The 136,721-nt window shown below is 47.7% G+C and overlaps 26 protein-coding genes and 1 non-coding gene across 27 annotated transcripts; 12 read left to right on the top strand and 15 right to left on the bottom strand.

The window, feature by feature from the left end:
- Window positions 1–1,919: 1,919 nt before the first annotated feature.
- Window positions 1,920–2,417, bottom strand: EI90DRAFT_3130864 (uncharacterized protein; the record flags this gene model as incomplete). The annotated part of the gene is made up of 1 exon (XM_039064346.1): window positions 1,920–2,417. The coding sequence occupies one exon, from the start codon at window positions 2,415–2,417 to the stop codon at window positions 1,920–1,922; it is 498 nt and encodes a 165-aa protein (XP_038910932.1).
- A 3,269-nt stretch (window positions 2,418–5,686) lies between these two features.
- Window positions 5,687–6,711, bottom strand: EI90DRAFT_3249301 (uncharacterized protein; the record flags this gene model as incomplete). The annotated part of the gene is made up of 5 exons (XM_039066572.1): window positions 6,611–6,711; window positions 6,254–6,588; window positions 6,035–6,182; window positions 5,911–6,006; window positions 5,687–5,819 (listed from the first exon to the last, which is right to left on the bottom strand). The coding sequence occupies exons 1-5, from the start codon at window positions 6,646–6,648 to the stop codon at window positions 5,687–5,689; spliced, it is 750 nt and encodes a 249-aa protein (XP_038910931.1). The 5' UTR covers window positions 6,649–6,711.
- Window positions 6,712–43,296: 36,585 nt separating this feature from the next.
- On the top strand, window positions 43,297–44,436 carry EI90DRAFT_3020039 (uncharacterized protein; the record flags this gene model as incomplete). The annotated part of the gene is made up of 1 exon (XM_039057455.1): window positions 43,297–44,436. One exon carries the CDS (start codon window positions 43,297–43,299, stop codon window positions 44,434–44,436), a length of 1,140 nt encoding a protein of 379 aa, XP_038910930.1.
- Window positions 44,437–64,062: 19,626 nt separating this feature from the next.
- On the top strand, window positions 64,063–65,846 carry EI90DRAFT_3130853 (uncharacterized protein; the record flags this gene model as incomplete). The annotated part of the gene is made up of 6 exons (XM_039064345.1): window positions 64,063–64,515; window positions 64,583–64,837; window positions 64,894–65,079; window positions 65,142–65,429; window positions 65,508–65,556; window positions 65,608–65,846. The coding sequence occupies 6 exons, from the start codon at window positions 64,063–64,065 to the stop codon at window positions 65,844–65,846; spliced, it is 1,470 nt and encodes a 489-aa protein (XP_038910929.1).
- An 8,127-nt stretch (window positions 65,847–73,973) lies between these two features.
- On the top strand, window positions 73,974–74,596 carry EI90DRAFT_2845148 (P-loop containing nucleoside triphosphate hydrolase protein; the record flags this gene model as incomplete). The annotated part of the gene is made up of 2 exons (XM_039053712.1): window positions 73,974–74,198; window positions 74,252–74,596. Coding segments are annotated over 2 exons (570 nt in total), but the record flags the coding sequence as incomplete, so codon positions are not given.
- Window positions 74,597–76,760: 2,164 nt separating this feature from the next.
- On the bottom strand, window positions 76,761–79,683 carry EI90DRAFT_3020036 (uncharacterized protein; the record flags this gene model as incomplete). Its single annotated transcript, XM_039057454.1, has 5 exons — window positions 76,761–76,947; window positions 77,002–77,553; window positions 77,620–78,240; window positions 78,268–78,483; window positions 79,250–79,683. The coding sequence occupies 5 exons, from the start codon at window positions 79,681–79,683 to the stop codon at window positions 76,761–76,763; spliced, it is 2,010 nt and encodes a 669-aa protein (XP_038910927.1).
- An 800-nt stretch (window positions 79,684–80,483) lies between these two features.
- EI90DRAFT_t225 lies at window positions 80,484–80,557 on the top strand. Its single transcript has one exon. It is a non-coding gene; the product is annotated as a tRNA-Ala (tRNA).
- A 778-nt stretch (window positions 80,558–81,335) lies between these two features.
- Window positions 81,336–83,821, bottom strand: EI90DRAFT_2474352 (uncharacterized protein). Its single transcript, XM_039053087.1, has 18 exons — window positions 83,774–83,821; window positions 83,506–83,637; window positions 83,355–83,433; window positions 83,279–83,292; window positions 83,199–83,219; window positions 83,058–83,135; window positions 82,922–83,001; window positions 82,838–82,869; window positions 82,757–82,781; window positions 82,687–82,698; window positions 82,613–82,628; window positions 82,484–82,556; window positions 82,357–82,427; window positions 82,217–82,304; window positions 82,114–82,158; window positions 82,019–82,056; window positions 81,801–81,951; window positions 81,336–81,736 (listed from the first exon to the last, which is right to left on the bottom strand). Exons 2-18 carry the CDS (start codon window positions 83,577–83,579, stop codon window positions 81,650–81,652), a joined length of 984 nt encoding a protein of 327 aa, XP_038910926.1. The 5' UTR covers window positions 83,580–83,637; window positions 83,774–83,821; the 3' UTR covers window positions 81,336–81,649.
- A 1,047-nt stretch (window positions 83,822–84,868) lies between these two features.
- On the bottom strand, window positions 84,869–85,338 carry EI90DRAFT_3077737 (uncharacterized protein). The gene has a single exon (XM_039061739.1). The coding sequence runs from the start codon at window positions 85,296–85,298 to the stop codon at window positions 84,891–84,893; it is 408 nt and encodes a 135-aa protein (XP_038910925.1). The 5' UTR covers window positions 85,299–85,338; the 3' UTR covers window positions 84,869–84,890.
- A 450-nt stretch (window positions 85,339–85,788) lies between these two features.
- EI90DRAFT_2936811 (D-isomer specific 2-hydroxyacid dehydrogenase) lies at window positions 85,789–87,109 on the bottom strand (the record flags this gene model as incomplete). The annotated part of the gene is made up of 5 exons (XM_039055169.1): window positions 85,789–85,869; window positions 85,951–86,207; window positions 86,287–86,437; window positions 86,511–86,667; window positions 86,733–87,109. The coding sequence occupies 5 exons, from the start codon at window positions 87,107–87,109 to the stop codon at window positions 85,789–85,791; spliced, it is 1,023 nt and encodes a 340-aa protein (XP_038910924.1).
- Window positions 87,110–88,489: 1,380 nt separating this feature from the next.
- EI90DRAFT_3157723 (glycoside hydrolase family 3 protein) lies at window positions 88,490–92,749 on the bottom strand. Its single transcript, XM_039066132.1, has 23 exons — window positions 92,494–92,749; window positions 92,322–92,438; window positions 92,121–92,269; window positions 92,032–92,066; window positions 91,942–91,980; window positions 91,772–91,883; window positions 91,672–91,720; window positions 91,570–91,614; window positions 91,288–91,511; window positions 91,147–91,225; window positions 91,023–91,083; window positions 90,940–90,962; window positions 90,859–90,876; window positions 90,773–90,802; window positions 90,689–90,722; window positions 90,491–90,627; window positions 90,254–90,434; window positions 89,755–90,202; window positions 89,579–89,698; window positions 89,503–89,530; window positions 89,250–89,456; window positions 89,128–89,194; window positions 88,490–89,071 (listed from the first exon to the last, which is right to left on the bottom strand). Exons 1-23 carry the CDS (start codon window positions 92,634–92,636, stop codon window positions 88,829–88,831), a joined length of 2,589 nt encoding a protein of 862 aa, XP_038910923.1. The 5' UTR covers window positions 92,637–92,749; the 3' UTR covers window positions 88,490–88,828.
- A 2,319-nt stretch (window positions 92,750–95,068) lies between these two features.
- On the top strand, window positions 95,069–95,751 carry EI90DRAFT_2936733 (cyclase/dehydrase; the record flags this gene model as incomplete). The annotated part of the gene is made up of 3 exons (XM_039055163.1): window positions 95,069–95,293; window positions 95,368–95,505; window positions 95,575–95,751. Coding segments are annotated over 3 exons (540 nt in total), but the record flags the coding sequence as incomplete, so codon positions are not given.
- Window positions 95,752–97,255: 1,504 nt separating this feature from the next.
- On the top strand, window positions 97,256–98,454 carry EI90DRAFT_2474241 (PAS domain-containing protein). The gene is made up of 5 exons (XM_039053086.1): window positions 97,256–97,324; window positions 97,387–97,854; window positions 97,928–98,063; window positions 98,133–98,237; window positions 98,305–98,454. The coding sequence occupies exons 2-5, from the start codon at window positions 97,435–97,437 to the stop codon at window positions 98,334–98,336; spliced, it is 693 nt and encodes a 230-aa protein (XP_038910921.1). The 5' UTR covers window positions 97,256–97,324; window positions 97,387–97,434; the 3' UTR covers window positions 98,337–98,454.
- A 37-nt stretch (window positions 98,455–98,491) lies between these two features.
- On the bottom strand, window positions 98,492–99,967 carry EI90DRAFT_3077721 (DHHC palmitoyltransferase-domain-containing protein). The gene is made up of 6 exons (XM_039061738.1): window positions 99,890–99,967; window positions 99,777–99,839; window positions 99,659–99,723; window positions 99,576–99,601; window positions 99,432–99,518; window positions 98,492–99,382 (listed from the first exon to the last, which is right to left on the bottom strand). Exons 2-6 carry the CDS (start codon window positions 99,798–99,800, stop codon window positions 98,622–98,624), a joined length of 963 nt encoding a protein of 320 aa, XP_038910920.1. The 5' UTR covers window positions 99,801–99,839; window positions 99,890–99,967; the 3' UTR covers window positions 98,492–98,621.
- A 1,660-nt stretch (window positions 99,968–101,627) lies between these two features.
- EI90DRAFT_2977629 (uncharacterized protein) lies at window positions 101,628–102,972 on the bottom strand (the record flags this gene model as incomplete). Its single annotated transcript, XM_039055915.1, has 7 exons — window positions 102,741–102,972; window positions 102,626–102,672; window positions 102,562–102,575; window positions 102,424–102,490; window positions 102,267–102,357; window positions 102,190–102,213; window positions 101,628–102,140 (listed from the first exon to the last, which is right to left on the bottom strand). The coding sequence occupies exons 1-7, from the start codon at window positions 102,855–102,857 to the stop codon at window positions 101,628–101,630; spliced, it is 873 nt and encodes a 290-aa protein (XP_038910919.1). The 5' UTR covers window positions 102,858–102,972.
- On the top strand, window positions 102,965–104,481 carry EI90DRAFT_2473813 (U6 snRNA phosphodiesterase Usb1). Its single transcript, XM_039053085.1, has 7 exons — window positions 102,965–103,104; window positions 103,158–103,198; window positions 103,248–103,576; window positions 103,626–103,719; window positions 103,781–103,889; window positions 103,962–104,166; window positions 104,230–104,481. Exons 2-7 carry the CDS (start codon window positions 103,181–103,183, stop codon window positions 104,336–104,338), a joined length of 864 nt encoding a protein of 287 aa, XP_038910918.1. The 5' UTR covers window positions 102,965–103,104; window positions 103,158–103,180; the 3' UTR covers window positions 104,339–104,481.
- A 617-nt stretch (window positions 104,482–105,098) lies between these two features.
- On the bottom strand, window positions 105,099–106,411 carry EI90DRAFT_3130842 (uncharacterized protein; the record flags this gene model as incomplete). The annotated part of the gene is made up of 3 exons (XM_039064344.1): window positions 105,099–105,427; window positions 105,495–105,907; window positions 105,978–106,411. The coding sequence occupies 3 exons, from the start codon at window positions 106,409–106,411 to the stop codon at window positions 105,099–105,101; spliced, it is 1,176 nt and encodes a 391-aa protein (XP_038910917.1).
- Window positions 106,412–106,644: 233 nt separating this feature from the next.
- EI90DRAFT_2473315 (uncharacterized protein) lies at window positions 106,645–107,807 on the top strand. The gene is made up of 5 exons (XM_039053084.1): window positions 106,645–106,955; window positions 107,010–107,053; window positions 107,112–107,178; window positions 107,230–107,426; window positions 107,551–107,807. The coding sequence occupies exons 1-5, from the start codon at window positions 106,742–106,744 to the stop codon at window positions 107,578–107,580; spliced, it is 552 nt and encodes a 183-aa protein (XP_038910916.1). The 5' UTR covers window positions 106,645–106,741; the 3' UTR covers window positions 107,581–107,807.
- Window positions 107,480–109,023, top strand: EI90DRAFT_2473239 (uncharacterized protein). The gene has a single exon (XM_039053082.1). It carries the CDS (start codon window positions 107,625–107,627, stop codon window positions 108,888–108,890), a length of 1,266 nt encoding a protein of 421 aa, XP_038910915.1. The 5' UTR covers window positions 107,480–107,624; the 3' UTR covers window positions 108,891–109,023.
- Window positions 109,024–109,321: 298 nt separating this feature from the next.
- On the bottom strand, window positions 109,322–111,725 carry EI90DRAFT_3130840 (uncharacterized protein; the record flags this gene model as incomplete). Its single annotated transcript, XM_039064343.1, has 12 exons — window positions 109,322–109,417; window positions 109,473–109,491; window positions 109,543–109,672; window positions 109,726–109,876; window positions 109,933–110,112; window positions 110,164–110,312; window positions 110,369–110,499; window positions 110,553–110,689; window positions 110,747–110,795; window positions 110,861–111,331; window positions 111,390–111,548; window positions 111,601–111,725. The coding sequence occupies 12 exons, from the start codon at window positions 111,723–111,725 to the stop codon at window positions 109,322–109,324; spliced, it is 1,797 nt and encodes a 598-aa protein (XP_038910914.1).
- Window positions 111,726–112,365: 640 nt separating this feature from the next.
- EI90DRAFT_3020027 (uncharacterized protein) lies at window positions 112,366–113,464 on the top strand (the record flags this gene model as incomplete). Its single annotated transcript, XM_039057453.1, has 3 exons — window positions 112,366–112,507; window positions 112,570–112,732; window positions 112,789–113,464. 3 exons carry the CDS (start codon window positions 112,366–112,368, stop codon window positions 113,462–113,464), a joined length of 981 nt encoding a protein of 326 aa, XP_038910913.1.
- A 14-nt stretch (window positions 113,465–113,478) lies between these two features.
- On the bottom strand, window positions 113,479–114,745 carry EI90DRAFT_2473253 (uncharacterized protein). The gene is made up of 7 exons (XM_039053083.1): window positions 114,493–114,745; window positions 114,343–114,428; window positions 114,239–114,291; window positions 114,138–114,179; window positions 114,005–114,085; window positions 113,786–113,955; window positions 113,479–113,738 (listed from the first exon to the last, which is right to left on the bottom strand). Exons 1-7 carry the CDS (start codon window positions 114,708–114,710, stop codon window positions 113,576–113,578), a joined length of 813 nt encoding a protein of 270 aa, XP_038910912.1. The 5' UTR covers window positions 114,711–114,745; the 3' UTR covers window positions 113,479–113,575.
- A 1,332-nt stretch (window positions 114,746–116,077) lies between these two features.
- On the top strand, window positions 116,078–116,830 carry EI90DRAFT_3077701 (uncharacterized protein). Its single transcript, XM_039061737.1, has one exon. The coding sequence runs from the start codon at window positions 116,168–116,170 to the stop codon at window positions 116,660–116,662; it is 495 nt and encodes a 164-aa protein (XP_038910911.1). The 5' UTR covers window positions 116,078–116,167; the 3' UTR covers window positions 116,663–116,830.
- Window positions 116,831–117,348: 518 nt separating this feature from the next.
- Window positions 117,349–118,955, top strand: EI90DRAFT_3282160 (ferritin-like domain-containing protein). Its single transcript, XM_039066886.1, has 4 exons — window positions 117,349–117,583; window positions 117,652–117,813; window positions 117,873–118,365; window positions 118,431–118,955. The coding sequence occupies exons 1-4, from the start codon at window positions 117,450–117,452 to the stop codon at window positions 118,518–118,520; spliced, it is 879 nt and encodes a 292-aa protein (XP_038910910.1). The 5' UTR covers window positions 117,349–117,449; the 3' UTR covers window positions 118,521–118,955.
- EI90DRAFT_2473142 (uncharacterized protein) lies at window positions 118,862–119,796 on the bottom strand. The gene is made up of 3 exons (XM_039053081.1): window positions 119,498–119,796; window positions 119,361–119,430; window positions 118,862–119,287 (listed from the first exon to the last, which is right to left on the bottom strand). The coding sequence occupies exons 1-3, from the start codon at window positions 119,576–119,578 to the stop codon at window positions 118,950–118,952; spliced, it is 489 nt and encodes a 162-aa protein (XP_038910909.1). The 5' UTR covers window positions 119,579–119,796; the 3' UTR covers window positions 118,862–118,949.
- Window positions 119,797–122,219: 2,423 nt separating this feature from the next.
- EI90DRAFT_3077693 (uncharacterized protein) lies at window positions 122,220–122,788 on the bottom strand. Its single transcript, XM_039061736.1, has one exon. The coding sequence runs from the start codon at window positions 122,666–122,668 to the stop codon at window positions 122,423–122,425; it is 246 nt and encodes an 81-aa protein (XP_038910908.1). The 5' UTR covers window positions 122,669–122,788; the 3' UTR covers window positions 122,220–122,422.
- A 4,120-nt stretch (window positions 122,789–126,908) lies between these two features.
- On the bottom strand, window positions 126,909–129,742 carry EI90DRAFT_3292478 (uncharacterized protein; the record flags this gene model as incomplete). Its single annotated transcript, XM_039067338.1, has 12 exons — window positions 129,408–129,742; window positions 129,070–129,321; window positions 128,840–129,017; window positions 128,553–128,790; window positions 128,396–128,463; window positions 128,197–128,247; window positions 128,069–128,139; window positions 127,968–128,038; window positions 127,841–127,943; window positions 127,516–127,742; window positions 127,136–127,195; window positions 126,909–127,091 (listed from the first exon to the last, which is right to left on the bottom strand). Exons 1-12 carry the CDS (start codon window positions 129,418–129,420, stop codon window positions 126,909–126,911), a joined length of 1,515 nt encoding a protein of 504 aa, XP_038910907.1. The 5' UTR covers window positions 129,421–129,742.
- Window positions 129,743–136,721: the final 6,979 nt, after the last annotated feature.

Here is a 136,721-nt window from a genome sequence, read left to right as displayed (position 1 = left end):
GCGCTCTGCTTGAGTTGCTGAGGCCAAGGTCCCTCCTTGCTAAGTCTCCGGTTCCCCTCCAGAATCGTCCACCCTTGCCCAGTTCTAACATCTAACACATTTGTTTGATCAATTCTTAACTACTAGCAACTCTTTTTTTGGCTCTAAACTTGAACAATTTCACTTGTTTATCATTTCAAGTCTCATTTCAACTAAATGTCACTGGATAAAAATAGAATAAATCAGCTGAAAGTCATAGTGCAGCTGTACACATAGCAACATGAAGTCTGAATTCAGAATGACTGAGTCATAGCAAACTTAATGGTAAACAAGAGGAATTTGAAATAAAAAACTGCAACAAGTGCAGCCCAGTCAAGTTCTAATTAAATCATTAAAATAGCTTAGGTGAGGAAGGACAATAAGGATTCTAGGTGCAGTCTGACTGCAGCAGAGCTGCAGTTCAGTGCAGTTCAGCACAGCAGAACTATAACATGAAAAATTCATTGTAAATAAATCCTGTAAATATGAGGTAGAGCGTGAAAAATGAAGGCAACCCAAGGAGTATAAAAGGGAGACCCTTTCTGCAACTTTGTGCCCCCCCTCAGAAAAGGAAGAAAATAGAGTATTATTTTTCTCAAGCATTTCTGGTTATCACTCCAGTGCGAAAAAGTGAAATACAGTTAAGATTGCCACTGTAGTAAAAGGCAGCAATTAGGGAGAGAGATATTAAGTAATATTTCAACAGGAGAGCTGGTTAACACTCCAGATTTCAAAGTGTAAACACAAAACAGTTATTTTGCTACTGTTAAAACAAGCAATAAAAATAAGATAAAAATAAGACAAGGCCAAGGACACTTCAGACACGATCTAAACCCATTAACAGAGTAGAATATTTGAAAAATTCACTAGAAAGGAGATTTTTTTCAGGTTAAAATCCAAATTTAACGATCCTACACAGAATTACACCCAGATAAATTGAGAAATTACACTAGAGGAACAGCTCTGCAGGGCTTTGTTTATCTGTAAGTCATTTATCAGAGACTTCAAACTAACCCATAAAATAGAATTAGCCAAAACACTTGGATTGGTACTATAATTACAACAGATCTACTAGTACACCTCCCCATCCAAACTAAAGAACCAGGGAACAGCTTGGTGGTGGTCTCATTAGAACCTCCCAACTGATCTTCCTTTGTTCTCTCCTTCAGCATCTCTGGCAATGGACTACTGCTTCATGATTGGGGTCTTCTCCAGAATCATAGAAGATGTTTACTTCCCTATTTGGGAAGATTTCTTGGTTGTTTGGCTCATGAGGTGTGAGCCAAGATATGTGGAATCTTGGGTGGATTCTAAAGTAATATGAGGTTGCTAGCAAAGTGGGGCAACTCAGTCTCAAGCAAATAATGCAAAAGAGAACTGAGGGAAAAAGTGATTCAATGAGTGGTAATTCCCATGTAGTTTGGGAGTGGGATAGTCTGAAATGAATACAAAAGAATAGATAAATAGATGTGGCTGGCCGGGCGAGTTCCTTGCTTGGCCATGGGAATGTGGCTGTACAAAACTCACATGTGTCAGGGGACATAGCATAAGCGGTTCTCTGTTACCCTATCGATATCGTGTAAGACTATATCACTGCATGTAGCCACATTGGCCCTCATATATCGTAATCCCTCACCTTCTCCTGATCCGACTCTGCCCCCTGATCCAAGTGTTCCTTCATCTCTATTCACTTCGTTTTCTATCGGATCATTGTTTAGTTCCTTTGATCCTATCTCTTCCGATTGATTGATGCCACTCGTGTATATAGCTCTATGTGCCACTGAGGGTTGGAACCTCAGCTTTGTCTACAACTGGGTTTTTGGGCGATATTCGACTCGGATTGGCAAGCAATCCCTGACAGCATGGCTGTGCTAGCACACTGTTTTCCAACAGCACATTGCTCAAGTTGTGGCGGAACTAGTCCTGCAAGCATTAACTGTGGTCATTGGACATCCCCCTGGTGGAATCCCCTGAAATGCAGCAGGAATGGGTGCAGTAGACAAAACTATTGGGGCAGGCAAAGCCAAAGGAGTCCCACTGGAAGTAATAGGCTGGTTTGGAGTGTATGGAGATGAGTGAGTATGTGGCACCAAGAAAATAGGAAGAGGAGGGGGAGCAGCAATTGATGGAAAACTGGGTGGATAAGGATGTGACTGGACTGACAAAGCAGCATGGGGATGGTGCTGTGCTGGCACTGACACTGGCACACTTGCTGATGAAATCCCTTGAGCTGAAGATGAGTTCTGTCCACTTGCTGGGGCTCCTTGGGCCCCAAAGTTAGGAGCTGGAAGAGATGGTAATTCTATCCCAAGTTGGTGTAGTCGCTCAGCACTACAAGTGAATTCCTCCTGAATCACCCTGACTGTATTGGGAGATAAATTGTTGGCTATGTTAGACATAATGAACGAGTGGGAATTTGGGTGATGAGGGGCAAAACTGGTTGCCACCAAGGAAGTGATAAATGGACTCTCACAAAAGTTTTTCTCAGAGCTTGCTGAAAGTGCCACACAAACCCTGTCATCCACTTGCCAGAAATATGAAGGACTGTTATAAAAATGGGGCCTAATTGGCCCATTTCTATAGCGTCCCAGTGCAGGGAGTGACCGTGACATCGAAATAGTGTTACAGTTAATGTAACAGAGGTTTAACAGTTGTCTTTACAATGACATTAACAAAGTGTGGATTTTGGTGATTGTTGTTGGTTAAGTTGTTATTATTTACATGTCACGTGACTTTGTACTGTACAGAGCCCATAAGAGGCTAAAAATGGAAAAATCCCATTTCCATAACAAGGACAATTGAACAAGAGGTGTTTTAGTTTCCTTAATAAGTTTGATGCTAGAACAGGAGGTAGACAGGACAGAGTACACACAGTCAACAAGTCTTATTTTCTCCATCAGGGACGATATGTGTCATTCACACAAGTTGCTCAGGGAGGAATTACTGGAATTCATCACAATTTATTCAGCATAGTTATGGAACATAAATCTATGTACACAGATCACTTTGCCTCCCTGTGACACAATTTTTTGAATTTCCATGATGAGATTTTCACCAAGGCACCACCTGCATGACAGCAAATCCTTATGAGCTGTGCCTTACTCCTCATGGGGGTTGACCAGCAGCTCAGGGTCAGTTAGATACTGCATATACAGGCAGAACATGCCCTGCAGTCCTTGGTGAGACACTGTTAGATACGGCAAGTTCAGATGACTCTGGAGTGGAATTGGAGACTTAGTGTGGAAAGACCTCGGCCTCAGCGACTCATGCAGAGCACTGTGCCATTGCTGGTTGTCCTGGGGGTCCCTAATTTTGGATCTAGCAGAGGGAAAGTCTCTTAGGGGGGAATCAAGTTGATTTTGGACTGAGGTTACAAGTTACTATGTACATTGTATATAAGGAGGGGTGTGGAATCAAAAGGAGCAAGGGTACTCTGAAAGGAGACAAAGGGAGCTGGAATGAGGAACAACACCGAGGGTCAAGGGTTTGACTCAATGGTGTTTCCCAAAGGGAGAGTGAAGATGGAGATGCAAATGGGATTCCAGAGTGGAGGTCCAGAGTCAGGAGCATAGTTGCATACTTGTCTGGAAGGTGTCAAGGTTGAGGTTGGACCTGGAATGTTCTGGAGTTGGACTGAAGGTGGTGTCAGAGCTGGAGGTGGGATAGCCTCTTGGGAGTCAGCAAGGAGAAGGTGACGGAAGGGAAGTAGGGCTCCAGAGTCAGTTTTGGAGTTCCGGGAGCCTGGAGTGGAGGTCAGGATTGTATGGATATGACAGACACAGCTGAACAACCACCTGAAATCAGCTTTTCACCTTTGCTGGGTTTGAACCCACACCCATGCAGCTTCCGATGTATTGCAACACTTAAGCCACTTAGCCATAGCACCATGCATTAATTCTAGCTCAACACACATCCTAGTAGGTTGGTAGCCTCAGTGGATTTTTGTTTATACCCTCATTCAACTCTCGCAACAAGTTAAAGAGCTAAACCTCTAAGTAGCTGATATACTAAAGAGCAAATAATCCATCACAGCCTCAGCAATGTATATGAAGTATGTGGAGTATGCAATGTCTGCAAAGTCAGCAAAGTCTGAATTGAACTATGGGAAATTGCTGACAGGGAGCTTAGGAAAGTGTGGGAACTAAGGGAAGTTGCTGACAACTCACAGTGTGCAAAGTGTGCAAAGTGTGCAAAGTATGCAAAGTATGCAACAAACAATGGACAACATGCAAATGCAGAAATTCTTTTTGGTAACTCATTTCATAGTATGTTTAGACAAGGGTCACATACTTCACACACTTCATTCACACATTTTGTTTGCACACTTCACACACCTTGCACACTTTGCATACTTGCCACTCATCACATACCTACCTAGGTTACATATTTGACTCACTTACCATTAATAAATTGTTGTTTTTATTTGTGGGCCAATTGTCCAAGGTGGGGGCTGAATGATGTATTGATTGTTAGCAATTATGTAAGATTGTAATATATATAGGTGTGATTGATAAGTCCAGATGCTGGGTGCTATGGTCAAGTGGCCATTGTATCTGATATATCATATAACAAGAGGCTGCAGGTTCAAACCCAGCCTAGGCAAACTTTTGTACTGTTCTCAGGTGGTCATCTGGCTGATGTCACAAAAGACCACAGAGCATGTTCTACCTGTACATTGTTTAACTGAGCCTATGCTGCTTGCTAACTAGGTTTGGCTGTCTAGGCAGGTGTTTGCCTTGTATGGGAAGTGCTGGTGTACTATCCTGGAACTTTATTTTGCCCACTTGATTGCTAAATAGTAATTCAATACATTTTGGGTGATTCATTCATGATGCCCAGAAACTTTGCCAACCTGATTTTTCTTCCACAGCCTGTCATTTTATTCTGGCACTAGCTAACAGCTCATTATTGAACTGGATGTACTTATGAATAGAAGATTTCCATGCAGGCTGCTATGGGAGGGGGCAATGCTCAAATGAAGATGATTTTCTGTTTTTTTTTTTTTTTTCTTGTACATTTTTGGCAAATTCCAGCTGTCATCCACTCCCTTGTTTTTTTTTTCAAATCTCTACACTGAATCTCCACACCTCAACAACAGTGTTTAAAATGTCAAACATGAATTTGAACATGAATTCCAATGTGAATGTGTCACCAAACCCAGCCAGGATTATACAACAAGCTGCTGAAATTCTTCATTGCTTTGGGGTTGATGCCCCCCCACTTGCTGCCTCTGATTTCAGTGCAGGTTTATCATCAGGAGCAGCCCAAGGACCTGTTTTGGGACCAGATACCCCAGCAGTGTCATATCCCGGAATCCCGACCCCGTGCACTCCCACCACACCACACCTTCCTAACAACTTCACCATCCCCTACACCATGCCTCCCCACTCCCCAAGTCACCTTCCCTCCTGACTGTCTCAGCTCTGGTCTGGTTGCGGCACACCGAACCTTGGCCACTCCCATCCCGGAAGCTCGGTCCCGAGTCGGAACATTTGGAGACCCCGGATTTGCTCCAATATCCCGACAGACCTCCAACATCCCGTGACATGCCCTTAAACCATTCCTCCACCCATTTCATTTATTTGAGTCACCTAACATCCTTCAGATATGCAACTCCGCTTTCGGAGCTACCTGCATCCTTCGGTGATCTCCCTCACGTTATCACTTATTAGTCACCTTCCATTCTTAGCATGACTACCTTCTTACTACCATTCAGTCGGCTAACCCCCTTTACCCATTTGTCTTCCCCATTCATTTTCCGGCCTCCAACTCCGCCCTCCTTGGCCTGACACCTCAGTTCCCTGTTTTAAATATTGTTTGGGACCTTTCGGTGTTGTCCCATTTGTCATTTCGGACTTTGACTAAGTCCTCCCCATTCTCCTTTATAAATACCTGTAGATTAGAACCTGTAGTTCCTCAGTTCTAATCTCGACTAAAATGCCACCCAAAGTCCCTCTGAGTGATTCCCGTTCCTGTTCTACAAGATACCTCAGACATAAGAAATACAAGGACTAACTGAGACGTAACGGAGGCACAGCACTCCCTCCGAGTCGCTGAGGCCGCGTCCTTCTTAGAGCCTCTTGTACCATCCAGCAGAACCGGGCTCCCTGAGAAGCTTCGGTTCACCACTGGAGCCCTCAGACCCCCCTCTAGTTGAGCCCCACCTGCATTCAGACTCACGCATTTACTCCCTTTCGAACTCGGGTTTTTGACAAGCAGGCTCTTTAAACATGACCACAAGAGGCCAATGTCATCAGTTCCATCTCAACACTCATCTTCGTCTTTGTCTTTGCCTTTGCCAGCACTGCATCCTCAGGCACCTCCCATTCATTTTCTTCCCTTGCTGCCTCTCCTCTTCCTGTTTTCTCAGGAGCCCATGCCCAACTTTCTAGCTCAGCAGTAGGTGTGACTGGTTTCAGTTCACAGACCAACCTTGTTGGTGCCACATCTCCCTTGTACCCCTCACCAGCACCAGTTCCTGCTGCTTTCTGAGGTATTCCTCCTGGAGGATTTTCCACTGCAACTGTGATTCTTGCCAAAACAGTTCTGCTCTTGTCACCCGAAATGCTTCTAATTCATGATGAGTTCGCACCCAGCCATATAAATCTTCAAATGTTGCACCCCCAACATCTTGTTTGGGAATTTCTGGGAGCTTGATTGATTCTCTTGAAATTTCACTACTCGCAAGTGAGGTATGTGAACTCCACACAATATATGTGTGTTGGTGAAACTGATTGAATTGGACTTACTAGGCTGAAGTTCATATTAACATCATCAGCAAAAGTCCGTTATGCTCCGGAGCATCAGGAGTGGCTGGAGCATGTGGGAGACAAAACAGCAGATTGGGCACTCCTGGAGCCAATAGTGTTCTCCTGGGAGGGGGTTCAGGAGTGGCTGGGAGTGGTGAGGAGTATGCAATGTGCCAGGAGCAGTGGGAGGAAAATTTTGGTCTCTAAAAAGTTGAAAAAAAAAATTTAGGGAAAAAAATTCAGGAACTATAGTGCCTTTAAAGTGCTTTCAGGACATATAATTATTTGCAAAATTGAGGAAGAAATGATGGAGAAAAATGGAAAATACTTTTGGAGACCCGAGAAGTAATGAGAACTGAATTGATGGGAAAGTCTGAAAATTGAATAGGAAAGTGAGGGGAAGCCTTGTAGCATTGTTATTTTCTGCTGTTGTGATTTTTCCTGATTGTTCTTGGTCTCACTCCCAGCTGCTCCTGGACCCTCCCAGGAGCTTTCAGGAGCTTCCAGGAGTATTGAGGAGCAGCTGGGAATGAGACCAAGAAGAATCAGGAAAAATCACAACAGCAGAAAATAACAATGCTACAAGGCTTCCCCTCACTTTCCTATTCAATTTTCAGACTTTCCCTTCAATTCAGTTCTCATTATTTCTTGGGTCCCCGAAAGTATTTTCCATTAGCTGCTCCTGGACCCTCCCAGGAGCATCCAGGAGCATCCAGGAGCATCCAGGAGCAGCTGGGAGTGAGACCAAGAACAATCAGGAAAAATTAGAACAGCAGAAAATAACAATGCTACAAGGCTTCCCCTCACTTTCCCATTCAATTTTCAGACTTTCCCATCAATTCAGTTCTCATTATTTCTCGGGTCTCTGAAAGTATTTTCCATTTTTCTCCATCATTTCTTCCTCAATTTCGCAAATAATTATATATCCTGAAAGCACTTCAAAGGCACTACAGTTCCTGAATTTTTTTGATTTTTTCCCTAATTATTTTTTCAACTTTTTAGAAGTCCCTATTTTTCAAAATTTCCTCATTTCCCTCTATATTCCCCCCTCATTCTCCCCCATTTCCCCCTCCTCCATATTCTGCAAGTCCGAAAGTGATTAAGTTGCCAGATTAATCATATATCAGGCCATAAATTTTGACTGTGTATTGGTGAGTCTCAGTGTCCTTGATGTATAGTATAGTGTTTGATCTAAATGTTAAGTAGTGTCTTGTTGTGTTAGTCTTGTGGTAGGAGGTATTCATGGGGAGTCTTCCCTCTTTTTTTTTCCTTTTCATTTTCAAATGCTCCAGGAGCTCCCAGAAGCTTCTCACCCCTATACATTTTGAAGCATTAAATTGTATTTACTGGATATGTTTGTGCACAAAGCAATGCTCCATGCCCTCCTGGGAGTGCCCTGGAGTACCTGACCAACTCCGGAGGAAATGAGCTGTTCCTGGACTGGCCAATCTCCTCCTGATTCTCCCAGTGCTCCCCATACTCCAGAGCACTCAGGAGCATAACAATTTTTTGCTGATGATGGGAGAGGCTGCTCAGGCCCAGGGAGCAGTATCTGTGAGATCAGAGTTTCAGCAAACTCATGTTTGGCATCAAGCACTTGCTGCCAATTTTGACAATTGCCATTGAAGCTTTCAGCAAGTTGTTCATTTTACAAATGTGTCACTGAGGATGCTAGTCCATGACTTGCTATCTCAAGTGCAGGATGAGCTTTCCTGAAGGGGATTTTACTTCCATCACCCCTATGATCCTCATTTTCACTCCTTCATCAGGGAGGGTTATGACCACATTCAATCTTCCCTCTTGTCATTTAACTGAGTATTATCCCACTTTGGATGACACTCTGGAGCATATCCTTTATGAGATAGATGGATTCACTACAGTGTCTCTCTTTTTGAAGATGCTGGATGGAACCCATTTGCTGTAACTCAGTGGGTGACAGTTTTATGTTTAGGGAAATTATTGAAAACTTATTACATTATTGTCATATCCATCTATGGCCATTGTCCTCCACTACCTCCGATCCTTCCGGACTACCTCTGCTCCTTCGTCACTAACCTTGGAGCCCCTGTATTCTGCAATCACCTCCAACTCCCTCAATGGTCACCACCCCTTCAATTCAATATATTACCTATGCCTCCCTAAGTACGGAACCCTGAAGGCTTCCAGACAGCTCCAACGTCCACTAGTGCACTCCCACCCCTGCTGGGCAATTCACTTGCCTGCCCTGCAAGTCTACCTTCGGGCCTATCCCTCCTTTCCATTTCTGGATTATAGCCACCACTCCACTAACCCCATAACCTGACTCATTGGTAATATTCAGTCAGCTAATGTTTAACTCCGTTAGCTCCGGTCCACTTGGTCCTGTCATTCATGGGCCCACCCTCGCTGTAACTATATATACATAACTTGTAGATAGGTTACACCCTAGTAATAAAATCGACTAGAGTTGATCCCCCTTTTTAGTTCTTGCTGCCAGTAAGTAAATTAGGGCATGGACGTGTAACTAGGCACAGTGCTCCTGGTCTGAGTCGCTAAGGCCAGAGCCCTCTGCCATGGAGACATTTCCTTCGTCCTGCTTCTGGTCTCTAACAGTATTTTATCACTCCCTGACAGTACACGTCTTGTTGTCAGGGCACACCCGCCTGACCCAGCTCCACCTGGCCCAACCTGACCTGATACCCCACTGTCCACCCCTCCTCACCTCCTCCCCCTTTTTCCCTCCTCTCTCCTCATCCATGCTTCCTCACCTTCCCCCTATCTTACTTCTTCTTTATTTTCTCTTTATTCTACACAGACGACCTTCTTTGTATCAATGTACCATTGACCCATCTGCAGTACACCTGGCCCAGGCACCTCAGGTGACTTCCCACTGTGCCCAGTATGCGTGCCTGCACCGGATGCCCTCAGGATCTCCCACAGAGACACCTGGGTGGTTATGGCTGTGTGTGAGGGTGACATGGCATCTGTCATGTGATCTAAGCTGCATGTATATAAACGAACCTGAAGTGGGAACCGAAGGAGTAGCCTTCTTCTCAAACTTTCCACTTCAGTCTAAGTGGTCAGGGACTGCTGTCCTGCATTGGGCCTGTCAGTACACACGCCCAATCTACCCCCCACCAGGCTCTTAGCCCTGGACACTACACCCAGGCTCCCTTGACCCCAGACGAGTCCCTGACACTTGTATGGCACCCAAAGCCCCTCGCACTCATTTGCAACTATGCACATTGGTTCCTGACTCAGCCCCACCTTCTCCCAAACCCTTGCAGCCTGGTACTAGTCATCTGGCGAGAAACCCAGTTGAGTTTCACAGCTTCTCTAATTTAGAAACCCCTCTCCTGTTGACTCCAATCATGAGCCCCATTAGAAATCGATCACCAGTTGCAGATTCCGACTTTGGAGACACCACTGAACAGCCCTTAGATCCAGTCCACTTCTTTGGACTCGGCTCCGAGGTCCCCAACTTCGTTGACCCTCCTCCTGCTGATCCTCCTATCCCTACTGTCCCAGCCACCAACAATGCCGAGCCCATCCCCAACATAGCTATCACACAGCTAGCCCAGGCCATGGCCAGTTTGGCTTGTCACACTGGATGCCCACCTCCTCCACCATCTTCCGCTCTCTGGACCAAGGTCCGTGAGCCCAAACAGTTTGACAGAAAAGATCCCCATGAACTCCGAGCATTCCTGGTCCAGTGCGAACTGAACTTCCAGGACTGGCCCCTTGCTTTTGCTAGCAACTGCACCAAGGTCATCTTCATGCAGTCCTACCTCAAGGGGATGGCTCTTGATTGGTTTGAGCTGGACCTGCTGTTTGATCAAAATTCTTTACTTCATCCTCATTGGATGAATAACTACCAGGAGTTCGTCAACAAACTTCAGACCAACTTTGTCCTCACGATCCTGTGGGCAACACCGAAGTCCAACTTATGACCCTGGATATGAAGGACGGGCACCACATCAATAAGTACATTGTCAAGTTCAATTGACATGCATCTCAACTTCATGGTTACGGAGAAGCCGTGCTCTGCCGTTTTTTCTATAACAGATTGCCAGAATGTATCAAGGATGACATTGCCAGGGTAGGGAAACCTTCTACCCTTTCGAAACTTCACACCTTATCACAGACCTTTGATGCATGCTATTGGGAGCGTAAATCTGAAGTAACTTGTCATGCAAAACCCTCCTCCAATGTCTGCAACAAGACCACTACCACTTCCTGCTCCAACCCCATCCCTTCCTCCTCCTTGTTCAACTCCACTTCCAGTAGCAAGCCTCCGAAGGACAACAAGAAGTCTGAGGTCAGCTCTGCTAAACCAGATCTTTTGTCAAAACTCGGAGACAATGGCAAGCTCATGCTGTTGCAGGGATAAACCCTTGCACTACAAAACAGTGCTCTTTCATTCTTTCATGTACATACATTGGCAAGTGTAGTTGGGGTAGTCCCATGACTGCACAGCCACAACTATACAGCCATGACAACTATAAAACACCATACTCTAAGGACCTTCTTTCAGTCAGTGAGGCCATGAGACTGTCCCCCCTGTGAGCCTGTGTGATGTTGGGATGGATTTCCCTGTTACAATGCCACAAGAGCATAAGTATCATCTCAACAAGAAACTTTGCATGTTCTGCAGACAGTCTGGCCATATGGTCAAGGACTGCCCTAAGTCTTCTTCTCACGTGTCTAAGGCCCACATGGCCCACATGGCCCAGACCGAGGAGCAAGGATCCACTTCTGCAGAGGCAAAAAATTAGTCCACACCCCCATGGACTCCACACAGACCGGGGGTTGCGATTTTTCCCTCCATGCGCTCAAAGAAGTGTGCCTAAATGCATCTTCCATTTCCAACTTGTCCTCCCTCCACATTTCCGTTTCTTTTTCTCTTTCTGATGGTCTATTTCCTCCTTTTAATGTTGACCCTTTGGTTGATGTTCTACCCATTGTAGATAGTGTTGCTGATGTATCACTTTCTCCCCCTCTTCCACCCCTGACTACTTCTGTAGATTGCTCCACCTCTCTTCTCTTCTCTTCCCTCTCTTCTCCTGTTCCTAGTTCCCTGTCCAATGATAGGACAAAAATAAACTCTTCTGCACCTATGAGAATGTCCCTGCACTTGTAGACTCTGGGTCTTCAGACTGCTTCATTGATGACACATTTGTGAAGAAGCTGGCCCTGAAAACATATCAGATAAAACCTCTACAACTATGCCTTTTCAACAGTAGCTGTCATATCCATACAATCCTGACCTCCACTCCAGGCTCCCGGAACAGTGAAACTGACTCCGGAGCCCTACTTCCCTTCCATCACCCTCTCCTTGCCAACTTCCAAGAGGTTATCCCACCTCCAGCTCTGACACCACCCTTGGTCCGACTCCGGAACATTCCGGGTCCGACCTCAACCTTGACACCTTCCAGATAAGCATGCAACACCTATGCTCCTGACTCCGGACCTCCGCTCTGGAACCCCGTTTGCATCTCCATTTCCAGAACCTCCGGTCTTAGCTCCAACCTCGGACTTTGACCCCACCTCCGCTTATACCCATTGTATTGGTTAGCTCATTCCATTTAATTACGTTTGCCAATATTCCAGAGTTTAACTTCTGAGTTCAGACTTTCCAGACTTACTTCGGACCTTGCAACTATTGCATTGCTCCATTCAATTCCGCTATTCTCCCTCATTCCTATTTGGGCTGCTGCTTCCTTTCTATTCAGTCAGCTGGCCATTCCCCACTCCCTTCCTCCTTCCTTCCTCCTTGGGCCTTGGCCCTTCACTCCTCCTTTGGGAAACACCATTGAGTCAAACCCTTGACCCTCAGTGTTGTTCCTCCTTCCAGCTCCCTTTGTCTGCTTTCGGAGTACCTTGCTCCTTTTGGTCCTGGACCCCTCCTTATATACAATGTACATAGTAACTTGTAACCTCAGTCCAAAATCGACTTGATTTCCCCCCAAGAGACTTTCCCTCTGCTAGATCCGAAATTAGGAACCCCCAGGACAACCAGCAATGGCACAGCGCTCTGCCTGAGTCACTGAGGCCAAGGTCCTTCCATGCTAAGTCTCCGATTCCACTCCAGAGTCATCTGAATCCACCCGATCTAACAGTAGCACCAACTCAATCATAACCCATGCCGTTGATATTCCCCTCCACTTTGCTTCCAGAAACATCACCCCCATGACTTTCTTTGTCACATCACTGGATGGATCTTGTTCTCTAGTCCTAGGACACAACTGGCTTACCCACTACAATCCATTGATTGACTGGGTCTCAAGCAGTATTACGTTCTGAACTTCTGAACCAACCAAGACAGTTACTCCAAGCTCTCCCCCATCATCTCCAGCACCACTGCCGTTGTCTGACATCCAACCATCTGATGTTCTGCTAGCACCTCAGCCCCAGGCTTCTATCCCTCCATTACCATCTATTGAGTTTGTGTCAGGGCAATAGCCCCGAACCCCGAGTCACATGTAAACTAGATACACATAGTCACGTGGACAAGCGGGAACCTCCGGGTAACCGCTTACACACCACCGTAAAATACATCATCTTGTATCACTTACGGCCTTGTGTGCTGAGCAACCCCAAAGACCTCACACTTTTTTAAGTGCATGAGGTGTGTTTTACAACACAACCCACAACTACATAATCTCAACATCTGATTTGGAAGCGCTTATGGCGCCTAAACACGCCCACAAGGGCAAGGTCGCATCTGCAGCGACGTTAAAAAGAAGCGAGCGGTTTATTAAGAAACCGCAATCTCCCATCATGGGAGATTCAAACCAAAAGCCGTCGTCAGATGACGATGAGGATCAACGCGATCCGGAATCAGCAACCACTTCAGGGCTGGTCCCTGAAGGCTTTAGAAACTTACGTGGAGTAAGTGCGGGGCAAAATACCCCCAGAACTCCACAACAAACCGATCTAACCCAAGCTGGGGAAGATCCCTTACCTCCTCACGAGGTGATCGACTTGTGCGAAAAACGCGTAAGCGCCGAACGATCAGCCCAAAAAGCTGATCGGATAGAGCCGCAGGAAACCCCAGGGCCCCACTATCCCCTGGAGTTCCCCATCACGTCCCCAAGTCAAGCCCTAAAGGCAGACAAAGGGAAACAAAGGGAAGAACCCCCATGTCGGCTATCCGAAAAACTACTGGACTTGTTCCAGGTTCCGTCCGAATGGAGGACGGAAAGTGAAGATCAACTTCTTCTCAGGCTGAAAGCCCGAGAAGGCGTGAAAATACGCCCTGAGAGCAGGATCTCTCAGAGTGCGGAAGCTCCAAAAGAGCCTCCGCTGTTTACACTCCCACACACCATGCCAGACAAGGCAAGGTCACCAACTTCGGAGGAGGTCTCCGAGATAATGAAGAGGAGGCGAACTGAAATGAGGGAGTTTGCTGAGGAAGCCTTACGTAAAAATAAGGAGAAACCAGCGAACAGACCCCTCTATGAAAGGGAAGCACCCTCCGCAATGGCCTCGCCAAAACAAAGCGAGCGTGGAGTGTTCACTCCAAGAACCCATTCTGGAACCCCCAGAAGCGGAAATGTCAACTGGGGAGAGTCACTGCTCGCCCAACCAAACTTCCTCCTGGAAAACCAGGAATCGCGCATAATAAACGCGATAAACTCGATCCAGAAAAAGATCGAGGAAACGAACCATAATAGCACGGCTCGTCTAGAGATAACTCTAGAAAGAATGGCCAACGCAATCGACGTGTTGACAGAAAAAATCAGCGAACAAACAGATTTGCTGAAGGAAATAAACTCCTCACAAAAAAGTGAGGAAACAAATAAACACCCCTGGACCACAGTCCAGGACATAAATAGAACTCGTGAAAAATTCACGAAAAGAACCACCAGTGAAAGCACACTGGAATATCACCAGCAACTCGACAGAGACGCTAAGGAGATCCTTCTCCCAAGGATAGGAGAAGACGATGCCGAAAGAAGACATCGTTCAGAGATTAGAAGGAGAATTGGCACGTACCAAAGGTTCAGCCAAACATCCAATTATGACGGACCTCTCGAACAGAGAGGTAACTCATTCACACCCTCTCAAAACAATGAGAGAATACAAAAACAACTTCAGGCGAATTCGCCTGAAACCAAAGAAACGCTGCGAGGAAGATTCCCCCAGCAAAAACCCCCCCAAAGGAGAGATCTCCATTGGACAGCGACCCTGCGAAGGCAGGGGAGCAAGAAGAGTACCTGGAGAAATGGTACGAAAAGGCCATAAGAATGGCCGAAGTGAGAATACTCACTCCCTACCCAGAAGGAGTGAAGCCAGAAGCCCTAAAGAATGGGCCGGCATTCCCTGACAAGAAATGGTCAGGGGAGAACGACATGGAATCGTTCTGGCAGTGGTTCACAGAACTACTGGGATTCCTCGCCTCGCGAGGATGCAAAGGTCCCCAATTCGACGAAGTCCACCTGGACTGCTTGATTCGTGGATTAGGGGGACCCGCATTTGACCTCGGAATTAGACTCCGAGACGAAACTCTCCTCAGAGGAGATGAGGGCATGTTCCTCGAGGTTCTCAACATATTGATGAGAACCTTCATCAAAGCCTCCGCCGCGTTGAACGCGACAAAGAAATACCGCAACGTCAAATACGAAGCGGAAAAAGGCCTAAAACAGTTCTACTTAGAACTGTCAAAAGCAGCGTCCCAGATGGTGATGCCGCCAGACCAGGCGTCCTTTAACGCCAGGTTCTTAAACTACATTCCCCTCGAATGGAAGAGGGAAATGATTGCTCATGATAGAATCAGAGCAGACTTCTCCTCAAACGAGGAGATGTTAAAAGCAATATCTCGTGTAGACGAGATAATTGACGGGCTGAAGATGTCTTCAGCCTACAAATCAGGTTACTATACCCGAACAACCACCACGGCAACAACGAGCCGCGGCAAAGCCCTCCCATCAGGAAAGAAAGTGGAAGAGCTGAAACCCAGATGGAAAGAGGATACACCCTCAAAAAACTCGAGGAAAACTGACCAAAAGTCAGTTCCAATTTGCGGCAAATGCGGCAAAATAGGGCAAACGAAAGATTGCCCAAGACACAATATAACGAGCGATGAAAAACCAAGGCATATAGCTGCCATGGAAATTGCGAACTCAACAGATGAAGAGTCAAAAAGCTCATCAGATGAGAAACCAGAGAACAACTCTGGTAACTCCGAAGCATCAAGCTTCGAAGTAGAGGACCCATACGAAGGACCTCAATACTCACCTGACTCAGAGGGTGAGGAAGTCAACGTTGGGACCATAAGAATGGGCCCAATGTCAGTCGTCGACCACGATGACATAAATTATAAAATCAAACTGGCTGTAGCACACCAGTTAGAAAACACAGCAGACAAAAAAGTCGCCGAAGCCTTGGGGAAATACACCAAAGTACCCAAGGAAAACAAGAACAAAGGGAAGAAGGACCAAAAGTCCATCGAAACCCAGTCCCCTTTATTTGATGCGAAATTCCGCATCTCAAAAGACGCGGGAAAATACCCCGTAAACAGACCGCTCTCAACAAAGAGAATGCTAACGGCTCACATAAAAATAGCAGGCATAAAAGCCTATGCGCTATTCGATAGTGGAGCCGAAACGGACGCTTTATCACCGGACTTTGTCCGCGCGGTCCACATCCCAATCCTTCAACTGGAGAACCCAGTCGTCCTCCAAATGGGGACGAAAGGAACAAGATCACAGATCCTGTTCGGAACCAACGTGGACGTTGAGATCAACGGCCACATAGAAAAACACTACTTCGATGTAATTAACATCGACAGGTACGACGCCATCTTCGGTGCCCCCTGGTTAAACAAAAACCAGGTAAGCTTAGACTTCCAGTCCCACAAAGTGAGAACGGCGAACAAGGGCAACATAGACACCCTTGGAATAAGCGAAGACCGTGTGACGAGATCACACGGAGGGAAAACTCGAGCAAGAGCCCGAGAACAACCAAAAAAGAAGCCCCCCTGACAGGGAGGCGGGATTGAAACACACCTCAGGGTAATCACAAGAAAATACCCTGAAGGTTGGCCCAATCCTAGTCCGGAAGGACTAGAACTTCCAGACGTACCACACCTGGAAGGTCTCTCCATGAACAACTCCGAGTTCGAAATACTCAGGGAGTGGTGGAGAGAAAAATTTGAAACCATAATGGTGCCAGCGCCATTAGAAATGCCTCCCCTGAGGGAAGTGAACCATCGAATCCCGTTGAAGGATCCGAACAAGAAATTTCGGGAAAACACCCCGAGATGTCCCACAGCACTGCAGGAAGCACTAGCGACCAAAACAGATCGCTATGTAAAAGCAGGATGGTGGTATCCTGCAAACAGTGAGCGAGCATGCCCGCTACTGTGCATCCGCAAAGCAGATGGATCTTTGCGCACGATAATAGACGCGAGGAACCGTAACTCAAACACGATCCTCGACGTCACACCAATGCCAGACATGCGACTGATCCAGGAATCAGTTGCCAGAGCAACATACCGATCTAAGATCGATATGTCGGACGCGTACGAACAAATACGCATGGATCCAGATGACGTCCATAGGACGACATTCTCCACGCCCCACGGGACGTACAACTCGAACACGATGCAGCAAGGAGACTGCAACGCTCCCTGCACCTTCCAGCACGCACTGACCTGGGAACTACGAGGAGAAGTAGGCAGACGCCTACACATCTGGTTCGACGATATACTCACCAGCACAAGCTCGGTGGAAAACCACAATAAAGCACTATTGTGGTTATTCACTCGCCTAAAAGGGGCGAAATTCTACATAAGCCGGAAAAAATTCCAGCCATTTGCCCCAATCCTAGACGTTCTAGGAAGCCGAGTGGACGAACAGGGCATCCACGCTCAAGCGGATAAAATGGAAAAAATCCGCAACTGGCGAGAGCCAGCAGACCACACAGGAGTCCTAAGATTCCTGGGAATGGTAGAATATCTATCGATATTCATGCCAAACGTCAGCGGTTACACAGGACCACTGCAAACAATCTGCTCAAACAAGCAGACATTCAGGTGGACACCACTCCACCAGAAATGCTTCGACGAAATCAAACGTCTAGCATGTAGGGCTCCGATCCTGAAGCCCATCCAGTGGAACCCACCGGAAAGCCTCTCAGAAGAAGAGAGGACCAAACTCCACGTCTGGGTCATAACAGACGCATGCCCAGCGGGCATGGGTGCATTAATTGGACAAGGCGAAAGGTGGCAGACTTGCCGCCTGGCCGCATTCATGTCCAAAAAGTTCACCAACACACAACGTAGGTACTTCGCCTACGAGCTCGAGGCACTGGGTGTCCTCGAAGCGCTCATGAGATGGCAAGACGACCTCATGGGAGGCTGTGAATTCACAGTAATCACGGACCACAAAGCTTTGGAATATTTCAAAGCGAAAAACTACAACTCAGGAAGACACCTGAGATGGCAAGCCTTTTTCGCAAGCTTCAATTGCGAAATAAAATACGTGGAAGGCCACAAAAACAAAGTGGCAGATGCACTCTCACAATACTACGACTCGTCAATGGACGAGGATCTGCATTTCAACGATTATGTGTCGGCGGACATCCACCTGGACAAAAATGCAGAAGATATCATTCCCGACAGAATCGAGGAATACGAAGAACTGCTACTAAGCAGTACCCTGAGTAAAAACTCAGAGAAAAAGAGACTCACAGCGATACGCGCGAAAAACACCCTAGAGGAAGCTCTAGGGGGGAGCACCCAAAATCTGGAAGAAATCATAACTCCAGAAAAGAACCTTCAAAAACAATTCGAAGAAAAAGACCTCATTGAGGCGATAAAATCTGGATACTTGAAAAGCCAGATCCACCGGGAAATCCTAGAGAACCCGGGGAATTTCAAAAACTTCTCCATAAAAGACGGGCTGATAACCCGACTTGGAGAAGGAGGAACGACCCAGATAGTAGTCCCGAAAGGAAACTACGAAAGGAAGTCCATTCGGGGAATAATCCTCGAGAGCATCCACGAAACACTTGGACATCTAGGATCCAAGAAAACAGTGGAAACCCTCCGTCGACACTTCTGGTGGAAGTCGATGAGAAAAGATACCCACAAGTTCTGCAGGTCTTGCGGAACTTGCCAAACAACCAAGAAAAGCACCAGGAGAAATCCCGGAATGCTTCACCCACTCCCGACCCCCGAGACACCATGGTCATCAATAGCCATGGACTTCACAGGTCCATTCCCAACAAGCTTGGGATATGATTACCTCTGGATAATCATCTGTAGGTTGACGTCCAACGTCCACCTAATTCCAATAAAAACAACAATGAATGCACTAGAACTAGCATTCGTATTTCTTCGTGAAGTTGTAAGACTCCACGGTCTACCACACTCGATCATATCAGATCGAGACTCGAAATTCATGTCAAAATTTTGGCGTGAACTACACCGAATACTCGGTGTACAGTTGAAATTCACAACTGCATTCCACCTGCAAGGCGATGGCCAAGCGGAAAGAATGATACAAAAAGTAGTACAAATACTATGCGCGATGGTTAGACCAGACCAATGCGACTGGGCAGCGAAACTGTCGATGGCGGAATTTGCGATCAATGCGAGCTCGAACACATCGACAGGATTTGCCCCGTTCGAATTAATCTACGGCCATATGCCAAAGATGTGCCTAACAGCACCACTCTCGGACTACCCGGGAGTAAATGACTTTGCTCAAAAAGCGAAGGAAAACCTCATGGCAGCACACGACGCGATAATACATAATCGCGCTGCTCAAACAATCCAGGCGAATAAGAAAAGACGCCCGGACCCGCCTTTGAAAAAAGGCGAGCTCACATACTTATCCATGGATAAGCTGAACCTACCCAAAGGCAGGGCAGGAAAACTAAAGCCCCTATACATAGGGCCTTATGAAATCCTGGAAACATTTCCAGAAACATCCAACTACGTCCTCAAGTTGCCACCACAACTTGAACAACGCGGAATCCACCCAAGATTCCAGGTATCCCGGCTAGCACCTCACGAGCCGAATGACCAGGAAACCTTCCCAAATAGGGAAGTAAACATATTCTACGATTTCGGGGAAGACCCTGATTGCGAAGCAGTAGTTCGCGAAATCCTAAACCACGCGTGGGTTCACAACGAACTCTGGTTTAAGGTTAAATGGGAACTAGGGGACACCACATGGGAACCCCTAGGAAATTGGGACGACCTCGTCCACCTGGACGAGTACCTCACCTTACAAAATGTAAGGGAACCAGAAAAACTCCCTATCAAAGAAGACAGGGAACTCTCGGCATCATTATGCCCCCAAAAACGGAGGCGGAAGAAGTAAAGCCGAGGGATGATGGCCCACAGCCAAGAGCGTGGGAAAGTTCTGGGCGAGTAACTCGCCCGGACAGCCACACCATGTACTAGAAATCACATGGGCTAGGCAAGCAACTCGCCTAGACCATGTGAACCACAGGCTCACGTGCAAAAGAACACACAACCGCGGCGAATCCCACGCATGCAAGAACGAAGACCCCTCCCACCGCCACGAGTAACATAACGACGAGATGTCGTTCTCTGGGGGAGGCAACCCTCGGTTTGATCCAAACAAACCGCCGGATATCGAAATACGACAACCCGGGGAGCAAGGCTCCCCGGAACAACAACAACACCAGGCGCAGATAAGCGCCATGGATTACACGACGCACGCAGCACAAATGAGTGCTGCGAACCATCAACCATCCACATTGCCAACAGGCATCGCACACCCCCAGCCTCCCCAAAGAGGCTTCCAACCATACGTGGTGCAAACTGCACCGATGGCGCAACAAGCACCATTCCAGGGGCAGCATTTGCTGCTGCAGCCCCAGGCATACTCCCCAGGGAACTTCCCTGGCCAGATCAACCCCTGGTTTAGCCAATTCGGCCCAGGTCCAACAACGCCCCAGCCAAATGCAGGCTGGGAATCAGCCATCGCGTCAGCGGTAGCTGCTCAGACAGGCCAGCTCCGTGAGGAGCTGAAAGAAATGAAGTCCCTCGTAGGAGGGAGACGAGGGAGCGACAGCGGCTCCTTGTCCAGACCGTCCAAGCGGGCACAGTCTAATAACTCGAGGGCGTCAGAAGATGCCTGCGACCATTGCGCCCACTGGAGGCATGAATACAACAGAGCACGAAGAGATGCTGAGGGCATCTTTGACTCTCTGAAAGACGCAGAGAGAGAAGTCGATCTCCAAAAAAGGGAGATCGAATTACTGAAACGCGAGCTCAGAGAGGCACACGCACTGGCAGACCTCGCTGCCAAACCCATCATGACGGGGGCCTCCCAGGTCAGGGGGAGGGGATACGGTTCCGGGCCTCATGAGGCGCGACCCCAAATGGGGACTAGCGCATCAAGGGGTGGGGCACCGACTATCCTGCCACCCCATGGGCAGGCGACCCTGTCCAGGTTGCATAAGGGCCCGCCCTCAGAGGGGCAAACCCATGTCGAGGGGAAGAGGGAGAGTGGTAGGCAACCAACGGCAGACCCTAAAACGGGGACCACTTCCAGAGGCGGCGGGCCACTGAGTACCTCAGCACCCTATGGGCAAGCTACCCTGCAGGGAAGTGTCCACATGCTATACGAGACCGCCAAACTCAACGAGTTCGGCAAAGTCGAAGCTCCAGTCGACATAACAATCGACCCCAACTTCCCCATGAGGAGAATAGTGGGGTCAGAAGCGGCGCATGACGCCGCATACGCTTGGTGGACAAGCGTGAGTGGGAAAGAATTCATACACTGGTACGAACAGGCTGAAGCCGCCTTCAAAAGCGGCAAGGTACACAGAACCCTTCGCGAAAAAGTGAAGGAAACCGAGAAATACTTCTTGGGACTCCCGAGCATCGCAAGACTCGCAGAGGAATATAATTCCCCGGAGAACAAGGGAAAAATCTCCTGGGAAAGTCTAGGCAAAGCTGCCTACTTAAAGTCCCAGTTCAAACCACTCAGGACTCCTGAGGAACGTGCCGCAAGAACGGCGGAGCGGGAAGCGAAAGCTTCCAAATACCGGGAAAGAGACGCAAGTCTCCGAGCTGGACAACCAGCCCAACGACCATCCTTCCCCACGGGAAGAACGGTAAACCTACCGTACTCTACACCTGAGCCAAGCAGCTCAGGAACACAACAACCCGCTCCCACCCAGGGAGCACCCACTTCGTCGAGCCCACAGCCCGACAATGTAGCCCAGGCTACGTCATCGCATCCAACGCAGCAATTGGATGTCCAGATGAACAACCCGGAGGAAAACCCTCCTCCGGGGAAATGAATCCACCCTTGAGAGAAGGGAGAGTGACACGGTAATACGCCATCGAGGCGCCCGTGAAAACACCCCCCCCCAACTCGAGGCCCCGCACACAATACTGTATGCGAGGAACCGCAAGTAACAATTGCGGAAATCTCCACTCCGCCAAAAGACCCACACCCACCACCGCTCGTGTGTAAACACCACTTACACACGAACCCTCACAGAACAAGTGAGGAACACCAAAGACATACAACCTTTGGGTCGAAATCCATTTTCGACAAACTCCACCACTTCTTTCTTCCCTCCCTGTGATACCAATGTATCGCCGTTCACTTCAAAGTAACGGCCCACACTCATTCACTTCCTAAACCCCCTCTCTTCCTTTCACCAACATGTACAAAATCGCCCACTTTAAAGTGGCGACAACAGAAACACTCATTGATAATTCCAAACTCAATGTAAAACAACTATTAAAATTCTGTTTCTATTCACTATCAACCTTGTATGCATCGCAAATGCAACGCAAGGGGGGAGAATGTCAGGGCAATAGCCCCGAACCCCGAGTCACATGTAAACTAGATACACATAGTCACGTGGACAAGCGGGAACCTCCGGGTAACCGCTTACACACCACTGTAAAATACATCATCTTGTATCACTTACGGCCTTGTGTGCTGAGCAACCCCAAAGACCTCACAGTTTGTCAGCCGTTTCGCATTTGCAAAGGCTTGTCGACTTGAAGGATCGGTATCCTTCAGCCTGACCATCCCTTCTGAGGACAGCCACTTGAGGGCTGCCTCCTCCCACACCAATTCCATTGACCTTTCAGCTGTTCCAAAGGAGTACCACGAGTTGCAGATGTGTTCAGCAAGAGCAAAGCCTCAATGCTAGCACCGCACTGTGAGCATGACCTGAAGATCAACCTTGAGGAAGGCACTTCACCACCCTTGGGAACTATGTATTTCCTCTCTATTTCGGAACTCGAGGCCCTCCAGGCGTTCTTAGATGAACACCTAGCCTCCGGGTTCATTCGTCCCACTACTTCGCTCATGCGGCACCAGTCCTCTTTGTCTGCAAAAAGGATGGATCCCTCCATCTTTGCATTGACTTCTGAGGGCTGAATAAGATCACCAAGAAAGATGGCTACCCACTTCCCTGCATCTCAGACCTCCTTGATGCACCTAGCCATGCCACTGTTTATACCAGACTTGACCTCTGGCATGCTTACCACCTGGGTTGCATTGTGGCAGGTAACGAGTGGAAGACTTCCTTCTGCATGTGCTATGGTTCCTATGAGTGGCTCGTCATGCCATTTGGTCTCACAAAAGCACCTGTGGTGTAGGCAGGATAACCTACTATACCCTACACTGCCAGTATTTTTGCGGTTTTACATTCCTTAAGGATTTCCCATATGCGATGATCACCTACCAATGCCAATGGTGCATAAGAACATTTTATTTCATTTATTACAGGGTACAATTGTGCATAATGCACTGGTACTGAATTGGTTCAGCCCGAAAACTACACTCGGCACTACTGGCTGCCAGAAGACAATCAAGGGCTCAAAGAATAGAGAAAATTCATAACTATGGGTTCCCCAAATTTCATCCAGATCGACCCAGCCATTGTGGAACAATGGTGGTGGCAATTTCTCATCTTACTGCAAGGTTCCACACAATGTCGAAAGGCACATGAGGGTGGCGGTGTCGAAAGTCCTGTGCAGTGGAGCCAAGATCCATACTTCAGGAGATCGCAAAACTGGTTTTCGGCCCAATATGGAAATCACAAGCCATACTGAAGTAAACAAACAACCAAAATGCACTCCGGAGTGCTCAGAAAAATCACAAAGGATGCATATGAAGATCCAATTGACATGGGGACTCTCACAAACACTTTCCAGGACATCTAACCCTGCGCATGGGCCAATTTTACGATTCTCATGCCCACCACTTGGTCAAATTGTCAGGGCATACACCCTGACCTAGCCCATACCCGCATCCACACCCGCACTCACACCTGCACCCATGACCGCACCTGGCTGTTGCACTTCCCACACGCACCCTGTGCCAGACGCTTAGTGTGGCCGGATGGCCCGGACCTCGGGTCTCGGGTCTCATGTGACTTCCGGATATCTCCGGAAGTTTTCGATGATATTGTGGCCACTGTGGGAAGATGAGAAGTTAACTTCCTTCTCATCTCTGACCCACAGTAGGTTGTGCCCTGGACAGGGCTGGTTATACCTGGGACTGTGGACCATAGGGGAGGGTCATGGGGACCCGGGAGTTGTCCCCTGACACAAATCTCAACCATTTGGGACAAATTTAGTATCGGGAGAAAGCTACGAACCTGGGGAATCGAATGGAGAGGTCAGGAAAGGATGCTATTGGTAGGAAGAGATGGATGAGTGTAGTGTGATGGTGGAAATTGGTGGAGAATGGCAATTATTAGCGGATATGGCCCACTTATCACTCCTGTCTTTTTTTATTGAACTTCCATGTCGGCCGTTGGACTTACTGGCTGTACTTAACGGTCCACATGGTGTCCATAATAACAATCCTTCATTTTATATTTTTCCTTTCATTTGTTTTTCCACATTATTGCCGTTCCATGTGTTTAAAAGCTTTGTACATGTAGGAATGGAAAAGTGACCTCCCTTTTTGACTACAAGAGACTGTAGCGCTGAGAGATCCAAGAAAAAGAGAGAAATTTTAAGCTTGACTCCTTGAGTATTATAAGGAAATCCCTGACAATTGTTCAAGATGGACCAGGGTGTCAGGGGACGACTCCCGGGTCCCCATGACCCTCCCCTATGGTCCACAGCCCTGAGGTGTAACCAGCCCTATCCAGGGCACAACCTACTGTGGGTAAGAAGATGGTATAAAAGAAGGGCAAGTATATACACTTGCCTACTGTGGGTAAGAAGATGAGAAGGAAGCTAACTTCTCATCTTCCCACAGTGGCCACAATATCAGCAAAACTTCCAGGGATACCCGGAAGTCACATGAAGGAGTAGAACCGGGCCCGGAGCATGCGGTGCGCGGAGCGTGCATGCATGCAGGAAGCACAGCAGGTGGAAGTGGGTCCGGATGCGGGTCCGGGTCCGGGCTAGTCAGGGTGTGTGCCTTGACACAGGGGTACATAATTCTTAGTGAGTTTTGTGATTATTTTTGTTTTGTTAGCACCCAGACCAAACCTAGGACGAGCTAAGGACATCCCAGACTCCCTCCCCACAAATTTGCTCGCATTTAGGGGGTTAGATCTCTGCTTGCAGCAGCCTTCCTTTGCCAACGTCTTGGACGTTTCTGTGGTAGTCTACCTAGACGACATCCTTACCTACTCGGAAGACATGGCTTCACACCAGGAGCATGTCCACGAAGTTCTTCTCCCTCTGGACTCACCATGTCCATCAAGAAGGTCAAATGGCATTTCATCCACCAATACTCCAACATTGTGGTCCCTTTGACATGCCTCATATATAAAGGAGCCCCCTAGTTATTCTCCAATGACTCTCGTTCTGCTTTCAACACTCTGAAAGGAGCCATCACATCAGCTCCCATCCTGATGCATTGGGTACCTGATGCCCCTCTCATTGTAGAAACTGATGCCTCCAACTACATGATCTCCAGAATCCTGTCCATCTGTTGCAATGATGGAGAGATTTGCCCTGTTGCTTTCTGCTCTAGAACACTTTTGGCGCTGGAGCTCAATTACGACACCCATGATAAGGAACTGCTCACCATCCATGATGCGTTCCGATTGTGGCATCACTACCCCAAAGGTTCAGGAACCCCAACTGATGTTGCCACTGACCACAAGAACCTCGAGTATTTCTCCACCACCAAACTCTTGACCTGGCAGCAAGCCCACTGGTCAGAGTTCCTCTCCCAATTCCACATGACTGTCTGATTCCATCCCAGAAGACTCGGAGTAAAACCAGATGCGTTGACTAGATGCTGGGATGTCTATCCCAAAGAAGGGGATATGGACTACGCTTGCATCAATCTGCAGAACTTCCAACTGGTCTTCACTTCGGAGCAGCTCACTGCATCCTTATGAGCCATGTTTCTAGCCACCACAGTAATCCAGGTAGCCATACTCATTGACCCAGAGGCTCTCCATCAAGACATCCTGTCATCCCTCTCCTCCAACACCACAATCTCTTCTCATCTCGCTTCCCCCAACCTCCCCAATTCCCACTGGTCCATTGATGCCAAAGGCCTGTTAAGGCTGGACAACCACATTTACGTTCCGGACTCCAATGATCTTCATCTCCACGTATTGTGAGACAAACATGACCACCAGCTCTCCAGACACTTTGGTCAAAACCAGACCCTGGAGCTAGTCTGTCATGATTATACCTGGCCAGGCATCCATACCTTTGTCAAGAACTATGTGTCCTCCTGTACTTCTTGTGCCCATGCCAAAGTCCCTCATCACAAGCCTTATGGCTTGCTCAAACAACTCCCTATCCCCAAATGTCCTTGGAACTCCATCTCAATGGACTTCATCGAACAGCTACCCTCCTCTTCTGGATTCACTCCCATCTTGGTCATCATGGACTGCCTGTCCAAACAGTGCATCTTCATTCCTACCCATGATACCATCACCTCTCCAGAACTGGCCAAGCTATTCCTCCTCCATGTGTTCTTCAAGCATGGAGTTCCTTCCCACATCACCTCCAACAGGGGTCCGGAGTTTGTTTCTCATTTTTTCCATTCACTTGGTAAAGCCCTTGACATCCACCTCCACTTCACCTCCGGTTATCATCCAGAGGGAGATGGACAGACTGAACGGATGAACCAGATGCTCAAGCAGTACCTGCGCATCTATAGTAACTACCAGCAGGATAATTGGTCTGAACTCCTACCTCTTGCAGAGTTTGCATACAACAATGCTCCGAATGCCACCACAGGTGTCTCTCCATTCTTTGCCAATAAGGGCTACCATCCAAACATCACCGTTGACCCGGAGTGAGACCTAACATCAGTATGTGCCCAAGAGTACTCGGTAGATTTTGACTCTCTCCACCACTTCCTTTGCAAGGAAATGCACCATGCCCAGATCCATTACCAGGGCCTGGCAGACTCCTGTCGGAGTCTTGCCCCAGCTTTCAAGGTAGGAACTTTGGTCTACATAAAGGCCAAGTATTTCTGCTCCACCTGACCTTCCAAGAAGCTCTCCAAGAAAAACCTCGGCCCTTTCGAGATCATTGCCTGCATTGGAACCCACTCCCTCACTCTCCACCTGCCGGAAAACATGCAAGCCATTCACCCAGTATCCCATGTCTCACAGATCAAACCCTCCATCCCAAATGTCATTCCGAACCGCCACCAACCACCTCCACCTCCAATAGAAATCAAAGCCAAAATGGAGTTCAAGATTGAGGAGATCCTCGACTTGACTGACATAGATGAAACAAGTTGCTCTACCTGGTCAAGTGGCCAGGCTATGAAGGGACCGATGAGGAGACACAGTGGCTCCTTGCCAGCAAACTCGATCATGCCTCCAACCTCGTCGAAGCTTTCCACTCTTGGTATCCAGATAAGCCTGGACCCAAAGCCCCTTAGGAACCTTGACTCCTCTCCCATCTCTCCTTTCTCTCCACTCCTCATTCCCATTTTCATTTTTTTCTGTAAGTACAGCTCCCCTCACCTTACTAATTCTGGGCCTTCAAGGGTTCAGTGTCAGGGCACACCCACCTGACCCCACTCCACCCGGTCTGACACCACCCGATCCCACTATCCTCACCCGCTGCCCCCCCATCCTCCCTCCTCCTTTCTCTCCTTCTCCCTTTCCTTCTTCTTCTTTCCTTTCTTTCTCCTTCTTTCCTTTCTTTCTCCTTTCCTTTTCTACCACATGGACGACTTCCTTGCTCGATGTACCATTAACCAGGCTGCACAACACGCCCGGACTCGGACACACCGGACCTGCCTGAGACCTCTTATGGAGATACCTGGGTGGACATGGCTGTGCACGTAGATGACGTGGTGCCCCCATGTGACCTCCAACCGCATGTACATAAACACAGCCTAAGTGGGAACTGAGAAGCAGCCTTCTTCTCACTTCCCACTTTAGGCAAGTAGCTTACATTCCCCTGCCAATAATAATAACACACTTCCCACTTTAGTCTAAGTGGCCACGGACCCTTGCCTGCTTCGGGCCCATTGTTATGCATGCCCGTGCCGCACCCTACTGGGCCCTCAGCCCCGGGCGATATACCTGGAGGCTCTCGTGGGCCCCTGACATTCAGGCCTAAGAAGGGGATACTGTCATATCCATCTACAGCCATCGTCCTCCACTACCTCCAATCCTTCCAGACTACCTCTGCTCCTTTGTCACTAACCTCAGAGCCCCATATTCTGCAATCACCTCCAACTTCCTCAATGGTCACCACCCCCTCAATTCAATATATTACCTACACCTCCCTAAGTACGGAACCCCAAAGGCTTCTGGACAGCTCTGATGTCCACTAGCACTGCAAGTGGGCTAGAGACCCAACCCCTAAATGCAAGCAAATTTGTGGGGAGGGAGTCTGGGATGTCCTGAGCTCATCCTAGGTTCGGTCCAGGTGCTAACAAAACAAAAACAATCACAAAAACTCATTAAGAATTACATACCCCTGGTCCATCTTGGGCAATCGTCAGGGATTCCTTATAATACTCAAGGAGTCAAGCTTAGAATTTCTCTCTTTTACTTGGATCTCTCAGCACTACAGTCTCTTTGTAGTCAAAAGGTCACTTTTCCATTCCTATGTGTACAAAGCTTTTAAACACATGGAACGGCAATAATGTGGAAAAATAAATGAAAGGAAAAATATAAAATGAAGGATTGTTGTTATGGACACCATGTGGACCATTAAGTATGGCCGATAAGTCCAACAGCTGATGTGGAAGTTCAAGAAAAAAAGACAGGAGTGATAAGCAGTGTTAGATACAGCGAGTTTGGATGACTCCAGAGTGGAATTGGAGACTTAGCATGGAAGGACCTTGGCCTCAGCAACTCATGTGGAGTGCTGTGCCATTGCTGGTTGTCTGGGGGTCCCTAATTTCGGATCTAGCAGAGGGGAAGTATCAAGCTGATTTCAGACCGAGGTTACAAGTTACTAGGCACATCACACATAAGGAGGGGTCTGTAATCAAAAGGAGCAAGGGTACTCCAAAGGAGGAGTGAAGGGCCAAGGCCCAAGGAGGATGGAAGGAGGATGGGAGTGGGGAATGGCTAGCTGACTGAATAGAAAGGAAGCAGCAGCCCATATAGGAATGAGGGAGTATAGCAGAATTGAATGGAGCAATGCAATAGTTGCAAGGTCCAAAGTAAGTCCGGAAAGTCCGAACTCGGAAGTTAAACTCCGGAATATTGGCAAACGTAATTAAATGGAATGAGCTAACCAATACAATGGGTATAAGTGGAGGTGGGGTCAAAGTCCGAGGTCGGAGCTAAGACTGGAGGTTCTGGAGATGGAGACACAAACGGGATTCCAGAGCAGAGGTCTGGAGTTGGGAGCATAGGTGTTGCATGCTCGTCTGGAAGGTGTCAAGGTTGAGGTTGGACCCGGAATGTTCCGGAGTCAGACTGAAGGTGGTGTTGGAGCTGGAGGTGGGATAACCTCTTGGGAGTCAGCAAGGAAAAGGTGACAGAATGAAGTAGGGCTCCAGAGTCAGTCTCAGAGTTCTGGGAGCCCAGAGCAGAGGTTGGGATTGTATGGATATGACCTCTGCAGCAGGTGGGTAAGAACGCCATCATCGACTGTGCCCAGGTGAACCCTAGATCCAACTAGGGCATCTAAACAGATGCTGCATGACCAAGGGACTTTGTCATATCCATCCATGGCCATCGACTTCTGCTACCTCCAATCTCTCCGGACTAACTCCGCTCCTTCTTCACTAACCTTGGAGTTCCCATATTCTGCAATCACCTATCCCTCGATGGTCACCACCCCCTCTTTTCAATTTATTACCTATGCCTCCCTAAGTACAGAGCCCCAAAGGCTTCTGGACAGCTCCAACGTCCACTAGTGCACTCCTGCCTCTGCTGGGCAATACACTCGCTTTCCCTGCAAGCCCTCCTTTGGGTCTATCCCTCCTTTCTGTTTCTGGGTTATCGCCTACCATTCTGCTAGCCCCGTAACCTGACTTGTCGGTAATATTCAATCAGCTAATGTTTAACCCTGTTAGCTCCACTCCACTTGGCCCCATTGTTTACAGGCCCACCCCCACTGTAACTATATATACTTGACTTGTACATAGGTTACACCCCAGTAATAAAATCGACTAGAGTTTACCCCCTTTCAGTTCTGGTTGCCAGTTAGTAAGTTAGGGCATGGACATGTTACTTGGCACAGCGCTCCTGGCATAAGTTGCTGAGGCCAAAGCCCTCCACCACAGAGACGTTCCTTTGTCTCGACCCGGTCTCTGACAGACTTTCCCATGGTTACAATGACTCAGAATCTGCATGACAACAATGGCCTACCTGAGTTTGTCCATGTCCCAGGTTCAGGGGATCCTGGATACGGATGGCCACTATATACCCTGACCTGGAAAGTGAGGAATCCACCTCGTCACCGGTGTGGATACCTTCCCATTTGAAAGAGAAATGGGTGAACAAGGATCATAACGAACCTGATCACTTTCTTGAGCCACAGAATTGACCTCCTGACGATGAGGCCAACAGGAGTGAGGGTCTACAGAAGACCATCACTGAAATGTTGGGGCAGGTGGTCATGACAGTTGTGCAACAACTGTACATGTCTTGTTTAAACCCTCGAGAACCACCTGTGGTTTTCGTTAGTTTGTCAGATTCAGATGATGCAGATGTTGAGGCAGGATTGCCTCATATATCTGGTCATGGAACCGGCTCAGCCATTGTGGTTAGCCGGTGAGGCGAAACCAAGAGGAAGCAAAGACATCTCTTTGCTACTCCTGCACTGAGTGAAGCGTCCAAGGAATATAGGATGCAAGTGGATGACAATGTGGCATATGTCTATATGCCGCATGGTCTTGAATCAGAACGCTGAGGCCATGCTCGAGAACTGCAGACTAGGTTAAATACCTACAGGTGGTTCAGGGTGCAAGTGCCTCCTGGTGGTGGTGACAACGACATGGCCACCTTCTTTGGCCTTAATCGGCCTAGTAAACAACACAAACGAGAGCAGGAGCTGAGACAAGAAGTCTTGACTCCCCAGCCTACCATTTGTTGTATGCCGGGTCCTCAGGTTGAGGCCCCGATAAACCTAATTTCTCCTGTAAAAAGAGAGTTCAGCAACAATCTGAACCCTCTTCGGGTGATGAGCTCAACTGTTCCGAGGATGGTGAGTGCCACCAACCCAAACAATGGGTTCGTCGAAACTACTCTTAGGTCCTATTCTAGGGACCCTAACAGTATGACCCCTGGAGACCCGGAGGGCTTCATGGGCAATCTTGTAAGAAGGGTATCGAACCTTGTAAAGGCTCATATCCTAACACCTCTCCCAGCCAACATAAAACCAGAGTTACTGAAAAAGAACTCTGTGCCATTTCCCACCACTTTGTGGTCTGGGGAAAACAATCTCAAAAAATTTGAGAACTGGCTGGTGGAGCTCACTTCCTGGATATCAGGAAATGGGTGGAAAGGCATGAGCTATAATGAGCTTCATATAGATGCTCTAGCTCGTGCCTTAGACGGCAACCCTGTCAATCCCGGAATCCCAACCCTGCACTCTCCCACCTCACTACACCTTCCTAACAACCTCATCATCCCCTACACCATACCTCCCCACTTCCCAACATCACCTCCCTCCCCAACTATCTCAGCTTCGGCCTGGCTTTTGGCACACTTGCCCTTGGCCACTCCCATCCCGGAAGCTTGGTCCCAAGTTGGAACATTTGGAGCCTCCAGATTTGCTCCGACCTCCTGACATCTTGTGACTTATCTCTAAACCATTCCCCCTCCCATTTCATTTAGTGGAGTCACCCAACATCCTTCAGATAGGTTACTCTGGCTTCAGAGCTAACCACATCCTCTGGTGATCCTGCTCACATCATCATAAATTAGTCACCTCCCATTTATAGTATGACTGTTGTCTTCTTTCCATTCAGTCGGCTAACTTCCCTTTACCCATTTCTCATCCCCATTTATCCTCTGGCCTTCTACTCCGCCCTCCTCAACCTGACACCTTGGTTCCCCATTAAGGATATCGTTCAGGACCTTTGGGTACCTTTGGGTATCATTCAGCACCTTTTGGTGTTTGTCAGTATCACTCAGACATTGACTAAAAGTCCTTCTCCTTGCTCCATATATATATACTTGTAGATTAGAACCCATTGTACCTCAGTTCTAATCTCAACTAAAACTTACCCCAAGTCCCTCTATGAGTGAATCCTGACCCCCTCCTACAAGATACCTCAGACACATGAAATGAAAGGACTAACTGAGATGTAACGGAGGCACAGCGCTCCCTCTGAGTCGCTGAGGCTGCATCCTTCTTAGAGCCTCTTGTACCACCCAGCAGACTCAGGCTTCCTGGAGAAGCTTTGGTTCACTACTGGAGCTCTCAGAACCTCTCTAGTTGAGACCTGCCTGCATTCGGACTCATGCCCTCTTTCGGGGTTCTTGACAGACCCCAAACAAATCGTGCTTCATGATATGAAGCAAGGTTTTGAGGAGAGGTCGACCCCTACCTTCATTCAGCTGTTAAACAAGCTGATGTTAACATATGTGAAAAGATTGGCAGCAGTTCCTGCCACCAAACTCTTCAAAACCCTCATGTATGATTCCTCCAAAGGAATCAAGCACTTCTATACTCAACTTCTCTGAGCATCAGAGAAGATGATAACTCACCCTGACCAGGCAAGTTTCAATGAGCGTTTCTTGAATGCCCTTCCTTTGAAGAGCTAGTAATGTGTGACCGAATTTCGTTTGATTTCTCATCCAAAGATGACCTTTGGACTGCAGTATTATGCATAGACCATGCATATGATTCCATGCATGCCATCAACGTGTATAGGGGAGGACTGACATCCTCCAAATTTACAAATCCCTCGAAAATGAAATCAAGTGGCTCTCACAGCGCCACCCCTTCAACAAGAGGGGTGGCAAGCTCCACTTCAAAGGTAACTATGACATGTAGTTTTAGTTTCCCTCCATCTGTAGCCTATAGTGCTAAGAAAACACAGGTGGCAGCAAAACCCTTAGTGGCTTCATTGTCAAGAACTCAGACTGAGGCGCCTCCAAATAATAACCGGTATGCTTTGAATACCAGATCTTCCAGTTATCAACATTGTCCCTTGAAGGGTGCAAAGGGTAACCCACTTTGCTACAAATGTGGCAAAGTCAGGTATTTGTTCCAATGCCCAAATCACCCACCCAGGGCCAAACTTTTCACTCTGGGGAACTGTCAGAGACCAGATTCGAGACAAGGGAGTGTCTCCATAGCAGAGGGCTTTGGCCTCAGCGACTTCTGCCAAGAGCGCTGTGCCTAGTGACATGTCCATGCCCTAACTTACTGACTGGCAATCAGAACCTAAGGGGGGTAACTCTAGTTGATTTTATTACTGGAGTGTAACCTATGTACAAGCAGGATATATATATGGTTACAGCAAAGACGGGTCCGCAATTGGTGGAGCTGAATGGAGCGGAGCTAACGGGGTTAAAGCATTAGCTGACTGAATATTACCGACGAGTCGGGTCATGGGGTTAGCGGTAAGGCAGGCGATAACCCAGAAACAGAAAGGAGGGATAGGCCCGAAGATGGGCTCTGCAGGGCAGGCGAGTGTATTGCCCAGCGGAGGCGGGAGTGCGCTAGCAGACATTGGAGCTGTCCGGAAGTCTTCGGGGCTCCGTACTTAGGGAGGCGTAGGTAATAAATTGAAATGAGGGGGTGGTGACCATCGAGGGGTACCGAGAGGATTGCGGAATATGGGAGCTCTGAGGTTAGTGAAGAAGGAGTGGAGTTAGACCGGAGGGAACGGAGGGACCGGAAGTCGATGGCCAGGGATGGATATGACAATTGATGAGGATGCAAACGATGACACCCCAGCAACAGAAGCTGGGGTGGAAGGAGATGAGTGTCAGGGGACATGTGTGCTCGTGCAGGTTGCTCCGATAACCTAGTTGTGATCCAAGCTGGGGGAAAGGAATGTCCCCATCTTAGAGTCAGCTATATACATGTAGAGTCCGGCAATAAGGAAACCAGATGGATTGCTGATAGAATCACATGACCATAGAATGTTCCAGAACAATGCTGGAGATGATCCGGGCTACTGGGGCTTAGGTAATCGGAGTAGACAGGAATTGCCAGCATACTTCTGTCAGAGTCTGGATTGCTGTCAGAAGACTGGGATATTGTCAGAGTTGGACAAACTGTCAGAAGGCGGATTGGGTTCTGTCTGAGTTGGGGTCGGAGATTGTGGCAGAGGTCTGTTGGAGCGCGTGTGCAGATATGCAGGCGGAAATATGCGGCACGTCCGGAAGCGCTGTTCAAGGTTAGCAGAGTGGGATCGCGGCCTCAGCGACTCAGGTGGAGCGCTGTGCCCTGAGCTTGACGTTTGGGGGAGATCCCGTATTTACGGATTGACACTCACAGCGGACTTCAAACAAGACTTGTGGGCGGAGTGGACCTGTAGGAGGAGCGCGGACTCCACGAGCACGGACTCAGAGGGGGGAAGCCCCCTTTGCAGAAGGAGAGACTCAGACCAGACAGGGGGGGTACTCTAGTTGATTTCAGACTGAGGTCCCCAAAAGTATTTACAAGGTATATAAATAGGCAAGAGGGAATATAGAAAGGCCGGTCAGTCCGGCACGGAGATAAGCGGGGATTGTCAAACTAAATAAGGACAAGAGCCCGGGAACTGGAAACGAGGAACAGATCAATAAACAATAAGTGGCAAGGGTTATTGATGAATAACTGAATGAGATCAATAACCTAGTGCCAATAAAGAGGGGATCAAATGCTGATATTGGCAGGGAAGCAAACAATAAATGGCACTCGGCAAGGAATGAATGATAAGCTGCCAAGTGACAAATGGCCAGAGGAAAAGCGGAGGTCAGCGCGCGGCGCCGATACAAGTCCACAAATAAGCGGGGTCGGTGCGGTGCCGACACAAGTCCGCGAACAGAGGTTGATCTGCCAGCACTGTCACACAAGGACAGCATGAAGGCCAACAGAGGTACAGAGGGGAGTGGGAGTGTTGACCTGACCAGAGGTGTCAAGGGCAACCAGAAGTGGCCAGAAGGTGCAGAGATGGGCAGAGGGTGCGGAGTGGGCAGAGGGTGCGGAATGCACGGAAGCGGGGCATGGCTGTGACCACATAGCGGGAAGTGATGAGTGTGGTTCGGATGGAGACAAGGCAGGCATGACTGAATGCCGGGAGCGCCAAGGGCTCAGGAACTGGAGGTAAGGTTGGAATACCGGCAGGGTCTAGGTTCTGATTATTGGCCAAGTCTCACGCAGTAAGGCAGGGGGCCAGACATGGGGTTGGGGGCTGGTTAGGATGGGTTTCGGGTCAGCGGATTCGCCTATCGGCATTGGTTCGCCGCTGACGGAGCCCCGGGATTTGTCGGTCGTGACAACTTCCCACATGCATATGCATAACTGGCATAGGGTCCAGGGTCATCACTGATGTCAGGGACTGCATGTCAGTTCATGATGATGAGGGTGTTCCCGAGAATCCTAGTCATTGTTAACACTGAGGTGCCACCCTCAGCAGAGATAGGGGTTATATACATGGGTACCGCTACCCACTAGAGTGCAGCTACAATGAGGTAAGAGATAACCGATAGAATGACAATAAGTATTCATTTGGATAATCGTAAGCGAGGTGTGGGAAAGGGGTGACATGTGGGTGGAAGATAGAAGTGGGATGCTAAGCGAAGCTAAGTGAGATTACCTGCATTCTTCGGATCACTCTGGATCATCTTACAGCAACTCCCTTCCGGGATAGGGAGTCAGGGTAGCCAGTTAGGCCATGCCCTGACAGCTGATCCCTGACATCACCTCCTCCTTTAGGGTTATCACACCAATAACCCACTAGGCTATGAAATCCTTGTTGTTCCTTGACAGGCATGCCCTCAGCGGTGGCAGTAGGGATAGAGTCAGACACTCGGTGATAGCTGGGCTAGGGTCGGAGTGGGTATCGTCACTGAGTGGCATGTGGTGGTGGTGCAGGAGAAATAACAGTCACCCTATGAAAACTCATTATGGAAATATGCCAGATAAATCACAAAAACCCCATATGACAAGTTGATATCAGAAAATAGAAGAACCTGAATGAATTATGATGACTACATATGATAAATTGGAAGAAAGAAAATTAGTAAAAATACTTCAAGCTTAGCACTGACAAGACAGAATGCTTGGGGGAATTTATAGCAAATATTAAACAAGGAACTAGGTCAATCGAGCAAGATTTGACTATAAAATCAACCAGAGAACCTCCACAGAAACTACTTTCCCACACCTACACACATAGCCGAGGATGGAAGTACCACGGAACAAGGATTCCTTAGGAACCAATGCAAAATTCAAAGTCGTGTTTATAATAGGGAATGTAGATGTCTCCCAAACGGACTCAATCAAAGTAATTTCAGGAAAAAATACCCTTAGACAACAGAGATATAACCAAAACTCTAGGAAAACAAGGACAATGTTTAAAAGGAAGCATGAAGAACAACCAGTAACGACCGAGGCGAGCTTGATGGCCCACTAGAAAGGAAGGGATCTATTCTTAATCCACCCAAATTTTCATAATAAAAGGTTCACACAACAATGAGATATTCATTAACGGGATGAGAGACATCAAAGTCATGGCTCAGGGAAAAAACAACATTCACGCAAGATCCATATTTAAAACACATAACAAAATTTACATGGAAAATATCATAAATTGGGACCTATCGTTATGCAAAGTTTCAGCCCAAACGGTCCAGCTGTTGTGAAGTTACACCAACAACAGGAATATAGAAATCCACATCATGCTTAAAGACATGTGAGGGTGGCGATGTGAAGGGAACTGGCCATCAGAACTGAGATCCACACTTCAGCAGATCGCAAGGACCAATTTCTGTCCAAATAAGGAAGACCCCAGTCAAAACAAAGCATGGAAAGTACAAAACCACCTTAGATCATGAGGGAAAAATCTGAAATAAATCATGGAAGCCCATATTGAGGATACAAACACCTGTGCATACAATAATTTCCAAACAATTAAACAGAAATGGCGCCTGCATACAAATGAGTACAAGAACAACACATGTGATTACCAAATGTGTGTGTGAACTTTTGCTAACTCGATGAATACCCGAGAAATAGAGTACAACTTTAGTACCATTGGAAAGGTGGGAATAAATAAAAATTTATGATGCCAAGAACGTGAAAAACCATTTGGAAATGAATGAGATACAAGGACATGAAACTAGTAACCTGAATATGCACAGGAAGACAGCTTCTAGAGGTCCTGAGCCCCAAATAAAATACATAAAAATATGATATCTGGAGGACGACCTATTATAACAACGAACAATACATACAAAGGACTAGGATGCAATAATACAAATGGGAATCAGGGGAGATGGACAAAATCCACAAAATCCACTAAACTATGATGGACCATGGCAGGAATTTTAGGGAACAATATACTAATGAAGCAGAGAGCTATAACACATTCGTTTGACTACTAGCAACTTTTTCTTTCAGTTCTAAATTCACTCATTTATCATTTCAAGTTTCATTTCAACTAAATGTCACCGGATAAAAATAGAATAAATCAGCTGAAGGTCTCAGCACAGCCATATGCACAGTAATGTGAAGTTTGAATTCAGAATGACTGAGTCATAGCAAACTTAATGGTAAATATGTAGAATTTGAAATAGAAAACTGCAACAAATGCAGTGCAATCAAGTCCTAATTGAACCATTAAAATAGCTTAGGTGAGGAAGGACAATAAGGATTCTAGGTACAGTCTGACTGCAGTAGAGCCACAGTTCAGCGCAGCTGAGTGCAGTAGAACTATAGCATGAAAAATTCATTTTTTATTCAGTTTGAGGAAAATACATTGTAAATAAATCCTGTAAATATGAGGTAGAGAGTGAAAAAGGAAGGCAACCCAAGGAGTATAAAAGGGAGACCCTTTCTGCGACTTTTTGCCCCCTTAGAGAAGTAAGAAAATAGAGTATCATTTTTCTCAAGCATTTCTGGTTATCACTCCAGCGTGAAAAAGTGATATACAGTTAAGATTGCCACTGTAGTAAAAGGCAGCAATTAGGGAGAGGAATATTAAGTAAATATTTCAACAGGAGAGCTGGTTAACACTCCAGATTTCAAAGTGTAAACACAAACAGTTATTTTGCTACTGTTAAAACAAGCAATAAAAATAAGACAAAAATAATACAAGGTCAAGGGACACTTCAGACACGATCCAAACCCATTAACTGAGTAGAATCTTTGAAAATTCACCAAGTAAAAGATTTAATTCAAGTTAAATTCCAAATTAAACAATCCTACACAGAATTACATCCAGATAAATTGAGAAATTACAATAGAGGAACAGCTCCACAGGGCTTTGTTTATCTGTAAGTCAATTCTCAGAAACTTTTAGACTAACCCATAAAATAGAATTAGTCAAAACACTTGGATTGGTACTATAATTACAACAAATATTACTAGTACACTTCCCCATCCTAACTAAAGAACCAGGAAACAGCTTGGTGATGGTCTCGTTTGAACCTCCCAACTGACCTTCCTTTGTTCTCTCCTTCAGCACATAGGTGAGACAGTTATCCTAGCAATAGAACATGTACCAAGGCAACAGGCAAAGTAGAAGCAAGAGAGGAATGTAAGGAGGCTGAACTGGAGCATCCGAAATGTCTGGAGGTGATGCACTCATGATCCATTACTCAATGGAGTCTCAGGGTGAGCACATCGTGTCCAAAGACAGTAGAACAGTCCATTCAACAGGGTGATGTAAGGAACATCTTCGTATCGTAGGAGGTAAGGATGATGTGTTGACCAACAGTGTGAGGTCCGGAGGATGATAGAAGCATAGTTGGAAGTGGGGTGAGTCAGACTGGGAGTGTTCGGAGTTCCGGACAAGGTATGCTTCAAGGTCTACTTCTCAATGGAGCATGTAGGTGAGCAAATTATGTCTTGGGAACAACCAAGCACAAACCATCCAACTGGTGTGACATAAAATGCCAGCGGAAGAGATGTGGGCATGGTATCAACCATTGGGGTGAGGGCCAAAGGAAGATAAGGGCAAGATGGGTGAAAGCGGAGCAAGTCTCGCTATCCTGGAGTGGTGTGCTTAGCATTGCTAATGGAATACATGGGCAGTAGGGAATGCAGATGGTGAATCAGGTGGAAGCGTCTACCAATCAGACAAGAAGTCCGAACGAGACTGGGGGTGAGCTCAGAGTATAGACTGGGGTACTCAAAGAACAGACTAAGGTACTACTCCAACCTGGTCGATCAATGGATTGTAGTAGGGGAGCTAGTGGTGTCCTAGATCGTAAGAGTAAGAACCATCTATAGGTTTGACAATGGAGTGTCCTGAGTGATTCGAATCCGGAGCAGGGTAGATGGGTTAGGTCAATGGCCTGGGTACTGGTGGAAACAGTAGTGCCATATCAACCTAGGTGACAAGCGGCAAAGAGCCAGATCATCGGAGGGTGATGGGGTGGAGGAAAAGATCCTCAGAGAGAAGGAAGCGAAGTCCAGAGGGACTGAGTTTCCAAGACAAAGCAGAAAAAACAGATTAGCAGGAAATAGTGTATCGGAATAAAATAAGGAACATAAATATCAGAACAGGAGAGAAACAGTTATTCAACAAAGAAAAGAGAAATCAGACAAATGAGAAAATAGATATCAGAGAGAGAGAGAATGAGCAGACTATTTGTTGTGTCTCCGAAGAAACATCCGGTTTGATTTCCGGAGTCACAAACTGGGTTGCTCAGGCCTAGAATGTGGAGAAAAGAGGGCAGAATTGGACCAGCAGGGAGTATGCAGAGTTGGAATCGGAGGTGTGAGGAATCGCAAGTGCAAGGAGTTGCTGGAGATGGAAGCGAAGGGTGTGGGTATCATGCAACCATCATGGGATGTGGACTGGAGTATAATCTCCAGATACCAACATCAAATGAGTGGATAGGTTGAAGTTTGACAACCTAAAGTGTTGGAAATGCATTGCAGATGCATTTGAAGGTGAAAGGTGTGGAAGCGGTGTAGGAGAAATAACGGTCACACTATGGAAACCCATTATGGAAATATGCCAGATAAATCACAAAACCCCATATGACAAGTAGATATGAGAAAATAGAAGGACCTGAATTTTAACGAATTATTACGAATTATTACGACTACATATGCAATAAATTGAAAGAAAGAAAATTAGCAAAAATACTTCAAGCTTAGCATCAACAAGACGAAATTCTCGGGGGAATTTATAGCAAATATTAAACAAAGAATTAGGACAATCGACCAAGATTTGACTCTAAAAACAATCAGAGAACCTCCACGGAAACTGCTTTCCCATGTCTGCACACGTAGCCAAGGATGTGTCAGGGGACGACTCCCGGGTCCCCATGACCCTCCCCTATGGTCCACAGCCTGACCTATGGACAGCCCTATCCAGGGCAACTACTGTGGGTAAGAAGATGTATAGATAAATAGGAAGTAGGCTACACTTGCCTACTGTGGGTAAGAAAGTGAGAAGAAGGTTAACTTCTCACTTTCCCACAGTGGCCCAACATGGCGAAAACTTCCGGGGATACCCGGAAGTCACATGAGGTGGGATCCAGGGTCAGATCATGCGGTGTGCGGTGTAGGAGAAATAATATTCAAAGAATAAAACAATGATCTATCAGAATAGTCAACGAACAGGTGACAAGTTCAGAGTTTAACAGATCTCATGATCTTTATGAGACTGGACAGACATTAGATCATTATAAATTATCTACACCCATGTAGTATGAGATTTAATCTACTACAATCATGCCTAGAACTTGGCATAAGTGTAATATTCAAAGAATATATCCCTACAACAAGAAAATAGCACATAGACAGCAGAATAAGAAGGAACATTGGGAAAGAAATGTGAATATCTCGGGAACCAGTAAACTTTTGACTGTAATCTTTTTACCATCTGAAAGGACTGTTTCCTAACTTTATCCACGGTTTTGTTTCATTCTAAAAGCTTCAAAACTGACGGAGATATCGCTCAAACGGCGAAACACCTTATAATTCATATATATTTATTTGCTAATTCTTACAAAAAGTAATGTGACTCAAGGGAAATATATTGGCGCCCGGAAGTCTGGCGGACCGAATACCATATGATAGAGTATTCCCCGGCGCGGGCGGACAGTTTTTGATCGCATCAGAAGAGGAGAAAATGCTAAAAAACCGGATCTTGTATATTTTCCCATGATTCATCAAAACTTTTTGATTTTTAAGCTCAAATAAATCGGAACAAGGGAATGATGGATGATATGGATCTCGGATCATAAGCATGAAGTGATTCAGAAGTCCGCGGATCAGTTAATTAATTGGGAAGGCTCTAGAACATTAGTAATGATGCAGCTTCACAAAAAGGGGTCAATTAGAGAACAGTCTAGAAAGTTCCTTTATAGCCGAGTCATTTCTAAAGATAACCGTTCGTAATTAAGGCGGTGTAGAGCATAGCTTCAGCGCTACAAGATCCCGCTGAGATCGGCCCAAAAGACAAAGAAATGAATTACTTATTGCTGAGTCATGACCTAAGTCCATTATTAAGCTTACACAGCCCAAGCCCCTATATCATTCTAGAACTATCTATAATACAAATGTAGCACATGTAACTAGTGCGAGGCGTGGGAGTAGAGAGGCCTCTGAAAAGCATAAAAGGCCACCGCTTCTGCCCCCTCTCAAACCTCAGGTAGAAATAAAAGTTTAATTCTCCTCACCAGTGGTTGGTTCATTTGCTCCAAAAGATAAAAGCAAATATTAGTTGTTAGCTAATATAAAACTAACACGTCACTCTAAGCGTGAGTTAGGGTCAGTTAGACACAGCTGAACAAAAGTGTCATAGTGAGAATTAGTGAGAATTTGGTGGAGGGACTTCTTAATTGAATAATCTCTCAGCAATTTTTGGTTATCACACCACAGGAGAAAAGTGAGCGATCCTGAACCTGCTAGATAACTAGCACGCACTCTAAGCGATAGAAAGAGCAGTTTGGTCACTCCTGTATTGAGTAACATTTATTGCGGAATTATTTTATTAGCAGTTTTCCTTCAGTAAATTATCAGGAAAATCACGTCCTACTGAAAAGTGGTAAATATAGGTGTAATATTGACTAGAAATCATAGTAAAGTCAATATAGAATTTTATCCATAGATGATCTATATGTCAGGTGAGATCGTTGGGGGGTGTTTATTGTTGTTTAGACAGTGAACAATCATATATTTGGCAACCAAAACACGGTCAGTACGCAAATCAGCACAAACTCTAATATCGTTATTGGACGTAGGAAACTGGTTACATAAGGTGATCCAGCTCCGCTCCTTCAGCGGAGCGTGCAGTGCAGGAAGTGCACAGGAAGTGGAGCAGGTCCGGATGCGGGTCCGGGTCCGGGCTAAGTCAGGGTATGTGCCCTGACAGGATGGAAGTACCATGGAACAAGGATTCCTCAGGAACTAATGCAAAATTCAAAGTCGTGTTTATAATAAGAAATGTAGATGTCTCCCAAATGAACCCAATGAAAGTGAAGGGAAAACTACCCATAAACGACCGCAATGTCGCTAAACTAGGGAGTAGACAGGCAAAAGAAAGATGAACGATAAAAACCACCTAATAAGTGTAAGGCTGCGAAACAGGAAGAGGGCAAAACACGGTTGCTGAAAAGAGCACTGGCAAGCAAAAGCTATGCCACCCCCGCCACACTCACGTGGGCCCACAAAGGGTCTCAGGAAACACTGAGAGGAACGAAGCCCAGAAACACCTTCTGGCAGTCAAAACCCCAGATAAAGCCCAACCCCAGGCGCCAGCAACCCACCACCCACCCCACCACACTAATGCCGACACTCCCCCTCTAACACCACAAACCCAACAACCCCAACTGAAACAACGACCATATGGCCGCACAGTCCCCAACGGCTTCCCCCATAAAACTTCAAAAATAAAGTAACGGCTCCCCCCGAACAACTACACTGTCCCAACCCGAAAAACCCCACAAAACACTCCCACCTAACCCTACCACACTGGCAGGCCAAAAGTGCGACAGAGGACTCTCTAGTACCTCTGACCCCACTGCCCCCCCAAAAAAGGAACAAAAAACAACCATGACCAACGGAGAGGACATGCCCACTATGTGGGGCCCACCCAATGGTAAGGGAAATAGTATCCCCCTCTCAATGACCGCTCTCCCAACCATGCCAAAAGTGATTGTGGCCGCGACCCCATCCCCTGCCAACTCGGCCCAATCCTCCCCGAGCCTGGTTAGTAACACCCCAGTCGCGAATACCCACACCACTCCGGATGAGGAGCCGGAAATGGAGCTAACCCAAGAAATACCAGCTGCCCTAGATACAGACATCTATATGGAAGAGGCCCCAACCCCCCTCCCCACGACTGTTATCCACCAGTCTCCAGGCCCATTCAGCACTCCCAATGATAATCAACAAATGTACAACGCATACACCCTGCCGAATGATTTTGACTATAAAACCCTCGGAATCTTTAGCACGCACCTGCGCTTCAATGTATCAGAAAGAGCCCAACAAGCCTGGAAGAATGCCACAGACTACACGGTCATCATAGTCCCCCTCTTCATGGCCTACTCCCTCCCCTGTATGCAGAAGGCTAAGGTGGATGCGACCATCTTCATAAAACGCGCCTTCCCAACCTCAGCAGCCACATTCTCAGTGATCCCAGCAGCAAAAGTTAATGACCAACAGGGAGACAAACCACTCCCCTGGAGTATTATGATTGCCGGCCTTAGATACCGTGATGCTGCAACCTTACTCTATTATCAATTCTGGCTATCAAAGGCATTCAGCTTCGCGGCACACCCAGCATCTGATTTTACCTCAACTTGGCTAGGTAACTGGGTATTCGCTGCCGGTGAGGATGAGGAAGCAGCTGTCACCGAGTGCCTCAAACAAAATATGGCGCTAACCAACACAGCAATCGGCCAACACCTGATTAATGAGACCCTCAACACAACTCATCGCTGTGAAATAATTGACTCAGCTGAAGCCCGCCCAATCACCACAATCAGGCGCGGCACTCCCTCAACCCACTGGGTCTTCACTGCCATCTCCCCTCACCCCTCAGATGCCAACAAACACAGGCAATGGGTGACTGTGGCCAAAAATACAGAATGGTACCACCCAGCCATAGCAACCGCGAACAATGCAACCCCCAGAATACCTGCAAATGCTGCAAGGGGAGGGACCACTCGACTTACCAATGCCCTCTGAGCAAACTCCCCTTCTGGAACGAGGTGTTCCCCTGCAAGGGACTTGATGAATCTCAAATCGCAAACACGAACTCCATTAGCAACGCAGAACACATTGTCACGCATGGACAAGAGTCAGCAGGCCCCTCTACGAGCAGGAATGCCGGAAGGAACCAAGGCACCCAGAGAGGCCCAAACCAGAACAACAGGAAGCCTGCCACGGGAAAAGAGTACAACACCCTCACCCGTAAATAGTTACAACCCTGTGTAGCCACCTAACTACCGCGTAAAATAAACTGTCAGTGCCCACTCCCACACATAACCCACACATGGACACACAGGGAAATCCAGAGCCTGAAAGGCCTGCGCTCAAAGAGCCAGACCTAAATTTTGAACCTAGTTATGTTCCCAAACTAACCATAATAAACATGATTATGCCATCCTACATAAAACAAACCCGGTCCCGCAAAAACCCCAATCACTAAGCACGGGAAGTGTGGTGCCACCAGAACCACCTGGTAGTGCTGGCCGGCATACCAGCTCAAAAAAGCAAGGCCCTTCCCCACTTATGCATGGAGGTGGGGATGTCGCAACTGTGATCCGGCCTCACCCCCGAGCCTTGGCCACAGTGGGAATGGAGGTGGGCAACACACGAACTGTGGCACCCAAGAAGGGGGGGAAACAAAGGAACAAAATGGAAAACCCAATATGAAAACCCAAAACCCAAACAACACACAAACAACAACAAACACAACCCCACACCCCACTAAGACTCAGAGGAGGACATGCAAATCCCCCACGCAGTGGCCACCTAAAAATCGGAGCCTTAAATATAAAGGGTGCCAATAGCCATAACACAAAATACAAATGGGACACTCTCACCAGAACCATGACGAAAGAGAGGATCGGCATACTCTGCCTATCTGAAACCCACACGGACCCAGCCCAAGAGGACTTCCTCACAGAAAGATATAACAACCTATTCTACATCACACACTCATATGACATAGACCACTCACGCTCCGGAGGAGTGGCAATCCTGGTAAACAAGAACTTAATAAAAAACCCCCCCAAAGACATAACTAGACTTACCCCAGGACGTGCCCTAGCAATCACAATAGAGTGGCCCACCGACACGGAAATCACAATCGTCACTGTCTATGCCCCTAACATGACAAAAGCGGGACATGAAAATGGAAACTTCTGGAATGACCTAAACAACAAACTAACAAACAAACGAGTCGACCTTCTATTAGGTGACCTGAATATGGTCGAAGAAGCAATTGACCGCTTTCCCCCACACAATGACGCCCCATATGCCACAGAAGCCTTCTCAAACCTGAGAACTACTAAGAATCTAACTGATGGATGGCGACACACCAACCCTGCCCCAGAAAGTAACTACACATACGGACACCTACAAGGGGCCCCCCTCTCCCGCATCGACAGAATCTACGCAACAGAACAAATCATCGAAAAATCACTCCAATGGAATATCATGAACCCTAACCTACCCACAGGTGACCACCAGCTAATCACCATGGAAATACATGACAAAAAAGCACCCAAACTAGGCCGAGGAAGATGGGCAATTCCAATCCACCTAATCAATAATAAACAATTCCTAGAAGAAACAGAGACCCTAGGGAAAAAAGCCCTAATGAACATGGAAACAGACCAGCCACCAAGTAGAAACCCCCAACTCACCTTCCGCAAATTTACCACGGAAGTCGTAGAACTAGCAAAGAAAATGGCAAGAGTGAGGGCAGGCAAAATGAACTCAACCCTCATAAGACTGACCAGAAGAAGAGACAAAGCGATTCGAAAACTAACCCATGCCGGCGCTGACCAGACCCTAGAAATCCAATACCAAATCCATGCCCTAACAGAAAGGATCAAAGAAATTGAGTCCACCAAACACTCCAGCAACAAGCTAAAAGCGAAAGCCAATAAACGACTCCTAGGAGAGACCATAAATAAATACTGGTGTCAATGGGGAAAAGAAAAGAAACCGCGAGACACCATAACAAAACTAAGAGTACGGAACTCAAACCCACCCCAATACACAATGGACTCAAAGGAAATGGCAGAAACCGCAGCTGGCCACTATAATGCTGTCCAGTATAGAGACCTAGAAATACCAATAGAATACCGAAACAACTGCATAAAAGAGGCCTTAGAAGGTGTCACCAAACTATCGGCAAATGAAGCAGAAGAACTGAACACACCTCTTGAATATGACGAAATACTAACAGCCCTCAAACAATCACCGAGTGGCAAAGCAGCCGGACTCAACGGGATCCCCACAGAGCTATACAAAAAATGGAACGACAGATGGACATCAAAAAAACCAGATGACACAAAGAAACTAAACATAACTAAAATGATCCTTCTCCTTGCCAACAGTATCGAAGATGAAGGCATCACAGAACCAGAACTCCTAAACGGCTGGATCTGCCCCATCTACAAGAAAAAAGACAGACAAGACATAGAAAATTACAGACCTGTAACCGTACTCAATTCTGAATACAAGATCATAACAACTGCGCTAATGAACAGAATGTCACTAATAGCACCCAAATTGATAAACAAATGCCAGGCAGCCTTTATAAAAGGCCGCAGCATAATGGACCATATAGACCTGGTAAACAGGATGATAGACCTCTGCGAAATCGTAAACCAGGATGGGGCAATTATAGCCCTAGACCAGGAAAAGGCATATGACAGGATACGCCACGACTATCTCTGGCTCACCCTAGAAGCTATGAACCTCCCAGCCAACCTAATCAACACAATCAGGTCCCTCTACAGCAATGCCAAAACAGCGGTAATACTCAATGGAGAGATCAGCAACAAATTCAGGGTACACCGAGGTGTACGCCAAGGTGACCCTCTCTCCTGCCTCCTCTTCAATATGGCAATCGAACCTATGTCCAAAATCATAAGAAACTCTGAGGAACTCAAGGGCCTCAAAGTCAAAACCCCCTCAATAACCGAAGAAGTGATCCTCTCTCTGTTTGCGGATGACTCAGCAGTATTCACATCTAAAAACAACAGCATCAAATCCCTCTTTACCACCCTAGAGAGATGGTGCACGGCATCAGGAGCGAAATTCAACAAGGAAAAAACTGTCATCATACCTGTAGGCTCACCAGAATACAGAAAACACCTCACTGAAACCCGCAAACTCAACCCAAACTCAACAGAACAAATCCAGGAAGGCATCCAAATCCTAAAAGACGGTGAGACCATGAGATACCTAGGAGCCCAATGTGGCAATAAACGAAAAAACATCGAACCATGGCCCACCATCACATCAAAAATTGAAAGCCAACTGAAAACCTGGGAGAAAACACACCCCACCCTCGAGGGGCGCAAGCTAATCACACAAATGACAATAGGTGGAATGACCCAGTTCCACACTAGAGCACAGGGAATGCCAGATAGCATCGAAAAACACCTAAGCAAAATCACAAGAGAATTTGTGTGGCAGTCCAAAGCCCCCCTCCCATAGGGATGGACCTGATGAGTATGCCTTACAAGGCCGGGGGCCGCAACACCTTCAATGTCAAAATGCGCAACGAAGCCATAAGAATTACAAAACTATGCCACATACTAGATGACTCACCCGACAAACCCCCGGCCTCACTAGCAGCGGAAGCAATAATAATGGCATCACTCCCCAAAGAAGAGAGAGAATCAGAGAAAACCGACCCGATCATCTCCAACGTCCTAATACAAAGTCCATTCAGAAAAACCAAGTACACCAGCAGACTCCTCACAGCCGAACTGAGGAACACTCTGAACACCGGCATCAAATACAACCTAGCTATTGACCCACCCCAAATGAGTAGAAGAACGAAACTATCCATCCCGGCCTGGCACCACATCGGCAAAGAAGAAGGAACAAAAAACCTGGACAGGACCCGACAGGCAAAATGCCTCAGGACAAGTCATGGCTGCAGTGTAGTCGGAGACCTATTAATCCAAGCATCAATAGCGGAAGACCCAACCCATAACCCAAGAACAAAAAAATGTAAGTGCGACCCATGCACAACATACAGAACCCAAGGGTGTAAAAACCCGGAGAAGTGTTACAACCTGGCGGAAAAAATGATACAGGACCTATCTGAAAAATTCAACCCACATGACATCAACCTCGCAAGCAGGGAACCCACCGCCGAAGACCGCGAAAGCATCAAAAGATGCACACTCGGCAGCACAGTAAAAGTAGTAATCTTCAACCCCCCCAGACCCGAGGACAAGGTCCTTCAACAGAACTACAGAATCTTCAGACAGGAATCAGCCCAGACCGAAGACCACCACAAGACACCCAAGAGACATCATAGCCTACACAGACAGCTCATGCACCAATAACGGAGAGACCACAGCCATAGCGGGCTTCGGAATCTGGTTTGGACATAACGACCCAAGGAACTCCAGTAACAGAGTACCAAGCAACAACGTGCAAACAAATAACGTAGCCAAAATCCTGGCCATCGATCACACCGCTAAACTAGTGCCACGGAATGCCAGACTGCACATTAAAACCGACTCCCTCTGGTGCGTTAAAACACTAGGCCACAACCTACATGAACTGGAAGACAATGACTACATCAACACAAAACAGAGGGAGATAATCAAACTAACCGTAAACTCCCTAAGATCCAGAGACGGGATAACGACTCTAGAATGGATCAAAGGCCATGCGGGCCTGGAAGGCAATGAAGAAGCTGACAAACTAGCGACAGCCGGCACTAACTTACCCCAGCCAGAACACTCATCGGAGAGGAAACCTGTACCAAGATGCCCAAACGGGGCAAGACTCAAAAACCTAACCCAAGCTAAAGCCCTAAGACTAATCATAAGGGAGAAAACAAAATTCAGAACTAACCTTGACCCAAAGACTCAGGACAACCTCAACACAGTCAGGGCCGCCCTAACCGAGATATGCAACGAAAGCCCTACCAACGAAAGGATCTGGTCAACACTACAAAAGAGTAGGAAAGACATACCCTCCAACATCAGAGTCTACCTCTGGAAGACGCTCCACAACGCCCACAAAATCGGGCACTACTGGGATAAAATACCAGGCTACGAGTCAAGAGGAAAGTGCAGAGAATGCCAGCGGATGGAAACAATGAACCACATCCTTTTCGAGTGCCCTCATAACCAAGGAACAGAAATCTGGAACGCCATTAAATCGATATGCACCAGAAGGGGGATAGAATGGTGACAGAACACCAATGTCTCACATGTAATGGCATCCCTGCTAATCAAGCTAAAAAACGAAAACAACAAGGTGGAACCAGGACCCTCCCGTCTCCTAACTATCCTCCTATCAGAAGGTGCCTGGCAAATCTGGAAACTCAGGTGTCTAAGAGTGATTAACACTAGCCCAGACGAAGACACCAACCTTAACGCGAAAATGGCGATATCCACTCTCAGAGCCGCCCTGAACGACAGACTCCGCCAGGAAATGCTACTAACCAACACAAGAAAATATGGCAAGAAGGCACTCCCAGAGAATACAGTCCTCAGCACCTGGAGTGGCACCTTCAAGGATGAAAACAGCCTCCCAACCAACTGGCTAAGAAGCAACGAGGTTTTAGTGGGTATTCCTGATCCCCCATGATCGGGCGAGTCCCACACAAGGGCACAAAGCCCCACGTGCGTAAACGCATTTCCCCGCGGTGGCAGTTGAAAAGCGGCTACATTGAACACTCATCCCGAACAACCAATTCACTCTTCACAACCGGGGATCCCCCCCACATCAAACCTCAGTGTGCACGACACACCGCAAAAGCTATTGAGGTTCCACCAAAAAAAAAAAAAAAAAAAAAAAAAAAAAACTACCCATAAATGATGGAGATATGACTAAAACTCCTGCAAAACAAGGACAACGTTTAAAAAGCAAGCATGGAGACTAACCAGTAATGACCGAGACGAGCTTGATAGCCCATTAGAAAGGAAGGGATCTGATCTTAATCCACCCAAATTTTCATAATAAAAGGATCACACATTAATGAGATATCCAATAATGGGAATAGCGACATCTGTTAGAGATGGGCGGATTCAGATGACTCCGGAGTGGAATCGGAGACTTAGCGTGGAGGGACCTTGGCCTCAGCGACTCAAGTGGAGCGCTGTGCCATTGCTGTTTGTCCATTTGGTCCTTAATTTCACAGTAGGTGAGCAGGAAGTCTCTAGGGGGCATTTCAGGTCGATTTCGGACTGAACCCACGAGTATGTACAAGCGCCAATATATATAATGGAAGGGGCAAAAGCACAAGGAAACAAAGGGGAACCGAATCGGAACGAAGACGTCCGAACGGGGACAAAGGGAAGAAGGAGCAGAGCAGTACCGAAAGGTCATAAGGAAGGACCTGTGATACGTCCGAAAGGAGGTAGGGAGAGCAAGGCCCAGAGGGGCAGGAGGATGAGGAGAAGTGGGGATGATGACTAACTGGCTAGAATGGGAAGAAGCAGTAGTCCAAATAGGGATGAGGGGTAAATGCAAGAGATACATTACAAGCGGCGAAAGTGCCGAAGGCGATCTGCGAAGCTCGGGGGTTGCGGAGCTTATGGGGGTTACGGAAGCGGGGTTGAAAGTCCGAGGGATATTGGCAATGGTGTTTACATAGTATGAGGTCACCAATGCAATGGACTAAGACCGAGGTGGAGTCAAAGTCCGAGGTCGGGACTATGACGGAGGCTCGGAGCGAAGATACAATCGGCATCCGCGTAGGAAGTATGGGACAGCGGTGGAAGGTCGTAACTTGGCGGAAGGGTGGCGGAGGAGTACCAGAGGGAGGAGAGAGGGGAAAGGTAAGGGGGAAGGAGTGGTGGAGAGGAGGGTTGTCAGGTCCGAAGGCAAGTATCGGAGTGGACAGGGGAAGCGTAGGAGGATTGTGTGTTGCCAAGACCGAAGGTGAGTATCGGAACGGCAGCAGTAGGTTATGACTCCGGAGGTGAAGAGGGTGGAGGTCCGGAAGTCAGGTCAGGGTTGGGTATGCACGGATATGACAGTTTCCATAGTGTGGCCATTACTTCTCCTACACCGTGCATACCATAAATCCCAAACAATTAAACACAAACAGTGCCTGCATACAAACAACTATGGGAACGATGCACATGATTACCGAATGTGTGCACAAACTTTTGCTAACTCGACAAATACCAGGAAATAGAACACAACTTTAGTACCATTGGAGAGGTGGGAATAAATAAAAATTTATGATACCAAGAACGTGAGAAACCATCCAGAAATGAATGAGATACAAGGACATGAAGTTAGAAACCTGATAACGTGTGGGAAGACAGCTTCAAGAGGTCCAGAGCCCTAAATAAAATACATAAAAATATGATATCTTCGAGGACGACCTACTATAACAACAAATAATACATATGGAGGATTAGGATGTGATGATACAAAGGGAAATCAGGGAAGATGAACGAAATCCACAAAAACCACTAAACTACAACGGACCATGGCAGGAATTTTAGGGAACGATATTCTAATAAAGTGGAGAGCTATAATACATTCGTTTGAGTAATTCTTGACTACTAGCAACCTTTTTTTTCGGTTTTAAACCAGAATAATTCACTCATTTACCATTCCAAGTCTCATTTTAACTAAATGTCACTGAAAAAAAATGGAATAAATCAGCTGAAGGTCTCAGTGCAACCATATGCATATTAATGCGAATTTTGAATTCAGAATCACCAAGTCATAGCAAATTTAATGGTATATATGAGGAATTTGAAATAGGAAACTGCAACAAATGCAGTGCAGTCAAGTTCTAATTAACCATTAAAATAGCTTAGGCGAGGAAGGACAATGAGGATTCTAGGCGCAGTCTGACTGCAGTAGAGCTGCAGTTCAGCGCAGCAAAGCGCAGTAGAACTATAGCATGAAAATTTCATTTTTTATTCAGTTTGAGAAAAATACACTGTAAATAAATCCTGTAAATAGAAGGTAGAGCATGAAAAAGGAAGGCAACCCAAGGAGTATAAAAGGGAGACCCTTTCTGCGACTTTTCACCCCCCTAGAGAAGTAAGAAAATAGAGTATTTTCTCAAGCATTTCTGGTTGTCACTCCAGTGCAAAAAAGTGATATACAGTTAAGATTGCCACTGTAGTCAAAGGCAGCAATTAAGGAGAGAAATATTAAGTAGATATTTCAACAGGAGAGCTGGTTAACACTCCAGATTTCAAAGTGTAAACACAAAACAGTTAATTTGCTACTGTTAAAACAAGCAATAAAATAAGACAAAAATAAAACAAACTCAAGGGACACTCCAGACACAATCTAAATCCATTAACTGAGTAGAATCTTTGAAACTTCACCAAGTAGAAGATTGAATTCAAGTTAAATTCCAAATTGAACAACGCTACACAGAATTACACCTAGACAAATTAAGAATTTTCAATAAAGGAACAGCTCCACAGGGCTCGGTTTATCTGTAAGTCAATTCCCAGAAACTTTAAGACTAACCCATAAAAATAGAATTAGCCAAAACACTCGGATTAGTACTAATTTACAACAAATACTACTAGTACACTTCCCCATCCTAACTAAAGAACCAAGGGAACAGCTTGGTGGTGGTCTTGTTTGAACCTCCCAACTGACCTTCCTTCGTTCTCTCCTTCAGCGGAGGTGAGGCAGAGGTTGGAATAAGTGCAATCATTGGTTGGTGGGCAGAGGCAAAGCTGGATCACCAACAGTGATGGATTGCAAGTGAACCGAGGATGAGTGGGTGAAGGCTTCCAGGAACCTAAAGGGTTTCCAGAACACGTATCAAATGTGTTGGAAAGATGCATTATGCAGGCAGGAGGCAGGAATGCGGGTCAAAGCCTCTAAGAGACTCTTGCTGTGCTCCTGACCACTCATGCCACACAAGCATAGGAGATGGGTCTGAGCTAAAAAAGCGTCAGATAACCAAAGGTGACTTCTGTGTGACACAGCAGGTGATAGAGCCATCGGAACAGATGGGTTTTTGGTGACATAGTGCTGTGAGGTGAAACAGAAGTCGGAGTGAAGGAGGATGTGGCGATGTGAGCCAGACTTGCAAAAGCCTGAACCCACAGAGCAACAACCTGCTGGGGTTGCGCTCATTTGCATCAGCAGTAACTCCCCTGGAGCTACACCGATTTGCACATCTAGAACAGAAAAGAGTGGAAGTGCCTAGTCAACCACTTCCAGGACTTTGGAAGCAGGGCCAGAATGGGCTGAGGGTTGCTAGTGACTTACCCAAAGCCCTAGCAGAGGGTGCAAACAACTGCAGATGGGAAAAGCTTGTTGGATGCCAAGTGCTTGAACTCAGAGCTGGACAACAGCAGCAGGGAGTCTGAAATACTGTTAGATGATGAGCAGGTGGAGTTGTCCGGAAGCGGAGAAGGGACTCAGGAGTGGAGGGACCTTGGCCTCAGCGACTCAAGTGGAGTGCTGTGCCATTGCTTGTTGTCTAAGGTGGTCCTTAACTTCAAGTTAACAGGGGGAGTCTCTTTGGGGACAATCCAGTCATCATTGTAGTCATTGATTTCAGACTGGGGGTACAGGAAACTATGTACAGAGTGTATATATAATACAGGAGTGGAGTCAGAGGACAAAGGGAACTGGAAGGAGGACAAAGGGGGACTGGATGAGGGAACAACCCCAAGGGTCAAGGGTTGGAACTCTATGGTGCTTCCCAAAAGGGCAAGGCCAAGAGGGGAAGGAGTGGAGTGGGTTGGGGGGAATGACAGCTGAAAGGAAGCAGCTGTCTGAATAAGGAGGAGGCAACATGTTAGAACTGGGCGAGGGTGGACAATTCCGGAGGGGAACCAGAGGCTTAATGAGTGTCAGAGACCAGGTTGAGATGAAGGAAAGTCTCTGTGGTGGAGGGCTTTGGCCTCAGCAACTTATGCCAGGAGCGCTGTGCCAAGTAACACGTCCGTGCCCTAACTTACTAACTGGCAACCAGAACTGAAGGGGGTAAACTCTAGTCGATTTTATTACTGAAGTGTAACCTATGTACAAGTTGGGTATATATAGTTACAGTGAAGACGGGTCTGCAAATGGTGGAGCCGAGCCAAGTGGAGCTAACGGGGTTAAACGTTAGCCAACTGAATGTTACCGACGAGTTGGGTTACAGGGTTAACAGAAAGGCAGGCGATAACCCAGAAACAGAAAGGAGGGATAGACCCGAAGGTGGGCTCTGCAGGGCAGGCGAGTGTATTGCCCAGTGGAGGCAGGAGTGCGCTAGTGGATGTCGGAGCTGTCTGGAAGTCTTCAGGGCTCCGTACTTAGGGAGGCGTAGGTAATAAATTGAAAGGAGGGGGTGGTGACCATTGAGGGGTACCGAGGGGATTGTGGACTACGGGAGCTCCGAGGCTAGTGAAGGAGTGGAGGTAGACTGGAGGAATTGGAGGGATCAGAAGTCAATGGCTGGGGATGGATATGACAACGAGGGACCTTGACCTCAGCAACTCAAGTGGAGCGCTGTGCCATTGCTGTTTGTCCATTTGGTCCTTAATTTCATAGGCGGTGAGCAGGAAGTCTCTAGGGGGCATTTCAGGTCGATTTTAGACTAAGGGCCTAAAACGAGTATGTACAAGCACCGGTATATATGGAGAGGGCAAAAGCACAAGGGAAACAAAGGGGGTCCGAATTGGAACGAAGGCATCTGAACGGGAACCAAGGGATGACAGAAGCAGAGCGGTACTGAAGGTCATAGGGCAGAACCTGTGGTACATTTGAAAGGAGATAGGGAGGGCGAAGCCCAGAGGGGCAAGAGGATGAGGTGAAGTGGGGATGATGACTAACTGGCTAGAATGGAGAGAAGCAGCAGTCCAAATAAGGATGAGGGGAAAATGCAAAAGATACATTACAGATGGTGAAAGTGCTGAGTATGATCTGTGGAGCTTGGAGGTTACAGAGGTTATGGAGGTGGGGTCGAAAGCCTGAGGAATATTGGCAATGGTGTTTATGTAGTATGAGGTCACCAATGCAATGGACTTAAGCCAAGGTGGAGTCAAAGTCTGAGGTAGGAACTATGATGGAATCTCGGAGCAAAGGTACAAGTGATGTCCGAGTACAGGGTATGGGACAGCAGTGGAAGGTCGTAACTTGCCAGAGGGTTGGTGGGAGAGGGTCAGAGGAAGGAGAGAGGAGAGAGGGATGGGTAGAGGAGTGGAGGAGAGGAAAGGTGTCAGGTCCAAAGGCGAGTATCGGAGCAGATGGGAGAAGGTTAGGAGAGTGACGGAAGGGTGGAGGTGGCATGAGGGGTGAGAGGAGTGGTGTCAGGTCCAAAGGTGATATTGGAACGGATGGCAGTAGGGTAGGACTCCGGAGGTGGTGAAGATGGGGGTCCGGAAGTCGGATTGGGATCAGGTATGTATGGATATGGCACAACAAGAAGATTAAATGACACCATACAGTAGAGACTGCAGGGTCCGGAGTCCAAAGTCAAAGTCCAGAATATTGGCTAGTGTCAGGGCACACCCGCCTGACCCCACTCCACCCGGTCCAACCCCACCTGACCCCACCTGATCCCACTATCCTCACCCGCTGCCCCCATCCTCCCTCCTCCTTTCTCTCCTTCTTCCTTTCCCTTTTCCTTCTCTTTCCTCTTTCCTCTCTTTCTTCTTTCCTCTCTTTCTTCTTTCCTCTCTTTCTTCTTTCCTCTCTTTCTTCTTTCCTCTCTTTCTTCTTTCCTCTCTTTCTTCTTTCCTCTCTTTCTTCTTTCCTCTCTTTCTCCTTCTTTCCTTTTCTACTACACAGATGACTTCCTTGCTCAATGTACCATTAACCAGGCTGCGCAACATGCCCGGACCCGGACACACCAGGTGACGCCCTACACACCAGACGCTCCTGAGACCTCTTACAGAGATACCCAGGTGGACACAGCTGTGCATGTAGATGACGTGGCACTCCCCACATGACCTCCAACCGCATGTACATAAACACAGCCTAAGTGGGAACTGAGAAGTAACCTTCTTCTCACACTTCCCACTTTAGTCTAAGTGGCCAGGGACCCTTGCCTGCTTGGGGCCCATTGTTATGCACACCCACGCCACACCCTACCAGGCCCTCAGCCCCAGGCAATATACCCAGATGCTCTCAACCCTGGGTCGGTCCCTGACAGCTAGATGTAATAAATGAAATGCAATAAGGAATACAAGGAGATAAGATGGAGGAGGTCAAAGTCCAGAGGTGGAGATGTGACTGGAGTTCCAGAGGTGGAGGTGCAATGGGGATCTAGTACAGGAGTCCGGAGCCGGAGGTGTGGAGCATCACAAGCTCTGGTCTGGAAGATACGAGGTTGGGATCAGACCCGGAGTAGACCGGAGTTGGACCGGAGGTAGTGTTGGACGTTGTGTTGGAGCCAGAGGTGGAGTGGGCTCTCAACAACCAACAGGAGGAGGTGGTGGTGGTGGGTGTGGAGTTCTGGAGGAGGAGATGGAGGTCCAGAAACAGGAGCAGAGGTCTGGAGTTGTATGGATATGACACTTCAGGTAAGTAGCATAGTTTCCCTTTTTAATAACAACTCATGATTCCCACTTCAGTCTGAGTGGCCAGAGACCGTTGGGCCCATCAGTATGCATGCCTGCTCCACACCCTGCAATGGCCTCAGTGCCAGGCATTACACCTGGGCCCCTTTGACCCTGGATGCATCCCTGACACAGAGACATCAAATTACATCCTCAAGTTGCTGGCAATTATTGGCAGATATGGCCCACTTATTCCACCTGTTTTATTGAACTTCTGCATCAGCCATTGGACTTTTTGGCCATACAAAACTGCCCACACTGTCTCTCTAACAATGTTTGTTTGTATTATATTTTCCTTTCATTTGTTTTTCCACTTTGTTGCCATTCCATGTGTTTATAAGCCCTGTACACATAGGAATGGAAAGAGGAACTCCCTTTTGACTATGAAGAAACTGTAGCACTGAGAGATCCAACTGAGAGAAGTTTCCTGAACTTAACTCCTTGAGTATCATAAGGAATCCCTGATGATTGTCCAAGACAGACCAGGGGTATGTGATTCTTAAAGTTTTTTTGTAATTATTTTGTTTTTGTTAGTGCCCAGACCAAACCCAGGACAGCCTTAGGACACAGTAGATTTCCTTCCCATGAATTTGCTTTCATTTAGGGGGTTAGATTCCTAGCCCACTTGCAACAAAAAGCTGCCTCTTGTCAGGGCACAGCCCTTGACCCCACTCACCCTCAGACACCCTCACCCTTTCCCTAACCACCCTCTCCCCACATTTCCCCATTTCCCCCCACTGTTTCTGTAAGGAGTGGTAACCCCACCCTTTACTTTCTTATCTTATTGTTCATTTGTCTTGCATTAAACATGTACAAACAATGTAATTACAATAACATGGGAATTTGGGAAAAGGCAACTAAGCTTTTTTCCTCCCCATCATTGAATAATCATAGCTCTATACAGCTTAATATTTGATGAACTGAGGACTGAGGCTAACTGGGGTTGGAACCTACACCAACCCCTTACAGTTTCACACAATGATGCATGCATGTGGACCTGTGGGAATGTTCTGGGTGAGTGACTTGCCCAGAAATGCACAGCCACAGCCGTGGGAACATTCTGTCGCCCAGGACATGTGACCATGGGAACATTCTGGGCAAGCAGCTCACCCAGAACTTTCCCACAGGTCACACCTGTTATGGAAAGTCAGCAGCAAGTGGGAACTGTATAGTTCCTAGGGTCCTTTTGTGTTGGCCTCACAGGGGGCTGAGAAGCTTACCCTTCTTCTCAGCTTATTCCCTGTGAAGGCAAGTGTACTTACCTGCTCCCCAATGAATAACAGCTCATTCCCTATGAAGGCTGAGGCTAGTCCCCTCAGCAACTTCAAGGAGTTAGCAGCTTCCACACCCTGCCTCACCCTCCAGCCACTCCCAGCTGGGGTCTGGATCCTGACACCTCTTCGGTTGCAATCATAGGAGCAGCAGTTGCAGCCTTCATTTTATGGGGGAAAAATCAGTGTTATCTAACATGAAAGGTGATTATTTATATCAATATCTAAATAGGGAACTGCAATTTGTTCAATAGAAGAAAATGAACCACTGGCCTTGAACTCATTAAGTGCCAATGCAAGTCTATCAACAGGTCAGGGGACTTCTTCAGGGTGAAGCTCCTGACGTCCCTTGAGTGCATCTAACCTTTCCAAAATGGTGCTGAATCTACTTTTGAGCCCTTTTTCAAAGCTCACAAATGTCTGGATGAATTCCCTCCACAGCACATCTTCTCGTGGTGCAACAACGGAGAACAGTAGGTCTCCCTTTGTCATTGCTTCGTCAACAGGGGGATTATTAGTCCCTGTCAGCTCACCACTTGTGGTTGGAAGTAGGGGCACAGGTGCTGAAGGGCCTGTGCCTCTTGCTGCTGAAGGAGAGAACAAAGGAAGGTCAGTTGGGAGGTTTGGACGAGACCACCACCAAGCTGTTCCCTGGTTCTTTAGTTAGGATGGGGAAGTGTACTAGTAATATTTGTTGTAATTAAAGTACCAATCCAAGTGTTTTGGCTAATTCTATCTTATGGGCTAGTCTAAAAGTTTCTGAGAATTGACTTACAGATAAACCGAGCCCTGCAGAGCTGTTCCTCTATTGTAATTTCTCAATTTGTCTGGGTGTAATTCTGTGTAGAGTTGTTTAGTTTGGATTTTAAATCTTCTACTTAGTGAAGTTTCAAAGATTCTACTCAGTTAATGGGTTTAGATTGTGTCTGAAGTGTCCCTTAAGTTTGTTTTATTTTTGTCTTATTTTATTGCTTGTTTTAACAGTAGCAAAATAACTGTTTTGTGTTTACACTTTGAATTCTGGAGTGTTAACCAGCTCTCCTGTTGAAATATTTACTTAATATTTCTCTCCCTAATTGCTGCCTTTTACTACAGTGGCAATCTTAACTGTATATCACTTTTTCGCACTGGAGTGACAACCAGAAATGCTTGAGAAAAATAATACTCTATTTTCTTACTTCTCTGATGTTAGGTACAGGTCAGCAAACGGGGACGACTGGCAGGGACAAGGCTCCGGGGTTGGGCTTCAGCCTCAGCGACTCCAAGAGAGCGCTGTGCCCACCTACTGTTTCAGTGCCCACATTTCGAAGTGGCTTGGGCTGCCTTGTTAGGGGGGACAAACCATGTCGATATTCAGAATAATGTAATATACATATATATATAGTAAGAAACTGAATGGGTCAGGTGACAAAATGAAACAAAAGGAAACAGAATAAGGGCCGGCATCTGGGTCAGAATGCATGGTCATGACATCTGAGGGGGGCGAAAAGTTGCAGAAAGGGTCTCCCTTTTATACTCCTTGGGTTGCCTTCCTTTTTCACCCTCTACCTCATATTTACAGGATTTATTTACAGTGTATTTTCCTCAAACTGAATAAAAAGTGAAATTTTCACACTATAGTTCTACTGCACTGAACTGTGGCTCTACTGCAGTCAGACTGCACCTAGAATCCTTATTGTCCTTCCTTGCCTAAACTATTTTAATGGTTAATTAGAACTTGACCGTGCTGCATTTGTTGCAGTTTCCTATTTCAAATTCCTCATCTTTACCATTAAGTTCACTATGACTCAGTGATTCGGAATTCAAACTTCGCATTACTATGCATACGGCTGCACTGAGACCTTCAGCTGATTTATTCCATTTTTATCCAGTGACATTTAATTAAAATGAGACTTGAAATGGTAAATGAGTGAATTATTCAGGTTTAGAACCAAAAGAAAAAGTTGCTAGTAGTCAAGAATTACTCAAACAAATGTATTATAGCTCTCCACTTCATTAGAATATTGTTCCCTAAAATTCCTGCCATGGTCCATCGTAGTTCAGTGGTTTTCGTGGATTTTGTCCATCTCCCCTGATTCCCCTTTGTATTATCACATCCTAGTCCTCCATATGTATTGTTTGTTGTTACAGTAGGTCGTCCTCGAAGATATCATATTTTTATGTATTTTATTTAGGGCTCTGGACCTCTTGAAGCTGTCTTCCCACGCATTTTCAGGTTTCTAACTTTATGTCCTTGTATCTCATTCATTTCTGGATGGTTTTTCACGTTCTTGGTATCATAAATTTTCAATTATTCCCACCTTTCTTCTGGTACTAAAGTTGTGTTCTATTTCCTGGTATTTGTCGAGTTATCAAAAGTTTGCATGCACATTCGGTAATCATGTGCATCATTCCCATAGTCATTCGTATGTGGGTGCCATTTTGTTTAATTGTTCAGGATTTATGGTATGTGCGGGTGTTTGTATCCTTCATATGGGCTTTCATGATTTATTTCAGATTTTTCCCTCATGATCTAAGGTTGTTTTGTACTTTCCATGCTTTGTTTTGACCAGGGTCTTCCTTATTTGGATGGAAATTGGTCTTCGCAAGCTGCCAAAGTGTGGATCTCGGTTCCAATGGCTGGTTCCCTTCACATTGCCATCCTCATGTGTCTTTAAATATGATGCAGATTTCTATACTCCCATCATTGGTATAACTTCACAACGGCTGGACCGTTTGGGCTGAAAATTTGCATAACTATAGTTCCTTATTTTTCATAATTTCTGTGTAAATTTTGTTGTATGTTTTAATTATGGATCCTATGTAAACATCATCTTTTCCCTGAGCCCAGACTTTTGATGTCACTATTCCCGTTATTGGATATCTCATTAATGCGTGATCCTTTTATTATGAAAATTTGGGTGAATTAAGATTAGATCCCTTCCTTTCTAATGGACCATCAAGCTCGTCTCGGTCGTTACTGCTTGTTCTTCGTGCTTGCCTTTTAAACGTTGTCCTCGTTTTCCGGGAGTTTTAGTCATATCTCCATCATTTATGGGTAGTTTTCCCTGTAATTACTTTCATTGGGTCCGTTTGGGAGACATCTACAGTTCCTATTATAAACACGACTTTGAATTTTGCATTAGTTCCTAAGGAATCCTTGTTCCGTGGTACTTCCATCCTCAGCTATGTGTGTGGACTGTTAGAATGTGTGGATTTGGACGACTCCAGAGTGGAATCGGAGACTTAGTGTGGAAGGACCTCAGCCTCAGCGACTCAGGCAGAGCACTGTGCCATTGCTGGTTGTCCTGGGGGTCCCTAATTTCGGATCTAGCAGAGGGAAAGTCTCTTGGGGGTATTTCAAGTCAATTTCGGACTGAGGTTACAAGTTACTATGTACATTGTATATAAGGAGGGGTCCGGAATCAAAAGGAGCAAGGGTACTCCGAAAGCAGATGAAGGGAGGAACAACGCCGAGGGTCAAGGGTTTGACTCAATGGTGTTTCCCAAAGGAGGAGTGAAGGACCAAGGCTCAATGAGGAAGGAAGGAGGATGGGTGTTGGAGCCAGAGGTGGGATAACCTCTTTGGAGTCAGCAAGGAGAAGGTGATGGAAGGGAAGTAGGGCCCTGGAAGTCAGTTTCAGAGTTCTGGGAGCCCAGAGCGGAGGTCGGGATTGTATGGATATGACATGGACATGGGAAAGTAGTTTCTGTGGAGGTTCTCTGGTTGTTTTTATAGTCAAATCTTGGTTGATTGTCCTAATTCTTTGTTTAATATTTGCTATAAATTCCCCCAAGAATTCCGTCTTGTTGATGCTAAGCTTGAAGTATTTTTACTAATTTTCTTTCTTTCAATTTATCACATGTAGTCATAATAATTCGTTAAAATTCATTAAAATCCAGGTCCTTCTATTTTCTCATATCTACTTGTCGTATGGGGTTTTGTGATTTATCTGGCATATTTCCATAATGGGTTTCCATAGTGTGACCATTATTTCTCCTACAATGTGCTTTGCAACATCAATCGAATTGGGAACAAGTGTGGGGTTAACTGGATTAACTTACTGAGCATAAAAAAGTGTAAGCATGTGGTTATAAGTGCCTCACACTCCCAGTCCGTCACACAAGTACGCTTTAATGAGCCGTATTTGTCGGAAAAAGTTCAAATCTGCATCAATACATTGCCACGTGATGCAATGACCAAAACGGGTATGGGGCGATGCAACGGTTGCATCGAACACTTAAACGTTGCAATGGCAGAGGCCGGGGCCCAATACATTGCAACGTGACCCACAGCGTTGCAATACATTGGTTCCATTGCAACATGGCCTATTGGGTTAAATACATTACAACGTGACCCATTAGGTTTCAATACATTACAACACTAGGGGTTGTATTGCGGTAAAAAGTAATTTATTATATCGCATTGTCGTACTTGGGACTCGAACACCGGACCTTGGAGTTACCGTGGGAGTATTAGGCCGACATACAATGTATTACACAATATACTATGACTACAAGAATACATACATTACCGCTCGGCCAGCGAGCCCTTACTGATTCCGGGTCAACCTTAGGTTTCTTATATATAGCTAGAGACGTCGGAGAGACTCTGAACCAGGCTCATAGAATGAATCTGCTGTTCTACTTTCGGCGTTATCCTCCTCCATTCCCGTTTCGCCTTTCATTGTGTTTACCGGGTCGCTTCCTTATCAGAGAGTGAGAGTGTCGCTGTTCTCACGTTATCTCATTCCCGTTTTCCCTCCATCTCTCCACTTGCCTCAACCACAAAACCCGATCGATCGTTTGTGCAACTTAGTATCACACTTGCACAATCTGTAATTGTGCATATCCCTTCACCACCATCCAACAATCAACATCTTATTGATCAACCCGTGCAACACACCCCCACCCTGCGCGACCTAGATCTCGCCCAAAATCCGTACCTGCTCACTTGCAGGCAAGGTGGATCAGAGCGCCGGGTGACTTCGACACCGCGGAGAGGGGTTGTTCAGTGGTATTAGGTGCGTAACATTCAGTATGTTGTGAAATGGCTCACCTGGGTATGACATGGGGACGTTGGGTGTCATATCGCAGGTGTTGCCTTGACATTGCTGTACATTGTGCTGACCAACGTTGAATCCCCACCGCTGTCTCATCACTCCCCACTCCATACCCACTGTATCATAATGCCCCGGCCTTCCTGGAACCAACCCGACCGGCATGGGCACCTTCCAACTACCGCCGCAACACCGCCCACACCCACCAAATCACGGCCATTGCCATCACCTCTGGGGTCTTCAATGATTGCACACCATCACCATCGGCAATTTGGTGTTGGGCCGAACTGTTGCAAACTCCCCCTGTCCGGCATCCTACCTCATATCCACAAGCCATTTTCCTCCCACCCCTTCCATCAAGTTGATTGGGCTTGTGCGACGTTTAGGTTGGGTGGGGCATCTTCAGTGCCGTTTGTCACACATTCCATTTCCCGTTGCTGCGTCCGTCAGCGCTGTACCACATATTACTATTTTACTCAATGTACAGTAGTATTAGATGTGAGCAATCTAATTTTGGCTATCTATCCACCCATAAAACAACCACAGCACTGTTGTACAATCTGATACCGTGCTGATGGACCGATTGTGTGTACACACGTGGGAATATTACCGGTTATATTCATACACGCCGATTACCCGTGCCCTGTGATATTCTTGCATATTCTATGATCATGTGATCCTATCGGTGTATTGTTTGGTTTCCTAAATACCGTGCTCTTCATGTATATAGCTGAGACTTGCTGGGGATGTTCCTTTCCCCCAGCCTTAATCACAACTAGGTTCATTAGCACAAGTACTACTGCTATGTCTGCCTCACCAAGCTCTACTGCCTTCCAATCCTGTGGCTTCCAGGCACCATCTAGTTCTACACCAGTGCAACCACCTACTGTGTCTGATCTGCCCATCAACACTGATGTGCATGGTGAAGCTGATGACAGCGAAGTTGCTGGAGACACCAACAACAATGGCACTGATAGTGATGACCCTACCCCTGGTGATGCATCTACTGTCAAAAGCATTGAGACTTCGATCACAAAATATGCAGCCCTTTATGCCATTTTCCATTCTCCTTTTTTATCGAAAGCTTCCCTTCTGGTGGAACTCAGCAGTGATTTCCACTCATGGGCACCAACAGAAATGTTTTCATCTGTTGAAAATTTCAATCAATTCTGTGTCCACAAAATTCTCACAATGAAATATCCTATCTTAACAAATGAGCTCTGCACTCATTCTGGAGCTATGCCTTGGTCAGCAAAGGTATGTACTCATGTGCTAGTGATTCTCCTTGTGGCTTTCACTAATTAGGCATGTCTGGTACAACTAGTTTGTTTCAGCTGTTGGGGCACGAAGGCGGCAAATGATGAGCCACTTGCGGCAATCAAGTTTTCAACTGTTTGGCATGGACCTAAGCATACCAGTGCTGAAGTTGGGTCATGGCCCAACTGTGGAACAACTTCAAGAATATTTGGGAGTAATCCCTGATTCTACCAACCCCTTCGACCACTTGCCTTTGTTCTTGTTCCCAGACAATGACCGATCTCATCATCAACATGTGTTTCGCTCACAGGTCCTTGCAGCTGTAAGTATTTCACTTGTGGGTTATACATATTATTCTACTCACAGTGCTACAACAAGGGGATAATTGTCATTATTTTTGGTCCTTCTGCACTCAATGGCCCTGTTTCTTCCATCCCCTTTCCAGGATCCCCTGAGCTTGAGAATTGGGAGCCTGCAAAATTATATGCATCACAAATGGCACTAGGGAGCATGTATGAGGTAACTGAAATAACCCCTGGCACTTTGGCCATTGTTTCAATGCTGGTATGCCATAAGTAGAATTCTGCTTGAGAATCTTGTGCTGACCAATTATATCTAAACAACAGGTTCATTTCATTTTGTCTGGTGACACTGAGATGGTTTCTGGTTCTGGCAAGCCCAGTGCCACCAACTATGTTGATATCCTTCTCAACTTCTACCATTTTATCCTTACCCTACTTCACCGAGAGAAAACGACCACAGTCCAACCAATGCATAAGACCATGGATTGGTACAAGCATTTGTTGTTTGGTCCTCCTGCAGGAGCAGGAGATGCACATGCATCAGGACGAGCTGGAAGTCTTTCTTTGGGCCTGAGTGCTCTTCTTGAAGAAATGGAGCTTAGTGGCAGTAATGTGAGTCTTCCATCAGATTTGCAGGAATTGATGCAGGCTAGAGTTCCACACTGTGTGAGTACTAAAAATTTACCATAGGAAGCAGATCCAGTGTCACTCAATGTTAATGTTTCCTCTGAAATGCCTCGTGTGTTCAGCCAATTTTCCCTTATATATTTTGGTACTGATAATTTTGCAGAAGGTCCAGAACCAGATGTACAGACTGAAGTGGTGGCTACCCCAGTCAGCCTGGATGAGGGGAGGGAGACAAGGTATGGGCGCAGAGGCCGGGCCCACACAGGTGACACTTCTGGGAATGACAGTTCTCGAGAAGTTAGTTGTGGAAGGAGAGGCCAGAGAGGTGGAGCCCGGGGTAGCAGCAGTCACAGAGGTCGTGGAAGTCATGGAGGCAACAGCACTACACATGGTGATGAATAGGTACTGTCAATGTACAACTCCTCAAATTCTTTGTCTGCATGTAATGTTAGTCTCTATGTGTAACATCTTGTCAGGGACAGCTCTGAAAGCAGCAAAGTCCTGGTGCTGGGGACTTGGTGGGATGAGAAATGGCTGTGCATAGTGGTGGTCCTGTTGTGGGGTGAGTGTCCCTGGCCACTTAGTCTGAAGTGTGAAAGTGAGAAGAAGCCTATTTCCTCTTCCTATATATATCCTGTATGATACATTATAGTACTTTAGCTCTAATATCGATTTGACCATGACCCCCAAGTCCTGACCCCAGCAAGGCAACCCCAGTGAGTCTGAAATGAGGGCCAAGAGACAGCTAGGGGGCACAGCACTCCTTTAAAGTCGCTGAGGCCAAATGCCCTACCCTTGGGCCTTGTTCACAGCATCATGGCCATTGCAGCCTATAGCGGCCTGCAATGGTGACCTTCGGTGCCAACCCTGGACCAGCGTCTAACACTAAGGTACAATGGTTTCTGAACTACAGGTATATATAGAGGACTTTACACAAAGTCCAAAAGGTTCTGAAAGGTTCTGAAAGGTGCCAAGGGATAACCTGAACAGGGAACCCAGGTGTCAGGTCAAGGAGGGCAGAGAAGAAGGCCAAGGAATGAATGGGAACAAGAAATGGGTAACCAAGGTTAGCCAACTGAATTGAAAGAAGACATCAGTCATGAGAGAAACAGAAGATGGCTAATCAAGAAGTGAAGGGTAGAGTCGCTGGGGATGCAGATACATAGCTCTGAAACTGGAGTTACACATCCAAGGAATATTGGGTGACTCCAATAAATGAAATGGATAGAAGGTTCTGGCTCAGGTCCAAGCATCTGGGGTGGAGATGGCAAAGGGTGCCAGTGTCAAGGACTAGTCCAGAGCAGGGGCAGTGGAAGTGGAAGTGGAGTGGAACAGTGGAGGGAACTGGGACAGGGTATAGTAATGTTGAAGGGAGTGGTGTGTCAGGGGATGAACCCCGGGTCCCCATGACCCCTCTCTATGGCCCACAGCCTAACCTGTAAACACAGCTGTTGTAAACGCGGCATTCCAAATATGGTAACCCGCTTCAGCGGTTCACTCGCAACCCAGATGTAATATAGAAAGAAATATAACTGTAACTAACTAAAGAACATACGGTGCTAAAGCACCCATATTTATACTCCTGAATAACATTCCAGGCTCTTCCATGCTCAGCGCTTATGCAGGCGCCTAGTAACCTATAGAATATTCTCGGATATTCCGGTTCAATCTAATCATGTGACTTGTATTCCAACAACAGCCCATCTCAGGGCATAACTATACTGTGGGTAGGAAAGTGAGAAGAAGGTTAACTTCTCACTTTCCCACAGTGGCCCCAATATGGCAAAAACTTCTGGGGATACCTGGAAGTCACATGAGGGCAGGATCTGGGGCCAGATCATGTGGCACACGGAGCATGCAGTGTGTCATATCCATACATACCTGATCCCAATCCAACTTCCGGACCCTCTCCACCACCTCCAGAGTCCTACCTTACCCCCATCCGCTCCGATACCTGCCTTCGGACATGATGCCACTCCTCTCCTCACCTTCCATCCCTCTCCTACCTTATCCCCATCCACTCTGATATCCACCTTCAGACCTGACATCACTCCTCTTACTCCTCTCCTCCACCCCTCTTCTGCCAACCTCCACCAAAGTTACGACCTTCCACCACAGTCCTGTACCCTGTACTTGGACACCACTCATACCTTTGCTCTGAGATCTTGTCATGGTTCCGACCTCAGACTTTGACTCCACCTCAGCTTAAGTCCATTGTATTGGTGACCTCACTTCATGTAAACTCCATTGCCAATATTTCTCAGACTTCCAACTTGGACTCCATAACCTCTGTAAGCTCCGCTACCTCAGAATGCCCTCAGCACTCTCACTGCTTGTACTGTATCCTTTGCACTTTCCCCTCATCCCTATTTGGACTACTGCTTCCTTCCATTTTAGCCAGTTATGTAGTCATCAACCCCACTTCACCTCATCCTCCTGCCCCTCTGGGCTTCACCCTCCCTACCTCCTTTTGGATGTACCACAGAGTCTAACCCATGACCTTTAGTACTGCTCTGCTTCCATCATCCCCGTGTCTCCATTTGGATGCCTTTGTTCCAATTCCAACCCCCTTTGTCATATCCATACAATCCTGACCTCCGCTCCAGGCTCCGGAACTCCGAACCTGACTTCCAGAGTCCTACTTCCCTTCCATCACCTTCTCCTTGCCAACTTCCAAGAGGTTATCCCACCTCTGGCTCTGACACCACCTTTGGTCCGACTCCGGAACATTCCGGGTCCAACCCCAACCTCAACACCTTCCAGATGAGTATGCAACACCTATGCTCCCGACTCCGGACCTCCACTCCGGAATCCCGTTTGCATCTCTGTCTCCGGAACCTCCAGTCTTAGCTCCAACCTCAGACTTTGACTCCACCTCCGCTTATACCCATTGTATTGGTTAGCTCATTCCATTTAATTGCCTTTGCCAATATTCTGGAGTTTAACTTCCGAGTTCGGACTTTCCGGACTTACTTTGGACCTTGCAACTATTGCATTGCTCCATTCAATTCCGCTATCCTCCCTCATTCCTATTTGGGCTGTTGCTTCCTTTCTATTCAGTCAGTCAGCCATTCCCCACTCCCATCCTCCTTCCTTCCTCCTTGGGCCTTGGCCCTTCACTCCTCCTTTGGGAAACACCATTGAGTCAAACCCTTGACCCTCGGTGTTGTTCCTCTTTCCAGCTCCCTTTGTCTCCTTTTGGAGTACCCTCGCTCCTTTTGATTCCGGACCCCTCCTTATATACAATGTACATAGTAACTTGTAACCTCAGTCCGAAATTGACCTGAATTCCCCCCAAGAGACTTTCCCTCTGCTAGATCCAAAATTAGGGACCCCTAGGACAACCAGCAATGGCACAGCGCTCCGCCTGAGTCGCTGAGGCCGAGGTCCTTCCATGCTAAGTCTCCAATTCCACTCTGGAGTCGTCCGAATCTGCCCGATTCTAACAAAGTGCTGATATATATAATGGAGAGAGCGAAGGCACAAGGAAACAAAGGGGGTCCGAATCGGAATGAAGGTGTCCAAACGGGAACAAAGGGATGACAGAAGTGGAGCGGTACCGAAGGTCATAGGGCAGAACCTGTGGTACATCCGAAAGGAGGTAAGTGTCAGGGATGGCTCGAGGAAGGCAGAGGTAGCAGCGCAACACTCGGCGCTAGCGGCCCAGACAGCGGCGGGGTGGTGAGACCGTATAGTGGATAGCCCTTACTTGGGCTTACATCCCTGTGTGGCTTCTTAGGCTGAAGCGGGAAATGTATTGTTATTAGGGTGGGAAGCTAGACTAAACTAGGGTACTTGCCTGAAGCGGGAAATGAGAAGAAGGTTACTTCTTCGGTCCTGCTTCGGCTTAGCTTATATACATGTGTGAACGGGTCATGTGGGAGTGCCACGTCACCTTCAGACGAAGCCGGGTTACCGCGGGTGGCTCCGCGGTCGATCCCGAGTGTTGGAGGGGAAGTACAAGTAGGAGTGCGCAGCACGTCCAGCGTGGCGGTGCCCCTACAGGGTGCTCAGCATCAGGCGCGTCCGCACTACAAGTGTAGGAGAGAAAGAGAGAGATCATCTGTATAAAGATAGAAAAAGAGAAGAGGGAAAGAAGAGAGAAAAAGAGGGTGAGACAAAAGGAAAGGAGGTGGCAGCGGCGGCGACAGCGGCGTGCCCTGACAGTAAGGAGGGTGAAGCCCAGAGGGGCAGGAGGATGAGGGGAAGTGGGGATGATGACTAACTGGCTAGAATGGGAAGAAGCAGCAGTCCAAATAGGGATGAGGGGGAAATGCAAAAGATACATTACAAGTGGCGAAAGTGCCAAAGATGATCCATGGAGCTCGGAGGTTGCAGAGCTTATGGAGGTTATGGAGGTGGGGTTGAAAGTCTGAGGAATATTGGCAATGGTGTTTACATAGTATGAGGTCACCAATGCAATGGACTAAAGCTGAGGTGGAGTCAAAGTCCGAGGTAGGAACTACGACGGAGTCTTGGAGCAAAGGTACAAGTGGTGTCCAAGTACAAGGTACAGGACAGCAGCGGAAGGTCGTAACTTGGCGGAAGGTTGGCGGAAGAGGGCCAGAGGGAAGAGGAAAGGGGAAAGGTGTGGAGGAGAGGAAAGGTGTCAGGTCCGAAGGTGAGTATCAGAGCGGACGGGTGAAGGGTAGGAGAATGATGGAAGGGTGGAGGTGTTGTGAGGAGGAAGAGGAGGAGTGGGAGAGGTGTGGTGTTCGGTCCGAGGTGAGTATCAGAGCGGATGGAGATAGGATAGGAGAAGGATGGAGGAGTGGAGGTGGCATGAGGGGTGAGAGGAGGTGTGGTGTCAGGACTGAAGGTGAATATCAGAACGAACAGTGGTAGGGTAGGACTCTGGAGGTGGTGAAGAAGGAGGTCCGGGAGTCGGTTTGGGATCGAGTATGTACGGATATAACACCCTTGCCCAGTTCTAACACAGTTGTCAGAACCGTGCGAATCTTCGCCGATGGTAGCCGTAGGTGACCGAGCATTGCCTGCTAGTGGAACAGGCATCCTACACACGACCGAGCTTTAGCGAGGGATAAACCCCACCGATCTCGAGGCCAAGGCTACTTAGGCGAGTGAGCCGGGATTTCGGCTTCAACAACTCGAGGGGAGCGTTGCGCCTCATTCTCGATGCGGTCCCGATACTTCAGAAGGTCGGAGGTCTTACAGGGGACAGAGGTAAGCTTAGGGGTGAATTTCTAGTTGATTTCGAACTACAGTACAAGCATTAGTTACAAGCTGTATATAAGCACTAGGGAACTGAATAGGGAATAAGTCGCCAGATCTCACGGAGATTGCAGGTGGAGAAAAGAAGGAGGAAAACAAACAAAGAGCACGTGTTCAAGACAGTGAAGGTCAAGCATGACCTTTGCCGCGAGGTAACAAGGTGCGGCGGAACATGGGACAACAGGTCGTGGCGCTCTGCGCCGCTAGGTTGTTCAATGACAATTAGGAGAGGGGTTGTGGAGAGGTGGCAGGAAGTGGTTAGACGGCGACAGGCGGCGAGCAGAGTGTGTGGGGAGTGTTCGGGCATGGGAGAGGGTCAGGGAGGAGGTCATCTGGCCCCAGGGAACGCCGGGTCGTGACACTATTCCCTCATAGACTTTGACTTTCCATAGCCATGCAACTATTTTGCCAGTATAGACAAGTTGACTGAGTGGTCAGTCAATGTCAGCCTTTTGGCAAAGAGGCTCCAGTGCAGTCCTGATCTGGCCCATCTCTGACATGAAACTTAGCAATCCCAGGTAACTTAATTTTCTTTATTTTATGAGCCCAAGATCATCACTCCATGATGAGTTGCACCGATTTTAGAATTTGGGCACAGCCAATATAAATGTCTTGGGGGTCTTTGCATGTGGGGAACTCATATAAGGTGAAAACCGCAAAAACCGGCAGTGTAAGGTATGGTAGGTCATCCCCCTACACTGTGCATTCATTTTTTTTAATCATCTTTATCATTATTCCTCACTCTAAACAACTGTATTTACTTATGTATGGTGCAGGGTCAGGTAAAGGGATTTCACTTTCTACCATCACTGGGTCGGCACCCACACACCAACCTTAAATATCCATTCAACTTTCTATAAATTAAAATACATCTGTTTGTTTGTTGCTACACAAATACAGGGGTCATTTACAATGTCATACACCATGAAATGGCATTTGGTACATGCATTGTAACATTTGACTGAGGCATTGTAAGTCATTGAGATGCATAGCAACGCGTTGCAATGGATATCACGTGATGCAGCGGATCTGTAACTTTTCGGACATTGTTAATGGGGGAGTAAAGGCTAAGGGGCCTTTCCTCCTACCCACACATCTTATATGTATATGTGTATCTACATGATGTAATGCAGCTTAATATTATACAGGTTGTCTATGTTACTGAAGTGCAACTGCAGTCATGCTTGATGTGAAGTATGCAAAGGACAGACAATGTGTGGGTACACATTTTAAGTCCTTACACAGCTATTGCATTGTCCCATTCAATTCCACTATTCTCCCTCATTCCTATTTGGGATGCTGCTTCTTTCTATTCAGTCAGCTAGCCATTCCCAACTCCCATCCTCCCTCCTTCCTCCTTGGGCCTTGGCCCTTCACTCCTCCTTTGGTTGAGTCAAACCCTTGACCCTTGGTGTTGTTCCCCCTTCCAGCTCCCTTTGGTCTACTTCCAGCCTACCCTTGTTCCTTTTGACTCCAGACCTCCTCCTATGTATACAATGTACCTAGTAACTTGTAACCTCAGTCTGAAATGCCCCATAGAGACTCACCCCTTGCTAGATCTGAAATTAAGGACCAACAGGACAACCAGCAATGGCACTGTAAGGGATTAACTATAATTCCGATTACAGTGATATCATTATGTTGCATCGCTATAATTCCCATTATAGTGATGCTATTATTTCTTTATTTATTTGTGCCAAGATATGTAAATTACATATATATACCTTGGAGTAGTTGTAAGCCTTTTACCTCTACCCCATTGAATATACAGCTCATCAAAGCTTATGTTTAGACAGACTAACTGAGGCCTGAGGTGAACAGGGGAACAGAACGTTACCATCCCCAAATAGTAAGCAGAACCCTTCAGGCACAGTGCTCCCCTTGAGTCACTGAGGCCAAGGTCCCTCCTTGATAAGTCTCCAATTCCATTCCAGAATCTGTTGGAATACAAGTCACATGATGAAACTGAACCAGAATATCCGGGAATATTCTAGGGGTTACTAGGCGCCTGCATAAGCACTGGGCATAGAAGAGCCTGGAATATTGTTGAGAAGTATAAATATGGGCACTGGAGCACCATGTGTATTTTAGTTATATTTTCATTCTATATTACATCTGGGTTGCAAGTGAACTGCTGAAGCAGGTTGCCATATTTGGAACACTGCATTTACAACAGAATCATCTGAACTCCCCCATTCTAACAGTTCCACTGGACCACTTTGGATGAAATTGGTATCACTGGAAAGCTGCAATTTAGGAGGTTTTTATTGCTGTAAGGGGGCAAGGGATCTACCACCCTAATGAGAAAGAGAGGGAACCACAGAGTTGGGAGTGCTCAGGGGAGGTTCAGATGATGAGGAAGGAGGGGTGTCAGGGCACACCTACCTGACCCGGCTCTAGTCAAGGACCTGACTGACCCCTCCAATAAGACCCCTCCATTTCCAATTCCATTAAGGAACAGAATTGTATTTAGTTAGACAGAAATGGAAGTTTCTTAAGTGTCAGAGACCAGATTCGAGACGAAGGAATGTCTCCGTAGCGGAGGGCTTCAGCCTCAGCGACTTCTGCCAAGAGCGCTGTGCCTAGTGACACGTCCGTGCCCTAACTTACTGACTGGCAATTAGAACCTAGGGGGGTAACTCTAGTTGATTTTATTACTGGGGTGTAACCTATGTACAAGCAGGATATATATATGGTTACAGCGAAGACAGGTCCGCAATTGGCGGAGCCGGATGGAGCGGAGCTAACAGGGTTAATCATTAGCCGACTGAATATTACCGACGAGTCGGGTCGTGGGGTTAGCGGAAAGGCAGGCGATAACCCAGATATGGAAAGGAGGGATAAGCCCAAAGGTAGGCTCTGCAGGGCAGGCGATTGTATTGCCCAGCGGAGGTGGGGGTGCGCTAGTGGACATCGGAGCTGTCCGGAAGTCTTCGGGGCTCCATACTTAGGGAGGCGTAGGTAATAAGTTGAAATGAGGGGGTGGTGACCATCAAGGGGTGCCGAGAGGGTTGCGGAATACAGGGGCTCCAAGGTTAGTGAAGGAGGAGTGGAGTTGGACCGGAGGGAACGGAGGGACCGGAAGTCGATGGCCAGGGATGGATATGACATTAAGTGATATTGCTGATCTTTGATTCAACACCACGGTCGCTTCCCTTTTTGGGAAATCAGGATCGAGCAATGGCTGAGGATCCCAACAGCCCTAGTATGACACCCATCGGCACACTTGCAATTTCAGATGAAGAGAAGCTACAGTTCCTCACACAGAAACTACAACACACCCAATGTGAGACTGTGGAGTGGATGGTTCAGATAATCAAACACTGGTTTGGATTTTTGCCTCGCGAATGGCAGGCAAAGAATGCTTTCTACTTATATCAAAGTAGAGATATTTTTCTTACATCCAAGACTGGGAGCGGAAAGACACTGCTCATGCTTGCTGCCATTCTTGCTCGGAAGCTCATGTGGAAGCGTAAAATTGCCTTAGTTATTTATCCAACATGGGCACTGATGGATGACCAGGTTGGTACATGAACAGCGCTCTATGCATAAATTCACATCAATACACAATACAGGAAGCCAAAGCCCGTTCAAAGGGGATACAGTTCTTGACAATCCACGATGAATCTCTGACCCAGGCATCACAAGAAGTTCCACCACGCATACTTTGGACCGAGGCCGCATCCGGAAGGTACGACATTGTTGCATGCGCACCAGAGAGGATCCCAACAAAAAATTTCAAAGAGTTACTTGAAACTGTAACATTCCGGAATCAGCTAGGGTTTTGTGTAATTGACGAAGCACATCTTGTCATACCTTGGGGGAATGGATTTCGAGAGTCCTATAAGATGTTAGGAAGGCTGCGCTCCCTTCTCCCTTCCTATGTCACATTCCTGGCCATGTCCGGTTCCTTGCACCCTAAGATGGCATGACCTAAGACACAAGAAATCTTAGGTTTCATACCACCACACTTCAATGATGTGTCGCTCCCAATTGATCGGACTGACCTCATTTATTGTCCACATACCCTAAAGTATCCCATCACTGGCACTGAGTTCCCGGACCTAGCGTGGCTTGTTCCAAACACACTTGCATCTCCCGATGACATACCACGGACCCTTATCACTGTTGGAACTATCGCGATTGCTCAGAACCTAGTAAAATGGTTAAATCAGCAGCTTGGAAGATTTCAAGGAGGAGGGGGAACATCAGTGAGGGTTTACCCCTTTCATTCAATTATCCCACAAGAGGACCAGATCCAAACACTCACTGACCTTGAGTCTGGATTGGTTCAGATCGTTGTTGCAATGACAGCTGGACAGGTAGGATTAGACATGGCAGTGCGTGATGTCATTGTCCTCGACCTACCAGCAGATTTCAAAGCGATCACACAATGGAATGGACGGGCTGGTCGGGATGGACAAGGGGGACGTGCGATCATATATGCTCCTGATGCAGTTTGCATTGAGAATGTTGTGGACTTTGATGGTGACCCTGTAACTGGGAAACAAAAAATGTCGGAGAAAACACTTACAGCTTGGAAGGAGTACCTGTCAGGGCACACACCCTGACTAGCCCGGACCCGCTTCCACCCGCTGTGCTTCCCGCATGCACGCACGCTCCGTGCGCCGCATGCTCCGGGCCCGGTTCCTACTCCTTCATGTGACTTCCGGGTATCCCTGGAAGTTTTCCTGATATGGTGGCCACTGTGGGAAGATGAGAAGTTAGCTTCCTTCTCATCTTCTTACCCACAGTAGGCAAGTGTACCTACTACTTCTTTATCTTATACATCTCCTTACCCACAGTAGGTTGTGCCCTGGATAGGGCTGGTTACACCTCAGGGCTGTGGACCATAGGGGAGGGTCATGGGGACCCAGGAGTCGTCCCCTGACAGTACCGGGATGGGTGTTCTCCAGTGATCATCGAATACTATAACCCAGGGCCAATGAGGTGCTGTCGTGAGGTTGTGTGTGCATACTATGGTGAACCCTGCCAGAAACCGGCAAATTGCTGTGAGGCACCTGGCTGCCACCCTGGACCACCTGTTGATCTTGACAAACTGTCCTCCAAGTATGCTAAAAAATTAGCAAAGACTCGCGGAACAAGATTAGTCCAGTTGGCAAAGGAGAACAATGACTTACCAAAGTATGAGAGGGAAATGATTGGAATCGGGCTCAAATGTTTGATGGAATGGAGGGAGGACTTGTGGGCAAGACGCAGGGGGGAAGCCAAACTCAGTAACCTGGACCCTCCAAATTTTGTCATTACTGACCATGCACTCAACTTACTTGTGTCAGCGATCCACCAAGCAACATCAGAAAGCCATACCTTAGACATCTTGGATCAGTGGATGGATATTTCGGAGCTCGACCTCAGTGCAGAAGAGAAGTCATCTCTCATTCCTGTGGTCAGCATGTGCAATTCATACTGGAATGCAAAGCGCAAACATTCAAGAGCTCGGAAGGAAGCCGAAACGAAGATGCACACTGAAGCACGCAAGCAACCACAGGTACAGGTCGCACCAGAGGATGAACAGAGTGGATTTGAGCCCACGTCGGCTGAAGTGTTGGGTCAGAGGCATGTGGCAGGAAAGCGGCAGATCAGACTCACCACTAAGGCAATTAATGCGGATGTCTATGAAGATGATTAGATCTAGAGTGTAAATAGAAGAGGTATTGGGTCGGACTCACAGCTAAGGTGATCAATGCCAACATTGATGAAGGTATTAGAACCAGAATGTTAAAATAGATGTCAAGTAGCCTAGCTAGGTTTATTGTGATGTCAAGATACGAGTCAACAGTTTCTCTCCCCCCAACGCAAATCCGTCCATACACTTCGTAGTCTGGGAGCAACCAGTGACATAAAGGTGCTGTGACTCCCGGAGATATAACACCCCAAGGCAATTGATGTCTGCCTCGATGTCCACCTGGGTACAGCCTGGATGAACCTTCGCGAGTCCAATCATGCCCATGAAGCTCTGAAGCAAATCTTTGAGGTCAACAATATTAAGTGAAATGGCTTCCCTGAGAAAGCAAGAGTCAAAGGCATTCTTTTGCCCATTGAAAACTCGCTTCAGCCAAAAATTCAAATGTTCTTGAAGTAAGTCCCATTCGTGAAAGTGGCCAGCCAATCCAGATGGATTAACCAGGTAATTGAGCAGGATTGCTGATCATGTTGCTGTGGGGAGGTGCCACCAGAAGTCCCGAGCTTGTTGAAGCAGCTCATTGCCATAATTATTGAACCCGACACCGAAAAAATAGAAACAGAGCCACTGAAGCATCAGATTTTGCTGGATGTTGTCATTCAAAAATTAAAAGGGACTTACGTGAATAACTTCGAAAGTATGACCAATATCCCCATCATGTACACTCGTGTTAAGCTCATAGAGATGCAGCAAATCACGATAAAGGACAATGTTGTTATAAAGTAATGTGTCACCCCGGGATCATTCATCCAAGGGGGGAGGGTCACTGCCAGCCACTGGGGCAGTGTTTCCCATGGGGTTGCAATCATGGGAAGGGTTGATTTTGTCTGGGTCACCGGTGTTGAGAAATGAGATGCCGTCATCAAGCTCAGATGAAGATGGTTGGGGGGGTGTTGAAGGCAATGTGGAAGGAGAAGCTGATGGGTTCCTCGCATATGAGAGTTAAAGAAGGCCCCTCCAACAGTGGAGTCATGGTGCTGAGTGAAAGTCGCGGCTTCTGTTGTGCCATATGTTGTGTATATGTTGTGCACAAGATCTACCAAGTCAGAAAATGAACATTGATAGAGCAGGTAACCTGGCTTGCAATATTCCTGAAGCTCCTCAATGAGGTGCAATCGATTGATACCACCTGACACAACAAGGGGTGTTGTGGCCTTCTCACGCAAAAAACATCTGTCACAGCGATCAATGACTGATAACAAACTGATCGATAAACAGTTGAACAGATTATGTACTTACCTAGCATAATGAAGGGTCGTGGTTGTTAAGACCAATTCAGCTAGCCGGTAGCAGGGGTAAAATTCGACTTTGTCAGGATTGATGTTCCACCCGAGTGCCTCAGCAGCAGTGCACAATCCGACATCCCCCTTGCCTACTTTACATGCCCAGTGAGCCTTAAAAATCCCCTTCAGAAATGCCCACTTAAGATGCCACAGTTCTATCACAGGGAGAACCCATTTATGTGTCGTAAACCAGGAGCGACAGAGTGAGGTCTGTTCAAGTAACGTGCGCAAGCGCGCAACTGTTGCTTGGTCCCCTGACACCGGGAACTGCCTTCCCTCCAATTCATTGCGGCTCAGTCCCAGTTGTCGAATGAAGGCATCCAGCACCACATCACAGTTCCCTTGGGTAGATGCTTCATTGTAGCCAGAACACTCCAGCAGGTGGTACTTGGTCTTCTGCAGCTTCATGTGGCACTTTGCATGTTTCACATATTGGAGATTGTCAACATCGTTTTTGAACTTTTGAAGGTGAGGTATGAACTTGAGGAAAATCCATAGGATATTTGTGATTGCAACATCCTCAAGGTGTAGTGGGTTCACATCGGCCTTCAGTCTCTTGAAGGTGATAGGTTCCTTGCTAGACTCTAACTTTCAGCACTCATACTCCGGTCCGTTGAATGCATTCTTGTGTCCATCAATTTTGCGTTGCACAATGAGGGTCGCAGCTGTTCCACTCTCAAGCCTATTCTGACTGGTAAGATTTGCTCTCCAAGCCCGGTGATATTGATTTATGTTGTCATAGAGGAGATGTATTTGAATTTCCCTGGCCACCAACATATGACCAAGAGCTTTCAGTGTTGCCTTCTTGTCCTGTCCCAGACTGTGAAGCCGTTCGAGAGTGTTGCTGTATGATGTGACAAGGCCCATGCCCCCAAGAGTGGAATGGAGTGACCGATGAGCATTGGTGGTGAAAAGTACATTTCCGAGCACGGTTTGCATCATGTTCGCTTTGATGCAACGGAAGTAGGCCAGTGTCAGGGACAGCTCCGAAAGCGGCGAGGTCCCGGCACGAGGGACTCGGTGGGACGGGTGTCAGCTATGCGTGGCGGCGATCCCATCGTGGGGTGAGCGTCCCCGACCACTTAGGCTGAAGTGGGAAGTTGAGTTATCATTAGAAGGGGAAAGCTATGGTACTTACCTGAAGTGGGAAGTTGAGAAGAAGGCTGCTTCTTCTGTTCCCACCCCAGGCGCTATTATATACAGGCGGTCAGGGTCACGTGGGAGAAGCCACGTCATCTCCGCACACAGCCGTGCCCTCCCGGGTGTCTCCGCGGGAGATCCCGGAGGTGGCCGCTCAGTAGGCGGGAGGGTGTGCGTGGCGCGTGCGGCGATCGGGGGAGTGGGGTTAGGTACATAGTGGTACATGGAGAAAAGGGAAATCGACCGTAGAATAGAAATAGAGAGAAAAGGGAAAAGTGAGAAAGGAGGGACGGGGGGTGATAGCGAGGAAAGCGGGGTAGGCGCGGGGTGCGGTGCGGGGTCAGGCGGGCGTGCCCTGACAGCCAGAACAAGAATGGAGACAGTGCATCCCTAACCAACTAAGGGTTAGAACCTGGTACGTGAATGCATTTTCCCAATACACAAACCAGCCAGGGATCCCGCGCGTTGTTGCTTCCACGACCCCTTGCCCCCTCAATGGCATCTTCACGGACCATTGCCAAGCAGGACACATTTGGTCCAATCGCAAACTCTCGCCAGCAAAGTCTTGACGCTCATAGAAACTCAACACTTGGATTGGATTGGTGCTGACTAGGAGGCCACCAGGGTGGGGATGAGAAGTGAAGGATGGAAGTGGGTGGTATGTTGGTTGGTCCCTCTTCTCCTTGTCACGGCCAAAGTTGTGCTCAACAATGAGCCTGACAATGTCAACAGGTTGTGTTCCTTGTTCGGTGTTGCCCTTGAGAAAACTGTCGACTTTTTGACGTGCACTCAAAAGTAAGGCCTCCTTCCTATTCTGTGAGTCAAAAATGATATAGAGAAACTTCCCCAAGGACAATCTCTCCTGATGCATGATAGCCATTACGAGATTTACGCCACGGAGCTTTTTGCTGCCAGCTGTGTGCACATACTGTGTCATGACCCGGCGTTCCCCAGGGTCAGACGACCTCCTCCCCAACCTTCTCCCATGCCTGAACACTCCCCACACACTCCACTTGCTGCCCATCACCGTCTAACCCCTTCCCGCCACCTCTCCACAACCCCTCTCCTAATTGTCGTTGAATGACCTAGCGGTGCAGAGCACCGCAACCTGTTGTTCCATGTTTCACCACACCTTGTTACCTCACGGCAAAGGTCATGCTTGACCTTCGCTGTCTTGAACACGTGCTCTTTGTTTGTTTTCCTCCTTCTTTTCTCCACCTGCAATCTCCACGAGATCTGGTGACTTATTCCCTATTCAGTTCCCTAGCGCTTATATACAGCTTGTAACTAATGCTTGTACTGTAGTTCGAAATCAACTAGAAATTCACCCCTAAGCTTACCTCTGTCCCCCGTAAGACCTCCGACCTTCTGAAGTATTGGGACCGCGTCGAGAACGAGGTGCAATGCTCCCCCTCGAGTCGTTGAAGCCGAAATCCCGGCTCACTCGCCTAAGTAGCCTCGGCCTCGAGATCAGTGGGGTTTATCCCTCACTAAAGCTCGGTTGTGTGTAGGATGCCTTTACCACTAGCAGGCAACGTTCAGTCGCCTACGGCTACGATCAGCGAAGATTTGCATGGTTCTGACATACTGTTGCTGTGTGGAGCCACAGGTTTTGCATGCCAGGACATAGGTAGGGGTGGAAGGGTGGAATGTGTTGAAAGTAACCACCTCAGCCTAACAGGGCATATGGTGTAATGGCTGTGCACGCTGAGTTCGCGATCCAGAAGACTGGAGTTCGATTCCCAGTATGTCCAACTTTTAGGTTTCCCTAAAAGACCACGTGCAAATTCCAACAGAATGTGTTGACTCCACGGTCACTCAAGTCTATCAGAGGCAGACCAGAGGAAACTTGCTTAGAACCTGAGACACCGGTGACTTCTGGAGCCATTCGCAATGGAGGGGGGTTTATTTCTTAGAATTATCCGAGAATGCGCGAGATTCTATTGCAGGGCATGAAGGATTGTTGAGGTCACTGAGTGGTGAACGTGGTGACCGGAGTTTCTGAGGAGTGTCAGAAGCTGTCTCAAGTTTGCGTTTAGGGGGTCAACCCAATGATGTACCAGGATTGAGTTGCCTCCGAATGCATGGGGTTTGCTGAGGGAGGCCTCCAAATGCATACATTGAGGTCTGGTTATCCATTGTGTATGTAGACTTTTTCCACTGGAGGGGTAAACAAAGCTCAAGAAAGAGAAATACCATTTTAGGAAATGAATTCAATGAAATAAATACTATGGACATATGCATTACGGGAGTTCCCTTTTATATTAGTTATGTAATAACCTGTTCCTTAATGCAATTTGAAATGGAGGGCTCCTATTGAAGGGGTCAGTCAGGTCCCAGCCTCTATCTATAGAGGCTGGTATCCTGCCTAACCCGGCTCCACCTGGCCCCAGCTGTACAGTTGTGGGCATGTGACCCTTTCCTTTATATAGCAACCATGCAGGGAGATGAGACCTTTACCCTTCCTCTCATCTCATGCCCCACATAGGCAAGTGTATATATTCTGTTTAGTGCCAAACATAATCAAATGAGTCAGTGACACAAAGAAAATGACTGCATTAATACTACTAAGGCTATCCACGATAATTTAAATACAGAGGATAAGAACCAATCAAAAGCTTGTTGTCTCAAACATGTAGACTAGCTCAAAGGGCTTCCTGTCGGTGCCTTTTGTTCGATGCAAATCAACATCGATGGAGTGGGGAAAACCATCAATAGACATTTCCAAGTTCCGCATCTGGGAGATGGGGATCACACAACTCCGGGGCATCAGGATCAGGATCTGACAGGCAAGAACCATGATCGAGTTGATGAGCATTCTATTATCACAGCCCCCAAACAGTCTATCAAGTGGACATTGAACTTGGGAAAGGACTTACACTGCAGTGATTGTCTTCGAACCTAGAACGATGAAAGTTTATAACAACATTGCCCTTATCGAGTCCGACTGTATAAGTTTCTGTATTCATACGCCACAGCTAGGCATCCTAAACTCACAAGTCGGGTTTGTGGCATGGGCTGGCCCCGCTCATGAGCAATCACAGCCCTCCTCCGGGCAGATGTTAATGCATCAAGAGGAATAGATGGTTTATCACTGCCCCTCGTAGGCGCAGTCAACTTCTTTCGTACTCTAGACCGCATATGTAAGCTAGCGGAGCACAGGAGGCCCTATTAGTGACGGTGTCCAGAGTCAAGGAAGAATGCTTATGCTTTACTTTGTGAGCATGCATAAGGGATACATGCAACTGAAGGTCTGAAAACATCCGGGAGTTCTTTTAGGAGCCTCAAGAATGCCTGAGAATAGGCTTACGATCCCCATTATGAGAGTAAGATGCGAGAAGCCAGATCTGGCGAACTAAAACATCGTCTGGGTCCAATGCTTTCTACCGGAAGATAATTGCAGCTGTACTTACGGCAACTAGCCCGGTAATAGATTGAACACAGGTTATGCTACCCGTCGCAATAGCCCAGTATATTATTGTGTTGATAGCACTGTCCGTTCTGTTGCAAAGCCGGTCAGTCCTGAGTTGCTGCACTTCAATCATTGATTCACTTTCTAAAACCAGTCTTCCGGTACCATAACAGGGACGTCATCAACACCGCTATTGAAGCGTCACATACCGCCTGGCGGATTTACGTGGAACAGACAGGTCGGAGTGTTGAAATTGAGGACTACATACCTGCATCACTAGCCAAGCTGTAGCTATCCAATCCCACTTCTGGACGATTTCAGCGAAAGTCGACGACATGTCCCTGGCGCCATTGTCAAATCAGATAGTGATGCAATCTGCAGTCATGATAACACGTACGCCTTAGCTTGAAGTGCTAAGAATGAATTGCACGCCAGTAAGGCTTCTGAAATGGACATGGACTCCGAACCCACCTATGCCGAAGGCTGCCGCAAACCAGAGGGTTTCAGTCCATGAATGTGAAAATGCTTATTGGGAACTTACCAAACTGCGCGAGGGAAAAGACTTGCTGTGATTATGAATGGGTCAGCATCGCAGCGAATTCAAGATATGATATCAACGTACCACGGGGGCAGCAGCACAAATACTCGAAGATACTGACGGTAATCTTATGATTAATAAAGGTCAGTAACGCCCAGAAGCACTCACAACTCCAAATTCGATACACAAAAAAAGTCTGCACGGTGACGGATGTCACTGACGCAAAAAGTTGGTAAATGACAAGTTGCCTGAGAAAACCATTGAGCAGGGAAACTCCCATCCTTCAATCATAAAGCGCGTGCACCATTTGCCTTGTTGCAATTCATCGAGGTTGGAGTAATTTTCGATCTGCCACCTCCAATTCACCCTAGTCACCATAATCCTTGAAAGCAAGAACCACAGGCCGTCAAGACGGAGATACTCCGAGGGCGCCAATGCCACATACACTTGGGTTAGGATGAGAAGCCTTCAGCATGAGGCGAAAGTTATCTTCTGGTCGCCTGAAAAGCACCGCAGGGAACGAACCAGAGAAATCCAACCTAACGTCATACCAAACATTTAAGCCTCATCAAACTTGAGTCAACAATCAATGAGGACGTACCGCTCGCCATGTCCATTTACTATCATGAGGGAAACGGCCATAATAAAAGACGACCTGCACAGTGAGTATCCCGAAAAAACTGAAACCGTCGTGTGAGCGTGCAAACGACTCGGATCAGGTCATCGGTTCCATCTGGAAACAGGGTGCTTACACCGCGCAGATGATATTCCCCAGAAGAGCACCACCGAAGAGCTGCTCCACGTGGAAGGGTATGGTTTGGACCATGACGGACGAACGGAGTAAAGAAGTAGACAAGCCACTTGGAGGAGAGAAAGGGAAAGGACTAAATGTTCTCTCGTACTAGGCTGGCTCATATACAACAAGCGTGGCAGAGTTCGATTGCGCGATCGACTACGGCCGTTCCGTCGGAACAAGTCTCCATCCATGCGTTCGAATTAAGTCAACGGGTGTGTACGAACCTGGATTATCCATCAAGGATATAAGGATACAATATATTCGGTCAACTCTGCAACAAAGCTAGGGCATGACTTGAGAGCCATCGCTGGTCCGTGAGAGGGTAAATGGAAGTGGCAGGCAAGGAGGGGAAGAAAGAAGATACTAAGGCAACAAAAAATCAGATAGCAGTGGAGCTGATTTGAAGAGACGACAAGGATGACGTGGACAAAGCTTGGGATGGAGGCTCCACATTCTTGTCGCCAAGTGGATAAATCTCGGACGCCACGCATGTCACAAAATCAGAAGCTGTCTGAGATGCTACTTTAAAAAAAAAACAGCGAGCCATAAAAGGGAGCTTGAATAGAATCTGACGCGAGCCAACCAAGGAGCACAGCAAATTCTAGACCCAAAACTTTAAAATATATGCTTAGTAGGGAGGAATATCCTCATTATCGTATCCTAGAGAACAGGTGGCAAAAAAGCTTGATGCTGTGGCGAAAGCGAGGCAATAAGAGCGAGCTGATCACCGTCATCACAGGGATTGATATCAAGGATTCCTGATTGTTTCCCCATCTCCTAGCCGCATGAAAAACCACCGGGTGCCCGTCCAAACGAGAGAGAGACTGACGAAAGAGTCGCGAACTGCGACTTGCACCTATTCCGTTGCCTCTCAAACCTTCCCCATCTGAGAAACAAGCCGAATGATAGCCACCGAGCACGAATGCCCATTAGGGGAAGACCTTCCGTCTGCTTACAGCGTAGGCCTACTGCTTGCGGACAGGTCATCTGAGAAGAGTGGAGCACCGTGAGAATTACTAATTGGGTCGCAACTTGATGCAACCGTAAACATGATTTTCCTTGCACGTACTATGCAAGTCTCATCCGCCTAGTACAGAGCAATAATGTCCCATCCATCAGAGCACCTAGGCTGCTCACATCCCATTGGTCACGAATGTCTCCGCGCAATGGGGACTGGATTTTGTCCATCAATTTCGAAATACATTTTCGAATTCGACCTACACAACCGCTGGTACTATTATGTTCCCTGGGCACCCAAATGTGTCTTGGTCATATGGACAAAGGATGGAATATCGTGCATGCTAGGGGCTCTTCGGGTCTCCAGAATCGTTGAAAAAATAACTAGACGAATGAGGACAGGCCTTTGTTACCGAGGCGTAGACGCAAGCTCTGGTCGACAACAAGAATTGGCAGACATATAGCGAATCCTGTGGTGCCATGTAACAAGGTGCGTGGTTTACTAGGGAGAGCATGGGTGTGGTTCGTGGAGTGTATGTTGACTACGGCGAGAATTAGGATAAATGGGAAGATGATTGCGACTATGACCAAGAGGGGGGAAATGACGAGCAGCGCGTTTCCCCTGATCATTCGTTGATTCCGTCCATGCCTTATTTTCGCCGTACGTTGAATGGTCTCGTTCCCAGCCTCCACTATTTCGATCGAACATTTTCGGACCCTCCTGTCTGCTAAAATAGATCCTAATTTCACTTCCTGACTGTTGTTGAAGGGCCAAAGAGTGTGATCCAGCATTTGATCAGTTCCCCCGGCCTCTTCATCACAGCGCGGTTCCTTTCACAACCAATACCCGACCATCCCAAAAATTTACTTCAAACACCACAGGGGAAAGTAAAATGAAAACGGAACCCTCGCGAGCGAACAAGTGATTGGACGAATGGGAAAAGCAGAGGGGAAAGTACAATAGCTTGCATGAATAAACGCGCTCAGATTGGCATCCCGATCGAGGGGATGACATCAATAATGATCCGGCAATTAAATGCGAAGATGCATCCTGAGGGAAGGGTTTACATATGTGAACCTTTGACTTTTGATCCATATCGGTCTTCTAGGGTGCCATAAATTCCCATAGCGACCTAAACTCTTTGGTGGATGAGACTTCCACGATAGATATACCAAAATATCGATTGTAAGGTGCTACAACTACAACGAAGTGGGAATAGCTAGATGCGATATCTGGTAATGGTTTTCGTGGGATAAGCTAATAGTACATTCCAGTCGTTACTCAATTACGTATCACCTTGAGCGCCCCTCTGTTCCCATCGAGGTATGCATTGATATTATCGACGGTGTCTCCCCAGAAGATCTATGACAAAAAAGGATAATTGAACAACCAATACTTGCTGCATGATAGATGGAAATGAGAAAAATGTCTTTGTCTACCCACCGAATAAAGGTTCTCATCCACATATCCGACGTGTGGGGTCAAAGTGACCCTCCTATCCTTCGCCAACGCCCTCAACTCGTGGTCAAGCGGCAGGGGTTCGGTGTCAAATACGTCGAGTCCTACACCAGCAAAGATCCCTTCCTTAATGGCCCGAATGAGATCAGCTTCTTTAATGAGTGGACCTCGAGAGGTGTTGATGAGAAAGGCGGTGGGTTTCATCAAGGAGAGGGTGGAGTAGTCTATCAATCCGACGGAACCTGAATGCACGGAATCAGTGCAAAAACAGCAAAAGCAAGTGAGTGCAATAAAGGGAGAAGTGAGACTGTCCAGACGTACTCGATGAAAGCACAATATGAATTGAGATCACGTCAGAGGTCTTGAAAAGTTCTTCCTTGGTGGGGATAAATTTGACACCTTCGGCATCGCAGCGTTCTTGGGTCAAGTTCGGCGACCAAGCTTGAACTTCCATTCCAAAGGCTTTTCCAAACTTGATTAAAAGATAAGATAAGAAGATGTAAGATCGCCGCATTGAAAACAAAGATGAAAATATAGGCACATACATTCGCCGTGAGTTTCCCTAGATTGCCAAGGCCGACAATGCCGAGCTTCTTCTCACGGAGAGAGGTAGGAACGACGCTCTGCCAGGATGGAGCCCCGTTCACTGTGTTAACGTGTTCGTGAGCGAGACCTCGGACAGTCGCCAAAAGCAACGCCCAACTGATTATTCGAGGAAGTAGGCCATCAGAGTCATTTCTGGGGAACAACAATGGAGCAGACTCAACGTATGTTCTGCAGTTCCTTTTCCATGATACCCCGTCCCCACAACAGTCTTACCGTGATCAGAGGCAGCCTGTACATCGATGCTGGCATTCTTCGGCGCAGTTGTGGTCAATAGTTTCAATTTCGGTAACCTCTCCAAAAGCTGCCGAGGGAATTTGGTTCTCTCGCGCATCGTGACGATGATCTCGTATTTCTCAAGACGATTCACGAGTTTGTCAATATCGGAAATTTGAATGGTGGTGTCAAAGAGATCAACACTGGCTCGAGGAAGAATGGCCGACCAGTCTGCGAACTTCAAAGCGACGTGTTGATAGTCGTCAAGGACGGCGATCTGGGTCAGGCCATTGCCAACGTGCGCGTATGGGTCGAGATGGGACATGTTGCTGATAGTGCCGAGAAATTTGGCTGATGATTTAATCCGAGACTGCGTTTGGGTAAGGCCGGTAAGATCCTTAGCATCTCTCTTGAGTCTGACTCTTTATACCGCGAGGGAGTGGAAGCACCGCAAAAATGATAATCATAAATGCCCCATGTACAAATCGGCCGCAGTAAATCGGGTCGCATAAAATAGATCAAGTGACCTGGCGTCGCAAAAAATCCATAATTTCTACCGTGTCCTAGACAGGACGACATGCTTCGTTCTACCCTGCCAGGAGACGCATCGCATGGCCCCCTTACTCTCTGAGCGACATTCCTGCCACTCGAATCAGGCTGTGGATGAGAGCAACTTGCGTAAGCTACGGCCGTAAAAGACAATGCGACGTGATCGGATTATCAAAGACTTCTAGAATTTAGTTTTTGTCATCATCGCTTCGAAGAAGCCTTTATCATTCGGTCCTTTACTAATCACATTTTCACTGAGGCACCTGCATGTTGCGCTTTGGATTTGAACACTTGTCGAATTTTGGTCGCTTGATTCTTCCAACTGACGCTTCGGCTCGGATTATTAATGTGAAAGGTAGCCCGGCGTCACCGCCATAATTAACAAGACACGCCGCGCTAGGTGGCTCGAATAATCTTATTTTCTACGAAAGTCGACTCTGATCAGTCCTCTCATCCCGACGCAGCCACAGTTTCTCCTTGGCTGCTCCTTCAATGGGAGACAAATGTTCCTCGCGCCTTGCGGAAATTTCTATGTCACGCGCGGCTTCTCGGGCCCGCCATCCCGATGATGGAGATTTGCTTGTTCTATAGGCTCCCCGCCCGATCGTTTAGAAAGTTCGAATAGATTCTCACTTTGTTGATACTCTCACATCCATGTTCGCCTTGACATCACGCCAGTGGTGGACGGGGACCATTACAACACCATGCTATTCGAATGTGAAAAGACACCACGAGTCCATTACCAGCTTGATTCACCGTAGAATCCCCAGTTCATTCTCACCGATTATGAAGTTGTTATGTGTGGACTGAAGCTATGAACCCTCCTTGCGACTCTTATCAGTTCACTGCCGAGAAAGCCCTCCGCTTGGGTACACGTTGATGCCGCACGCTTTCCTGCTGCTCGGGGGTGAACTGCAGTCGCTTTCGCCTGCACAGCATTCGCCTGATCCGCAGCTCATGGTGGATTTCTACCCTTGTTCTCGTGCCCCTTGATGCTGCCTATGGCACTCTTCCACGGAAGGCCAAGGATCTAGACTGGTTCATTTCGTTCATGCCGGTCGGCGCAGCTGGTTTATGGCCGGACCTCTATCAGTCTTGTGATCAAACATAAATCGAAAAGCGAGACTAAATCAAAAGGATATTAGAGGAGAGATGTCCCCCCCCCAAAAAAAAAACAGCCCTCGGGATTCCCGCGCTGTGCCCTGCTTCGCAGATCGGACGGGATGCGGTGCTTTCGGGACCCTGTTCCCGTGAATATCCGCGATCCAAACCAAGGTCCCAAGAAAAATTCACGAACCAGATTGTCAATGAGCAATTTTTTCGATATAATCATGGAAAGCGTTCATGGTGCCTCCGGAGACTAGCGGAAATGCACACACCACCGTCACACCAGACCACACATCATAACTCCAATAGAGAGCTGGGCCTTGCCTACATCCTGCGAGCCATTTGTGTGCGCTGCGCCGTCACACCACTCCAACTCGTATGGGAGGATTCAACCGGGAATGCTACCCTTCAATCTAAAATCCCTGCTGCTAGCACCAACCAACAACCCAATCAGGCCTTGGGGCCGAGTCCATCCTTGTTGGACCGTGCTCCAGACAGATAGGTCATATCGCGATATTTCAATTGTCACAATATCGGATTCACCGGGGTTCAGCAAGGAACGAGCAAATCCTCTGAGTACGGATGGCGGCGATTCAGAGGATACTGGAAACTCAAGATAGAGCTGGGAGACCTGAGAGTATGTACGATTAATCAAAACAGGTGGACAATCGAGGCTGCAGAACTTGCCTCTGCACCATACCGATCACCAATGTTAGTAATGTTGTATGCGACACGGAATGCTGGTCGGTGCAGCCTGGAAAGAACGTATATTGATGAGAATATAGGGGGTTGGGGCGCACGCGGCGTACCAAGGAGCGAGCGAGCCACCAACTTCATGTTGCTTCACATGCACACTACCTTCGGCCCATTGCTTCTCCAGATTGCCTTCGTCGCCATGGATTGACTCGAATATCCTCAAATCAGAGTATTCGAACGTAGTGTAACTCAGACCAAATCCAAACTCATAACGAGGTGTAATGTTGTTTGAGTCGAACCAACGATAGTCAATGAGAAGTCTTGGAAAGTGTCAGTTACGAGCGCATGCCCCAAGGACAAACTCACTTCTCATTGTAAGGCACTTGCTTAATTGCTACAAATGTAATCAGAGGGGAGTCAGCGTCCAAATTCCAACACTCACTGTTAGGATCTGAGTCTGTGATGATACCTCCGCTGTAGTCACCCGGGTTCTTTGCAATAGTATACGGAAGCTTCCCAGAGGGGTTCCATTCTCCGTACAGAATGGCCTTAAGCGCATTACCTAAACACTAGATGTGAGAGTTGCACAATCCAAAGGGGTTACAACCATGGACTCACCGCTTTCCTGTCCTGGCAAGCCTGCCCAAAGGACACCCGTGACATTGGTATGATTGATCCACGGTTCCAAAATGAGTGGCCCGACGCTGTGAATGACCACTATGGTATTCGAGTTGTTTCCAGCGACCGTAAGAACAAGATCATCGCCTCCGTGCCATGCCGTCAGATTCTTCCTATCTCCTTCATTTCCATCTACGGTGGCATAGCCTGCAGCCAGGCGTTTAGATTCAACAAGTTCTGTCGTAGGAACCCGCAAGAAATGTGCACCTTCTCCAGAATCTGAATTTAGAAACACTATCGCGACATCTTGGTATTGTGCCACACTCCCAGCAGTACCGAGGTCCCAGTCATCCAAGAGCCAAGAAATCGTTGTGCCATCTCTCCGGGCTCGTTTTTGGAGAGCCTCGAGGGGGATATCAGGTACGGAAAACGAGCTGTTCCAGAGCCCCTACATACAATGACAATCAGAGGGAGAACATTTCTTTATCGGATGAAGCACGCGCCATCCCATCGCTAACGTGCCAGATACACCGGTTTGATCTGGATAACCGTTAGGTCCATTGAAAGGGGGACCAGCATCAGAACCAAACAGGGCTATAGTGCTTGGTTTCTTTAGAGGGAGAGATTTGTTGACGTTCTTGAGTAGGACATGCGAACTGGCGGCGACGAGGTATGTGATTCTAAGTGTTGGAATGACACTTTGCACCCTATCGGTTCATCAATGACCCAAGCTTACTGTTGATGGTCCGGTTTTTGGACGTTGACATGCTGGTTGTAGCCAGAATTGGGAAGAAATGCGTCGAAGTTAGTGGGCGGGAAGTCTTGGTCTTGCCCGAGTAGATACCATGCTGCTAATATTCGAGTCGCCATATCCTATAAAGTTAGTCCATCACTGAGGATGGGATAAATCAAATGAAATGAAGCAATGTCCTACATCGACGCGAAGCTCAGATATAGTCCCGTTATTTCTAGAAAAAAAAAATCTGGTAAAATCTTGGGGACCCCACATACAACTTACACAGAGTCTGTCAAGTTTTGTCTAGAATACCTGGATTCATTCAAGTGTTAAACCGATAATGATAACCCCTCAGTCATAGGACTTACGAAGTGCCACTATCAAAACTGGGGAAGGAAAATCAGGCCTACGCCAATTTACGGAATGGATAGAACATCGGAACGACATACGTGATATCGCCCGGCATTGTCATCTAGGTATTGCTTTGCGATCAGCGCGAGTCATTTCCCATAGGGCAGCAGAGTTCATTTACGTCTAGACCTGCCTCAGCGGCAAGAATTGACCTCGCTGCCCCCCAGTCACTCACGATGAACCTGCCCCCAAGTGAGACACCCCCGCGCTACTAGAGAGGCAACTCAAACCATGGCCATACTCACCCTTGAAATCCTATTTGGTGCTTGAGGATATCATTCATCGTCTTGTCGTTCTCACACGCATACGTTCCATTCACCAAGTCTGTCTATTCATCAGTGGAAGGGCCACATCACCCACACCAAAAAAAAAACTCTGTTGCTCACTATAGCTGCACATCACACTCGCCACATCCGCCATCACACTTCTCAAGAAGGGATGTGCATAAACTTCATGTATTGTGCGATCATCGATGTTCGAGCTCTCCATGGTCCGGTTATGCTCCTGTTCGTTCCCAATGTAGTGCTTAGCACAGGCTTGGACGCCAGTAGATTGGATACCAAGAATGGTGTACTGTGCAGCCTCGCCTGCAAGATAAGGGTCCACGCCACTATAACTCGGAAATACGAAGTTCAGCTGGTGTAACAAAATCAAGCCTGAATACCTACAAGCCTTCCCAGTTGCGGCCCCCAGCGGCGTTCCGACCAAGATTCCTTGGAAAGCAGAAAAACGATTGGTTCTGACTCTATGAGCACATCGACGCCACTCACATCATTGGACCAAGTTGAACATGCACACCCTTCCCTCGAAATTCCTCACCTATACACACCGAAATTGGTCTACCACGGCCAAAACGAAAACTGCACCCACCCATTGCTCGGCCTCGGTGAAAGACAAAATCGCGATTCCAGGTGGCTGCTACATTAATCCCCGCTGGGAACGCTGTGACATGGTCTGCGAATCGCACACCGAGAGGGCTATCCTATAGGCAAACGCAAAAAAAATCAGTGCCCGGAACTGCTGAACAACACCATGCTCACATTAAGACAAAGACCAGGGAATCCAAAGCTCGGTATCATCTTTGAAATCTAATGAACAACGTTTCCTGCTTGCCAGCACGAAACGCTTACCGGTGTATTCCCTACACAATGCCCACGCTTCCAACCTATTTGTTTCCCCTTTAGTACCAGATCTCCATAGTCATATCCGCATTACCCACCAACGCCCATCGTCAGGTTTACTTTCTCCTCCAATGTCAAGCCTTTCACGATATTTCTTGCTCTTGCTACTGGCTCAGCCCAGCGGCCAGCACCGCGGACCCGCGGAGAATGCGTTGAATTGCGTGGCCCGGGGGTTATCCTGAGTGTTCTGGGGGTAGATGTGAGCATCGCTGAACAAGTTGTTTCTAGAGAGCACATACCCTGCCTCAGGAAATTTTCTCGCCGTCTTTCTCGGAGACGTTGTGCATTTCGGAGATCCAGAACCCGGGATAACTGCACCATTTCCAACTAGGGATTCTGCAGCTGTCCTGGAATGACTGACATGCTCGCGTCGATCAAGTATCACGCATAGTGGAGACTGCCATATTATACCTTGCACCCGCATGACCGAAGGTGCTTATTGTGTCCGCGCACGATAGGCTTGAGTTTGAAGACCTCACACCCGAATGAAGTCCACGCGCTAGAGACCCGACAAGCCACAAGAACCACACTGCAGCACATCTTGCACGGTGCATGACAGTACACTAGGATCCAGAGTGGCCAGCTAAAATACTCCAAACTAGGGTATATAGGCATGCGCCTTGTTGCTGATTTACTTATCTCGTGGTCAGTTCGCGCCGTGCACACGTGGGAAAGAACTGTCAAAGCCGGATTGTTCCAAATACAGTAATGGCACCAGCATTGTATTTCTAAACCATCCACATGTACCTATCTCGTTATGGCTCGATACTCGTGTGTTAGGCAAAATGGGTGAGGACTACTAATAATCATTTCTAGTTATCTGTACGGTATTTATAAGCAACAGTGGAATACGTGAAATGACAGCTACTGAATCAACGTGGGTCAAATAATATGCTAAATAAAATCAAAATCATGTACCCAATGAGCGTCGGGCGCTGTCATGGCTTGTCCATCCAACAACCTAAACCCGCTATGTTCTCAGGCCCAATTGTACCATACGATTCATAGGCTAAATATCGTCCAATGGCCACAATTGCTCACGAGAACCCAAAAAAATAGACTCATTACTGTAATATTCTAATCTATTGGCCCATCGCTCGTTTTGTGCATGAAATCCCAATACAGAACCCACCACGCTGGACTGGGCCTAACATGATGCATAAAATATCGCGCGAGGTCGAAGTTGATGAGTGAATATATCAAGGAACGCCAACGAGGCAGGAATATGCGGGTGTGCACATTGCTTCTATCTAATGTTACGAAGTCATAGAGGCTGGAGTCCTGCCTACACATTGCTATCACTCGAGAAAGAAAACCTCTTGTACTTTACAGTCACCACTATAATACAGGGTGTGTCAGGCATAATGGTACGAGCGCAAGAACGAAGTTGCAGTGGTGAGAATAACTTGTTAGCTGACGATGTAGAGATTCTGCGGTGTGCGATAGCACTAGATTGGCCTGGTACTGCAGCACTCCCAAAGGCGCGTTCACCCTATCAATACGGTCACTAATATGTACATCACTGATCTTTTCCTAACCCAAATTTACCGTATCTTCCTATTCGTCCCACTCCCAAGAAATTTTCAGATCATCCATCCCACTGCATATCCCCACCCTTATCTCTACGTCGCCTCTTCCTCTAAAGAGCCATTCAGTTTTTTCCAAGTTATCCTCCCAGCCAAGATCGCCTCCAAGAGCTCCGTGTCCGAGTACATATCTCTCATAAATCTCACGTAGTTGTCCCTCTGTTCCAGGCTCAGCCCACACCTTCTCCTCAAATCCTCATCCATGCAAACATTCGTAATTGCGTTCACAATGGCCTCTGAAAGCCTCTCCAAGTTCACACCCTCTGACCTGCCTCCTGTCGTCACTGACCCAATCAGCAAACCAGTAAACCATATCTCGTAAACGGCAAACCCACCGCTTTCCATCCCACTCCCCTCAGACCTACTACGTACTCTTGGACAAGCTGGCATCACTAGAGCCTTTTCTTAGTCTTGACTCCTTTTCCTTTTTCGTTGGAACTTGTTTAGACAGCCAGCGTTAAGTCCTGTCCAATGCGCTGCACGGGAACCAATATTGGGTGGTCAAATCCACACGTGAGCTGAGTACTTGTTGGTGGATGAAGTTGTTGAAGATGTGTAAAGAATCACAGCGGACCTGTGTTTGCGGCAATCGCCGTGCTGAACCCGATCAGTGATTGGTGCGATCATTGATGTTCAAGCTCTCCATAGTTCGATTGTGTGCAGACAGAGCGATCGGGCCAGCCATAACAACACAGAGCGATTTCTCTCTCTACCCCTCTTTTTTGGAAAGGAATTGTGTAAATGGTGGAGCACGAAATGTGCAACTTACAGCTTGTAATTTAGAAGTCGACTTTCATCATCAATTCTGGTTCCCCAGCCGTCAATATGCTTCGATGAACTCGGCACTGTCCGAGAAATGCTCCATTCTGGGCGACTTCTGAGCATGCATTGTGTTCCATGGATATTACTTAGACGAAAAATCTAGAGCTATTCGAGTAGGTGATACAGTGCGGGTTTTGAAGAGAGAACGGCATATGTATATTAAAGGGTATTAAGGTCCAAGGTACATCTTCAAGTTGCATGTTTATTCGCGAGCTCGGGCAGGAAGCCATCATCTGGTCTGTCATGTCGTAATCCAATGTATGTAGCACCAAACAGGAGTACGAATGATACCTCCATCCCCGACTAGGAGTCACTTCGTGCAATGACCTAGGCAATCACGCCTTGCCAGGATTTTATTTTGTTGACGTTTGTGGTTACGTAAGCCCCCGATCATGCTCCAGCCCAGGTTTCGAGCTGGGCACCTCACGCCTTGGAGCATCAATCAACGCGTACCACGCCGGACGTTTCTCCCGTTCACTTCCACAGACCCTCAGAGGATTAAGGTCGTGAAGGATCTCCCGTGAGTTCAATAACTTTTGTTTGCCCAATATGCTAACCGATTCTGGTCCGGGGTGTGTATACTGAGGTATACGCAAAAGCAACTATACGATGTTGTGTCGGATGTGAATTCTTATCACCGTTTTGTTCCATACTGTACTGGGTCAAGAGTGGTTTCTAAACCACGTCAGGACGCGAAATCGAAGCATGACGAACCATATTTGATGGAGATGACGGTTGTATTTCTGAGCGTTCGACAGACGTATGTAAGTGAGGTATGGTTTAAACCATTTGAAAGTGTTCAGGTGTGTACTCCTTGCACCCACCCGAGCGAGCTAGATTAACGCGAGGAATGACTTCCGCAACAACCGTTACTTAGGCTGTGGCTGCTAGTGGAAACTCTGTCTTCAAATCCTTGCAGAGCATCTGGACCTTTCAGCCTCTTATTCCATCGGCAACATCGTCTTCTACAACGTCAAAGGCAATGACCTCACCCCCCTCGCTCGTTCCCAACGAGGTGAATCCGGTTTCTACATTCTTAACTATCCATGTTATACTGACTTGTACTTCTCACATTGGTTGCAAGTCCCCTCAAACACGCGTCTCCCTCGAAGTCATCTTCCATTTCCAGAATCCATTACATGCCGCCCTCAGTAGAGCCTTTACGGACCAGGTATCACACCCGATGATTGCAGCTTTTGAAGAACGATGTAAAGTCATCTACGGAACCCCTTCAAGCCAGACCCTCCCTCGGTCCACGTAACGTGCATTTTGAATTGGGTGGTAGCAACACCCCGTTTTGGAGGAGGCATGTTTATTTTCTTTACGTATTGAAAATTATCACTAATTGTTCTTCGCTCGCTAGGTACTGCATTCGGACGTTGATCCTTATTGGCATTGTGAGGTTGCGGCGGCACTTTCCGCCAAACCGTCGACCTTCCCACCAAATTGGTAATGCCTCTTTCTCCCGTTGTGCCAAGGTTCTTTCTACCATCACGCACCTTTATTACACTGTCGCGGGGATTCTTCCCCCTCTTCTTTTGTCCGCCGTGAGCACGCGTCATTGGCCAGCCACCGAACAAAACAAATTTCAACAGATTAGTGTAGGTAACTAATGTACAAGGGTCTCACCGGCTACAGCGCAAAGAGAAGTACTGAGGGGGAAGAAATGAAAAAATGTTAATTAGAAACGTTTCCACGCACTGGCTATTGGACTCGCACATGTCTCGATGACCAGTAACCTATGTTGAGAACGCGAGCGTGCCCTTCTCTTAGAACGCCGATTTCGACCGAGATGCACCGCGAATTCGAAGGGACCATCGCCTTATCTCTGTTTGTAGATGAGTCTTCTGTTAGTGCATAATTCGGGGGAATTGGCTCTGTAAGTTCAAACGCCGATTTTGAGATCGAGAGGCACCAAAGCGACGATGTAGACATTGAGCAGTTCACCCTCTTGAAGTCCATGTTACCAGGTCGGGATATATAGACCTGGAGAGATCTGTTTGGGCTGCTTCTGGTTTACGCATGGGTGTGGTATGACGAGCCAGACATGTATGTGCATGTGGTAGCCCATGCGTGCATGGACTATATATAGCTTGATCATCACTGCTTGACTATTTTTGTTTGTCCGCATCTAAATCTTGCAAGCGACTCCATCCATCGAAGCTCAACGAGACAATGGCTTAGAATTAAGTCTCTCCCATTTTAATTTTCCCTCATTCTGAAGTGGATCTTGCCTCCTGTTTGAAACTGAGCTTTCGGCATGACGATGGTGACAGTGCCATTGAGTGTGGCGTCCCTTCCCCACCTTGCATGTTCACCCAGTTCACGAGCAAGTGTACGTTAGTGCTAAAATTATAAGGGGAACGTTTGCTTCTTTCCTCGGCTCAATCTCAAGTCGTAGTTTCATCAAGTCTGTCTATTGACACACGCGATATCGCTAGGTGCCAACTGCATGCTGAGATTGAATATCGCTCGGACAGGGCGCGACGCCACTAAGTTTCCGATACCTCGAGCGCGAACGCCCACGGGTACCCGAACACTGTGGAGGGAACATCAGACGCAGGTTCTCACTTTCAGCCGCTCGGCATCACCGATGGCTTCCGCCTCTAGGTTGCCCATTTTTAACTTCCTGCGGGTCTCGCTGTAATTGGGGATTTCGAAGGCAATCAACGAATAATGAATTTGACCAACTCCGCTTACAAACTACAACTGGTGAAGGGCGTCTTCAGTGAAGTCACGTGCCAAGGATCGGTGAATATTCAGGGACTGAATTCCAACGCCCAAAGACTAGTCCTTCGACCCAATCTTCCCTCCGTTGTCGCCCATAATGACTGGTATTCCGCGCCGCAGTGACCACATACCATGAATACTGATGGACATACAAGATATCCTTCAGGGTCCCAGTGCAACACAGTGGGGAGAGTCCGACCTATCGCATTCACCCATGATGTCGTCAGACGAACAACAATACCAACCCACCAAACCAGAGCCTCGATCACCAAGAATTAACAACTCTCCGTTGTCCGGTGATGTTGTTCAGAGCCGACAACCTGTCTATCCATATATTCCAGCCGATCGAACTCACCCCTCTGACGCATTCACGGGTTACTCTGAACCTGTCCCACCTGGATCACCAAACGTCACCATTCATGGATTATACTCCAAAACCCAATTCGACACGCTCTCAATCCTTTCCAGAGTTTACACTCGCCCAAATCCAAAAATTGAACTAGGGCCAGTGGACGATTCCGTTAGCTTTGTCGTGGTCGACGCAACTCGAGATGACTTTCCAGTTGTATATTGTTCTCAGAATTTCCACCGGCTGACTGGGTACAGAAGAGAAGAAATTGTTGGGAGAAATTGCGTGAGGCTTTTTCGCTTGACAATGTTTACCGCGGCCACCGGTCTTACTGTTTGTCGTTCTACTCATCTTTTAGCGGTTCTTACAATATCCACCTCCTGACGCACCGGGTGGCCAACTTGGCCATTCAAGACATCGAAGCCCAGCCGTCGAGGCTTTCAAGCGCTCTCTGATGCTTGGTCAGGAATGTCAAGCCTCGTTAGTAAATTATCGTGAGTTCTGATCCATCACCTTCACGTTCTAGGCATGACTGATTGTTTTTTGATCTTCCACACTCGTAGGGAGAGATGGAGAAGCTTTCTTAAACCTCATCTCTGTTGTTCCAATTCGGTGGAAGGAGAATGGCGAACAAAAAGAATACTACGTAGGTTTCCAAGTGGACGTGCGTAAGATTCTCTAGGCTCTAGCCAATCCCAAATCTGCATGCTTATTCATATCTTTGTCCCATTCCAGCTCAACGAGGTGCTGGGTCAAGATACCCCTGACGATGTAACTGCAATTGATGCTGAAGCCGAGCGCGGTCCTGGAGATGAAGAATGGGCCGAAACGTGATGAAACGACCATCTCGGCACATTTCACCTTCTCCAACTTTCATATCGGCTCATGTCATATGCGTCCGTGCACTATGTAAATGCAAGACTTTTCAGGGGTCGTTGTGAAAAGGTAGCATTATAGTATTAAAAGGAATCTGCATGTTGTACAATGTTGGAGGGTAATCACATCAGCAAAAATGAAATGACGTAGGCGAGAAGTGTCCATCATGAGCAAGCTTATGCAGTCTCATTCGTGCTTACAATTTGGTAGGCGTTGGATCGCGGTCCTCGCCCAACGAGACCAGGGATATAACGGCTGGCGAGATCTTTGATCTTACCTTGGTGGGAACCCGTGTCATCGAACCTATCCTCTTCATCCTCGACGCGTCTTCGCCTCTCCATTGCTTTCTTAAATCCTTCTGGCGGGACATCATATAACTTCTCATACTCGACACCGATTTCCTTTCCCTTGGTCCAAAAATCCATGCAGTTTGATATTATCCCAGCATCAAAAGGATTGGGAGCTTTTCCAGCCCTAGCAAGACCATTGGCAGCTTTGCCCCTGGTGAAACGATCAAATCCAAGAACGTTGAGGAGGAAATTCCAACACCCGGCACCTCCATGGCTGTGACGGTGACCATGACCATGGGCATGAGCATGCAGGTGGCCAGGGCCAAGATCGTCTTCTTCATTTGCCTCGTCAGCGTCCAAGTTCTGATAGCGATGTCCTTGCTGCATGAACAAGCTGGATCCTCGGCCACCCATATACCCGTAACGGCCCAAATTGGAGACTTCATATGTAGTCATCTGTCGCGCAATTTGGAAGAGTTGACCGGCGACCAAGACGACCGTCCATATAAGCTGTAGGCTTGCCCATGATACTACTGCTAAAACGAACGCAGCGTCGGATGATTCGGAGATGGAGCAAACTACAGGCCACGAGACGCAGACACTGTCGGAGGCTATGGGATTTGTGGGCGCGGGGAGTTGGTTAAAGTCTACCACAACGAATCAGTAGGCCTCAAAGGAGAGACGGCCTATACGCACAAGACCAGGCAAGCATGTCGAAACAAATGACACCAACCACAAGTGTTGTAATAAAAACAACGAACTGTCGGTGATTATTAACTCCCACTGTTTCGGACATTGAATATAAGTAGGCCGCATCTATGGAACGAGACATCGACATACCGCAATTCCATACCCACGGGCAGTGACTGGCAGTAGGACGTGCGTTCTAGCATGCATGGGGCAATAGTGCATAATTTACTCACTGGTCGAATCGCGCTGTGCAGCGGTTGCAGGCTCGACAATGCTTGGATCGCAATGGTTTTTGCGCCTAACGGTAATGTTCGGATGGCTGAACGTGCAAATGCGAATAAAATTACCAACCATACAGTCCACGCAGAACGTCATACCATTGAGCCGACCAGTGCTGGCTAATTCCTCAATGATCTAGGGAAGATATAAGCTAGGATCCATTGTAAGATCTTATAGTAGCGTACGGTGCGCAGTTCCGACTCGCTGGAGGGCTTTGGAGCACGGCCAGGGTCGAGAGTGACAGCTCGGAAGAAATTGTATGAGCAAAGAAGGAAACAAATAGCGAACGCGAGATGTAGGAAAGCTTGGCCTTCGGCATCTGAAATGACAATTGAAGGTTAAAACCCAATCCGCTGAATTAGCCAGGTCCTCTTACAAGGGGCTAGCCTCGTGAGCCACACCTCCCCAACCCATATCAAGCTGCCAGTGATGATAGATGCAAAGTAAGGACTTTGAACTAGCGAGTCAGTATAGGTTTTCATTTCCAGTATCACCCGCGCAACAATCTAAGGAACGATAGATGGAATTAGGAATTGTTCGGGCGACTGACTGCGATCACTCACATGGTGCATTCCGAAGAATTCTGCTGCCGCTAAAGGTACGCCGGTGTACCATGGTAGTAGAGAAATAGTCTTGAACTCCATGTAAAGAAATATTGTTGGAATTATGAAGATGGAAAGTTTCGTGTTCCGCTGTTGTGAAGATTAGCGGACATGTGTCAGCTGGTTAAAGAGACCATCCACATACCTCATTTAACAATCTGGACTTCTTCCTCCCATCCGCGTCAAATCCGGCTTCCTCCAGGGCCTTCCTGTATGCCCCGATGCTTTTAAGCTCCAAGGCCATATCTCTGGCTGTCTTCCCTTGATCGTCCTTGGCATCAAGCTTTGCTCCAGCCTCAATGAGCTTTTTTATACACCACCGGTTCCCTCGCACAACGGCCCAGTGAAGAGGTGTCATTCCAGCATGATCTTTGGCATCAACACTGGCACCGCTCTTGAGTAGAATATCGATCGAGATACCGTCCGCCTGATATGCTGCCCACATGAGAGCCGTGTGGCCCTGCACATCACCACTGTCAACCGCGATAGGCTGTTGAAGAATATAGAGCAATGCCATAACACTCGATGAATGAGTCACAATATGAAGCGTGTTGTACCCTTGCGAGTCCATCAGAGTGGGATCAGCATTGTGTGCAATCAGCAATTGGATAATGTAAAGCAAGCCGTTTCTAGGGAAAACACAGTCAAATTTAATTCGTCCTCCTTAAGCATAATTAAAAAGTACCTGGCAGCCCATTGCATTGGTGTGGCAACTAGATCACCGCCAACTGCGTCGACTTCAGCGCCTTGGTCAAGGAGAAATTGGCAGGCCGGCCGATGTGCATTTATTGCCGTCCAGTGCAAAGGGGTAATTTGATTCTCATCACGGTCCGTAGCTTTGGCTTTCCCAGAGTTAATGAAACGGGCAAGGAGTTCGACGTCCCCGCTTTGTGCTGCGGTGAAGATAGTCTACCAATAATTTGTGGCATACATGCCAAAATTCCGAGGTGTCAGTTTCTTCCGTGAAGAAAAAGGATAAACACCAGTAAGGCGTACCTCTTGTTCTGGGTTGGTCGGCGCTGCAGTCGCAGGAGCTGCGGAGGCTAACGAGGCCTCAACGGTTTCAGACGTTAAGGCAGTGTCCGCAACGGAAGCACTACTCAGGGGGAGCACTTTGAGCTCAGTTTCAGACATAGTGCACCAGTATCTCCGCCCGCTGCACTGAAGACCCGGGTGAAAAGATGGCAACTGGTCCTTGTGGAGTCGCAAGTGCTGGCTAATTTACTTCCGAACAGACCGTGAGAAAATGACGGGGATTTGCTTTCTTATTAGGATTCACAGCAAGCAAGCCACTTGCAAAATTATACACAACATAACCACCTCAACCGCGCGGTCTCGCAATTCTCCCTATCCCACCCATTACTTTCTCGACGACCCGACATGTCAAGCTGGTCCGCGATGTTCTTTCCAGTGTCCCTCTGCCTTCTACAGCAGAGGAATACATAGACGATCCCAGGAGCCCGTAATTTGCAATCGCGAATGTGTTCGATTCTTTGGTGTTTGATTCGTCTGACCCAGAAAGAGCCGCAGCGTCGGGAGGCTGGAAAGAATCGCTGGTGATGTCGTCAATTCCATGCAGGTGATTCGTATATAGCTCAGAAGTGGTGACGACGAGGCTCCGAGGCTCCAATAACAAGGTCAGAACAGGCTGTGGGTCAATTGATCGTCCACTTGAGGTCGCATCTTGGAATGAAATGCAGGCATCTACAGAATGAACGGATCCGTCGGAATGAGTGGAGCAGTCTGGTCGATAGCGGTAGTAGTTCATGACAGTATGGGATCCCAATGAGATGGTTGCTACGACTGGGTAGTAGGAGGGACCATCCTCATGAGGCTATAGATTAGCATCAGAAACTGGTTCATGAAACCTCAGCGTCACTGACCGTTATCCCGATACCTGCAGGGTACTGACCGGGGACTAGGTCAGAAACATCGGCGCTTTGGGGGGTAACCATCGTACCTCATTTAGGATGACATGATTGGGTGCTTTCTCGACACATGGTGCCCGGTCAAAAACCCCAGTGTTCTTGAGTCGTGTGAGAAGATAAGGGCTTCCTCGCACACAAGAAGTGGGAGTGAGCCCCCTTTTCTAGAGGCCTGAGAGTCCAATACTCAACTAATCTCTCAGAAATGAGGGCATGGGTTCGGGCAACAGCGCATCCGACTTAAGATCAATATTACCACCTTCATAAAACCCCAAATGTTAAAGCGTGAGCCAATAGCCGCACGTTTCCAATCCATCAAAAGCGACGAACCCCAAACCTGTAAGCTGTTACAGGATAAACGATAATTTGTCATTTAACATCATGGTGTTCATACCGTCTATGTGAGACTTCCCTCCATTTAGGTCTTGGAGTTTCCGATATCTTTCGTCGTTATGGCCATGCTACTTAGGATCTCCAATCGTAAACAGATATGCTCTCGTTGAGCTCACCTTCCTCAAGAGATACTCCTCTTCTTCCGCAGAAATAAAGTTGGGCACATAGTATGCGGCATTAACGCTACAAGGGACTCTGTGTTCCTCGATTGCCTTCATAAGCCCTTCAGCCATTCCGCTTTATACTTAAACAGCGGCGTAACGCAGGACGTAGGCCGCTAAAGAGGGGTTGGTCACCTGCCTAGGACGTAGGTGTTCCCTAGGAATGTATATGTCAGTTCTGGTGGCTGTACGAGTGTGTCTGAATGACGAAGCGACCACTCGTCGACTATGCGAGTTCGTCGGAAGATGAAACGGGGACAGGAAAGGGAATCAGTGCCACCACTGGGGACTCCCCTGAGGCTAGACAGCTAAAGAAACAGTTGGTTCTTTCGCTCGTTTCGTCGAAGCCTCATTCATTGCTCTCACTGACAGGAAACGTCTACCTCCCTTGTCAGATGCTGTCTCCCCGCCTCGTAAGCAAATGAATGGGTGGTAGTGCGATTTCTACACATGTCTGAGTAGTTTTTAGCGCCCTTACCCGATCCCGCTGCCCACCAAGGACGAATACGGGCTCAGCCCCATGTCGAGGGCCAATGGGCTGCTCATGTCTACGTCCCAATTCCGCTTTCAGGCTGCCCCTTGAACCTGCGTAAATTGCTCCACAGACTGTCAAAAGAGGCGCTCACTGGAGTCCCCGAGCTGTACCCATTTCTCGAATTTGATGGCATGCGTCTTTCGTCTGAGAAACAGGAAGAGCTTCACATCTCCCTTTCACGTCCCATATTCCTTCGCGCACACCAAAGAGAAGGATTGAAGAAAGCTGTCAAGCGAGTTGCTCACTCTTCAAAGCGGTTGGTTGCTTCGATTTTAAAGGACTTGCTTCCTGAGATGGCTCTGAAGGTTCCAGGCGTCGTTCTCGCGTTTGACGGTTTTCCGCAACGATGAAGGGACACGAACATTCTTAAGTATCGAAGTTGGGGCAGGCTATGACCAGGCAAGCACTTGGGGTAACCAATATTTGCTCGATTGGATTGACGATTCATAATTAATGCCAGTTCCGAGGACTGGCTGACGGCCTGACTAACATCCTCGCCTATATTCGACAGAAGGAATACTACACTACTCCAAGATTTCACGCATCCATTGCATGGGCTCTACTTTCGGGTGCGCCACCCTATCAGCCAATCGATGTCTCGGGGACAAGCCCTGGCGATAAAATAACACAGGATAACTTAGATCGTCTTCACGCACCAGACATTCAACGTGGATCTCCCCTAGAGGAGGCCTCTGCAACAGCCAGGCCGTTCCCGTCCGTTTCCTGTATACCAAACAGCTTTATTGATAGACTGGAGCGGGAGTTCGGTGATGAATTGCGACGTGTAGGGAGGCTGGATATTGATCGGGTGTCTGTGAAGATAGGGAAGGAAGTCTTCACATGGGGGCTGCGGGATTAAATTGTACTCGTCCGAAACCAGCATACATATGCACCCAAGACTTAGTTTAGTCCTGCGGTTTCTACATATTGGGGTACCCCGTGTTCAGTCTTTAGCTTGAACTCCGAGGAGTGTGCTACGATCGAAGCGGCTCCCGTCGCTCTCTCCCATGTTTTCTGACCTCATTCGCTGGCTGCGGACTGACGGCTTGACGTCGTATTGACATCACGTCGGACGCAAATCTTGCCCACTCGCGTCCCCCTCCATCGTGCTTAAGCCTCGCTCTCACCGTTTGGGACCACTGCCAGTCCAAGTGGTAGGCCCCCCATCCGTCCTTCCAGGTTACATTGCCTTCACTCGCTTCACATCAGTCAGTGGCTTCAACCTACTGGACGGCCGTCTCAGCCAAGAATCACTCTCATCTGGGGCGCTGCGGACTTTAGCCTCTGGACGTTATTCTGATGTATGGCGTTCCAGCAGTGGAATACAGTGTCCTGTCCGTCGGCCCTCACCCTCATTGTGAATCACCACTTCCAGGAGACTGCTCAGCAATGCCCATTCGACACTTTCGCTGGCCTTAGCTGCCTTTGGTTTGTGAGTTTTTCACATTCGGCATCGTACTGTGTCAAACATGTGAGGATGACTGGTGCTGCACCACCGACGTTCAACAAATGTAACGGAATCTGCAACTTTGTTTATACTGAGTGCTGATAACCCCGAGTCCAATACGCGTCCCCCACGTCCTTCCCCAAGGATGTAGACTTTGTAATTAATATTCTCATTTGAGATGTTTCCGATCACCTTCTGGAGCGAACTACCTGAAAGAGCTTTTAGTGCTAGAAGAATCGTACAAAGAGTTGAATGCGACAGAACAGATGGCAATACGTAAGAGTTTCCAGTATAGATACCCATGTCAGCCACAATAAACAATCGCACAATTTCAATCATGCTCAGCGATAATATGAACGGCTCCAACGTATTGCTTCAATGCTGCAGAATCCTTCATGATGAAATTGTAGGTGACCTCCAGAGTTTCCAATCCCCTACTCCGCGTGTAAAGGCGTCGCACCAAAGTCCGGAGTTGCGAAACCTCGTTTCTATCATCCCCATCATTCAAATCAGTAACTGGTGTCCGTAAAACCAAGTGCCTTAATCCCAGAAAAGCACTCGACTCGCGGGGTTTAGTCTCCCTTAGAAGCAGGCTTAGGAAGTGGGTGATGGTGCGGATTTGGCCAAATCCAAGTTCATTGAGCGATTGGTTCGCTATTGCTGACAACCCCACCAATGGATGCAGCATGTGTTCATCACGTCGGAAGATCGGGGACCGAGAACGCACAAATCCATCCAGCCATAGGTATGACCTCGCTCTTAACTAAACTTGTAGATTCATCATAAGATTCAATCCGAAGGGTGCGTATTTCGCATGCTTTGATCTGCTCCAAAAGGTGCGCCACTATGAGGAGATCATGAAACAAAACGTGAAATTCTCGGAGATCAGGGAGATGGACTGGGGCCATGTCCATGTCCGGTCCCGGGAATGCAGGTTCAAAAGTACCACAATGCATATGGAAAGTGTGCAGCTGTGGACAATCACTGTCATCATGATGACATCGTCCATGAAGCCGTCTTTCGAAACCAAAGACTGGACATTCATGACCTGCTCCAAAAAAGTGTACCTTAGGATTACTCCCGAGAGATGAAGTTCGGTGGGGTGAGGAAACTTCTTCGTGTCTCTCAGTATGGACCTCCCTAACAGGTTGACAGCGGCCAGGATCGAGACTGGAGGCTATTTCTTATCGCTAGCTGCACCCATACTGACTGAGTGACCTGGCTCTCCAATTGCATAGAGAGACACGTCACTCGCGTGGCGAATTCTTCGCTGGCGATCCATAATGGAATCGCATCAACCGAACTACCAGACAAGTGTGGCCTACGAAGGGTGACTTGTATTTTCGTGGCCTCGAAAGCCTGAAGTAGGCTCGAGAGCGTTGGGGACTTTGCAGGTCCACTTCGATACTCCGGAGAGGAGAGAATCAGCGATTTCCACGAGGAGCAAACCAGCAATAGATCCTCCGGAAGCACCCGGTTATCATCAGCAAAGACCCTTGAAAGGATATTGCGTAGGATTTCGGGTGGGAGGGAAAATATGGGAGTCAGAATATTTTGGAGGGTGCTGTGACGGCGCACCATCTTCTTTTTGAACTCCTGGAACTTTTGCGCAATAGTGCCCATACGAGCGATTGGTTTATCCATTAGATGCAGATGATCCTTTGTGTGTGTGCTCTATCATCTTGGCGCGCTCGGATAGAGGGTGCTGAAGAAGAGGCATAGCATCGACGACACTCGCAGACATTTAGTGCGTCTAGGAGCGTGTCCACCTCATTGATCATAGCGGGAAGGTCAGATATCCCACGTGAAGGCTCGATTTCGAGCTCGTGGTGCTAATTCGTGCAAACACGGAGGTCTCCGAGCTCGAACGCCAACTTCCAAAAGTGTTCCTTTATTTGTTTGTTTCGAGACAACTGTCCAAGCTGTGGCAAACTTAAATCCGCTGGTCACCTGCCTACTTAAATCCAGCTAAAAATGTCTTCAATCCTTCCCAGTGGGCGCGCTATAACGAGGAAGGCTGCATTCGACACTTGGGATGCCTCGATCACCAAGGTTTCTGACATCGTTGCAGAGTTTGAATGTCACAGTGATGTGCTTCACCCTTTGTGCACACCAGAGCATACATTGGACGGTGACTTAAGCCAGAAACTATCCCCTTCACACCCTGGGATGTCATTGGAGGAAGCTTGTGAGTATGTCTCAGCCGTTCATCCGCTCGCGATAGACATGCCTCATGCCACAGACCGTCACCTCGACGAGAAGATGGTGGAACTAGAGAAAATAGAGGTGCGAATCGCCTGCGTTGAGCTTCTTTCGCATTATTCACTATAATCTTTGTCTCCAGCAACGCATGATGCGTGCACGACGTGAGCTGTTAGGGCTTCGTAATAGCTCCTTGCACCTTGTTCCCGGTAATATTCTTCGTTCCACTTTCCCAATATATAAATTGACTTATAGCATAGCAAACAAACTGCTACCTGAAATTCTATCTTACATATTTCTTCTTGGCGTTGAACAAGCCGAATATGACCTGGACATGGCGGAATCCGACTCCGAGAGTGAGGAAGGAGAACCAGCCTTGGACCCAATCCCATTTAATCTCCTCGTATCGCAAGTGTGCAGACGATGGAGGACAATTGCTATCAATACGGCTACTTTGGTGAGTCCGATTCGGTGCATATCTCGCCCAAATTTGTCCGCTGACTCGCTACAGTGGACTCATATCGACTTTTCTGATCATCCGCCTCACAACCTGACACGACTCTTTCTTGCACGATCCAAAGGAGCTATTCTGGGCGTCAACCTTACTCTGACTGACATCGACGACCTAGAGAGTGAGGCACACATCACCGAGGGAATGGACATCCTCGGCGAGCATGTCTCAAAAATCGGTTCTCTTACTGTCGATGCAGCTACAGACATGCAGCTTGATCTCCTCCTTACGGCATTTCTGCAGAGATGTGAGCCGCAGCCAGGGACTCATGATCAGACTCGGGCAGCTCTGCGGAAGCTGAAGTTGGTAGACGTCTCCGGCTCAGGGTATGCTTTAACGCCAAACATATCTCGGGAACGTCTTCCCTTCGTGTTTCAGACCCTGCGAGGCCTAGATGATGTCACATTGGAGGGGACATCGCTGCCTTGGCACAGTCCGGCGTTCGAAGGACTGAAGCGATTACACCTAGTGGGATTGGGAACCGATGCCCTGCCATTTGAGGATGAGTTTGTCAACATTATCCAGAATTGTCCTTTATTGGAAAAGCTGAAGCTCGAAGAGGCAGGCCTCACCCTTGAAAATAGTTCTGACATCGTTAAAATGCGGCGCCAAACGCATCCAATTGACCTTCATCGACTCGATTCATTACATCTTTCTACGTTGTCATGGAATGAGATGGAGTTCATTCTCCACCTCATCAATGCTCCAAACTTGAAAAGCCTGTGGATTGATACGCCCACGGAGAGCGTGAATCCGGATGGTACTATTGTCGACGAGGGACAGGAGATTGAAGGTCTTTTCCGAGACGAACATGTGCTGAAAACCGTTGCGGTATTCATCAACCGCTCTCAAGCAGACACCTTTGAGAGCTCCTCTTTGCACACCCTACACATCGAATCCTTTGACACCACTATAACAGCTGACGACGATACAAACCCACATTTAATGGAAGTGTTGAAGGCTGTCCCTAATCTTAACACCCTCGAGCTTTGTGAGATTGCGGTCGGAGATGTTGTTTTGGAATCTCTTTCTGCCGTTACACCAACTCCATCTGTGCCAGGCTCCCCATCAAAACCCCCTTCCAAGGCGCCTTCAATGTCTACATCGATATCTAGTATCGTCAGCGAGCAAATCCCGTCACCTTCCATCTACCCCCCTCCAACATCGTTTGCGCAGTATGAATTCGATGAAGATGATGACGATGACGAGGATTGGGCTGACGAAGATACGATGGAGGTTGACCATGATAGTTCCACCCCCCACCAAGATCACACCCCGAGTCCGCGCCCGAAGAAAATCATCCCAATTTGTCCGTCACTCCAAGTTCTCAAGCTTGAGTTGATTCACGACATTACCCGAGAAGCTTTGAGGGTTGGTAAGAGCCTAGGTCTTAATCTGTTGGTTCCTTAACCTCACGCTTCCTCAGTGCTAGCCAACCGAAATAACCGGGGTATGCCTTTGATATTGAAACTGAGCGATATGTTTGGGGAGGTTCTCGAAGAGCTTCAAGTGGAATTCGAACCACTTTGCCGCTGTGAGCCTAGTTTGATCATTATTCCATCCCTTACACTCATGCCTCGACATAGCCTTATCTATCCAACATGATGGAAATATCTACTAAGTTACCACTGCACCGATGCATAATTCCTCTACCACATCTAACCATAGATGGACTTCCTAAGACACAACCGATTTTGCAAACAATGTTACAAAACATACACTTCCGTACACGCCTAATACCAAAAGAGAATACATTGCATTTGGGTTCGAACCTATTTTCTGCAATACGACTTTTAACACATGGAGAATGAAATCGAGAACCCTCTGACACAATCTACAGTTTAGGGGACAGATGGTCTCTTTGGCGCGATCCTTTGCTCGATGGCTTGTATCCAAAGCGCCACGTATTTCGAGTATATCCTGCAGAGGAGGAAATTCTAGGGAGAATAGTAAGCTGGAGCATAACTAACAGCGGCGAAGGAAATAACGTACGCCACCCATATACCAGAAACTGAAGGAGACTTAAGATTCATTACGGTGACACGAAAACAAAGTCACTCACCCCGGACAACCTGAATACTTCCATATGCCGTTGAACTCCCCAGTGGGGTCCAATCCCCACACAGTCCCAGTTTGGTCAGCGACATGGCTCCCGAATATCTTGCGACAGGACTCTCGCATGGATTTGTAACCTTGGAAGGAATATGATCAGTCAGATTTCCTCATGAGTTATTTTTCGACGTACCAGTGGCAAGGACGACAACGTCTGCTTTAACTAGACTTCCATCTGCGAATCTAACGCCCTCTCCTTCGAATTGTTGCACTTCTTGGCCTTGTTTGATCTTCACTTTTCTATCAATAATCAAGGACGAGCAGCCAACATCGATGTAATAGCCCTGTACACCCATGATGTTAGCTACTGGTGCAACACGCTATCACCAAATATACTCACGCCCCCTTTGCGAAAATACAAGTAAAACAATCCAGGACTGTCTTTGCCGTCTATCTTGAAGCCGGCACGTTCGAGACCATCATTGAGGTCTTTATCTTCCTCCTGGACCATCGCGTGGAGGGCGGTCGAATAAGGTTCGAAGAAGTTCCAAGGGAGTGAAACCAGAGACAGATCCGCTTCCTAAATATGTGGTCACGCCGAATCCGCATCGCTACGCACGATAGGCTGTACCTCAATTGGCAAACCTCCTTCCCTGTATCCTGCAGACTCAAGAAGCTTTGGGATACCAGCCTCACTAGAAACTACAAGGGTCCCTGAACGTTGAACAATCGTCACTTCCGCAGCGCCATTGTTGTAAAATTCATGTGCAATGTCGTGCCCTCGAGTAATTCAAACAGATCAGAAGCGTATAGTTGTTTAAATGGAAAATAATCACCAGAATTGCCGGAGCCAATAACGACGGCCTTCTTTCCTCGCCATTGAGCCCCACCTTCGTGAACGCTCGAATGGCGGATGCTGCCCTTAAAGGTTTCTTCGCCTTCGAAACGCGGTATGCTTGGCTCTCCTCTAGTCATCGAATCATTAATTATCACCGATGCACCTTATGCATAATTACCCACGAATGGCCGGTTGCCTGAACAATGTGCTTGCACTTCAGTTGACGAACGGAACCGTCACCTTTCCGTATGGAGATTGTCCAAGTTTCCGTAGCTTCATCGTATGACGTAGAATTGGGCTCCACAGTCGACTTCAGCCACTAACATGAAATATGGGCTCGCTGTTCACGCTACCACCAAAGAACGCAACGACATACCACGTTGAGCTCCATGATACTCGCATAAGATTCGAACCAGTTGGCTATCCTGATTATTCATGTGAATGTAAAGATAAAGAGCTGGCCAGGGGGGTTGCTGGACAAAAGGCTTACTTGTCCTTGGGGATAAACACTGGCCAATCATCGGGGAACGCAAGATACGGGAACGCATCACCGTAAATCGTGTCGTGAAGCACGAGGGAGTGGTACCTCTTTCTCCATGAATCCCCCAGACGTTCTTCTTTGTCAATCAACAAAGTCAAAATCCCCAAACGTCTCAACCTGGCAGCAAGCATGAGACCTGCATGTCCCGCACCAACAATAAGCACAGTTGGATTGGGGGTTGGGGAATTAGGGCTGAATGAGGATATGAGCCCGCGCTCATCTAGCCAATTGAGGGGTGAGCGTTCCGGTCCACGCTGCACTCCACGTGGGCGGTTTGGGCCCGCAAGAGGGGTGTGATTTTTGAACTGATGAAGCGTGAGCGACAATGTTAACAGGCGGTAATTCCCTGTGTTTGGATCTGACTGAATTCTAGCAACGCCTTCTCCGAGAGCAATGTCCGTTTCAAACACGAAAAAACCCCTGGTTTACGGGAACAATTGGATTGGTGCCCGTAGGAATGATCGGATGTACGGCTTACTGGATCCAGTTTACCCCTTCATTGAAGAGGGGCAAAGTTTTCTTGGGATCAACTTTGATCGAGCGTGGGACGATATTAGGAAGTCCTCCGTGAGTCTGAAAGAACTTGTCCAGAGAATCCTTGGAGATGGACGCATACCCCCAATGAGAGATTAGAACACTTGGACAGCCATGTTAACTATGATTTTGCCTGTGATATAGCCACATCTTACTCTCTGAAGTACCCAGCTGGGAGGAACAGATCGACGAAGTCAGGAACGTTGCGTGACTCGAAAGATTTTGCCAATTCAGTCAGGAAGGACTCGAAGATTGAGGCATGGGTCGGTGCGCTAGTCATCTTGATGCAAGCAAGGATACGCGGAGAAACGAAACGTTGGGGGATGCAATGGCACACTTCTCAGGTGCTATATAGCGAAAGCAAACTTTCCCCACACAGCAATCGCAGACGAAGGGTTGGGACCCAGATTACCAGAATCATGCAAGACCAATGATACGATCGATCAACTTCGGACGGGCCGTAGTTGTATTGACGTTTCCACGATACCGCGGCCACGGCAAGTGCCCCTATTCAAGGAACGGGCCTGCAGCTGTTGTGTCTTAAGTTGTCACCAATTCCCTTCGCGTTCTGACTGACACCAGTACGTAGAAATGAGTGACTCGCTAGTGCGCATATGGTCAGAGGCAGTAAACAATCCTTCATATTGACTCGATTAACACCGAAGTCAGGGTTGTGCGGGGAAATGCTTTTATACACTGTCGAGAGTTTCCCTAGTATACCCTAGTGTGGGGGTTAGGGAAACCCTGTTGGTTTTCAGCCAGCCATTTTCCCCTCAAGAGTCAAAATTCCCCACGAATCTCGGTGGCTGTGTCAATATATTTCGTTCTGGCGAACGTGCGCCGATTAAGTAGTATTCCGCATCCGTCGGCTCGCAAGTGCTCGCCAAGAGTCCAGTGCGTTTGGTACAGCGTCCTACGCAATGCCCCCCGTCCAACCAGTGCAAGATGAAGCTGGGTCGAATCAGTCAGTTACACGACCTTTTGAAGATGCGGACATGAAGGAAACACGACTACTTCTGGGCATGAGCGCCATGGAACCACTTCAAGTTGCCAACTTTCAGGGTGAGGTAATCTTTGGATTCCTTACTATCCTTGGAACCTAGAACTCGTTCTTTTCCATATAGCATATACCCACCCACTGATAATTGCACTTTGGGTTGCATTGTCGAGCGCCTTCGTTCAGGTAGCTGGATTTTGGCCGAAGCCCGAGTATGGATGGTATGGATATTTAGCGCCAATACCCGCAATTGCAGCTATGGGATACCCTATTTTGTTTGTTATTGATTGGTGCGTGCAAGAGCCATAACCCCTAATGGTACGTTGATTAAGACTTTTTGTAATAGGATTCAGCGCTGGAACTTTGAAAAAGCCTTGCGACGGCTCCTACTCTCGGAAGACATACTTGATATCAAGTCCTACTACGATAAACCATCCCTATTCCGAGTGCTCATATGGAATGGTCGTCCAATCGGCTATGTCGCACTTGACGCTGCATATCCAGACGAAGTCTTGACCAACCTCGTCGATGAAGAGGAGAAGTTGGGCTCAACGTCATCTACTGATCCTAAACCAACCCCAGCTCGAGAGAAAGCGGCAGAGATATTGAAGGAGAGGAACGCTCAACGCAAAAAGCGCAAGAACAATGATCCAGCCACCCACGCTGTAATTCGTCATCTTTACGTCGACAGCGTGTACCATAGAAGCGGGATACAACATGAACTCGTCCGAAGAGCTGTCAATGAAGTATTCGGCCACACCAGCCCAAAGCAACAAAAGAGTAGTACGGTCCAGGAGGTGTTCGTGCGAATTTCGTCATTGGAGAAGGAAAAGGCAAAGGTGCTGCACGAAGCAGGTTTCGTTCCAACCAAAGACCGAAAGGTCGATGTGGGATCCGAGCCAGTGTCCACGCGTGCACCCTTATGGGGCCTGGGCTTGACACTCACTGGAAGAGCGTTAGTTGGGGAAAAAATTGAATGGTGGGTTCTAACAAGGGAGCGATGGAACAAGATCGCGTCGTAAAGCAGCGATAATGCATGTAATAACCTTCCCCTGTTGTCATTTGGAATGCAGAAATTAGGGACGCAATGGCAATCGTAGCCCTGCAGTGACTGAAGAGGGCTTGGTGTCCAACTAGCTCCTCCAAGGCCATAGGTTCCGTAGAAATCCCCTGGTCCTCTCGGTTGTTTGGGGAACTTGCGCGCCGCCTTTGATGGGATCCAAAGCAAATCGTCGTTTATACTCAGCAGGGGTCTCGACGGATAGCCCCTTCGCCCACATTCCCCGACGAGCAGCCCTAGACAAAGCGTTAATGATGCAAATTTGTTTCAAATTGCCTCTCACTTGGCATCCGCCTCGGCCTTGAGGAACCCTTCCTTGCCGATGGTACCGTATTCAGCCCCCGACTGCAGATAAGCAGTTGCCCACCCGGCACGGATCATCTCATAACTCACGTTCTTCCCAGTAAATAACGGTGAGGGTAGTATTCGAGGTGGAAGGTGGACGTTAGCAACCTGAGGGGCGCGTCAGTTTCATGAAATGAAACAGCATAGAATCGCGTACAATACGCCCATATTGATCTCTTCTAACGAGTTGGCAGTGAACTCTACGGCCCTGGATAAGTGATTTGAGCCAAGCGATAGCCTACGGCAGAATACAGTTAGCCGACGAATGGGATGTTTCACAAATGACTGACTTCAGAAGCATAAGGTTGGGGTGGCCGGCCGAAGTGACCCGCCTGAATATACGTGGATCACTCTCATAAACCATCGTAAAAGCCATGACCTGCGGGCCTACCTCAGGCGCATCAACTGCCGAAAGCCTAATATGAATCGTCTTGTTTTGAAGCTCTGGCGCGGGGGTTAGACCAGCATTCGTAGCCAACTTTCGTATATTCGAACCTTTCGACGTATCCGGCACGCGTCGAAACTTGCTCCAAAACGGGCCGGGAGTGTGGTACAGTCGAAAATTATCACCATCCCCAACGCTACAAAGGAGCGCCAAATATTAGCGTATTGCCTTTCTTCCGATTACGTTTTCGTACCACTTGCCTCGTCACAACACCCTTGATCCATCTCCTCTCAGCAAGGACGACGGGCCTCACTGCGTCCGAAGTTGGGAAACGGCGAAAGAAACGTACGTAGACAGAGATGCCAGCAATAGTTAGCACCGAACCTAGAACAGCAGAAGCAAGGACAGGGGTCCACGCCGCTACCCAGGCTTTCTCGACGGGAGGGTCGGCGCTGCCCGCCCTTAGCGTTGGGGCCATAACACGGAGAAAGTGACGAAGCCCGTTCCCACGCTCGTTGACTCTGGTCACCTTTGTGTCAGTTTCTGCGGAATCATCACCATATGTTGCGATCCGTTGCCGAACCCGCAATGCCTAAGTGTGGAGCGGTCCATGTTCACTGTGCTTGATCATATACCTGCTCACACTACACTCCACAACCGCGACGTGTCTAAAAGTCTGACGATTACCCCTTCGTCCTCAAGTCTCCCCTAATAAAACGGCGATCACTCTACTTTAAATCCATCTAGATTCTTGAATTATCAATAACTCGCTAAAATTTTCGAATTGCGGAAAAAAGGAAGCAGGGAGTCCTAGGATAATTCGCGATTTGCTCCTGTCAGACGCGGTGTTAGTCAGAGACTCAGCACTCCCGAGAACTGATGAGATACTGGATCAGTCATCTGTAGCATCTTTGACTTAAAACGCAGCGGGACCTTAGCGAGTATTTCACGAGGCATGGAAATGTTGGGGAAATAGAATTCTTGACAGACTGCAGACCCAGGGGCAAGGACGACTCATATAATTGAGCCGATGGTTCCTCAGAAGACCGACGCACTGCGCGCTCAATCTTGGAGCAGGGACAAGTCCACAGCAGAGGACAGAAAGATGCCAAATCTGGGCAGGTAGCATGCCTGGCTCTAGTTACATTGACAAGGATTCACAGCCTTATTATGATTTCAGGCACGAAATGTATCTGTCAGATGAAGAAGTGACCATACCTGGCGCTCATCATGATATTAATAATGTGAATGGTCACCGCCACCGCAAGCCTCATAATATCGATGTTCACATCATTCTTTGATGCACTTTGCATTTCCCCGTATGGTTGTCAACGCAATGCGGACCTGGGGGTAGACATCATTCGTTAGCTTTGCCCCTCTATTCGCGCGAAATTCCGATCTGCTGGGAATGCGAATGCCACGGACACCGTTCGCATTCGCACTGCAAGTCGATCCTATATATTTTCTCCTACTCGCGAGGGCGAGCCGAACGAAAGGGTGACCTGAGTTCTATGAGTGGAACAGCCCTCATGGTCATATACACGGAACTTATTCTCGGATCCCAAGGATTGTGAAGGTGGAGGGGTCATTCTTCAGAGGCGATTCACTAATTCAAAGTGGCACCGAACCTATCAAACACGAGCAAATAGGACCTCAGCGTTTTTCAGCAACAGCCAGGCCTTCTCCAGACTTCCGGGCTCCCCTACCGGGCCGCCACGGCCCCAAACTGTCCAGGCGAGGGTAGAGGCATTAATCAATCGATCTCCCCACCTTAGATGCTCTCATTTGATGAATGCGCTACTTTGGCGGCTCTTGAGCTTAGCAGTGATACATTACCCATCCGCAAAGCAACTATCCTACAATCATCACCAATCTTTAGCGAGTGGACTATTCGAGCATTCATATCAGTTGCCAACCATCACAACTAACGGAGGTATGCGCCGACTCGGAATGCACCCACCCTCGGCTTCCTGCGTCTTGACTACCACGCCCACGCGCTTCAGTCCTCTGCTATCCGCGTCCGCCATTCTCACCCACTGTTACATCTGTTACACGCCTGCCCGCGGTGTATTTTTTACTGGTTTCGTTAGTTTTTTTTTATCGGATCCTTCTGTTGCTGCTTTGTCTGGCTTCATTCAGTCGCGTTATCCACTGCAAGTATTTCGGTCTTGCTGTTGGTGGAGGTGGTATGACCTTCGGTTACCCACGGCAAGTAGGATCCCAACTATTCGCTTACCAGGCCTAGCCTTTGGCCTTGATTCCTCTGTCAGTTGTAGCTTTATGTCGCCTTTCGATCCCAGAACTCTCGGCGATCGTCGGGGCTGTTGCTTCGTTATTCTCCTTCCGCATGTTCAACCCGTCCGCACACGGGGCCACATGTTAAAAGCAACGGGTTTGAAGGAATCGATCAAACTGGCCTTTCAGTTTTAATAACGGCGCCCGGATCCACAAAAACTAAAGGAGATTTATATTGTTTTCAAACCCATTCGCAGTGCACCCCTGTAGAGGAGAACGGGGTAGGGCTGGAAAGTGGTCCAGCCATGAGAACCCGGCATCGACTTGGCTGATGTCATGTCACTAGACTTCAAGCCAATCAGTCCTCTAGTATGTAATCGGGGGGATTTGATCAGGGAATCAAAAACCCTTACGGAAATTGAATTGAATCTCGGGGATCGGTTTCCGCGTGGGCGGCAGTTTTAGCCACTGCCCCAAGGAGTGAAACACGGAGGCGATCGAGCCTGTGCACTGACGGCCATGCCGAGGATCTCTCGTTCACCCGTTTGGCCGTGAACGTATCCTCATTGCACAATCAATATATGTTCTTTATTAACATTGATACTTATTATCGATATCGTTGCTGATAGCAGAACCTTCAGGGCTCAACAGTGACGTGGCCTGTACGTTCTCACCTACCATAGTGCAAGAACGGCCGCCACCGCTTCGGGGTAAGGGGATGAATAACTGGTGCTGAAGGGACACAGCATCCTTGATGTTATTCAGGAGCTTTTTTGCTTTTGTAATGCCGAGCCACTACTTAATTGACTCATTTTCTGTCCCAAAAATACACATGCATGTTGCTCAATTGAGTTGGTAACCCTGTGCGGATATGTATGTATTAGCGGCACAAGGTGGTTCGCCCGTTCGATTTTACATATATATATATAGCCCAATCGTTGTACCCCCTTTCGTACTACAACCTCAAGTCGTTCGCTCAAAGATGCTGCTGAAATCTGTTACTCTCCTCGCACTCTCTGCCTTTGCATCTGCTATGCCTGTGAAGCGGGCTGCAGTGACAGATTCGGACATCTTCCAGATTGCGTTGACTCTTGAACACCTGGAGAATGCGTTCTAGTATGTGCACAAAACGTGTTCGCCTTGTTTGAGCACGTCAACTCATGCACGTGTGTTTTTTACCCTAGCACTGAGGGCTTGAAGAAGTACGACGCGGCAGCTTTCAGAAAAGCTGGGTTCCCGGACTGGGTACGAGAGAGGATAACCCAAGTGGCGGAACACGAGGCTACACATGTCAAGTCCTTGGAAAAGAAACTCGGTAGCGCTGCCACCCAGCCTTGCACTTACCAGTAAACATTCCTTACCATCCCCACTACGGTTTCTCGTACTTACTCTTCTCATCATTTAGGTTCCCAGACACCGACGCAAAGTCGTTCGTAACTCTCGCTGGGGCACTCGAATGGGGTGGCGCCTCTGCCTACCTTGGTGCGATATCACACCTCACCGACCCAGACGACATCACAGTGGCTGGTTCCATATTGGCCACGGAGGCTCGACAAGCAGCTTGGATTAATTCAGCGGCACTCAAAGGTTTCCCATGGGACGGGAGTTTCAACACCCCTCTTACCGCGGATGAAGTTTTGGGTATCGTTCAAGGGTTCTTCAAGACATGCCCTGCTTCGAACCCTAAGCTCATCGCTGCGCCATTCCCGAGCAAATTGACTGTTGGGAAGGCGGTCTTGGGACACAACGTCGCGGTGACATTTACACCTCCATCTGGGTCCACGCAGCAGTTCTATCTTGCTTTGAGGTCAGGCCTTAAGACGCACGTCAGTCCTATAGTAGGAGGACAAGCCAAACTCCCTGCTCATTTGCAAGGGAATGTGTTCGCTACCGTTGTGGTAAGTCATGATTTCGTCTCGGCATTCTCAAAGTACTCCAAGTAAACGTTTTCTCGTACCTTTAGGACAATCCTAATGTCACCACGGATGCTAATACTGTTGCCGGGACTGCCGTTTTGACCTTCCCTCTCCCAGCGAATGCTCACAATTCCTAATCGCCTCATTACCATTGCTACGTTCTTTCTTCCTGTGAAACTATTTAACTCTTGGAGCGCCCGTTTAAACCCGGGCGGTCCCCACCATTCATTTCTGCGTTTTGTTCATTGGACACATCATATTTATAAGATTCCCCTGTTGTGATAACCCATTTGTTTGTGACCATGAGGACGATTGTTTGTTTACATCTAAAACTATCATGATGTGCTGCGTCGACCGTCAATATTACTGTCATTCGTTTACTGTCATTCATTACATGGCCTGCAGCATATTGCGAAGTTTCCCTTTATTCGCCTAAACTCCTTAATTATGAGATTGCACACCATAGGCCAGTGCCAAGACTCTAACTCCTTCAACTCCTTGCCCATAATGATGTGGAGCGCACCCACTCGCTTTTGACGTACGTTGGGTGACCTTTTGCTACTTCTTTATTGAGGCCATTTTGCTGCCCACGCTGTCCTGCGTCGCGTCAGATGGAAAGACGCTGCTTTCTGCTGCAAGCCCGGATCACGAATATGTCTAGATAATATAGGGAAAAACGTATATGTATTCCAATCGATTCCAGTAGCATGCTTCGAAGTGTCCTTAATCATCTGCAAATCCTGTATACAGCTATGTAGTACTAGAGCATTAGCAACGATCAATCCCACGAGCAACGGACATGCAGGACCAACGTCCCAATTATATATAGAAGGGAAAGCGGAAGCGGTGGCGACGCTCCAGAAGAAGGAATCTTTCCCTGCAAGAATCCTCCCACCGTTAGTAGCTGAAGGGGGGGGGGGGGTTTAGTAATAGATGAGGGTGAATTGGAAGAGGAGAAGAAGAACCCAGGTACGCACATAGTAAGTAATGCACCAATAAGCAACGAGTGATTGTTGAAGCCAACAACAGCCAGATCAGGAAAGTCTTCTAGTTCCGAGGAGACGACGTTTCTATTCAGGGTTTATGCAGTGAGGGTATGCGACAAGTAGCTCACAAGGGCAACCGCAAGAGTTGAGGGAAACAAATGACGGTAATGTTGGCTTCGAACCATAGGTAGAACACCGTAGTGTTCCATGAAAAGCTGGAATGGCTACCGCGAGAAATTTTTTTCGCTTGCTCCGCCTCTCTGCATGTCTGATCTCACAAAGCTAGGATTTACGAAGGCGCGTGGCACGCCGGAAATATAGCATCACCACCAGTTTCGGAAAGGAAGAGTAGAAGGACCGATAATAAGACCCGAGAGCCACGCGAACTCCAACAAGCCCAACGCCAATTCTTGGCTCCGGGTAGCTCATAATCCTCTGATGCGACCGAAAAACAGGTGTCATTACGGCTTGACCCCACGGCGAACGTCGGAAAGAGCTCTGTGACCAAACAGCGAGGACTTCCCGATGGCTGGTCCACAGCGATCTTGCAGCCCTGATATACTCGCAAATCCGATTTTCGTTGGGACACTGAACTTCCGTACAGTCTCACTGTGCAGTTCCCCCTGGTATTACGGCCGGCGCAGGGTTGGCGTGAAGGGGTCAGGGTCCGGCGAGAAGAAAGGTGTGACCGTCATTGGGGTGTCAAGTCAGGGATAAGATCCAACATGTTTCGCCAAAACTACAGTTTTTCGAAGTCGTGATAACGTAATTTTCTATAACCCAACGTATCGGCAGGGGCGAATGTACTCCAAGGTTGACATGGCATGGTTGAAGGTGGTGCCAGGATGAATGTTTATCCACACGTATCATTTGTATTTACACGTATTTATATTCTGAGTTTCCCAACCAGCTGGCGCTTCTTCAGAGCTCCGCCAGGCAAAACCGCATGCGATCACCTTAGCATTTGATGCTAATGTTGTAGCAAATCATGTTGTACGTGCCATCGGATACACATACATTGCGCAACGTGGATGACATCGGGCTTGCCATCTGACACCATAGCCTCGTCGGAGCCCTTCTGCCTTTCCTCTCGTCCATCACCGAGCTGTAGTCATACCCTCTTTGCGCAACAATAGCCGTATGGTTTCTAACAATCAGGTCGGCCCCAGTTGTTCTTCGAGCATACTGTACTCACACAACTTCCGGCCGAACCAGGCACGTGACTAGTCACATGATATAAACTGCCAACCGGCAACTCGTTGTGACGCGTGACACCCGACCGGCAGGGGAAATTTTCCATTTTTGAATGCAAATCCATTCCTGAAATGGAAGTTTTGAATCACTTTGCATAGCCACCTTGCCTCAGCAGAACTGGCGTGACAACCGGACACCCAACCGCCGGGCATCTTTACTACATTACCATAACGGGAAATTCGTTGGCCAAGCTCGCGGGGCATTTATGACAATATCCTTCTCGAGTCCAGCTCCTCTCTAAGTGAGACGAACGCTTCCAAATGTGGTCAATGCACTGTAGGCCGCTACAGCTAGTGGTTCGTACTGCTCACAGTCACGGTCGGTGTAATTGCTCTTGTTTCCCCTATGCCATCTTTGGCCCGAAGCTAACGCTCCGTCGTTTCTGTGACTGAGGCCACTAGTTGGCGCTCAGACCATTTCCGGCTTGGTTCATTCCTATTAGTTAAGGAGTTCATCGCAGCCTCAAGGTGGGCTGTGGTAGGGCAGACTCTGCCCATTGGAATTGGGGGGGGAGTCCGAACCCTGAATTCATAATCGCCCGAATGCCACAGTTTATCTCAACATCGTACGACGCTTGATTCTCGCGTTCAAGGGGCACAAATGCCGAAGTCTTGGGCACCATTATAGCATGGTTTCGCGAGACAGGATTCCTCATTTGATTTGTCTTTCTGTTTATTATATTACCCTTAGCTGCTTCTCAGCGGATATAGAAGCTCAGCATTCCGGGTACAGCTTTTCTGGCTGAACGTCACCGAACGTCAATCAAGGCCTAACCCACTGCATACTTACAACTTACCAACTGCTGGCTCGCTGTTATGCGCCGAGAAAGGTGCCCACCCTCGAAGACTGGTTGAATGACCGAATGCTGACATTTATGAGATGGGTGGCCTACGTTACTTTCTGGGACCGTAAATCCGCTATCTTGTTGCACTCCATTAAGATCCCTGAACCAGAGTCGCTCGGACGAAGATAGCTTGGAGTCACACCAACATGGACAGACTTATGTTTGCTACTGGTGGACGTAGAGGCACCCTTAACAATTCGAACAGCCGAATTTCGGGTCAACGAAGCATCTGGGGCAGTCGAAACAGTGTAGGCTTGGGAGGAAGAGTGGTCTTGAATACTTGTTGGTGCCTGGCGCCTGACACCCAAATACTCTGACTGTGCGCTTTCGGATCTTCAATGACTATACGAACATATGTACGTCTCGTGCAAATCTGGCGGATTTCTTATTGGTGTGTTACACAGTTCATTTACTGATGGATATCAAACGGCCTGTTTTGCTCCGATGATGGTATGGCATACTTGGTGGTATTGACAAGTTGACCAAGCCCCCAACCAGATAAAACATGAAGATCGAGCCGGGCATTGCAGCGAGAATTCACTGCACCTTCATACGTTGTTGTTGAATTTGTTAAGATATACCCGGATGTCCAAGTCGTTGGATATGATCCTAAGTACTACAGGAATCTATGTAGCGATGAAGAGGAATTCACCTGGGCACGATCGTTGGATATCGTACTCTTACGCAAACGAGTTCTTGAGAACAATTACCGGAGCTCCAATATAAACCTCGCTCTTTATAATTTTAGCTGAGGGAGAGCTGCCCGGCACGGCCCGGTTCGTTCAAAAAACCAATATTCAAAAGGAAATGAGAGGTCATCTGGTTCTCATTTTCATGGCTCGGTTTGAACTTTCATTCCTTTCTTGGTGTCCTTGGTGCGCGAGCGCTTTTGTTGTTTGATATTCTTATCGGTCAACGAGGTCTAGCTGCACAGGTAGTTGTCCGAATTTTATTGTCATATTGTCATGATGCATTTCAATGAACCACAAACCATATGACTGAGCGCTATATACATTATCGCCATTCCAACGGCAAGCATCGGATGGATTTTTGACCAGAGTAGAGGGGGTAAGTAAGCACGGGCCAAGCCCCTTGAGCGAGAGACTAACAGTTCAGTATAGCGTTCCACGATCTTCATCCTTGATCTGGCGTCCATATGTATATGTCGCACCGACGACTCATCATCGATCCTACGGGGCATGTCCCCCGTAGTTACTCATAGAAGCTGGCATACAGGAAGGAACGCTTTGAGGTAGTGAAGTCGCCAGCTGCGAACCGATCCAGCTGAGCGGGCACTCTCCCCGAGGAACTGAATTACTGTGCATCAAATTATGCTGCCTGCAGATAAGCACAGAACCCCCTTTATAGATCATAGCGATGTCCAGCAGACTTTGAAATTGACACGCCTTCCGCTACATGACCCTGCGAACTAGTCCATCAATGCATGCCTCAGGTTTCTGATAGCCGGTTAAGTAAATAAGCTGTCCCTTACTTTATCTCCCATCCTAGCCCCTAGCTAGGATTATATACGGAACACGTTGACACACGGTTTTTTTTTTCTGTAAAAAGTGAAACACACACACACATGGCGAAAGCATGGTCTCAGATTCTGGGCGGTTTTGAGTACTAATCCTTTGGGAGGCAGGCTCTTGCAAAATAAAAAATAGCATGTAAGGAAACCAATTGGGCAGGTGGAAAATTCTAATTGGGCAGTTGGAAACCTCCACATGAGAGAGTGTAACTCAATTGAATGAGTCAATGTTATCGGTTGGGCCATTCATCCGCTACAAGGTAATACATAGCCGTTAAGTAATAAATCACAAGCTGTGAGTGACTCCCTACTAGTACATAAGATGGCAAATCCTCAGTTTAGGCAGGTGATATAATAACGGGAAGGGTTAGATTTACATGCGAACAATCCGGAATCCCGTACTCCATGCTTTCGCCATGTTGCACTCTCACATTACCTTGCTTGCGAGGTCAGGCAATTCGCGAGAAAGCGTCCTTTTTCCTCTGCTTTGTTTCTTCATGTTTAAAGCCGTTTTGCCAATGGGGCAAGGTCAGAAAGAAATGCTGCTCGCCCCCAACCCCAACCTCAACCAAGTCTTAATTCAAGTTGTTGCTTGTCTCCAACAAGCTAGGTTTCATACCCCCCCCCCCCCCTCCATCCTGCTTGACATATCCCTGTTCATCTATTCTATCAGCGACTTTCGTTACTCGCCACACCTTACTGTACACGTCTACTTGATTAGCGCCAGGTACGAAGAGTGAGATGCCAACGGTGCCCCGAGTTTGGCCCTTCACAAAACCACTGACGACATATTGATCTCTTCGCAACAGGGCCGGACGGAATTCAAGTGTTTGCACTGACCTCTGGCATGGCGCCTCGTCTCGGTTCTTTTTTTGTTTTTGATGGAACCCCAGCTAGCTTTCACAGACATCTGTTCCTCTTGTTAGAAGCTATGAGGGTTGGACGTAAATCATGCATTCGTCCGGGTCGTTGTCCTCGAATGCGGAATCGGAACTCGCTAGCATCCAGGTTTGTATCATTGCATTCTGGTGAGACCAACGTGACGATGGCTTGTCCCTACAGTCGTTTTGGAACCGTTTTAGATGTTGGAATCCTATTTATAAGGTGTGTCGGAGATTTTCTGTGATTTCCAGTCCATTGATCTACGAGCGACAGAGTGCTGCCGGTTCTCTACCTCCATAATTCAAGTCCGATCGGCCCTCGATCAGACGAAGCCGCAAATCCATCCAGACTAAACCGTGCGGTGTCCTTCATGGTTTGAAAGCGTGATATTTCGGCATTGGCATATGTCCAGTTACCCGGAGTGAGGAAACTGGGGCCATAATTTTCTTGGTAGGCTCTCCTGTGCCTTTTTTTGGGAGGCTCACCCTATATTCTCTGTGCAGGAAACTGAGCGAGATTCTCAAGAACTTCGGAGTTAGAATCCAGTATCCCAAAGAGGTCCTCAGAGATGGAAAGTCTATTATGCTTGAACAACTGATTCGCAAACTTTTCACAGCCATTTCCATTCCTATCGTGTGTGGCAGGACTTAATTCTACCCTCCACCGATGACAATCAACTGTCGGATAACTTTGAACCGTTGCAGCTGGCTCTTACCGAGTCCGGGCAAGGTAATCAAGCGGAGTGTTTAAACACGGGCTTCAAATCATTGCTTTAGACACTCGAGCGTCTTTTATCGTGCCAAGTTCTAGCATGGGAACACGCCTTTGGGCCTGGGTCGCTGGCGTATTGTCGGGGACCTCGCTGTTTGCCTTTAGAAGCTGGCCTATGCTGGTCTGTCGGGCGTATTGAACATCACCCAAGCTCTAGAAAGATCCCCGAAGAATTAGCTGCCGTACTAGGTGGTAACAATGGCTATAATGCGCGACCATGCATCCTATCGAGCAGTGGATGATAGTTTTTCCCATGTGTTCGGTTCAACACATGTGAACCTCATTTGGTGATTATAGCAACTGCGCGCTGACAATAAGGGATTGTTCACACAGATTTCCAGCATGTATCGGTCATACTGTGCTATAAGCAAGTTCTCAGTCTATCCTCTTTCCTCATTCTCATCCCTGCCATTCGGTCGCTCGGCATGCCCAAACGGTAATGAATCATCACTCATCAATCAATCAACCCCTTAGAGCACTGTATTATATCACTGCGGCTGGACATTCCCCGATGCAACTCGGCGGACCCCTTTACGCAGTTTCCTCAGCCTTGATGGAGACAGGTGTGTCCACATGTCGGCAATATGCAGTCTGGATCTGGAGTGCGACGATGGTTTCCCTATTCTCGGTTTGGATTCCATTTGTGTTTTTGCCATCATTTCTCCCGACGGCACGCAAATTGAGTGTGCACTGGAGGACAACTCCCAAATTTACATCTGCTGTGCGGAGGGTCGGCTCAACCTAGTCTGCTACCACCTTTGTGGGTTAACTCGTTGTCATTCAGCCCTCATAGCCTCAGATCGGCTTCCACTTGGGTGACAAGGCTATACACATCTGGATGGCAGCACTGTAAATCCTTATACGGTCACGTAGATGCCGCTGGCGTCCGTAGAGTACTCTCGCAACACAGTCCCGCTGGATTGTTTGTCTGGGATGTGGTCAGTGGTGATAGAAAGCATCGAATCGATCTGGACAGCACAGTATATGTCCCTCTCACTGCAAATGATGGCAGGGGTTCTTCTTGCTGGCAATCCATTGGTGTTCTGTGTCGATGGAACTGGAAAACACGATAATGCAGCATATGCTGTCTTGTTCTCCTCTGCTGGGAACCGGTATCTTCTGATCAGCGGACAAGTCTGTGGTGTGATGAGCGGCACAAAAATGCACACTATCGACGGACAGGTTGGCAAAATCTGTTCTCCAGCATTTGATCATGCCTGGATGGCAACATGTACAACACGAAAACGAGACCCTAAAGCCGAAGAACTAGATGATCATCGTAGATCAAACTATAGTCTTATATCGTGACCTCCTAGGCGCACCACCACTAGAAAATGTTCATCATTTCTAGGATTTCCAGCCCAGACGAAGCAACGTACCGTATAGGCGGAGCACTAGGAGAACTTTGCAATCTTGTTTGTTTGTTACTGGGTAGATTATCAGGAGAATGTCGTGTGGGTGAGCAACAAGTCATGCCTTTCTGCTGATGGAAATTGGACCTGAATTCTCCTCAGCCGAAAGTACATTCCCATAAGAAGCGAATTGAAACCCACCTGTGAACCAATCGGAATCGCCTCTGGAGTCCGAGGAGGTGGTGGCTTGGAATTATGTCAGGCACCATCAGTTAAAGGGCTCGAGGTTTCATGCTCTAGCACTTCACCTTTGACTTAACGGGCTTCAGCGGGACAGAATTCTGTAGCAAAAGTCGGTCACAAAACAGGTACAGTAACTATCCAAACACGAACTGATGCCCATTTGTTGCTCCTGGGCACATACCCCCCACCAGGTTCGTAAACCTGACGATGCTGTTAGTCTGGTGTGAAACTCGCGAAGGGTCTGGTGAGTCCTACATCAGGTTCATAACCACTCATAACATCACGTTTGCTGAGGCAACTGCCCATAGGTTTATTGTCGTTTCAGGCTGCAGTGGGGATATTGAGAGCGCACAAAGTGTTAGCGAGTGCAGATTTCGGGTTGGGGATAATATTGTGATAAGCTCGCGTGACTGGCACGTTTTTGAAACTTGCCTTATAACTGGAGCATCTTACTCGAAATTTTCATATAGAACATCGGATGGATATCATTCAAGCACAAACGTGTCCAGTGAGGCAGTCAGGTCTGCCATAGATGATAGGCGTTTCACGCCAGGAAGGAACAACCTGAATGAAGTGCACAACTGTGCACAACTTGTGTTATTTCTTTGCCCCATCGTCATCACCTCAACAGAAAAATCGATGCCCCAAACATATCTAATCTCTCAAATCTCCTTCACACCTTGATTTTTCGCCCCTTTCTCTTTGATTTCCGACAGTTCGGCATTTGCCGACGGGCACAGACGCGCACTCCGAATCGAAGGTAACCAGAACATGTGGCATGGTGCGCTTTTTAGGCAAGCCTTGTGACCAGTAGCCTTTGCTGTGCAATGCACCTTCTTCATATCCTGTCATTCCGCCAATTCACTGATCTTTCCATATATCTTCCCACCCTTCTCTCCGCCTTCACGTTTATCCCATGCTCCCTCGCCTCTTCACTCCTAATGGTGCGCTATGTTAGTAGTGTATAACCATTCAGAGTCATATTGGGCCCACCACACTTGTGTTGTCGCTTGAACTTGTATCACATTACAACCGTTTTCGAAAAAAACTCGTGAACCCGATTTCACCAAAAATCGGAGCTCTTTGACTGCAAGCTTAACATCTCCACCTACATGTGGTGTATAAGCGCATAAAATCGTGATAACAATTCATCGATTATCTTGTCTCCCTCTCGTGTGGCGGCAGCTTTGGGTAACATTTGGCATGTTGCTTTCATTCATAGTCAGTAAAATTTGGGTCCATGTTCAAGGATCTTGTTTTGGTTCGCACCTGTAGTCTTCGCTTCCGTACGTTTGGGTGCTTCGCCATCGAACAAGGTTGGGCCTCAGCTGCTACCTTGCTTGCAATATCACTTTCCAGCCCGGAATTCCTCAGCGTTTTCCCACCCTGTTTATATTGTTCCTCTTTTTTCCCATCTTCAAGTCTCTCCATTGTTGCGCACAGCAATGTCACGCTGCTCCTTTTCCTGACCTCCCCTTCGACCCAACTGGTACAAACTGGAAAGCATTCTCAGAGGAATTTTTGCTAAGGCTGGAAAGGGATTGGACATCGCTACCATGCAGCAGACCATTGATGCCGCAGTCAACAAACTCACTAACATTATCCAGACAAAAAAGCCACCAGTCCCAACACCCCCGTGCCCTGCTTCTATCCGCGACAAGCAGAAACCCAGCACATTCCTCGAGAACACCGCATCCCTGTCAAGAAGTTCTTCCACCCACAATCTGCATATGTAGCTCTACGCGCCTATCTAGCCAGATGGACTTGCCCAACTGCCTTCTATGCTCAGAGCCTGAATCGGCAGAGCACACTTCTTATTCACCTGCCGTTGCTTCTCCCACGAGCACCCCAAACTTAAGAGGGCTATCCTCCTGGCCTCCGCTGACGATAAATCTATCAACACTTCATTCTGTCTCAGTTGCCCTCCCACCTAGGGGCCATTCCACACACATACCCGGTTCATCCGCGAAACGGAGCACTTCTCCTTGTATGCAATGCGATCTGTACATAGGTGTCTAATTTCTATCATGTCTTTCCTGTTCCTTTCACTTTTCCTACGTTTTCAATCTATGCCCAGACTCCGATTACGTCCACTAGGCACACATGCCCTACCTCTGTCCCTCTTTGTCATGCCACAGGTGCCGCCCACCTTCCACCTTGTGTTATTTCATTCCACTTTGCTTTCCGCACACACTCCGAAACCCGATCCCTCTCATTCTGAGAGGTGAAAGATGGTCTATGCGATCGTCTTCCCACCGCCCACGTGGGAATAAAGGCACCTCAGCATCTGCTGAGTGCCAGCTCACCGAAGCGCCCGGTGCTTCGACTTTCTCTCGGGCTGTCAGATCCACAGCCCCTGCCCTTTCCTCTCGTTCCAAGAGGCCAGTGGCGGTTCCTACGGCCACTTCCCCACCGGTTTTAAGTGGGGAGAAGCGCTTACCAGCCCAGGCTGGGTGCCAGCTCACTGAGCACCCGCGCTCTTTGACCTTTTCCAAGTCAAACTGTCCGGTGGTCCCTACCACTGTTCCTGGGCAACAAGCACAACTAGGAACGACGCAGGCGACTTATGTGCGTAACGCATTTCCTCAGTGACAGTCCCGGACTAGGCAGGACTCCAGCCTCTACACCAAACAAGTCCCGGACCAAGCCTGTCTTTAACCTAATGGGATTATCTATTCCCCAACACAAGTCCCAAATACCATCGGATGGAATTTTGACCAGAGTAAGTAGAGGGGTAAATAAGCACGGGCCAAGCGCCCTTGAGCGAGAAACTAACAGTTCAGTATAGTGTCTCACGATCTCCATCCTTGATCTGGCGCTCACATGTATATGCCCTGCCTGCTAACGAATCTGATCGAGTACTACGAAATATTGTCTCATGCGTCTTACAAACCGCTTCCATCCTGTCGCACCGACGACTCATCATCGACCCGACATGTCCCCTGTAGTTACTCATAGACTCATAGAGCTGGCATCCAGGAAGGGACGCTTGGAGGAAGTGAAGTTGCCAGTTGCGAATCGATCCAGCTGAGCGGGTACTCTCCCTGAGGAACTGAATTACTGTTCCAAATCGTGCTGTCTGCAGATAAGCACAAAAACCCTTTATGTACAGTAAAGAGATAAATCACAGTGATGTCCAGCAGACTTTGAAACTGACGCACCATCCCACATCATGCAACTCTATGACCCCGCGAACCAATGCATGTCTCAGGTTTCCGATAGCTGGTTAAGCTGTTCCTTACTTTATCTCCCATCCCGGCCCCTAGCTAGGATTATATACGGAACACGTTCACGCGCGGTTTTTTTGACGCCAGCTGTAAAAAGTGAAACACACACGAAAGCGTGGTTTCAGATTTTGTGCGGTTTTGAGTGCTAATTCTTTGGGAGACAGGCTCTTGCAAAAATAAAAAATAGCATACATCGACATTGTCATCAACCTGTTGTGTACCAAAAATGTCTCGTGTACTTTGAGTTTCTCACCACACAACAAATAAAGAGAAACTTCATTAGTAATCGGATTGACCTAAAATAGCAATCGTTCAGAGAAAGTCAAAAATGGCTTTGTTATGGTCGAGGAAATTCCCGCTACTTTGTACCGGGTCCTGTAGGAATGGGAAAAATGACAAGGTCCTCTGGAAATACATTGAACGACAACCTTACATATACAGGGCCTAACCTAGCTGTTTCTCTCACCGCCTCTCCCCAGCGATTTTTCTCACTTTCCAGACCGGTGTTGAACGGTCTTGGATGTAAAGTCCATGTTGAGTAGCGGGTTCTGCCGCGTCAGGCGGCGTCGGCTGGGCGGTGTTTGCCCCGATGCAGCGCGGAAGTACAAGTAAACCATAACAAAATCGCCGTTTGTACTTTCTCTCTCCAGGATACTCCTGAGAGTGTATAAATCGGGGATATGGCGCAGATAGTGGATTTCTACAAAGTATTCAGAGGAACTTGCGTGTAACTTCCTACAAATGAAGGTATGGGCAAGTTATACTCATTTCCTCGACCACAACAGAGCCATTTTTGACTTCCTCCTGTTAATTTTTTGAATCGATTGGGATCAACGAGGGTCCTCCAATTCAAAAAAATTTGAATGAGGATAACGCAATCAGGTGTGTCCTAATAAGGTCATGACTATTCATCCAAATCAGGCGACACCCTAATCATGGGTTAAGGCTCGATTTAGGATCTCAATGCGAACGACATCTGCCATCCGGAATCCCAAACCCCATGCTTTCGCCATCACTCTTTGCTTGCAAGGTCAGGCAATTCATGAGAAAGCATCCTTTTTCCCACCCTCTAAATTTCGTTTGATGCATTCCCACCACATATAGTAATACAAATCAACTTCTTTTGATCGGAGAAATCCGCTTGGTATGGCATTGATTAAAGCCGTTCCCTGGGTCCTCTTTCCTAATTAGGAAGTCATTTTGCCAAATGAGGAGGTTAACACAAGGACTTTTCGTCATCCGCCACACCTTACTGTACACGTCTCTACCTGATTAACGCCAGGTGCGAAGAGTGAGACGCCAACAGTGCCCCGAGTTCGGGCCCTCACAACTCTTTCGTAACCTCCGACGACATCTTGATCTCTTCGCAATAGGGTCGGACGGGGTTCGAGTTAAGCAGGTTTTGCTCTGGCCTCTGTCATGGCTCGCTTGCGGGGGTCTCGCCTCGGTTCTCTTTTTTTTGGTGGAACTCCAGTTGGGCTTTCGCAGACCTCTGTTCCTCTTGTTGGAAGCTATAGGGTCGGACGTAGATTATCCATTCGTTTGGATCGTTGTCCTCGAATGCGGAATCTGAACTCGCTATGAGGTCCCTGTCCCCTGCTAATGTGTCCAGGTTCAGCTCTCTTGTATTATTGCATTCTGATTAGACCAACGCGATGATCCGCTCTGGTGACCTGTCCCCACAGTCGTTTTGCAACCGTGTTCGATGTTGAGTCAATGTTTTATCCTATTAATAAGGTGCGTCGGAAATTTGCTGTGATTTCCAGTCCATTGATCTATGAGCGACAGTAAGAGTGCTGGTTCTTTACCTCGATAATTCAAGAGTTCTTTGGTCCCCGATCGGCGCTGGATCGGACGATGCCGCAAATCCATCCAGGCCAAGCCGTGCGGCGTCCTTCATGTTTTCAATCAGAGATCTGGAACTTTCGGTGCTTATGCTGCACGAGGCATCACTCATTGGACCTGTGGTCTTGGCCTGTTACAGATTATGGAGCCTCAGTGATATCGAGAGCATGCAGGATCTAGCGTTTTGTTTGAAAATGATGCTGAGTAGCTGTGTCAGCAATGACATGCGTCCAAACGAGGAAACTAGGGCCATAGGCTCTCCCGTGCCTTTTTGGGAGGCTCAGCCTATATTCCCTGTGCAAGGAACTGAGCGAGATTCTCAAGAGCTTGGGAGTTAGAATCCGGTGAACCCCAAGAGAACCAAAGAGAACCTCGGAGATGGAAAGCTTATCATGCTTGAACAGCTGCTTCGCAAACTTTTCACAGCCAAGTCGAGTGGGTTTCCATTCCTATCGTGTGTGGCGGGACTCAAGCTTCTTAATTCCACCCTCCACTGATGACACGGATAACTTTGAGCCGTTGCAGCTGGCTCTTACCGAGTCCGATCAAGGTGCAATGGAGTTATCAGGCGGAGTGTTTAACACGGGCTTCGAAGTATTTTAGACACTCGAGCATCTTTTTTCGTGCCAAATTCTGGCATGGGAACACGCCTTTGTGCCGAACAAAGATATCATCGGACTTGAGGCCTAGGTTGCTGGCGCATTGTCGGAGAGCTCTCTGTTTGCCTGTAGAAGCTGATCCATGCTGATCTGTCCGGCGTATTGCGGGGGTGCGAACATCATCAAACCTCTAGAAAGATATCCCCAAGGATTGGCTGCCGCACTGGGTAACGATGGCTATAATGCGCGAGCATGTATCCTATCGAGCACTGGATGGTAATTTTCCCAATATGTTCAGTTTGACACGCGAACCTCATTCCGTGATTATCGCAACCGCGCGTTGAAAAAGGAATTACTCACACGAATTTCCAGCATGTATCGGTTCTATAAGCAACTTCTCAGTCAATCCTCTTTCTTCATTCTCAGTGGCTCCTTGCCATTCGGTCGCTCGGCATGCCCAAACGGTGATGGATCATCACTCATCAATCAACCAGCCCCTTATAGCGCTGTATTACATCACTGCGGCTGGACATTCCCAGCACCCGTTCCCCGATGCAACTCCGCGGACCCCCTACCTAGTTTCCTCAGTCGCATTTTCCCTTGGAGTGTCCACATGCAGGCAAAATGCAGTCTGGATCTGGAGTGCGACGACGGGTTTCCTACCACATATTCCCCCATTTGTGTTTTTACCATCATTTCTCCCGACGGCACGCAAATTGAGTGTGCACCGGAGGACAACTCCCAAATTTACATCTGCCGCGCAGAGGGTCGGCCCAACCTAGTCTGCCACCGCCTTCGTGGGCTAACTCGTTGTCATTCAGCCCTTATAGCCTCAGATCGGCTTCCGCTTGGATGACAAGACTATACGCATCTGGAGCTGCCCGGATGGCAGCACTGTAAATCCTTATATGGCCACACAGATGCCGCTGGCGTCCGTAGACTGCTCTCACAGTCCCGCTGGATCGTCCGGGATGTGATCAGTGGTGATAAACAGCATCGAACCGATCTGGACAGCGCAGTATATGTCCCGTTCACTGCTGCTATCCTTCTTGCTGGCAATCCATCGGTGTTTTGCGTGTGGTTGGGAAGGAAGAAGCTCAAATTATTAGAAAGCGCGATGACGCAGCATATGCTGTCTCGTTCTCCTCTGCCGGGAACCGGTAGCTTCTGATCAGCGGACAAGTCTGTGATGCGATGAGCGGCACATATATGCGCTCTATCGACGGACAAGTTGGCAAGATCCATTCTGCAGCATTAGATCATGCCCGGACGGCAACATGTACAACACGAAAATGAGACTTTAAAGCCGAAGAATTGGATGACCATCGTAGATCAAGCTATAGTCTTATGTCGTGACCTTCCACCACTAGAAAATGTTCATCATTTTCCGGAATTTCCAGCCCAGACGAAGCAACGTACCGTATAGGCGGAGCACTAGGAGAACTTTGCAATCTTATTCGTTTGTCACTGGGTGGATTATCAGGAGAATGTCGTGTGGGTAAGTCATGCCTTTCTGCCGATGGAAATTGGACCTGAATTCTCCTCAGCCGAAAGTACATCCCCATAAGAGGCGAGTTGAAACGCACCCGTGAACCAATCGGAATCACCTCTGGAGTCCGAGGAGGTGGTGGCTTGGAATTATGTCAGGCCCCGTCAGTTAAAATCGAGGTTTCATGCTCTGGCACTTCACTTTTGACTTAACGGGCTTCAACGGGACAGAATTCTGTGGCAAGAGTCGGTCACAAGACGGGTGCAGTAATTATCCAAACACGAACTGATGCCCGTTTGTTGCTCCTGGGTACATACCCCCCACCAGGTTCGTAAACCTTATTGTGTGACGATGCTGTTAGTCTGGTGTGAAACTCGCGAAGGGTCTGGTGAGTCCTACATCACGTTCATATCCGCTCATAACATCATGTTTGCTGAGGCAACTACCCATAGGTTTATTGTCGTTGCAGGCCGCAGTGGAAATATATATTGAGAGCGCGCAAAGTGTTGGCGAGTGCAGATTTCGGGTTGGGGATATTGTGATGCAGTTTGCGGGAGTTCGCGTGACTGGCACGTTTTCGAAATTCGTCTTACAACTGGAACATCTTACTCGAAATTTTCATAGAGAACATCGGATGGATATCATACAAGCACAAATGTGTCCAGTGAGGCAGTCAGGTCTGCCATAGATGATAGGCGAATCACGCCAGGAAGGAACAACCTGAGTGAAGTGCACAACTGTGCACAACTTGTGTTATTTCTTCGCCCCATCGTCATCACCTCAACTCCATCACAGAAAACTCGATGCCCCGAACACACCTAATCTCTCGAATCTCCTTCACACCTTGATTTTCGCCCCTTTCTCGACAGTTCGGCATATGCCGATATGCATAGAAACGAAGGTAACCAGAACAGGAACTGTGGCATGGGTGCGCTTTTTGAGCGAGCCCCGCGACTAGTAGCTTTCGCTGTGCGATGCACTTTCATCATATCCCGTCATTCCGCCAATTCGCCGATCTTTCCACCACCCGCCCTTCTCTCCGCCATCACGAATATCCTTAATCCCGACGCTCCCTCGCCTCTTCGCTACTACTGGCGCGTTACGTTAGCAGTGTATAACCATTCAGAGTCAAATCGGGCTCACCACACTTGTGTTGTCGCTTGAACTTGTATCACATTACAACCATTTTCAAAACCAAAAAAAAACAATTCGTGAACCCAATTTCGGAGCTCGTTGACTGCAAGCTTAACGGTACCGTCCCCGCCTACATGTGGTGTATAAGCGCCTAAACTCGTTATGACAATCCATTGATCATCTTGTCTCCCTCTCGTATGGCGGCAGCTTTGTGTAACATTTGGCATGTTGCTTTCATTCATGGTCAGTAAAATTTGGGTCCATGTTCAGGGTCTTCCCCCTTATTTTGGTTCGCACCTATAGTCTTTGCTTCCGTACGTTTGGGTGCTTCGGATGACATCGAACGAGGTGAGGCTGGGCCTCAGCTGTTACCTTGCTTGCAAGATCACTTTCCAGCCCGGAATTCCTCAGCGTTTTCCCACCCTGTTTATATTGTTCCTCTTTTTTCCCACCCTCAAGTCTCTCCATTAGGGACGTTCACGGCACTCACAACTCAGGCAAAACTAAGTCACAAGAATGCCAAAACTCACCACTCTTGTGTGACAGTTTTCAGAGACTTTTGAGTAAGTTTTGAGTGCAGCAAAAGGGCGTTCACAGCGACAGGTTCAAAACACTGTCATAACGGACCCTCTGAATCAACCCATAAGTCCGTTGGCGTGAATGTATTATGTAACGACTATGCCAGCGGTTCCGCAAATGCGAGCGCTTAATCCAGGTTGGACTAAACCATGTTTCTCACCTCCAGACCAGATACTGCCACTAGCAGCACTGTCTTTTGTTATAGGCTAACCACCTTGTCTCTTAGCAACTCCAACAACAGCTCCGACGTCTCATCTACGAAGATTTTGGCACAACCTGTGCGTTTCACCCCACACATTTAACTTAATGCTTCACTTAATTGAGGACCATCCTACCTGCTGTAATTAGTCGTAGTAACGAGTGTGGTAGGCAACAGTGTGGTTCAGGTAGTAGGAGGCGTTGGGAAACTGTATAGTTACATTGGAGACAAATACATGAATGCAGGACGGAATTAAGACTGTTTAAAACCGAGTTGTGAAAACAGATAGTTGTGGTTTTCACAGTCTTGCGGCCTCGGAGCCGCAACACGAAAACACCCTCTTGTGGCACACTTTTCAAAACACACCGGAGTTTTGAGTCACTTGTGAGTTTGAGTTTTGGCACAGTTTTGCCTGAGTTGTGAGTGCCGTGAACGTCCCTATTGAGGGCCGTGCCCACTACCCGTTGGTTCAGACCGATTAGTTTGCTTCTACATTCGCCTCTAAAGTGATGTTACAAATGATATTCATTCTCGAAATATGGTTCAACAGTTTCACATTTGGATAACTCTGCTGCATTACAGCTGACACCCAGCCGAACCTTGTCATCCAAAGGACCCAAACGTACGGAAGCGAAGATCACAGGTGCGAACCAGAACAAAACCCAAATTTACTGAACGAAAGCAACTGTTACGCAAAGCTGCCACCATATGATCCTCAAGAAGAGAAAATCAATGGATTGTCATCGTGAGTCCATGCGCTTACACGTGTAAGCGGAGACATACCGTTGAGCTTGCAGTCAAAGCACTCCAAGGTTTGCCGATTTTGGTAGAGATATTCCGTTAAGATCGGGTTCACCATTTTCTAGTTGTAATCTGATACAAGTTCAAGCGACAACACCGTCATACACTACTAATGCAGCACGCCAGCCGGGATAAAGAACACCCATGAAGGCTTAATAGTGCGGAAAGATATTGCCAATTTGATGGAAAGATCGGTGAATTGGCGGAATGACGCGATATGATGAAAGTCAGCGAAAGCTACCAGTCGCGAGCTCCAACCTCCTACCCGTGGACTCGGCATATGCCGTACTTGCGTGAATCTGAGAGAAAGATGCGAAGGAGATTCGAGAGATTAGGTGTGTTCGGGGCATCGAGTTTTCTGTGATGGAGTTGAGGTGGTAACGATGAGGCGAAGAAATAACACAAGCTGTGCACAGTTGTGCACTTCATTCAGGTTGTTCCTTCTTGGCGTGATTCGCCTATCGTCTATGGGAGACCAGACTGTCTCACTGGACACAGTTGTGCTTGTATGATATCCATCCGATGTTCTGTATGAAAAATCCGAGTAAGATGTCCCAGTTGTAAGGCGATTTCGAAAACGTGCCAGTCACGCAAACTCCCGC

This window comes from Cantharellus anzutake, assembly GCF_015039405.1.
Source record: "Cantharellus anzutake strain C23 chromosome Unknown EI90scaffold_70, whole genome shotgun sequence".
In the NCBI taxonomy this organism is placed as follows: Eukaryota; Fungi; Basidiomycota; class Agaricomycetes; order Cantharellales; family Hydnaceae; genus Cantharellus; species Cantharellus anzutake.
Note: the sequence above shows the minus strand (reverse complement) of the source record. Positions and strands in the feature narration are given on the sequence as shown.

Coding starts and splice junctions, on each gene's coding strand:
- EI90DRAFT_2473315 (XM_039053084.1), top strand. CDS start 106,742: ATGTCTTCAATCCTTCCCAGTGGGCGCGCTATAACGAGGAAGGCTGCA. Junction 106,956..107,009: donor GATGTCATTGGAGGAAGCTT/GTGAGTATGTCT, acceptor CTCATGCCACAG/ACCGTCACCTCGACGAGAAG. Junction 107,179..107,229: donor CTCCTTGCACCTTGTTCCCG/GTAATATTCTTC, acceptor CTTATAGCATAG/CAAACAAACTGCTACCTGAA.
- EI90DRAFT_2473239 (XM_039053082.1), top strand. CDS start 107,625: ATGGACATCCTCGGCGAGCATGTCTCAAAAATCGGTTCTCTTACTGTC.
- EI90DRAFT_3282160 (XM_039066886.1), top strand. CDS start 117,450: ATGCTGCTGAAATCTGTTACTCTCCTCGCACTCTCTGCCTTTGCATCT. Junction 117,584..117,651: donor CACCTGGAGAATGCGTTCTA/GTATGTGCACAA, acceptor TTTTTACCCTAG/CACTGAGGGCTTGAAGAAGT. Junction 117,814..117,872: donor ACCCAGCCTTGCACTTACCA/GTAAACATTCCT, acceptor CTCATCATTTAG/GTTCCCAGACACCGACGCAA.
- EI90DRAFT_2473813 (XM_039053085.1), top strand. Junction 103,577..103,625: donor GTTGCTCACTCTTCAAAGCG/GTTGGTTGCTTC, acceptor ATGGCTCTGAAG/GTTCCAGGCGTCGTTCTCGC. Junction 103,890..103,961: donor TGCATGGGCTCTACTTTCGG/GTGCGCCACCCT, acceptor AGGATAACTTAG/ATCGTCTTCACGCACCAGAC.
- EI90DRAFT_3157723 (XM_039066132.1), bottom strand. CDS start 92,636: ATGCACCGTGCAAGATGTGCTGCAGTGTGGTTCTTGTGGCTTGTCGGG. Junction 91,884..91,941: donor TCCCTGGTCTTTGTCTTAAT/GTGAGCATGGTG, acceptor GTTTGCCTATAG/GATAGCCCTCTCGGTGTGCG. Junction 91,512..91,569: donor GGCCGCAACTGGGAAGGCTT/GTAGGTATTCAG, acceptor TCCGAGTTATAG/TGGCGTGGACCCTTATCTTG.
- EI90DRAFT_3077721 (XM_039061738.1), bottom strand. CDS start 99,800: ATGACGTTCTGCGTGGACTGTATG. Junction 99,724..99,776: donor CGTTCTGCGTGGACTGTATG/GTTGGTAATTTT, acceptor CATTACCGTTAG/GCGCAAAAACCATTGCGATC. Junction 99,602..99,658: donor TGCACAGCGCGATTCGACCA/GTGAGTAAATTA, acceptor TCCTACTGCCAG/TCACTGCCCGTGGGTATGGA.
- EI90DRAFT_2474241 (XM_039053086.1), top strand. CDS start 97,435: ATGATGTCGTCAGACGAACAACAATACCAACCCACCAAACCAGAGCCT. Junction 97,855..97,927: donor AAATTGTTGGGAGAAATTGC/GTGAGGCTTTTT, acceptor CTCATCTTTTAG/CGGTTCTTACAATATCCACC. Junction 98,064..98,132: donor AGCCTCGTTAGTAAATTATC/GTGAGTTCTGAT, acceptor CCACACTCGTAG/GGAGAGATGGAGAAGCTTTC.
- EI90DRAFT_3077701 (XM_039061737.1), top strand. CDS start 116,168: ATGCGCCGACTCGGAATGCACCCACCCTCGGCTTCCTGCGTCTTGACT.
- EI90DRAFT_2473142 (XM_039053081.1), bottom strand. CDS start 119,578: ATGGAACACTACGGTGTTCTACCTATGGTTCGAAGCCAACATTACCGT. Junction 119,431..119,497: donor CAACTCTTGCGGTTGCCCTT/GTGAGCTACTTG, acceptor CCTCGGAACTAG/AAGACTTTCCTGATCTGGCT. Junction 119,288..119,360: donor ATTGGTGCATTACTTACTAT/GTGCGTACCTGG, acceptor CCCCCCCTTCAG/CTACTAACGGTGGGAGGATT.
- EI90DRAFT_2474352 (XM_039053087.1), bottom strand. CDS start 83,579: ATGGTCCAAACCATACCCTTCCACGTGGAGCAGCTCTTCGGTGGTGCT. Junction 82,057..82,113: donor TTACTCTCATAATGGGGATC/GTAAGCCTATTC, acceptor GGATGTTTTCAG/ACCTTCAGTTGCATGTATCC. Junction 81,737..81,800: donor CCATGCCACAAACCCGACTT/GTGAGTTTAGGA, acceptor GGACTCGATAAG/GGCAATGTTGTTATAAACTT.
- EI90DRAFT_3077737 (XM_039061739.1), bottom strand. CDS start 85,298: ATGCTGGATCACACTCTTTGGCCCTTCAACAACAGTCAGGAAGTGAAA.
- EI90DRAFT_2473253 (XM_039053083.1), bottom strand. CDS start 114,710: ATGGCCCCAACGCTAAGGGCGGGCAGCGCCGACCCTCCCGTCGAGAAA. Junction 114,292..114,342: donor CGTGCCGGATACGTCGAAAG/GTTCGAATATAC, acceptor CCCCCGCGCCAG/AGCTTCAAAACAAGACGATT. Junction 113,956..114,004: donor GAGATCAATATGGGCGTATT/GTACGCGATTCT, acceptor CGCGCCCCTCAG/GTTGCTAACGTCCACCTTCC.
- EI90DRAFT_3077693 (XM_039061736.1), bottom strand. CDS start 122,668: ATGCCCCGTAGGATCGATGATGAGTCGTCGGTGCGACATATACATATG.